The sequence below is a fragment of the Chelon labrosus genome, assembly GCF_963514085.1.
Source record: "Chelon labrosus genome assembly, chromosome: 16".
Lineage (NCBI taxonomy): Eukaryota > Metazoa > Chordata > Actinopteri > Mugiliformes > Mugilidae > Chelon > Chelon labrosus.
The window spans coordinates 17,574,354-17,718,532 of record NC_140349.1 but is presented as its reverse complement, the minus strand read 5'-3'; the positions used below and the strand labels follow the sequence as shown (position 1 = coordinate 17,718,532).

Sequence of the window (144,179 nt, the reverse complement as noted above, 5' to 3'; positions counted from 1 at the left end):
AGATCTCAGCTCCCAAGACATTTAAGATCTCAGTGGGTGACGTGTTAGCTTGGCCCGGCTGTCTGCGCTGGAATGTATGTGACCTGGCAGGTCCTAGAGCTTCAGGTAATGTCATGCTGGGATCTTGTGTGGCGCTATTGTGGAACCAGTTTGCGAGTTGGGCGACTGTGTGGCGGCCGTGGGGGCCCCCCATTTGACGTGGCTCCTCTTTGTGTGGGTCTTGGCAGAAAGTGAAAATAGTTGCTTCCACACGCTCCAGTCTTTGAACAGTAAGAAGACTCCCTTGATCAATTATTGATCAAAGCCATTACAAAGCACTTCGAAAAGTCGCGATTCAAAAGTGTGATTCATGATGTCCGCCTGTGTGTGAGTGTGTTGCTGATTGCCAGAGAAAGAGAATAGTAGAAAATGAGTGGCACACAGACGGGAAGAGAAAGGATCAATTACCAAAGGTGGAAAGAAAGAAAGATATATATATATATATATATATGCATTTTAATGGGGAAAGGAATTGTCCAGATTCTTTTGGAAAAATAATTGAGAATGTGACCCTGGCATAAAACTACGATATATGTATATGTAGATTTTTAAAAATGCATTACACTGAAATCAGAATATGTTCCTATATCCCAGTATATTATATCTGGTGCTGTCATACAGTCATATAGCATTTGTTCTATTATTAACAGACAATGGAGCAGCTCCAGGACTTCTAAATCATATGCTGCAGAGAAAAGCTGAAATTATACATATGGCACAAGTCAGAATTGAAGAAAAATACAATTTTCTCATAGATGGTGTCCACCTCCGTATCTTGACTTGAGCATTTTAAACGCCGCTATGTGTTGGCTACAAGGACCACGTCTACAAATATGTAAGCATCCCCATACAAAAACATAGGGTGAAAATGGTCACATCGCATGAACACCACATGGCTGTCTCGACTGACCCACAGGCGATATGATGAGGTGGAGATTGGCAATACATAATGAAACATCGTTCTCGGGCAGTTTCCCTGATTGTCATATTCGTTCATGCATGTAGGTATCTATGGATTTGGCCCCGGGTCTGCAGCTCTGCAGCAGCCCTGCAGTTGAATGAAAATGGTGGTTATTGGATTTAAGTGCTTGGCATTGTGCGTGTTCTATGTTGTAGACAAGTGGTTTGTTTTTATGTCTGTGCGCTGGACACAGCTGTTGCCATAGGCATGTTTTCTGGTTATCCGTACGTATGACCCATTCTCATAAACACAATTTCTCAGGAACGGCTTGAGGGAATTTCTTCAAATTTGGCAAAAAAAAACAAACAGTCAAGGATAAAGTGATTTGAATTTGGTCATTTTATTTCTTCTCCATTTTGAAAATTCCTATGGAAAAGCCTAGGAAGGCAACAGAGAGTATCGACTAAGTATAATACTAAGTGACTATGTGTTCTACCCCCAGACGGAGGTTTTCAGAAAAACTATTTCTTCAGTCGGAAGGAATGATGATTGTACATTTGTTCATGTTTTTGAAGAATCAGAATTATGTATTTCAATGTTAACAAAGTCTACAGGTTCTGAACGTGTTCCTGTGTGTATGGACCCCTGCTTGGCTATTGTTAATCCGATTTAGCAGTAACATCGGAAGTCAGGACTTGACAAAGTGTTGGAGCTCTCTGACTGGTGGTCAGCAGACCAATCAGAAGGGACATCAAAGGGTACTGAAGTACTGGTACTGGAACTGAACTCGACTGTGTACTTGGACACTAGATAAAATATCCATTTACATGTTCTAAAATATGAATTGCAGTATAACTTTTTTGATACACATAACATGGTTCTGTATGCTGAGGATGCTTGAATCTGCTGAAACAATATTGCAGAAGAAGGAAACTATACTGACAGCATAAAATGAATTCAACAGAAGAAGAAAGCGGGCCCACGTTTTCATTGCTGTCCATATCAGTATTGGCTTCCTTCACCTCTAGCAACTCATAATGGTTTCCTTAAAAACAGATTATCAAATGCTTACACCACTAGTCTCAATCTAATGAAAAATCCCTTCTAATTACACAGGATCAGATAAGTTTGCTGACTGCGGCATTTTTATTCTGATTTGACTATTCTTAGACTTCTTCTGATTATTAGTGGAATACTGGCTTGAACGCAGCAACTGATACATCGTCTTGACATTTACAGTGTAAATCAGTCTTTCACTTTCCACTGTTTTGCCACGGATTTATTCTGAGTGTAGTGTTTCTAGTGGACTAGTCGATGAAGCTTTCCATGAATAACAACAGCTCAATTTGTGGCTGCACAGGATTTTTCTGGGGATCGTCAAGAGCAAAATTAGATTAAAAAAAAACAAAGAGAATAAAAGCAGAGCAGTCGGACCAGTTATGATTGGCAGCTGTGAACTCAGACACATGTTACGTCCATCCGACCGCCGCCCAACAACACAGTCTGTCGTTTACAAGAATTAGATGTTATGAAGAGTGTCAGGGTCTCATAATAACAACTGGCGGTAGACATGAATTGAGGAAAACAATTAGTCAAGCAAAGATGACAGTCTAAAAAAAAACAATTTAAAATGCTAGTATAGGTATAAAGGCTTCTCTCATTAGTTCGCATTATGTCTCATTATCCATCGCAGACTTTTAATCTTGACTCTTTCCCTCCATGATGATTGCCAGTCCCATTAATTAATCTGAAATATTTCTAACAGTCCAAACCACTTGAAACTTCCGCACGTGTCTTTTTCCAAAAGAGCAGAAAACAACCACTTCAATCTCAGAGAACTAAGACTAAAAGAGGTCTAGCCAGGGCATTAGTGAGGGACTTGGGTTGTTTGATTGAATTCACATCTGTCCGTTGATGTGTGTTTTGGACTCTGACTCAAGCTGAGTACTAATGGCCAATTCAAGCCAATTACAGCAGTAATTGCAGAGCTCTTGGCATTTGGCCTTACGAGGGGAGAAACCTGTTCTGATTGGCCCGGCCAGGGAGGGAACATAGAGGGACAGAATTAGAGCCAGTCCCTCAAACACAAATCTGCCAAATGAGTCTGTCTCAAAAGTAAGATTTGATTCTGTTTCTGCTGAAAAGGCCTTAATAACATAAAATCTTAAAACACGTTGGAACATAGCTCTAAATAATGCAGGGAAGTTGGCCAAGGTGCCATGCGTAGCACTTCATGCTTTAAGCGTATATACTCCTGCAAACATTTCTCTCACAGTGCCCATGTTTTCCACGCTTCTTCTAACTGTCAGGACTTTGATGCCTCCAGAAAGCAGCCTCTCTGTTTTCTGCCCACATACTACAGGACCTGACCAGGAGCACACTGCCCAAGAGACAAGCTGCCATTTTCACAAAGTTGAAAACCCACCCTCACAGAATAACTGTGCTCACACACACACACGCATCCACATGAAATCACGGTTCTAATATGAAGTATATCAATACAGAGATGCATTCTAACACCGCGCTAATGCAACGCCTTAAGACATCCACATGAATATGCAGCTCATATGTGCACTCCGTATGGTTGCGAGTGCTCGGTTTAAAATAGAGACGGCCCTCATAAATTATTGAATCATTACCTTAAAGTTTGCCTTTCTCACTCCCTTGATTAATAAATCACACACAGGCACATGGGTCAAGGGAGAGCTGGCACCTTTCTTCTGGATATGCCTGGGAGGAATGTCTGACGACTGAATGAAAACAAAGGCGGAAATAAGCACATGTAACAAATAGGGGGAGTAGGAGGCAATCTCGAAACGTTTCAGCCCTGGTTGTTTTCTTTTTTTTTTTTTTTTTTTTTTTGACACCTGTAATTACCGGCAGTAATGCTGTTTAGTACTACAGATCACAGAATTCTGTGGGCGGCCAAAAACAAATTGGCGATTTAGTAAAGAAGTCAATATTCTGTTTCTATTATTCTGTGACCAGCTGTGATTAGCTTTTATGCTACCCCCGACAAAGGGCAGGGAAGCTGGAGGTCTGCCTGCAGCTCTTCATCCAACAGCTCACTGTGGTTTCTCCTTCTTGTTCTATTGCTCGCCTAAATTCGTGATGCATGACTCCATCTCTTAATACCTCCCATATACTTTTTAAGTCTATATTAGCCTTTTTAGTCATCTTTAAATATAATTTCAATCACCATCATTCATACCAGTGTAATTTGTGTCTGTATTTTCTGCTGTAGCTTTCTTGTGCCGGTGAGTATTTTCCACAGCACAATGTTGTGTATATATAGAAGTGACTCAAACTGTACCACAGTTTCCATGTTCATTGTAAAGAAACATGTCAGCCACTACAGTGATGTAATTTTTTTTTTTATATAGTTCACGGACAACAGTGAAAGCTGTGTGGCATAACAAGCTATATCTGGCTGTGGCAGCGCAGACAGTACCTTACAGTGGAATCCGTTGTCGGTTATGGTCTTTTTATGAGACTGGCCAACGATAAGAAAAACAGAGTATCACCAGAAGTTTCCTTTTAAAGACCGGGCTACATTGTACCTCTTAAACAACCTTGAATTCCCCGAAGCACTGACTCAACTAGATGCTGGAAACTTTCCATGGGGCTCTTGGCCCATGCTGACTTGATAGCATCACAGAGTTCCCGAAGATCTTTTTGGGGCCGCTTTAATGCGTCTGATGGCACATTATGCTGCTGGAAGCATCCATTTGTAAAAGCACGGACTGCAGTGATAAACGGGTGAACTTGGTCCGCAATAATCCGAGTAGACCGCAGAGTTCAAATGATGCCCAGCTGGAGCTATATGATGGGATTTGCTGAATGAGGTGACATTTTACTTATTTTCCGAGTCCAGTCGATAGAGCTACCGCAGCTATTTTAGCTTTATCTGGTAGTTATAAGTCATAGGAGAGGAACCTACAGCGTGCAGCTACTTGTGCGTGTTCCGAGGCACCCTTTGGCACATCACTCCTTGAAAAAGTCAGTTTACATTTGCGGCTCGTAAGCTCGCTCGCCGCTCTAGTCTGACCTTTTTCTCTTATGATGCATTTATGTCCCAGGAATTGCCTCTGCTCTGCTGTCAAGATGTTTTTGTTTGCACCGCTGTCCTCTGTAAACTCTGTAATGCGCAAATGCCCTGTTGTGATGGCTGATTGTCAGACGCTGGAACCAGCGGCCTGTAATGATCATACCAAATCTCACGTCTCGCCTATTCCGACGTTTAGCTGAGCAGAGCCTCTCAGCTCTGTCTGCCTGCCTTATGTCTTATTTACACATCACTCAGTATGGGAAGGCAAGCTGTTTGCATGAAAGCGAGGTATGAAGTGAGAGTATGTTTTTTTTTAAGGAGAAAAAGATGAATAGAGGCAGAGATAGCCCGCAAACTGATATGACAACTGAAAAACCCAAACAGTTTTTCACCAGATAATTAGATTCATCCCACAAAAATAGTAGCTGCGTTTATTTTAAAGCGCACGGGGGAAAAAAAGACAATCAAAGGTATTCAGCAGTAAACCTCATTATGTGTCAGCTATGACTTGCATACCTGTAACTACGCTTCCTGACAGCTTTGTTTTACTCCTTTTTCAGTGCGGCATAAAAGTTAACAAAGCCTTCACTGAACGCGTGTCGTCACTCTTTTCAAAGTCACCGGATGATTTGAAGTGCTCTTTCTTGCGAGGGTTTCTGCTCTAGTCCCCCTTCCTCCCTAATCTCCTCTGTAGCCTTCAGTTAACCATCTGCACATTGCAGAAGATGTGTTAATGAATGCACAGTTATATAAGGCAGACCTGTGGTGGAAAGATGGAAAGAGTGAGCAACAGCCAGATCCACATCCCTTGACACTCCACCACAAGTATAGGAGGGATTCGTTGTGGTACCAGTGCCCCCAAGTGGCCCACGGAGGCATTTCCCCCCCTTATTCCATCCTCGCCCCCTCAAACATGACATGACAACTGCTGTTTTGCCTTTTCTCTTCCTATAAAGAAAAACCCGAGAGACATAGGAGCTGATGTATCGCACGTGACGGGCTGATATACGGGTGGTATTGCTTTTTCGATGACCGCCGTTAAGCGGGCTGCATGCTGACACAGTAAACCACACAGAAAGGACGATTACAAATTAGTCCCCGGCCCTCCCTCTCTTCCTTCTCCTGCCAAAATGCCATACCTGGCCATCGCCGTGGCCAGCCATCATACCCCTTATGAATCAAAGACACTGGAGCAGGAGAGAGAGAGAGAAGGACTTACGAGCACTTGGCACTGCCTCCCCATTTTCTCCTCTCTCTCTGTGCATTTTCTCTCTCTTTCCCTCCCTCCCTCTCTTCTGCTTCTAGCCATCTTGCTGGCTTGGATGATAAATCTATGGGCGATTTTTAAGGCGCCGCTGGAGCACAAAGTGCCCAGGTTACACTCTGTTCACAAGGGTTAATACACACACGGGGTCAACATATACGAGGATACCCACCCCTTTCTTCTGCCCTTCCACCCACGCACATTCCTCTTCGTTGCTGTCGTCTCTTTCAGTTTACTTGGACTGACTTACTTTTTTTGGCCTCATATCCTATTCTATCTCATCATATCCAGATACTAGCTGTGACTTTCAGGAAATTATTCAAACATTTTAGAACATCTTCTTGTTAAGTGATTTCAGTTGACCCTTTGTAGGTCTTCTGATTAGTCTGCTGACCTCCACCCGGAGGGCTCCTACACTTTGTCAAGTCCCCACTTCTTGTGTTACTGTTGCTAGGTTAGAAAAACAATAGTAATGCATGCGTTCATGCTCAAAGAAAATCCTTGAAAGCCTGTAATGATACAGTCTAGAGGTAACGTGGAGAAGGCTAACGTAAGCAACCACACTAGCAGCACAATTTGGAAAAATTACTGGTATTTCGGCCATTTTTCTATTATTATGGGTGCAGTTTCCTCCACTGTATCCATACTTGTATGTTTGTTCACATTTCTGTGTTGTTGCAATTAAGTGTTCCAGTGCCACGTAACTAAATCTACAGGTTTTTGTCATTTTTTCTGTGCAAACAGACCCCTGCATGGCTTTTAGTCTAACATACCAACAGTAGCATAGGAAGTGGGGCTATGACAAAGAGTACCTTATCACCTTTGGGTTATCATTCCAAGCCACGTCCACCATATGCATGAAACTGCAACTTGTGACGTGAATTTAAAAAGTTAAGTGATTTGCATGCAACGCAATTGAAGACGCAATTAGATGTAAAAAAAAATTGCCTGGGGCTTCACGGATCGTCTGTTGGTCCATGAATGTGCACAGACAAGAGAGAAACTAGAGGGATTACAAGAAGGACCGTAGGTCTCGGTGAGTTCTGAGATCAGTCAGATGCTGAACCGCCACACACAGGCAACGCTAACGTCAACACAGTCTCATGGTGGTTTGTGAAATGGTCAGAAAATGTAACTGGTTGATCTGTGTCCATGGACACAATTTGTCCTGTTTCTTGTGACACTGAAAAATTATGTGTTTCAGGTGTTTGAAAGGCAGCCCAGCCTCATGGCAGCTCATGAAGCAGTCATGAAATGTCATCAATTGCTTTGTGTACATGGATGTAAAGTCACCATGTTCTGTTTTGTTTTCAGAGTACAGCCCTTGACCTGTAAGAAGGTGCAGCACCAGCAAGTAAAAAGAGGTCTTGCGAGTTTGTGTTGGCTTAACTTTTACGCTGTGTTGCTTGCATTCTTTTTTTTTGTTCTCTTTGTGTTGCTCTCACTTTTTGTTGAGTTTAGGCAACAAATATTGGTTGAGATTAAGAAATAACAATGGATTACTGTAGCTTTGAGAAGACACTTTCAAATATTTCTCTTTTTTTTTTTTTTCCACAAAAGTTATTGTCAGTTTAGAGACATTTTCAAAATTATGCTTCCTGTCACAAAAGAAAAATAACAACAATTCTTTCCCAAGGGTGGCAATCACTTTTATTTCATTCGCTTCTCGTGAACTAGGCTGGTAAAGTTGCTGCAATACAGCAAACACTACTACAGTAAATTCTAGTAAATAGAGTTTTAAATGAAGATATGTTAGTTTGAGCAATGCTTGTTCAAACAGCACGGATTCATAATGATGGACATGACAAAAGAGAGCCTAAGCGTTAGACTGTGGAACTGTTAACACTGTGTGTGAGGAGCTAATAGGGATAAAAGTCTGTAGTTATGAGAGTCCATTTTACACATATTCCTTTTTGGGATATCGTAGTAATAAACATGACAAAATAAATGTTTCTTTGTTTTGCTGGGCATTCCCCACTGTGAGAGCCAGTATATCTCATTAACAAGCTGTCACAAAGTCTGATAATGTTATTATCATCCGCCACCGTTACTGTGTCTTTGTCAGCGTGCCTACAAATATTCCATCTAATAAACTGGGACTGGGACAAGTTGAGAAGTGAGACTCTGGTCTGCTTCACTGGACCCGAACACAGCCATTTCATCTGTTGAGCCAGCGGGCCAAATCAAGTGGTCTTTATTAAAGTCGCTTTGATGGATTCACCTCTGGCCTACCCCCGCTGTGATCTATCGCCTGTCCGGCCCTTGGAGGTCGTAATAAACTTGTTTAGCAATGGGGTCACTGCATGCATGCAGAGTGCTTTCCTGCTTGTACAGTCTGTTGTGTGCCCCGGGTCTCTCATCACGACCGCCGTATATCTGTAGCTGCTGGTGCTGCATCCACTTCCAGTGATGTTTGTAATTTCCTCCCGGATTCGAACATGGTGGCGTCATGTATTTATTCACACACATTTAAGATATGACCAGGCACAGTAGCAGCGCTATTATCTCTCTGAGTGGTTTTACTGTCTTCAGCTGCACCTGCATATTTCCTAATAGACTAGTAATTCAAAGGCTGTTGAGCATGTGTGAGGATTGCAGTTAAGCCAAATGTAGAAATGCTACTTACTTGTAAAAAAGAAAATCAATTTCCTGTTTTGTTTTGTATCCATTAAGAGAAAGTAATACCTTTAACTCTGAAAGGGATAATCAGGACATGTCAACACCTAGACCCGGTGAACAATTCATTCCACTTAATGTCTGCGGTTGTGTTTCATTTGCAGCAGCAGCATACGTCACGCTTGGGAGTTTCATTAAAGGTGATGAGCTGTTTAAGTGATCTCTCTGTCTCTCAGCAAATAAAGCACAAGAATCAGCTGACGTCGGAGGTACGGGCATCCTGGTGCGTCATCTTCCACTCGGCGGTGGCCACTGACCCCGGTGTTGACCAGCACACGCGTGTTCCTGTTTCTCGAGGTGAGCATTAGATCTGCGGTGCCAGGGGTCCTCATCTGACTTTGAGTTTCTGCAGCTAAGACAAGCACCGGGCACGGACGGTTGTAGGCATCAAGGACTGTGCATGATTTTATTGTTTTACTAAAGTCAGACTTGAATTTACAGCTATTTTTCCAGATGTTATTATAAATATTTAAGTAAATCACACCAGTCAAAGTGTGGGATGTGCTTTTATGAGCGAAAGCTCTCACAAAAAATGTTTTATGAGAGGTGTGACTGGAAAGAATCAGAGATATTTCATTCGGAAAAGCCCTTTGGAAGAGACAGCTAAGGGCAAAGGCTGCCACTGTAGCAAAGCGTATGTTTATGAAGAATGATAAACCGGTAAAAAGCTACACTTTAACACACTTTTAAACAGACAAGTAAACAAATCACTAATACCAAAATCCAAGCTGACGAAGTATTCAGTGTGAAATTAAACTTTAAAGGCATTTTATTTAAAAAAAAAAAAAAAAATGTTGTTGGCTGTGAATCAGATTAGGCTCGAAAAGACAGACAAAAACATGAGAAAGGTGCTTATATTTTCATATTAAAACAAATATTGCTATAGCGTTTCTAGAGGTTAATCTGTGTATTAGGTGATTCATGTTTTTGTTTGAGTAACTAGTTTGCAACTGCATGGTTTTGATTTGTGATATTTTGGCTGTAGCAAAGCTCATACCCTGCGTCTTCCTCCTCTCACTGCTGAACAATCCTTATTAAAATATAGCCTGGGTACCTCTGTGAGTAGATTTAGTTAGTGGAATTCCTCACTTACAAATTCACCCAAAACACAGTCATTTGCTGAGAGTCTGCATAAGTCCCCAGGCGATTGCTAAAGACGTCCAGAAGCCGAATCCACCGCTTCGAGATCCCTCCCAAAATACACCTCTTCCTTCATATTGTTCATTATATTTTCCGGGGGAATGACAGTCACTTCTTATTTCGACACCTACGACGAGCCATCAGAAGTTTGCCGGGCGCACCATCATGGTTGTCATGGTAGCCATCAGATTTGGACCCTTCCAATAGTACCACTTGATACCGTTGTAGCGGACCTCACTGGAGGAGGCGGGGTAATATATGCCGTTCAGGTTGGACGGGCCGCATGCCTCAAACCACCATCCTGCGGAGGGAGGGTGCCACAGAGTTCAAGGAAAAAGTCAGAATTAATTCAAGCTCGTGAAATGTAACACCCAAATGTGCAGCTGTAAGTCAGCAGTAACTTTATATTGGTGCAGAGGGAAAATGAAATGCACTTCAGGACATTTATAAGGGGGTGGATAGAAATGTTTAACAAGACGGGTCATAAGGAGAGGCACATAGAGACAGGGGTAGGGGATTGTAGTGCTGTACCTCCTGAAGCGAGCTGTGCACACTTGCAGGTGCAGCGGTCGTTGTCTCTGTCCTTGGTGCTGAACTGGCTGCCGGTGTGGGTTAGGCTGTTGGTCCGTCCGGCTGTGCCACTGAAGCCCTCGGCATGAAGGCTGTATTTTGAAGAGTCGAAAAAAAGAGAGTGCAGAGTTTCAGCAAAACAGCTGGGCCGCAGGCTCCCATTCATTATTCAAAGCTTTGTTGGGCAACTTGTTGGGCTGCTGCAAATGGCAGTGAGCGGATACTGCCCGAAAAGCTCAGTATCTCCAAAATCGTCTAGTGATGCGTTGGTGAACCGAACACAGCACAGTCATGTTTGCCAAACCGGCTGCTCTGTGAGTCCTTAATGCCACGCGATACCGACAGGATGCAGTTCATATAGGGGCATGCATTCCTCTTCTTGCTGTTCAGTTTTAATCTTTCACTCTTTGTTTGATTTGTCAGCGCCTCGGGGCACATCTGACTTTAGAATTTCATTCTGGCGAGGCAAGCAAATAGCAGCATCTTAAATAGGGCACAATCCAATACTCCTCTCTTCTGCTGCTCCTCCTTGTCACTTACTATCTCGAGTAGAGGAGCATATTTTGGGGGTAAAACCTGTCTAGTGCTGCATTAAATTCAAATAACACTGAATGCATTATATCTCAAAGATAATACAGAAAAGAATCAACAGGAATGTGTTGTTATTTATATTTGTAAACCACTGTGGGATATAATGGTCTTTTTAGTATGTACAATACAAAGTAGCAGCTCCCGCCTGGTACCCATTGTTGCTAAACATCAATATAAAATACAACCTAAGAACTTCTTATTATTTTCCTTCCATGCTGCGTTTTGTGAGACAAACTCAGTCTGAAAGACATCTCTGCCCAAGTTAAATTGATTCGCTCAGTTATTTTTATACGGCACCCCGGCAATGAGGAATGTGTGCGTGTGTGTGTTGCTGTTTCTCTTTGTCCGCCTGTGTGTGCGCGTTAGGGCTGCTTTGAAGCGCGTGGACGGGGAGGTCAGCCCCGCTGTCCGGCCTCCCCTCTGCCCTGTCATTCTGTCTAGTTAGAGCCGCACTCTCCCCTGAGAGTTATGTGGAACCCCCGCCCCCCCACACACACAACCACCACCACCTCCTCCTCCCTGTGGCCCGATGACTAAATGAAGAATCCTCTTGAATTTTAGAAGTTCACAGGGCAGGGCAACACATCATGAGTCGGGGCAAGAGGGGAGTTTGAAATGACAGGGCTGGGGGCGGGAGTAATGACAGAATCGAAGAAAGTGAGGTGAATAACACATACAGTAAGGGGGTGTTGTCTTTGACAGCTTAGCTTTTCTTTTCGTGATGGATCAGTGATGTGAAGAAAATTAGAAGCTATCAAATTAGATGGGATGGCAAGCACAGGCCACCGGATATCCTATTGGAAAAAGTGGCCTGTGGAGGATGCAGCTTTTCCAGCCTCCAAAAACATTTGAGTTCCAGTTACTATTCCATCAATACCACAGACCACAGGCTAACCCTTCTCAAGGTGACTGTCTTTCTTGTATTGTTATTGCATGATTTAATGATATAGATACTGTTACATTAAACAAATGACCACTACTTTCTTGACTATAAGAACAGCTATTCTTGGCTACCTCAGTTCAGTGGGGAAGGTGGTCTGCCCTGGCAGTGATTAATGTATGAAACTTGTTAGCTTTATGTGAAGGCCTCCATGCTGCTCTAGGGAGGTGGATGCAGCTGAGGATGAGAACTGCTCTGGCCGACTCGCTGCAGACTGCCGTAGTTCCGGCTTGGGAGTTATAACGCAGACCCACAGATGTAGCCAGCTTCTCCAGTGTACAAAGAGAAGCTGGTGCATATTGAACCAGTTAAACAGAACATGATCTCAGATGTAGCAAGCTGCAGAGGTGATTATATTCACTCAGGTGCTTCACCTCACACGGTGTGGCCTACAGCAAAATTGTGAAACATTCAGTTTTATCGCGCTAATTATGTGGAATGAACTCAGGCAAATGCAATTTGCTGCGCTATTAGGGAACTTGGAAGCACACACCCGCATGCGATTATGATTTGTCATCTCTCACAGCATCAATCTCCATAAACGTACACAAAACAAGAGTGAATTCCTCTGAATTCATATAAAATTTAACCTGAATAATTTTGGTGTGCGCGTGTTATTTCTGTCGGTTTGGGAGGAAGCACGGCTTCTGCACGCCCACGGATAATCTTGTTAGTGATTGCAGGGTTATCAGGAGCTTTGTTTGAGTTGTCAGTTCCTGGCAGGGGCAAGTATTGCCAAGTGTTCCTGTTATACTCCAGTGGATGTGGCGCACCTTGGGGAATTTCAGGGGCAGCAGTAGCCGCGGTGATGGGAAAAGAAAAATAGAGGCAGGGGAAAGTGGCTGCGCGCCCTCCGCTTAACTCATCATTGTGAATGACATAAGCGCCCTAAAAATGGTCCAAGAGTGCCTTAACTTCAGCGCCTGAGGATGAGGAAGCTTGGTAAACGAGAAAATGGACCGGAATTTGGACTGTTGATAACGTTTTCTAACGTAAGGGTCTTACACCCAAAGGGAAGGCAGCGATTGAAACTGTCTTGCTGGATTGCAATAATGCTTTCTACAATAGAGGGCTTTGAATAAAACACACTGATTATAGTCCTACTCATGTCATATTTCTGACAAAGAAAGAGTCTGGAATAGGTGTTTTGTCTTATCTTGCAGCACTTTTGCTAACTGGATGATTTAATAATTAATAAACAGAGAATCACACCACTCCAAGCCAGGATTAATATTCATTTATAAATCATAGTTTGTACAGCGAGGATACCTGTAGTTGTTGCTCTCCCCGTTTATGTAGAAGCGATCGTAATGTGAGAAGGCTTCATTTCCCTCTCTGTCTTTTAGCTGGACATGCAGACTGTATTCCTTCGCGCTGGTCAGCTTGTGGATGATATCATTTCCTAGCCAGTGTTCCCCAGACGGCTCTCCAAAGCCCTGGATTAGACACAAAGAAAGAGAAACACTAGAAGAAGAAAATATTCTAACGGGGGGGGGGGGGGGGGGGATGAATTTACCAGCGAACTGCCAAGTATTTTTGGAGTTTACTTTAAGTTATGGACCTCAAATTGAGAAGTCAGATTTATCATTCTGATGGGCTAAGATAGTCCGCTGAGTTTTGAAAATGAAATAATCCACTCGGAAAAATGGGACCAGACAATGGAGAATTACATTTCCTTTAGAATAATAGCCATGCTCCATCTAGACCTGCATCTCTTTAAATAGAACAAACTGAAACAACAACCGGCTTTGCAAACAGATACGCTGTTTGGGTGAACTCTAGAACTGAACTTGAACATACGTTTTCATTTTTTGGCAATGGAAGACACAGTGATCAATGACTGTGGTTCTGAGTAAACTCATCTGGATCTCTGGACAGTCAAAGCTGTACAGCAGCTTTTTCCCTGAGCATTTCAGCTAACGTAAGCTAAAATAAAGTTAGCTAGGAATCTACAATGGAGACTTGACAGCTGTCAAAAGGCTCAGTTTAGAGCACAAGTGTCAAACCTATGGCCCGGGGGCCAAAAGCGGCCCATCAGAGGGTCTATTCTGGCCCGCAGGATGAATTTGAAAAGTGCAAAAATTACACTGAAGACATTAACTGCAATTTTACCAATAAAAGTAGCTGCTATTCCTAGGGTTCACACAGTTTTAGTAAGAATTGTGGACATAACTCAGTGAGACCTAAAACTAAACAGAAATTACACTTTTGTATCTTAAGAAATGTCCAGTTGTTCATTACATGTTTTGTAATAGTGCAGTTCATTAAATGTAAGCATTTTCATAACGTACTTATACCTTTGCCGTAAAACAAAGAGAAACATTTAGAGTTGTCTTTATTTATAGACTAATATGTTATTGTGTTACTGGGGGTTAAATGAACTAGAATGAGTTTGACATCCCTGATTTAGAGGATACCTTGCATAATTTAATGAGAGAGACGTCTTCACGCTTCCTCTGTTTTAGAGAAGTATCCTTGGACCGTCACTCAGCAGCCACTCAAAGCCTCATGGAGAAGGCTGCTATCCTTGGCACCACAACCAGAGCATATGCCATCAGTTCCAGTACACACAACATGCCCCGAAAAAGGCTTTAACCTTTGTCAAAGTTGGAGAGCTCCATCTCCCTCAACCAAAACCAATTATCTGCCTCATTTACATAGCCTCTAACTTGTAGCTAAAAGTCAATCTAATCAAGCAACTGAAGTTTCCGGAACAGATTGTGTCAACATTACTTTGGGCAGGCATCATTATTACTACTGGTTAAGATAGGCCCTCGGAGGAGCACAATGAAGAACCCAAAGAGTGGAAACATATAAAGTATTATTAACTTGCGGAGGAGTTCCGTGAGAAAGGCTGTAGGACCCGCTGTGGTTGCACAGAGTTGTGCAGCAGGGGTTCACATCCTCAAAGTCCTCTACCCAAGAGAGGGCTTTTCAGTCCACAACTAAAAGCAAGGAGAATACCTTTAGATCAAAAGGCTGATCCACAGTTGGTTAATGTTGAGACACAAGTTAGGGGGCCCGATAAACCCAAGCTCAGTCATTTGGGTGAGAGATGTTGAAAGATGCAGACAATAACCTCAGGATTCACAATTTGGTGCAAATTGCACGCTCTCTCTGTGCCTACATGGGTTTTGTCCAGGTACTTACCTCCCTCATTCCAAACACATTCATATTAGGTTAACTGGTTAGTTTGTCTCTCTGTGTTTAAGTAAGTCCCTGCCAGACAGAATAGGCTCCAGCCCTCTGCAACCCTAGAACATAAGTGATTATAGATATTGGATGGGTAATGTAAACTACAGTAAACTGATCTGGATGTACTCTGAATCTAACTAAAATATGGGAATACTTTAGACTTTTTACCAAAACACTATCCCCTGCATGGACGGGTCAGTTGGAAATGTCATATTGAATATATGCAATTTTGCAAAGAGTGAAATATTAGAGAGAAAGCAATGATGCAACAGACCCCATTCCATTTAAAATAAAATAAGTCAATAACCAGTTTCTTGTATCCCTTCATTTGGCCTGCTGGCCAAGATTCAAATCTTCATCTGCATGTGTTAAATTATTTAGCCATTTGAACAAAATGAGACATTTTCTCCTTGTTTACCTCTGAGTTCTAAGTCACTTTGTCTAGCTGCCGCACTCTCTGCTTCTGGGCTCAAGTGAAAGCAAATATACAGTAAGAGCCGTGGAGCATTTATCATCTGACCAGCAGGGCTTTGTGCAACATTTGATCAACTGTGACCACAGTTTCTGAGACTACGGAGGGTGGACTGGGGCAGTGAAGCATTTAGTACATACGTTATCTGCCATCTACAGGGCCCCTGTGCCCCTCTGCTCCCACGCCCCAACTGGAGCCAAATATTTATCATGCACTTGTAAAAATATTGTCCTTGAAAGAGGTTTTTAGGCTTTTTTTTTTTGACTCACGCTTTCTCCCTCCCTCTTTCTGTTTGCAGTCACAGTCCTCTCTGTATTTTACTTCCAAACCATGCCGTGGCAATTGATTTGTTGGCTTGGGTGTGAGACAAATCGCTACTCCGTTCAATCAAATACCCAAACCAGTCGCACTCATGTGTTCAATGTGTAATTTAGCAATGGAAAGGGTTTGCAAGCATAGTTTTTTCTCTTTTTTTCTATTGCGGAAAGGGAATATTGTTTTTAATGAGAAAACATTGTGAAAAAGAATTTAAATTCCAAACAATACAAAAGCCAAAGGTGTTAAAAAAATGCTTGATTTGGCCAAAGCACTGGAGCAACTTCACAGTCCCTTGGGTGCGATTGTATTATATCTAGTTTGTTTTCTGTGGGCTTGTGTTTGGAAATGCAGTCCATCTACGCACTCATATCCCTTCAGAGGAAAGCTGTTGGAATCTTGAGGATGAATACAAACAGTAGTGAAGTACTGTACATGACGTGTGTGTTTGTGCATGACTGTGTGCACGGGGATGTGTGGGAGTATGACAGGGAGAGGGAGAGAGAGCAGGTGCAAAAACATGGGGGGCGGTAGAGAATACAGGGCGGCCAAATACAACAACCGCAGGTCATCTGGGATCACAGGCTAGCCGCTCTCCCACGCCTCTCTGTGCCAAACCACCCGTGGATAATTATTGAAACCTCCTGTCCAGTCCCACTATACTGATCCATACAACCTATACTGATGCACCCGAATTCTGCCCTCTGCAGAGAACCCACCACTTTGTAGTCCCTCCAGCCACGATGAAAGTCGACAGAACCGTTTCTTCGATGCTGCAGCACTGTCCAACCCCCGCCTCCAGTCGTCATGTCACAGAACACCTAGAAAAAAGGGGATAAGATAAGATAAGATAAGATAAGATACTTAAGCAAAATGACAGGATAACAAGACAAGGAAAGCTAAGCTAAGGAATGACAAGACAAGATAAGCTAAGACAAGATAGGATACATAAACTAATACAGGCGAAGACAGGATAAATAAGCAAAGATAAGCTACGCAACGACAAGACAAGATGCTTAAGGTGTGTAAAATAAGTGAAGACTAGATAAAGTCTGATACGTAAAATAAGATAAGCTAAAACAAGATGGGATACCTAAAATAAGATAAGCTAAGCTAAGCTAAGCTAAGCTACGACAAGTCAAGATAAGCTAAAACAAGACAAGATAAGCTAAGACAAGATACTTAAGATATGTAAGATAAGTGAAAACAAGATAAGATAAGCTAGGATAAGCTAATTTATGACAAGTTAAGACATAATAAGACAAGATACTTTAGAAATGCAAGCTAAGCTAAGATAGGATACATCTAGCTTAGCGATGACAAGATAAGCTAAGACATGATAAGACAAGATACTTAAGATATGTAAGGTAAGCAAAGACAAAATACAGTCGGATACATAAGCTAAGATAAGCTAAGTGATGGCAAGATAAGCTAAGACATGATAAGACAATACTTAAGATATGTATGGTAAGCAAAGACAAGATAGCCTACAGTCAGATGCTTAAACTCCAAACAAAAACATTAAGGTCTCAGGCTGCAAAACCAAAACATTCGACCGAAAGAAGCTAGAAAGTGGCGATTCTTTGTGAGTTTACTACAATTTTACATTATAATAACCGGATTAGTTGATCATACGAAAATATGAAATGTCAAAGCTTTAAACTGACAATGTTTTCTGTTTTTAACTGCAATTTAGCACTGGTTTACCATTACAAAATGCAAAATAATGTATGTAATTGGTACAAGTAATAGATATTATTAGCATTCACTGTCATTTTGGAGCCATTTGACACTGGTGTCTAATCAGTCGAGAGAGTAGTAGTAAACTGTGATTCGTTTCAAAATGTCACATTTAACCAATTTGAAACCCATGACAACAAGAAATAAAACACACTGGAATCTTTCTGTTATTTGAAGGATGTCTTGAAAGCCTCAGGAATACGGGGGGGGGGGGGGGCACCCTGCATTTCAGGGTGTCGGCCATGCAATGATATGACCCAGGTGGGAAGGAAAAACTAACATCTCAGCATGTTCTCTCATCCCATGAGTGGGGGTTGAAGAGGAGGCTTTGGTTACACAGAATGTTTTCTTTTTTACTTGGCTGCACATTTTGCCACATGCAGATGTGTTTGGAAGAACAAACAGAAATGAATTGTACTTATTTAGTGACAGATTTTGAAATCTAGACCTGTTTAGGGACTGGTTTCAGATACTCAAGGTATTGCAGCCTCCTTTAGGTATGGAGATTAAATTACTGTAAATTTCAGATTATATACTATTGTTATGGGATCCTTTATAATTGAATACGTGTATTCAGTATTCCTTAAGGATACTGAAAACACATGTTCATGGTTGGACATTTTTTCTTAGGCAGTATATTTGGACCTCTAATACAATGTTGTCACCTCTAATTATAGATAATCTCTTGACAGCTGGTATTTGAACAACTTGCTTGGATAATCATTGATGGAACTAGCTTGATTCCACCAAACAGACCACCCTGACCTGTCAAGAGTCACGCTGTGTAGATGCTGATATGTTGACAGAATCCCGAGGGCTCTTTCGACATTTCTCCTCTGGATATTTTTAGTTAGTTATGAAATGAGATTTTTCAGCAATTTCCCACAATGGAAGAGCTAAATCAAGGTTTTCACTCCCCAAAAAAACATGTTAGACTGGCAATATTTTTGGATTATCCTCTGGCACGTTAAGGCGATGTTCTGGCCCTGAAGACATAACACTGAATAAAAAAGCAGGTTATTGGAAAATAATTCTCCATTTAAGTCAATTCCCAAATGTGGTTGTTACCCTGATATGGACCAGATTCATATTAAACACTCACTTAGTATTAGCCAAGAAGGAGACAGATTAGGGCCAAATCCATTGCAATAAAAAGCAGACTACCTAAGAATTATTATGATTTTCAAAAAAAGATAAAGCCTTGGTTATTATTTCTGAGAATAAAATACACTACTTGGGGTGTTTTACAAGAATGTGATTAACCTCATGAGCCCTCTGCATGTTTACATCTCAAAAACATACAGAACAGAAACTGATCCAAACTGTGGAAGATTTTGGTTCGTAATCATCATCATAACTCACAGCGTTGGTGATTTCAGGTTAGACAGATGGATAGATCACTCTCATTAAACACATGCCTCTTGTCTCTTGTCCAACTGAGAAAGCCTGCACTCTGCTTCGAAAAATAGGGCAATTTGTGTCTGCCCCACTTTTTTCACGCAACCACCCAGCTTGCCAGCCACATTGGAATTTAGATGGCATAGATTGAAAGCAGCAATGATTTGGGGAGCACTAACTTGAATCAGTGGAAACGTGCATTGGCCCCAGTTGGCAGGAAACACATGGCACCAGTGCCTAACACCTGGCTGCCTTGCCCACAGGAAATGAAGAGGAAGAACAGGCGAAAACAGAGGCAGTAGGAGATGGTGCCAACAGTCAACTAGACTGAAAGTAATGAATACCACAAAACTGTTTTGCAGGTCTCTGTTTTTTTCTACTAGTTTTGAGAGTGAAGATCCCAGAGAAGAGGGCTAGATGTGATTGAAAGAAAGGATGCCTGCTGGTGGATGCCATGGTTGAGTTAGCAAGGGCTCGCTACTCCTCCTAGGCTTTTCAGACTTTGCATTCAGAAGCATGCCTGCATGTCTGCAGGGCACAGTGCTCATGTTGCTTAATATTTTAGCTCTCCGTTACACATCATGGCAACTTCATCGACCTCTTTACGAAAGCTCCGGCAAATTACAATGATCAAGTGTGTCCTTGTAGTATTTAGTGCTGTACAGAGAACTTTATCTTACACAGGCTGGGAAAAGCCTGTGAAGTTAATACAAGTTAAACCGATTCCAGTGTTGAATACTTTGAGATTAATGGACCAAAATGTCTGACAAAAAGTGTCACAGTCAGTTAGGTGATATTTGCAGGAAAAGGCCAGTGGCCTTTAAAGCCCTCCTACCTTGACAGTGCGCGTGGAGTTGTGGAGGCGTATTCTGTATATTCCACTCTCTTTCACTCCGGATCGCAGGATCTCGGCACAGTCCCTGAAACTAAGCGGCTCCTCCTTGGGCATATTGGAGATTTCTGCAGAAATATTTAAACATGTGTTTGCAGATGGCTACCGTATGGGTTTTGCACACAAATCCCTGCCCCATATGTGAATTTTCTTGCAGTGTTAAGCTCTGGTTATAAGCCTGCAGTGTCTGCAGCGTAGCATGTATGTAGTGATTTGAATTACAAGCTGCTCAAAGTTTGTTTTTGTAGATGACTTTTTTGCACAAATAAAATGTCCTGGAGTTTTGTGCTGATACCGTAATGGTGTCTCGGTTGGGAGTAGTAGTATCTTTGTGTGAAATAACTGATCCAAACACAGTGAACTCACTGAGCCTTACCATTGCAGTTATTGACCATAGCTAGCAGCTGCTGAACAGTGCCTGTGAGCATGGCCTGCTGTCTCTGTAGTAAGGTGCTGTTGAGCATGGAGCTGCCCAGTTCACCCTGGAGCTGACTGACTAATCGACTCTGCCTCTCCAGAAGCTCTTGAAGCTGCTGCTTTTCGCTCTGCAAACCCTGCAGCTCCCTCCCATTCCGAGCCTCGAGCGCCAAGAGCCTCTGTTCCAGAAAACTGTCAAAGGTAAGAGAATCTCAAATTAATATTTCTTCTCTACAGGGCACCACAGAAAAGATTAAAAAAAATAAAAATCCTAAGGCATAATACTGTATCACCGTAAGATGCATATCAAAATGTTTGGGGGCAGAAGATAAAACAGAGCGGGTGCAGGTGCAGAAACCATCCATTCAGCATTTACCTTTCACTGTGGATATTGCACAAACTTGCACATTTGCACGAGGATGATTAATAGACATCAGCGCAACAGTCTCATCAGGCTAACAATATATAAACACCTGTACCACAGCAGCACTCACAGATGGCCCTGCATGCTGAGCCGCTCGATCATAGCCATGAGGCAACAACCTGACAGTGTGTGTGTATATATATGTGTGTGTGCGTGTGTGTGTCTGCGCAAGTGGCACACCCCCACCTCCAAATGAAGATCATAAATCCCTGCAGCTTGATCTTTATGGCTTTGACTAACGACTCTGCAGCAGTTATTTATTGAAACAATCCAGCCACCCAGATTGAACGAGCTACTTCTAAGCGCCGTGCACATGCAGCCCCCACACGCAGCCGCCACACTTTAGATGGATCCTCTTTCTCACGCTTTGGGCAGCAGCTCAGTATGTGGCCTGGAAACAAAGCTGGATCAATCCAAAGTCCCTTTTTTCCCCCCCATCGCTTCCAATTCATATTTGCTTTGTGGGGACAACACTCTGTAGAAGTGGCAAAGCAAGCTAACAAATTGTTCTCCATTGTGTGTATTTTAGTTTTGAGGAGCAGTCAAAGAGTAGGACATGGCATAAAACCAGCACAGCAGTGTTTAAACAGTTAGCGGGGTTGACAGAACAAATATGTCATTTTGGATTGCACTGCATCCTGGCCGATTAAACTGTTTTACTTATGATATTAAGCTATTTGTTATTATTGTAATATATACAGCATATTTCTATTAGTCTGCTCTCATTCTCTGCACTGTGCTGCGCATCCTGCCAATAGTATTTTACATGTCATGCCTACGAAAACAAACATGCCCTTTTTAGCTTGGCAGCAGTTCAAAAGCTGGCTCCGTGCCCTTAAGCCTCTGCAGCGGTAGCCTCTGACAGCCACGGCAGCCCCTACTCTCCCCTTTCACTCCACAGCGGCCTGGCTGCGAATCTGCGGTTACATTTCTAATTTCATGCATCCTGTCACGGAGTTTACCCCTGTCAAGGCGCATTCATTCATTCTCATGCCAGAGCCGAGTCGCCGGCTTGAAGGACGAGGCCAAAGGGCAGAGCCGGGCCAAGCGGGGCCAGATGTGCGACAGGTGTTGGTGCCGGGGCACCGTGTTCTCCCTCGGTCACGCTTGGTACAGATGGATGGAATGATAAACAAGCAGATATAAAAGAGAGAAAACAACCGCTGCCTTTATACCGCCGCCCAGAGCCCGGGTCCTTAACCCCTGCTGGCCTTTGTTTGACCCCGTGTTTCTAGAGAGAAGAATGGGAAACCCCTCCTAACACGCCCTGCCCCATTCATGTGCCATTCACATGCTTACACAATATGCATTATATTATTTACCCCCTTTTTGTTCAGACTTGTTGAAGTCATTCAACATATTGTTATATCCCAGCTGTATCAGAAAGCCCAGTTTCAGTACAGTATATGTGGAGGAACCTTTGTATTCTACCGCCAAATGTGAAGTGGCTTTTTCCTGAGAAAGCGTTATTTGGTGCAAAAGTGGAGACGCAATCTGTGTTTCCAATAGCAGCCACAGCAGCTCATTTCATAAGAAAATAGCACAGTAAAGTAAAAGCCTTAACAGAATAAATCCCCCAAACAACAAACAAACAGTAAGCACAGTTCTACAAAAAACATTCTGGGAAGTGAAGAGCCAAAGTAACAGCGTAACATCAATTTGTCTTTTCCAAATCTGACCTTGTGAATAACCATTACCTCAACAACCCCACCGGCACTTCAGCTGGCATAATGGATCAGAAAATGAAGTGCCTATACACAGTGAACGTCTTGCAGCGCTCAAAAATTTACTCACCTGAACCGTCTTTTGAAGTATGTGTGTGTGTGTGTGTGTGTGTGTGTGTGTGTGTGTGTGTGTGTGTGTGTGTGTGTGTGTGTGCACTCACCTGTTTTTATCACTGAGGCGTGAGATCTCCTGAGTCTGCAGGAGAATATGTTTCTCCAGCCGGTTAGTGAAGAGCGAGTACTCGAGCAGCTGGATCTCCAGGCGACTCGTCTGGTTTAACACCTACAGATTGATTAAAACTGAAAAATTATTCTATCACAGTATGTGCAGACAGAACGATAGATAAGAGAGAGAGGGGAAAAAAAGCGTAGCCGCCAGATGAATTCATAAAAAAGGTCCCTTGGGGATAAACAGTGTCGCACAACACATCACAAAGCTAATAATTAACTTCTCAGATCTTATAATCAAAAGTTGAGCAAGAGTGAGCTCATGTGCACCTGTGACATGTTTTGCAGATGAAACAAAAACTTGAACAAAGCCGCTCAGATATTTGTGCAGATCGCAGTTTTGTATCGACTTTGATAAGAGAAAAGGAAAGCACGAGGACCGAAATGGCCCAATCTGTAATAACAAGCCTGTGGCATGATTGAAGACACATCTGTGTTGTGCTACCGAGCTTTATGTTTTAATTGGCTTGTTGTCAGACGCCAGGCTCAACTCATTGTGTCAATCACAGCCCGTGGAACCAAATACCAGCTGTTTTAAAGGAGTTGCCGCCACCTTTGGGCACGGCCTCTCAGCGGGTTACATCTGATTTACATTTAATTAGCTGCACGCCGAGCGTTTCGTAAGTGATGTTGTTTGTTTTTGCACGGGTGTGACTCCGCAGTCGTTCATTTGGACTGGCTGCAAACAAGTTATCCCGGGTCCTGTTGGGCTCACCTGGGTCTCAACGTCTGTCAGTTTGCGAGTCTGTTCCGCCGATTGGCTGAGGAGGTTGGTTCCCATCTCCAGCATGGCAGCTGTCTGGGTGTGCACCGCAGTTCTCTTTATTTCCTCCATCCCAGAGCGCACATTCTCCTGGATGAAGTTCTCCAGCTGGTGGGGGAACAGGAGAATTTCATTCGGGATGTCAGATTTTCTAGAATCCTATTTTAGCGGCCAATGTGCCTGTACATTCGCTGACAGCTTGAATGTAGTGTGAAAGAGGCAACCTTCAGGTGATCTGTCTTTTTCACCTCAATCTTCTCAGGCACTGTGAAAGAGTCATGGAATATAGCACCCCTAGGGCACTTACAGCGTCTCGCCACCCATCTATCCATCCATTTGCAGGTCTACCGCAGGCAAATACTGGCCGTCCCATTAATAAAATGATGAAATACATGGCATAGGCATGTCTGTGGGTATTCAGAAAGAGCAGTGAAAAGCATATACCAGGATTCTGACATCATGATATTCATGTGCAGGACTTCAGGGATAGTTGCCTGCACTCCGTAATCAATCACAAACCCGGGGAAAGAGGCAAAAAAACATCATACGTTATATCAGGAGTAAAAATAGGCCAGCATCCATCTTGCTCCAATAAATAGATTTTCTTATTAATGTGGTCTGTCTGAGAAAATGGCATCTGGAAGTCCAATTCCACTCTTCCTGCCCCAAACGAGAATTTTCTTTGACGTTTAACGTGCAATGGGCTGTGTCTTTGCAACGAAGCAAAGTTGAATATCGAACCGGGGGGGAAAAAAAATAAAATTTATAACTTTTCTGGCGATAAATGATCAGATTTTACTCATTAAACCACACAAGTGGAAAATTAAGTATCCGAAGAGAAAGTATTCAAAATTATCCAGCGAAAATCAAAGAAAATTCAAATCAAGCCTCAACAGTTTTTTATTACGACAAAAGTAAACATTTGAGAGAGTGGAAGTGGGGTTATTATAATACATTGCCACAGGAGAGTTTTATTTTAATACAGTTCCAAGTGGGCTAACAGAGATGAATATGCAATTAAAGTGTTTGCCTGCTAGTAATCTTTCTCTCTTTGTGTGTTAGATCCTCTTGAACTGTCTCCCTAACTCCCTCTTTTTAAAGTGTCCCTCTTCTTCCCTCTTGCTCTGTAAATCCATCGCTCACATTTTGCTACTTTAGGGACAACTGAGACAGGCGAAAAGAAAAAAAAACCTCCATAATGGTTATGAGAAGATTACCAAGCGGATTAAAGCCAACCTCCAAAGGAAGAACCAAAGATCCGTGCATCATAATCAGCCTTATGTATTCACGCTGCTATCAGCCGTCTGTTCAAAGTGTTCCTATTACAGCCTTTGTGCTGAGGCTCAGTCCAGAAGTCTTGCTACATTCCGTCTCCCCCCCAGCCAATTGCATTAATTGTAGCTCTGTCACCCGCCACACAATTCAGCCAGATAAAGCACTTTTGGGAACTAACATAATTCTGTTTTATTGTGTCTGCGAGGGACAGAGGAGGGATCAGTGCTGAGAAAATCATAGGACTTGTATCTCTTGATATCTTAATTATTGAGCCAATTGACACATTTATTCTCAGTTACAATTGCAAAGGACATGGGAAACATATCTGCCGGGTGCTTGGCAAATGATAATGATGGATGGAAGCGTGAGGATGGGGAAGGAAGATTGTGAAAGAATTCGAAAGAAACTCGTTACATGATGATGTGTTAGGGCTACACTCCGGAAATCCAGGTTTCACAAGAGTTTTCTTGACCATAAACGGTAAAGAAGAAGAAGCGTACAGAATTTTCTCGCTTGCTGTTTGCCTTATGCAGTTTAATCACACAGATAGCTTCATTGTGTTTCTGTCTCTGTCCAAATACAGTGGAGGGGAGCGGAATCGTGTTTGTGCAGCCCGCAGCATTGTAAAACCAACCAAAACATCTCTTTGAATCTCACCGTGGACTGTGAAGCTACAATTTGTTTCTCAGGGACACGTGTTCTGTCGGTTCTTCGAAGTAACTAGAACATGAATCTAGTCTTGACACTGTCAGTTAGTCCACTGCTTAGTCTGAACTAAAAAAAATCGGAGAAAGGGTGGATGTATTGCCAAATCCAATCAAATTAAATCAGTTTTCTTTATTTTATTTATACGCATACAAGGAATTTGTTTGTCTGCCTTTTAGTTATCCAAGTGAGCACACTTGGAACAATGGGCAGCCATACAAGGCGCTGAGGAAGCAGTTTGGCTAGGGATTTAGGTGCCTCAGCCATGGACATGGTAGGGATTGAACCAGTGACCCCACAGTCCCAAAGCTGCTTTTCCAACCACATCCCCCCGAGACATGAAATGTAATCTAATAGATGGAATATAGTAGATGAGTTGGCACCAGAATTTGTGCAGATATTGATGTTTTCCTGAAGATGTATCCTCATAACGTTGGAGATGAGATTTCCTCTTGTGCTTGTTTCTTCAGCGAATTAAACTTTGGAGTTTTGAGAGAAATGTCAGGATCCACTACTGAATTGTTTGTCTTCATACTGTAGAAAGACATTCACAATCTCTTAGAATAATAATGTTTGTCATCCTCAAGTCTTCAAGGAGTTCCACCATCAAATCAAAATCAAAAAAGTTTGGCTAATCTGTTGTCTTTTGAGGAAACTAATAAAACTTTGCCAGTGTTAGTATACTGATGCTGATCCAGTATTAGCATGGGGACATTATAATTTAACTTGAAGCACCTCTATCCCTGAATCCAGTGTCACAGGGCTTTTAGCATGAATGCAGACTTGTTTAAATGTTTTATTTTTGTAAGCTGCAGTGCTGTCTGCATGGCAACATACCACAAGAGGTTAGAACATGTTTTGTTGTAACTTTGATGAATGCTTTAAGATGTTCCTAGGTCGAGGGCCAAAGTTTGAGGCTGATGGAATGTATGCATGTTTAGGAAAAAGGCAGACCAGTTGGATAATGGGAGTAATGGGAGTGACACATGGTACTTGTGTATTGGTTTAATGAAATATTACGAGGCCAAAATATCAGGTCACCAAGGGTACCCGAGCTGCCTTGATCGCTGTGCAATATTTCTGCATTAACATAATCCGTACAGCTCTTTAAAAGTCCTAACAAAAGCAGCCTCACATCCCTTTTTCCGACCCCTCAGGGCAGCAGAATGTGAAGGGGACAAGATGGGGGGCTGTGTTGAGGGTCAGTCCAAAAGAAAACAGAAGTTTCTTCTTGAAAACAGAAAGAATATGGAGCATTAATACAGTCCGGTTGCACTCATCCACTCGGAGATTCCTCTGTGGAACATCGTGTATTGGTGTGTGTGTGCTCCTAATTCTGCATGTGTGGGTATGTGTTTTCTTTCAAGGGGTTTGGGTGAAAGGGTTGCAGTGTCCCAGGGGAGCTTTGAGTGCAAAGTTTCACAGAAGCCCCGACACGCACATGCCTGAAGCTTTTCCGCATGCATATCAACAAGTTCCCCCCTCAATCCTTATTCAGATAGGCTTAATGAACTCTTCTAGGTGCTGAAAAGGCTTTCCCATCTGGGGTCAAAGGTCAGTATACCCTTGTGCATATCCAAAAGAGGCCCTCTGGGGTCACGCTATGTTTATGCAGAAATCCCACCTACAGTGTGATCATTTATGCATCACTTTGGCCCGGTGGGGATCGCTCGTTGAAAGGCTGGATCTTTGTGTTCATTCCAGACGTTGTGTGGAGGAAGTTGGCAACAGAGTAAAATATGTGTCAGCGAAACTTTTTTTTTTCCTATAGAGGTGGTGGTAGGGCTTTTACTGTACCTCCTTCATGGCTGATCATGTCACATCTCTGGAGGAGAGAGTGTGAAGGTGGGAGACTACATGCTGCACAGAACATGGTCAAGATGAGCGTGATGATTTGTATTCTACGATTTAGCTTTTGCTTTTCAAGGTATATGCATGAATAATGTACTGTACACACGAGGAAAAGGCTGTACGGTCTCTCACTGTCTCTGCCTCTCTTCGTTTCTCATACATTGCGGCCTCATGGGATTCTTCCCATGGAAGCCAGGGAAGCTGGGCCCCCAGTTCATACACTGAGCATCAGACATGGTATACACAAGGGAATATGAATGTGTGTTTTCATATGTGTGCTTCTGACTGCATGTCATGTGAGCGTGAGCAGGATAGACAAAGATTTTGGGATCTGATGGTCGATGAGAGGCATTCGTCATCCCAGAGGACCCGAACGGTGCAGACAGAAACGATGGAGACGAATAGAGAAGAACTGTCGGAAGGGAAGGAACAAAAAAATTAAAATAGAGAAGTTGTGGCGAGAGTGAGAGTGTGAAGAGTTTTTGACATTCCCATTTTCAAATCCTGCAACATATTCAACGTGTTTGCTCTCTGTCGGCCAATCTAAACACACAAACGCTTATAATCAGCCCGAGGATTAGTGTTCAAAATAAATATTTTGCGAGACATGCAGACAAGAATAGGGAGACGGGTGGAGAGCGGCGGCGTGTCAGTCAGTCAGTCCGTCCTAGACAATGGGCCGAAACTGATTCGGTGCCCAGATGACCTTCGCAATGGAAACTCCATTGTGAAGCCACTTTTAATCGCATCATTTCATTTTAGTCGGTCATAATCTGGGCTAAACGGAACCGCAAAGGCCAATGGTCCAGTGAGGAGACATGCCGAAATGTGTCTCCCACTGATAAACAATTTTAGTTTTAGTTTTTTCACTGAGAAAACATTTTTTATGTTAGCTGAATTTGGTACAGAGAGTACTAAGCTGAATTGAGCTCATAAATGGACAAAAACACAAGTCAAGAGTGAAGTCTCTGCGAAACTTGTTGCCCAGGGGGTAAAATACTCATTTAGAAGGTTTAACTGTGTGAGACATATTTGGCACGACCCTAAATTTATTTCATCTTGTCTTCCTCTACTTGCATGCAACAGGGAGTTCTTGCATCCCAGTGGTCTTAAATACAGACTCGTACACCAGGCGTTGTCATGGAGCCAAATATGTATACAGAAAGCATCCAGGAAATCACAACTAAGTGCTGAACTTATCAATAATGAAGGCTTGTCAACAGATATGATCAAATAGTGCACCCCGTGGACATCCTGTGATTTCTTTTACAGCACTGAGTTTTAAGGTCTGCAGGCTAAGTTGTTCTATGTGAGAAGGATGAGAAGGCGGTAGTGTGACGGACAGAAGTGGTTGGTTTAGTTAGGGATTCAGAGACCTTACCTTCTGCAGCCACTGAGTGTTATTCTCCATGGCACTCTCCAGACTCTCCAGCTTCCTCTCCTGCCAGGAAGGCCTCTCCCTTTGGGCCTTGCTTTGCTTGGACTGGCTTGTGTCTGCTTCTGCCTCAGGTGGGGAGTCCCCCTGGAGGGTGTTGGTGACCTGGAAGTCCTGTAAGGGATCGCAGTGCTCCACCTCGGGGAGGATGAAGGTGTAGCTGCAGGGGCCGTGCTGCACGCGGTGCTGTTGGCGCTGTTGGCGCTCTGAGCCGATCGCGGTGGCCAGCAGGTAGGCCAGGTAGGCGAGGGTCAGGGCCAGCAGGCGGCCCATGTCAGGGTAAAAAGAGGGGGAAGGGGAGGGAGGAGAGGGGCGGAAGGAGGTCACACCACCTGGCAGCGTTGTGGGTCGGGGGAGTTTATCCTTTCGTCTTATGTATCTTTTTCTGTCTCTTGCTAAAATGTCCCCACAGGCCCTGACAGTCTTCCTCCTGTCTTCTCAGTCCAACTCCTGCTGGTCCAGACTCTGTTTTATCACCTCTCCTCTTTTGGCTGGTCCTCCTCTTTGCTCCTGCATCCAGTAGTCGTCTTCAGCCCAGCTCGTGCTCCCGCTGTTCTTCGTGAGGGCGTACAAAAAACACACACACACGCACACTCAGGAAACAGGGGATTGTTTCCTATTGTAGCTCCAACACAGAGCCAGTGCATGCAGCTGAGCACAGGAAGCCAACTGCAGACCTCCCTCCCACCATTTATCTCTCTTCAGAAAACTTGCTTTCCTCACTGCCGTCTTTTCAGGCTGCTGGAGTCCATGTGCTGGTCTGGAGGAGAGGGGAAAGGAGGTGTGGAGTGCAGAGTGGCCTGTTTCAGGATGTTGGCTGAAGCGGTAAAGCTCTTAAAGTACAGCGGGGGAGAGAGAGAGAGAGAGAGAGAGAGAGAGAGAGAGAGAGAGAGAGAGAGAGAGAGAGAGCGGCGTACCTCTCCACACGCACATATACACACCTCCTCAGCACATAATCACTCAGCCACCCTTCCCTCTTTTTACTTTCTCCCTCCCTCTTACGGCACTCCTGTTTGCGGGGGTTTGAAGAGGAAGCTCCAAAAATATACACTGCTCACGACGAGAGCGAAAACTAGGAACTCTCTCTGACAACTTTCTACTTCCACCCAATCTCTCTCTCTCTCTCATTCGGTGTGTCTAAAATGTAGATTAACTTTATTGGCATGAAGATAAGTACAGTATTTCCAAAGCATGCCATACAATGTTGGCAAACTATACTGATCACTCTGGGCAAATTCTTTTCTCTGTGTGATCTGTGTTTGATAAAGAGCCTGGTCTGTTACCAGAAATCACGTCAAATGATGCAATGCTAGCCAGACTTCCTTTTTTTTGAGAATTATGAGTCTGGGAATGCATTATGGGGCATGTTTCAACTGATACCAAAGAAAAATACATGTCTGCATGCAATTGGATAGTCGTACAACCAATCAGAGCCAGTAAATTTCAAATCTGTTATTACTCTGTCTATCACTGAATAAGGCCCAACCAAACAGTTTGACTGGCCTGGCAAATCTCTACCGGAGCATAATCAGGGTTGTTCTACCTTCTGTTGTGAAATGACATGGATTTCTCTTGTTGGCCAGGTTTGTTTGTTCTCACAGACCAGGTTACTTTTACTCTGTCTGGATTTGATTAATATATTCAGCTAAAAACCAGTATAAACTTGAATACACTGCAGTGTGGGGAAGGGAAATATACTGCAATCCTGATGGGAGAAGGTGTGTTTGGCCACATTTTTTTCATTGGAGTCTGTAGATCTGTATAATTGTCAAGAAAGTGTGAATCAAAATTTTGAAATGTCCCAAAAAGTGCGAAGGAAATGTGTTTCCATCAACTGGTTAGCAGTGAATATACGCCACAACGTGTCAGTTTATGTTTCTGTTGACTCTGATAAAACCAGTGGAAAAAGTAGAGGTCATGAACACAAGCAAACACTCAGAAGAAGATGTAACTTAATCATGCCTTGGCCTTCAATGTGAGAAAAATGGAGGAAGGGCTTCAGGTTCTCTTCACCTGAGCAAGCTTTATCATCCTTTCATGTCTGCTGTCAATGGACATTTTTCAATCCACACGGCAACATTCATACCACAGCAACATGCACCATACCCCTTGGGAAAGACAGGGCCTTCTTCTTTCTCTCTATGGCCAGCTGATCGGTCACGTCAGTAAAAAGTGTTTCCATATCTAATTAAGCTCATTAACATTTTTGCACAATTCAGGAAAACTTTTCCATCGACATTTACCTAGGCAATGTTTTAAAATGTACATCAAAATACATTTATGGAAACATGGCGACTGATACTAAATTTCTGATTTCCGTCTGAAATCTGTGGAATACCAGTGCCTATAATAGTAGTAGTCATTGTCCTTCCTATTTTTTTTATTATTTTTTTGTTTCAAAAAGTTCCTTTCAACCATTGGTAATTCCTTCGCATTTAACATTTGGGAGGAAAAATGGTTCTGTTGCTCGTCGGCAAAGTTCTGCCGGACCAATGGAATTATCTGTGTGGGTTTTATGCGGTGATGGACAGATGAGTACCAGCGACGTATTCATCACGTCATGTGAGCGCCATGGAATTTATTTGGAACAAAATGGGTCTGATTCGTTGAATTACTATACATTTGCGTATTATTTTTCTCTGTATCAGTTGACACGCACCCGATAATTAAATCCAAATGGTGTGCCAGGCCGAGCATGACTAGCTTCCATTGGTAATTTTGAAGATCTAAACGAAAAGTAGAAGTCCAAAGTTTGTCAGTGTTTTTGCTGAACTGCACTGGGCTTTGATATTCATTTGCAATATTTCAGTGTCATTGTCACTGTTTTATGAAATTAAAGGCCGATTGAGTCTAGCTAGCATTAGCTGTCTCCGTGCCATGGGTGCAGTTATATTAACGGCAAATGGTAATACTGCCAAAACACACCGCAAGCATCCCCCAATGTACCCAATGTGAAAATCATGCGGCTAAACAATAGTTAACGACAAGCCCCCAAGCCCTTACAGTTATTGTACTACTTAAATTTCCAGTACCACATTGCCCCTTGGAGAACACCATTATAAGAGGTAATCACATTTTTTGACCAAATGATTACACAAGCCAAAATAAACAGCAAGGAGTCCTCAGCAAGGTCAACTTAACCATCTTTCCAGAAAGCTATTAAGCAGAAAGAGGCAAAGTGCTTTTTGAAAATGAGAATGAGAATTTAATTGTATGTCAAATTTTACTGCTCTTCCCTCGTACCTATGAAAAGTAGAAACTGACCACTGTTTGTTCTTTTTTTCCCTGTGAAGGATGCTCTATCTCTCTCCTTTTTTTCAGTCAAACGTGCCTCTCCATCCCTTCCCTTTACCCCCCCTTCTACTCAATTATGGATTCGTTCGCGTCGCTGCTATTTTCTGATGCGTCATAATTGCCCTCCTGGCCCTACATCCTGCCGCGCTATGAAAGATTCAGTCCACACTACAAACCAGATCATCCACTTAATCATAGCCTGAATGGACGGACTCACGGCTCGCTTTCAGTGCACTCTCCTGTTTCTTTTCAACACTCTCCCGTGACAGTGATCAAGCACCTTTGACTCGAGCAAGCACAACAGAACTCTCCAAGGATAACAGGGGAGGAAGTTGCCTCGTCACACGTTTGACATGAAGGCCGCTGCTTTTCTTCCCATGATCAATACTCCCACGGAGGAGCAGACCAATATTACACTTTCAAATTCAACCTTTTCTCTTTTTGTCAGCTTTCTTGTGATTGCTTTTTTCCCAGTGTGCAGTACGAGAGTCCTAATCTCGCATATACTTTCCATGCACCGTAGCGCCCGCACCCTTATCTCCCAAGCATGATGAGCATTCCTCGCAGCCACTGTTGTGTGGACACTTAATGACTCACCAGCTTTAAAGCCCGGTGTGTGGCCACATCACTCAGAATACCAGAGACTCGGATCTATAGCAGCATGCATCAACTCATATCCATCCCATCCATGCATGCACTGTATATACTAAAGCGGCAACATTGCTTGCACGGCCCGATTGGTTGATTTTCATTAGGAAATTAACTTCACTGCATAGGCGATGGTGCTGATTTCACACGCAGAGCTGTCAGTGTGCGAAAGACACAAAGAATGTTTTTCTTCAGCCTCTAACTGTTGGCTCGTTTCATTCTGTGCAGTGCCTCCCCGTGCGCATTGGTGAGACATCAAATTGACTTGTGTGTTGATTAAATTAAATGACTTCCAACTACCGTTCGCAGGAGTAAGAATTCCCCGAAGTTTCTCTTCTCTCGCCATCGATCATAATCACATGTCACTTCATGTTCGGCCCGGGTCCCTCAACTGCGAAAATCATGAAAGATAGATACGAGATCTTTTGGGGTGTTCCCACTGAGATGATTTATGCGCAAACGCGAGCATGCTTCTGTTTTTATGTGTAGAAACACTTTGCATGCAAGACTTGCAAGTGCATTGGACGCAACGGAGTAATGATCTCGTGCAAACTCACTGACGCAGCGGTGTCAAGAGGGAGAACTCAGAGCATTGTTCCCTTTGTGGCCTCTTTATGGAGAATAAAAAAGAGCACATTCACATTTTATTGCACTTAGTTTTTCATCTAAAAGGCAGAACGAAGAGGAAGATCGAATTAGGCCTGTTTGGCACAGGACGAGGCAGAGCAGAGGTTGAACCAAGCAGCAACCTGAGCGAGTCACGTTGGAGAGCAATACGTCGGTACTATTATTATTTATGGAGATAGCTCGAACAATCAAACTGCCTCAGGTCTGTTGTGTGTCCAGCAGTGCGCTATGTATCATCGGACTGTGTTCAATCACAGCGCGAGAGTAAATATTTAAAATTATAGAGCCTGTTTTGGCTTACGCAACTGAAAGTGAAAAGTGGCTGTTGGTGTGTGCTGAAAGGAGTTTGACTGCTGTCCAGTATTCTTTCATAAAACAACTATCTTGCTCTCAAACTAATCCTGCTTCCCTTTGTAAAACATTGAGTGTAGTACCTCACATAATTTATTCCCCTCAACTCTATGGCGCATTGTGGAATACAGGCACTTAAGGGATCTTCTCTTTCTCATGTCTGCTTTTTGTGACTGTGTGATCACAGTGGAATTAAAAACAGAGGAGACACAGCATCATAAAAAGCGTTTTTATGACATACTTAGCCACACGATCATCAAAATGTAACATATACATTACCAGATGCACTGGAATATCAATGAATTATGCGTGGCAGTAAAGGCTGATGTATGTTCTCGTGCCCTATTTTCAGATTTGCCCCTGAAAAGTTTTGAACATTGGGAAACATCTCACATATAAGGTTAAGTGGTTTGTTTACTGAAATGCACATTTCAAACATGAACACATTTTCTGCCATATAAAACAAAGTTTGGTGTATAATTAAATGACCAGGGGCCTGTAATTTATAGCGCTCTGCAGTTAAGCGCTCCTCCCGGGGGAAAGCGGGTTGTTTAGTTTAGTGTCTCCCGTCAGTCCGAGGTATTTCCCGCTGCTCCCCGAAGGCCGTGAATCAATCCGCCTGCTGGATTTGAAGGTGACATTCAGCCTCCCCTCCCCTCTGGTCTGGACCCAGCGACTGAGTTTCTTCCTCGTCTGCGCCGCTTGCCCCGTCCCCTGGGAAGCAAGAAAGTCATAGCGGACAAAAATAAAATCATTTCGTGTTAAACTGGATCAAAAAGAGAATAGGATGATGTAAATGTTATTTTAATTTAATTTTATTAATCCAGACTTGCTGAAAGGCCTTCCGTGGCGATTTTTTTGTTTTTCTGGTAGAGCGGTGGATGGTATCCACCCTGTGGTACAGCCTCGCGCAGTGGGACCCGTCACTCCTCACAGCAATCTAAACCTTCCTCCTGGGCAGGGTGGAAAGAACAGAGAGAGAAAGAGAGAGAGAACAGAACTGTCCCAGATTCCCCATAAAAGTTCCTCCTTTTAAAAGGCAGTCTGGAACACCGAACACCCTCATCCGCCCTCATCTACGCTGGCTGTCACTCAGAAATGCCCAACTGTTTAAAATCTGTTTGCACAGACTGGCAAACGAGAGAAACTTTAGAAGTGCCCGGGCACCTCTGGCTGCGATCCTGTCACTGCCTGCAGCGGGTTAATAACAAGTGTGATAACAATGACGGCTGATGTTAGCATTGCTTCGCTGCCTCCCGTCATGCTGTTTCTGGGAGAACAAGGCAACTAGGCAACGGCGAGCCCAGGGGAGCTGTTCTGAAGAGAAAACAAAGTTTAGGCCGCTAATTTGAACTGGAAAAGATGTGAACTTGAATGAACCACATCTGACGAGCCAGAGAGCGAGGAAGGTCCTTCTAGTTGATGTTCGTTTAAGACATGCGGCGCAGATAAATCAAACTCCTGATGTGTTCAATGATTTGTTAGTTAAATCCCTTGTGCCAGAGGTGCTTGACGATGACATATTCCCAAACTGCCAGGTCCAGAAAAAACAAAGCCCCACTTTGAGAGCCGGGGACTAAATTGCAGCTCGAATGCCACAGAAAGTGATTCACCCGTGGACCCTTTTGATTGTGTTCACAATGATACGCATTCATTTCCATGGAGACTAAACAAATAGACCAGTGGGTGCTCTTCTATTCCAGATACAGGCAGTGTTGTGCACGTTCACACTAAACAAGATCTCGCACAGATTAAGGTGAACTAGTTCAAAGTTCATAGTTTTGAACTACGTTTTGAACTACGTTCATAGACTCCAGAATAAACAGTTCGCATTAATTTTTTCTGTTTTCTTTTTTTTTTCAACTCCATGAGTTGCTTCAAATTCGACAGTGATGTGGTAGACGTCCGGACTTGTTTTTTCAGAGCTGGCAAGCACAATTTGCAATAAAACAGGATATTTTTTCTGCCAGAATTTGTACTGCTCCTTCAAATTTTTGTGTGGATCAGCTGCTTCTGTGGTGACAGAGGTGGCTTCTCTTTCAGCTGCACCAGCCATGCTGTATGCCGTAAATTGCACACAAGCTGACAGATGTCGCAGCTGTCAGAAAACTTTTTTCTTCTTTTTTTTTCCTGAACGGAGATGAACGTCGTTATTTCCCTCCAGTTCGAGCGAAACTCACGTCTACGCTCGCAGTTGGAAAAAATGATCAGTTCACAGTTCGCAAAAATATGAACGTGTTCAATGAATGCCGTTCACGCACAACACTGGGTACAGGACTGTTTTACCTCTGCAGCCTATCAAAGCAACCAGGGTATTCCAAAGGGGAAATGCCTGCACTAGCAAGAAAAATAAGTTATTGACTATAAAACCCAAACTTACTGCAATTTAAAGAAGAAAGAAAGAAATGCAGGTGCGCGTAATTGATTGAGGCTGAAGTTAACAGGAAAAAGTAATGACAAATGTGCATTTGGGAAATAACAGCATTCAGTTAAAGGTTAGAAGTAGACAGGTAAAGAGTTGTGAGAATGTAGCAGCTGAGTCTGTGTTCGAACCTGCCAACTGTGCTACATAGACAATTTAACAGCCCTCATAAAAAAACAGGAACATTAAGCAAAGCGGGTCCAGATCCACGTCTGTCTCCCATCGACCTTCCACGTCCGTTCCCGTTCGATCCACTTCTCCCGGATGAGAAACGTCCCGACTTTGCGCTCTCCCTTTTATTATTATTTTTTTTTCAAATTTCACTGTTTAAATTGCTATCTGTGACACATACAGTCTGCTATGTGAGAGCGGCTTGATACACAGCCCAGAGAGCATTATTCATAGCAAGCAGTCTCTTGTAAAACACCGCGAGAACCTGTTCGAAGCCTGGGTGCAATTAATTAGAGAAATAGACAGATGAATAGTGTAATGTGGTGAGTTTTTACCACTGCGGCTTCCTGCCCAGTGATGGCAGTATACAAAATTGGTCGAGATGCTACAAATGATTGAGCTAATGCACATGGATTAATCATGTCACATCAGGGGCTTGAATTGCAAGCCATCGGTAAAATTATCTGCTTGGCCCAGTTGCAGTTCATGTCACCTTTGCGCCTTTAACATGTCTGTTTCCATTCTTTCCCCCACCCTCCGGTTAGACAAGCTTTCAGTGGCTCCACACGTGATTCAACTATAAAGGCCTGTAATGTGCTTCATATGTGATTTCCAACTGCAGTGGGTGAGCGAGGTAGTGTGCGCATGATTAGGAGGTACCTCTCTTGTTTTGCAGTTGGGATTAGGTAATAGAAAGGGTTTTATGGATGAAACACATATTGGAAGCAGCTGCCTTTCCCCAGCTGTTTTCCCATTACCTTTGTTGTGTGCTGAGTATCAGGAAGTCCGCTCTGGTGCCCAATAGTCCAACTGTCGCTACCTTCCAAGCTAATGAAAAGTATATACTTACGGGCTTGGACTGATTTACTGAACATTACTGAAAGTGAGTTCTTTCAGGACGGCTGCAGGCAGGCACATGTGTCGCTGCCTTGTGAATTCGTAGCCATTGTGTGTGTGCGTTTGAATGAGGAGCAGAAGAACATATCAGCAGTCCAACAAACCCAACACATGGCTCTGCATGTCTGTACTTACATTAGGTCTCACATGGAACACATGCAAAATGACCTCTGACCTCGCACACACTCAGTTGTCCGTTTCCTTTTCCTGACACCAGCACCTGGGTGCAGTTTTCCACTTTCCACTTTTTCATCCCAGGGGGTATGCTTTTTTGTGTTTGTGTGTGTGCATACAGATGTGTGTGTATGTGCGTTTGTGTGTGTATATTAGGCCCCTAGTGTCCGGCTCTGGTGGTAGTGACATGGTCCCTAATTGGAGCAGTAACTTTTCAGAGGACTTAAGATGATTGAGTTGTTTGTCCGTGTGCATCAATGTGAGTTTCTGTGTTTGCCTTTGTATTGCTGTCCCATATACTGCCCTGAAATGAGGTTGAAGAAACAGACGTTTTCAGACTGATTATTTTACAGTAACGTGTACTGGAATAAACTATATATACAGCAGGCAATAGATTATACTCTCATCACCACACCCCCTTTTTAGGGAAAACAGTCAGAGACGGCAACAATGTAAAAACTTGAAAGACTTTTGTGTTGTTGGTTGTACCAACAATAAATCCACAAGCGATTAACTTCAGTGAACCTTTGACTTCGGACACAGTGAGGATAGAATTATTGACAAGAGGTCCAAAAAGAGTGGATTAATAAGAGGCGCGTTGGCAGCTGAAACGCTCGTTTGGTGGTGTGTGAAATGAGTCACTTGTGTTACTTCATCTTGTAAGCTTAACTCAGCTTACAGGGTCAAAAAGACAAACCATTTTACCTCAGTGAATTTCATAGTAACACCTGCAGTATAATGTCAGTTTTGCAGATGCTTGTCAGCCATAACACATATTTCAAGAGCAGGATGGTTGCAATAAGTCTGTGTGGCTCATCTGCCTCACAAAATTATGTAGGTAATTTAAAAAATAAATATAACAAAATAAAATCATAGAATGTGTAACATAAAGAATAGGTTGTAGTGCAGCCCAGATCTTTGTAGGCAAATAACACTTTGTGCTTGGGGTCAGGCTAGACTGCTAGACTGACTAGGGTAACATATAACATAGCTAGGTCAGATGGCAAGCATACTGTTTTTATAGCAAGACTGAAATGTCTGTGTACTGCATGTTATATGGTAGACAAAGTGGATATATCCTGACACTGTGTCTTTGTTCATTTATGAAACCATTTTGGTGGCAAGTATAATTTGGTTTAGTCCAAAAGGGGACGGGACATGTTCAAAGACACAACTTCCGAATGTTCTGGTCTGATGTATGATGTCAGCACTGCACAGATACAATCTGAGATACAGGATACCAGATACAGCTCTCCATTAAAAATGTTAGCAGTGCAAATGGTGAAATGCTGAAAAAAAAGAGGGAACCTTTGCCAAGGCAAGTTGTGGCTCCATCTCCAGCTAGCTTTTAGCCTGACACTGTTCTCTATTATTAAATGAAAATTGTTACACTTTGCAGCCAAACAGTAAGATGTGTACAGATTGTGAGATACTACAATTTATATATCTAATGTAGGTAGGTGGGTGGTGGAAACCGGTGAAAGTTTGGCTTTACCAAGATGGAACATTTATTGCTGTGCTATTAGCAGCACTTGTGAATGAGAATCTCTACAGAAAACATTGGGGGAACATTTAAACACACAATTAAGACAACATTTGTCTGCACATAACATTAAATACTAAACAGGGACTAAATCCCAGTCATTGATAAGTGCATAAACACAGATAATTTAACATTCTGACACAAACACTAATACGGGGCAACCTCAAGCGGATCTTATTGAAATTCTGTGAACATTATGTCCCTGTGAATTATAGCTTTAATGCTTCATCTGTGCCCATTAGTCTATACATCACACTGCTCACTTCATCAAAGGGGGAGAACGGTGAGGGGAGAGGGAAGGAGGCATGCACATAAAAGAGTAGCAAAGACATAGAATTAAAAAAAAGAACTGATAAACAGACAGAAATGGCAAAAGGGTGAAGTAAACGACGAAAGAAAATCATGCAGATAAGTGGTTGTAAACGGAGGGATTAGAGGGATAGGGATGTTGATATGACCTGGAGGGAGATAAAACGTGTGGATAAAATGAACGAGCAACAGCAGCGGCAGAGAGACAGAGCAGAGAGAGGAGTCATTTAGACAGATTGATGGTGATGAGGGAGGGCCCGAGATCCCTCCAAGCCTACTGATAACTACTCACGGCTGCTCTGACTGACAAAACGGGCAATGTGTGAGGTTCTGTCTTTTTCTTTTTTTTCTCATTAACTCTCGGCCTGGTCTTTTGCTGCAACAGTGACTTTTTCAAAAATTGGCCTTGGCACCAGGTGGGAACCGAACAATATTAAAAGCCAACATTGGGCTGTTTAGACTTGCATGATCCCAACCAACAATTCTAGCTCAGCATCTGAATTAAATTGTTGTTCAAGGGTTGTTTGTCAGTTTACATTAGGTATTAGCTCAAAAAAAGAGTGAATATGCCCTGTTAAAGCACATAATTGTAGAATAAAAAACTGAAATACGTATGAACATATACAATGCAAACTTATCTCAATGACTCATGCCGCTGGCCTATCAAACAAGATATTAATCTTGTAGTTTTGCGGCACTGATTGAATGTTGATTTATAAAAGCCTTTCTAAGTTCATGTTATCATATTATACATTTTATTTTCTAAAGCCAATCCTTCAGTTGTCAGATCAGGGACAAATAAAGCTTTCATGGTGAATTAAAAATTGTACCTCTGCACACAACTATTACTTGCAGCCTCGATAGTAGAACTTGTCATTTTGTGGTTTAAAGAAAAGTACACCTCACACTGTTGTGTTTGGTTGCTGCATATTCAAGTTCATAAGGACATTGTATTTTCATGGTAGCTGCAGCTAACATCTCAATTTTACCTTTGTTCCAGCAGTTTTTCACACATTTTTTTCTTTTCATTTAGAAAGCCTTTTTACTTTGTTATATAACTGTTGATTCTTTTTTTTTTTATTTTTTTTAAAAACCATTATGCAACCCTGGGTCCACTGAACCAGAGACAGCCACTGCTTTACCATTCAGTGTGCTGCGTGCCAGGCCACTGAGGTCTTTATATTGGGGAAATATCAATTCAGATGGAGGTGTTAAAGTAAAATGCTGTCAGAAATATGGATCACTGGCCACAGAGGGTTTCAATCAGCCATGCAGAACGAGAGGAAAAGGCATGGCAACTCTGTCCAAAATGTCACTGACAAATGCGCAGTGCGAGAGCTCTGAAGGTTGTGTGTTATTGGGAGAAGAGGGTGGGATGACAAGGAATGAAAGAGTGCAAGATAAAGAGATGGATGAATCTGGACATGTGGCAGAAGAGGGGAGATAACACAAATGAAGAAAAGTGAGAAAGGAGAGAGAAAGAGTTCACTGAGTCCAATGAAAGAAGAAGTTGCTTGGTGTACACGAGGATACAAATCCATAGGTTGCGGTAAATGCTTGAAACGAGTGTGTCTTATCATATGAGATCAGCCTGAGGGATGAGATGGAAATCCTTCACAGAGGACTCTGGGTGACGAAAGGGCGGGGGTTAGGAAGAGCATGGAGGATGATGGGAATGATGGGAATGATACAGCTGGGCTGTTTCATAGTAACCTGTAAGGAAATAGATGAAAAACAGAGAATATGCAGCGAGCCATATGCTCAGCCGGGCTCACTAAGTTCCTCCCTGAGCACCTACAAACAAACATCCCACACCGTTTTAAAAGTTAGACACCGGCTCTTATTACTTTACAGTATGGTGATGTCAAAGTAAGAAATGGGATATAGTTGTGTGTTGCTTGGGATGAACAGTTGCTCAATTTGTGGAGAGCATTTTTTGCTTTTATTTCAGTAAACCCCAGGAAAACCTAAATACTGCTTGATATTAAGCTGGTCATGTAGCATCTGGGGTTACTCAAGAGGCTCAAAGCAAATAGCTGATGTGTGTGTGTTGTGTGGGAATTGTTGGTTACTAGCCAGTTTTAATGCTTTTACTCAGAAATTAAATTTCACACAATGTCAGCATGCGATGTGTAGCAACACACTGAGAGCCTCAAGGTGAATTTATGTGTCTTTAACTAGGTGCTCTGTCCGTGTGTGTGTATGTGCATAAGTGCAGCATAGGTTCACTGAACAATATTTTATATTTGAGTTTTATGGTCTCCAACTGTGCCCTATTTGTCAGTAATGTTTTATATCATGCATTACAAAGTAATCACTTCTAATTTATAAGTTGGATCGAACACACTGAAGTACTTGTACTGGGTCCAGATGACTAAACCAGGACCGTCTGTGCTTATTCTAACATAATGGGGTCTGTACGCCATTGATGGGCATGGCTTAAATGCCTATACACATGTAGGTGCTTGTAGTGCATTTGATCCTTCGCTATTGCAGATAGTAGGTCATGTGATTTGTGTTAGCTCTACTTCAGGTCTTCTCTGCATGTTATAACATCAATGAAAAACTGCTCACAAAGCTGCTCATCCAACTAATTTCTATTGAAACATGCATTTAGGTCTGGACACTAGGGGGCAGCCTGCTAAGTCGTAAAATCAGCACTGATGTTTTACCACCATATAAAGCAAACAAACGCTGAACAAATTTTAGCATTAATGTGGGGCCATGTATTCTGGCCATTAATAAAAAAGTCTCATATTATCATACTCCAACAACTCCTTGTGGAAATAACTGGTTGTGCGGCCGCTGACCATTCCACCAACTAGCAGCTAATGTTTTCTGTTTATTGCTGGAGGGTGGCGTACAGTTGGTTAATAAGAACCTTTTTTTGCTGACAATTGCTGTGGCTAGAAACATGGTTCATGAAAGCCAAAAGTAAACCAAGATGGTGAAGTTGTGGACCACAAAACTAAGTCTTTGAGCTGAAACATTTGTCTCTACAATCAACTGTTTTTCATCAAGCAGTTGAACCACTGATAATATGAAAAATACACTTAATATGAATCAATATGAATACATCATCAGTGCGATAATGTGGATAGGAGCTGGTGCATATTGCTTGTAAAAAAATATATCATGCTCTGCTTTATTCTTTGCTTAATCCGATTCAGAGGTGAGAGATGCATGAGCCAACATGAGGCTTAGGATTTAATTACAGTTCTCTTTAACAGTTAAAAAGCGGCATTGTTTACGATCCATGTGTGAATGCAGTCCAGATGTAATACAGTAATTGTGATTCACCTTTGCTATGTAATCAGAAATAGACTCTTGTTTTTATTATGTGTTTTACGTGTAAATGATTCTAAAGAAATGGTACGAGACCGAGATTACTGGTGGTGCTGAGCAGTTTGGAAAGATGCAGTAAATCCTCAGTGTTGGGTGGTACATCACATTATATACAACTACTAAGATTTTATATACAGTGATAATAATAACACATTTATTTTTGTCAAACTTTATTTAAAGCTGCACTGGACAGCTTTTTGGCCACGTGGGGGCAGAATACCACAACAAACTAAACATCACATACACATTTATATATTTTGACTTTTTAAAGGTGTAAAGGCAAACAAGGTAGCAAACAGTTGCACGTTCTATCCAAAAAACTCAACAAAAACGTTCATTTAAAAACCTAAAAAGCAAATTTGCAACTCACAATACAATTACACAGTTTTTGCGTCTGTCTGCTGTGTGGAACTGGGCAGGTTGTCTATGGTGGGCTTTGTACAAGTCTGTTTTTGCTACAAACAGCTATAAATTAGTTGGATGAGAGTGGTGAGACTTAACCAAAATAGTTGTGGGCCATGATGAAACCAAAACATAGAGCTAAAATGTACTAAAACACACTCAGTGCAACTTTGTGAATGAAATAAAAAATAATACATGTGAATGACAAAATGAGAGACAGAGGGAACAAATAGTGTATTTTTAAAAAAAAAAAAATATGTCGATATCCTCAAAGCCTCCCGCAAACCTGCATGAAAATGTCTTGCCTCCATTTATGCCACAGCACCAAATCACGCAATAACATCAAATTTATTTATATACTGTGTATCTGCAGGGGATGACACAATGCCCCCGTGTGCATATCTTTAAAACTGGGCACATTAAGCTGAAAGCTGATCCCTTTAAGTCAATCTTTCAGATCATCCAGGGGGCAGAGAATTGGACTGTATATGGCCATTGTTGGATTGTCTTGGCTCATATTGGGTGCAGGACTTTTTTTTAGACAATATTGGCTAACACATTGTTTGGGATTTATTTTGATTTATTTTGCATTCCATAAATGAAATGACTCTGGACCACAGTCTAACGGCCTAACACAACATTTTTCACTCATTTTTCAAGGTGTGCTCCAGGTCCAAAAGGCTCCCAACCTGTATGCTTGGACTTTTTTGGATGTGCTAGGTAACCATGCAGACTATAAACAGCAGGGTGTTAGTACTCTTTTGGATATTTAAGGGCACAGGATGTAGGACAGCTTGAGCAACATTTCAACATATCAAGGTAATAAGGCAATATTTATTTTTACTCAAGTGTGTGAGTATGAAATTGCTGGCCAAGAATTGGTTGAGGAGATTTTATATGGAGCTCATGAGCCTATGAATGTAGCCATATACAACTATGTGTTTCTTTGCTAAGCTGCAGGGGAGAGAATATTGTACTGAAAGACACACTGATCAGGCACAACATTAAAACCACTGACAGGAGAAGTACATTGACCATCTTGTGACAATGCAATGTTCAAGACCAGTCATTCCCACTCCATAGCAATGACTCCTTGATGGCAGCAGCCATCCCCAACAGGATGCAGCCTGACACGGGCACACACACAAAAAACGTTTAGGAACAACTCAAAATACATGAAAAACAGCACAATGTGTTGACATGGCCTCCAAATTCACTAGATTTCAAACTGATCAAGTGTGCACAAGGATGCACTGGAACAAACCTGATCCACAGAGGCCCCTCCCTACAATCCACAGGCCCAAAGGCCCCCACTAACAACATTCTGTTGCCAGACACCACAGGACACCCTCAGAAAGCCCATGTCCATTCTCTGATGAGTCACAACTGGTTTGGAGGCACAAGGGAGACCTACACAATATTGGGAAGGTGGTTATAATGTTATGCCTGATTGGTGTACTTGACATGCTTACAATTCACATGGAAACTGGGCAAGTGTTTGCGAGTAGTAGCCACCGAGTCAAGCAGGTTAGTAGTTCCTGTGTAATGTTGGAAACCCTAAGACATAGTGAAAAGATAAGGCTATTGGGAACATTCTGGAAAAGTCAGGAAACACACTCATGAACACTTGGAGCATTTAGAAATTTTCCACTTTCAAGACCGTGAACGGCACAAGAAAGGGCTCTTCTTGTGTTCACAATAAATACAACCCCATTTCAGTGAGGAGATATTGGGTCATTGAGGTCAATCTCTGATTGTGAGGGGACATATAAAACAGCAAAGAGGCAGTTAGCATGTTTTTAAATGGCAGAGAAATAAAGCTAGCTTACATCTGTCCACAGATGAAAAAAAAATAAAATAAAAAAAAGAATTTATAGTAACTGGATCTCTAACATCAAAGGTGTTGGAATGTGTTAGCATTGGCTAGTTACCTGTTTCCTCCTGTTTCTAATCTTTATGCCAAACTAACCGTCTGCTGGCGGGAGCGATACGAATGTCGCTCTAACTCCTGGCAATAAAACAAGCGAGCAAATGTCCAACTACGCCTTCGAGTGACACATAAGAATGCGGCACCTCAACATCTGCAACACATGTGGCAGCGTAATCCTTAAAAAGCCCAAAAAACATGAAATAAACATAATCTGCTTGTTTCCAGTTACATCTGCAACACATTTATTGTGATAACTTGGATGTACTGTTCCTTATTTATGGTGTTTGAAGTTTGGAAATCTCACACCAAGAGCCCAAATAGGATTTAAAGACCACATCGCTTCATGCCAGACCACCTCCACAGGCCAATATATTCCACCAATTATGTTTGCTGAAAACAGCACTTCATCGCCTAAATCTTAAATCAAATGAATGGGAGGCTGGGAAAACTCGTGGAGGATATAACTATAATATCTAGCTACCATAATAATGTCATATCGTGAAATATTTATGTGTGAGCCAATGAATACACAGTAAATCAATAGTAAGAGACAGTCTTTGATCCCTCTTATTCCTTATCTTTGGTGGTGGTGGTGGTGGTGGTGGAGCGCAGCTCAGGGCTTTAGTCCAACATGCGATATGTGTCATGCTTTGTTGCCTAGAAACCCCTCACCTAGCTGAGACTGGGGTCAGTGGCTGCTAAGCGGTGTGTTTTTTTAATCTCCGCAGCAGTCATCGCTTTGTCAGCCTGTGACTCTGGGCCAGTTCTCACAGTGCGGCTGGGTCTCGCCACCACATCAGGTTCAAGTCAGGGTACCAGGCTCGGTGAGAAGCCGGATCCCACTCTCACTGACAGTTGCACTTTGCAAACGCACCTCAAGACACTGAAAGCACCTTTGCAGTGGGAAGCGCACAAATAGTAGACTATTTTCACTTCTAGGTGTCATTATAGTATCCAAGAAGTCACTGCACGAAGAGGAAAGGAAGTCTGAGACGCGATCACGTTTGAACTTCTACTGCACACCCTCAAATGTTCTGTACTGTCAGCTTCATGACTGACAACCAAATCACACCTTCATCTGCCAAATACCTCAGTAATTTTACATGTCAGAGAAGCTTTAACCTCCGACTGACTGGAGTGATTTTCAAACAGCAAGGATAGCCACAAAACACTCCAATGAATAGGTTTCATACCAGATAAACTAATATCCCCTGCCTGCTTAACATCAGCCTGTCAGTGCGTGCCTCTCCTCCCTCTGCTCCGGCTGTAAGCTATCAGCGGAGGGCCAGGAGCAGCACAGGCTTCGGGGTCGGCCTCAAACCCGACCGGGTTCTTAATGACCTCCACTGTTATCACTGCACCGCTACTCCTCACACCTGCGCTCAAGAATAATATTTACCCTGTCCATCACCGTCACGCGGGTGGATGTGTGTATTTGTATGTGTCCTCCTGTCTTTGTGTCTGGCCGTAATGATGACTTCCATTCTCCCCTTTCTCTCAGGCGTCTTATTAGAGAGGGGAGTGGACGTGGCCTGTCCGTGTGAAACAGATCTTTCTCAGGAAAACTGGGAGCACAGAGCTGAATACCAGCGCAGAACCAAAACCTCCCTGGTCACTCATAACATTTCAATTAGGCGCTACTTAGATGCATGAGCATGCCCTTTGTGCGTCCGTGTGTCTATGTGCTTGCTTTGTTCTGTTTTGTGCATTAGTGGAGCGGTATTTGAGGTGACAACATGTGAGGACGGTTGAATTTGGGTGGCATCTCTCAGCTATGATAAGTATGCTATCCACCCGCGTTTAGAAAAATAAGAGTTAAGTCATACTCCCCTGAGGTTTTAAATATGAGCAGGGAGAAGGAGTCAGACAGAGAGAAATTCTGTGGGACTGAGAGAACCGGGAGAGGCCGGTGTTTTCCTTCACTGTTTTTCAAAGTTTGAGGAAGCTGGGGAATCATTTGTGACGAGAAAGACAACAATTTTGGGGCGATGATTCCTTTCGGTTTTCACCCCTGAGAAGATCAGCCCAGCAGGTTTTTGGATACAAATGCGTTTCCATGCATTTGATGTGTCGGGTTCATGAAATTCACTGTGCTCGCGCCTCCCTCGCAGTGTATTATGCCGTTTTGTGCGTGAGATTTTTATGTGAAAGTGCAAAATCAAATAAGAACTGTTTTACTTGTAATGTAACAGGAGAGCAGCACTGGTTACTCAGGCTGTGTTGATCAGTCAGTGTCCTGAAATGACTATTTGTTAGTTTATTTTCAGTGTAGATAACGTGAAATTGTTTGACAGTTAAAAAATATGCGGAAGCACTAGTACATTATTCATTATGAAAGCCAGATAGCTTAGCATACAGACTGGAAACAAGACACAAGGCTCTGGTAATGCTCCTTTTTCCACTTAATTATTTGTACAGACTAATAATAATAATAATAATAATAATAATAATAATGGAACTAATTTAGTCTCTGTAGCTAATTTACATTTAGGCTTACAGTTAGGCATATTTAAGGGAGTGGGCATTTTTAGTGACAGGTGGGTGCTGTCTCAGGTTGCTAGCTCTCTGTTTTGTTTGCTAGCTGTTTTCCCATTTATGAATTAGCCAGAAGTAAGGCGGAGTAAGAACTGGCAATATGGGACCATTAGAGCCACATACATTAAGCTTCAAAAACACTCTTCACAAATCCCATGGGTGGAATCCAGAGTGTTGTGCCATCATTATATTCATACTATACTATTCACACTATATTTTGAACAGAGCCTGGCTGGTTGCTTCTGCGTGTTTCCAATCAACTCCAAGTTAATTGTATCTTTTAGCATACAGATCATTTAACTCTCATCAACAAAAACGTGTGCCTTTCTCAAAATGTCAGTGTAAACCTCCTTGACATCAGACATCATCACATATGAGATGAATTCAAACAAAGAAAGCTTAAATATATCACACAAAAGCTTTAAAATCTATGTTTGAACTCCTCAATTCAATTCTCAATCAAACGGTCATTAAATCAAGTTTCTCCTCAATGTGGCAATAATCAACTGTTGGAAGGAAGTGACTCACGGGGATTACAAGAAAGGAGTGTTATGTCATCTGGCTCTGCAGAACGTTGCTGACATTGTCACTTTTGCAACGTACTTGTTGGAGCAGCGGCTTCACAGTTCACTAGAGCATAAGGAAATCAGAAGACCATTAACAACGCCTGCTTGTGGTCGATGCAAAACACAAATTCGGTCCTCTCCTTTTAGCGTGCAGATGATGAGCCGGAAGCAAGGAAGTCGTGCAGCATTATACAATTCTTTGCTGACTTCAGAAAGTAGCTGAACCATTTACCACTCTGTTATACTGAATATTGAACTGGTTCATTATTTCTGCAGTTGTCTCTGTTTCTTTTCAGGTCTTGCGTGTGTAAAAAAAAAAAAAAGAAAGAAAAAAATAGAAAAATTATGTTGAAGTTATTACAATACTGTCAGGGCAAAAAAAATAGATTCAGACTTACACGAGGGGCACTGCATATTTAATTTTAATTATTCGGTTTAGTAACTGTTATGGGTCCTGTTTAAAAAAAATAAATAAATAGCATCACGAGGAAATTGCTCATATTTAATCTTTTGGGCACAGTACAGAAAATGCAATAACCATTCATTTGGATTTAGGGAGTGATAAATGTGAGACTACAAAATTTGTAAAACAAATACAGCACAGTCGCCACCACTGAGCTGGTGTCCTAATTTGTGCTTTATAACTTGGATTCCCTGTGGTGTTTAATAGATCTCAATTTGCCAACAAATGCATCTCCTCTCAGCATATTCAGTATGATCTATATTATCACGGCGGACGGCAAATGTAATGCCCGGCTGTTGCTGTGTAGGCCACCATGGGAGCCAAACAGCTCCGCAGAGCCTCATTTAGTGTGTGTTTGCTGCCATCTAGTGGACAGAGGTGAAATATTTATATGGTGCAATGTAATCTCCGTACAATAGGGGTCACTATAAGGTCATTTTTCACATTTCCCCGAGATTTGTTTATTCTGTATTGAAATACCACTGTGGATTAGTGTGAGGCATTAACCTGTTATGTGTAAAATGACCACTAGATGTCAGTAAATTTGTGACAGAGCAGAAATATGAAACATGCGGGGCATTGTTTGCCAATGATTCCTTTATATCTAAAAGGAGATGCAGTTGTTGTTGTTTTTTTTGTTATTGGCTGTTTCATCTTCTCTCAATCTCTACCATTCACATGCTTTTTTCTTCTCTAATTCTCGCCTCTTTCTCTGTTCTATTTTTCAGTTTCCCTTCATCTTTGCGGTGGAACACTCACATGGGGAGCTGTTTGGGGCATATCAACACCATCGTGCCAATTTTAGCCTCAGGGTGTGAGGACATGCCAACAAATGCATCTCCTCTCAGCATCTCCAATCACAGGCCAGCTGTGATTAGTATTGAACGAAAAATTGTTCAGAGGCCTGTGATCAGGTGTTTTTACACAGCTGGCTTTATACTGAGGTTTCATTCATTGGCGCTCTCTCTCAGATTTGGGAGGAGCTTGAATGCTGCTCTGCCCAATTACCTTTGGAAGCTATTTAAATAATCCATAGAGCATCCAATCACAGTGACAGAAGCCCCAGATGTATGGCCAAAACCTGACATGTATTGGGTTTGCGTTTGTGTACCTACAGTATATATAGTTATATGTGTGTTTTCCACTCTTTTGATGAGTGCATAGAGTAGTTTTTTTTCTTTTGCTGCTTTCAGGGACTGGCAGTGGGGGCAGGATTACACCTCCTCTCTCTCTCTCTCTCTCTCTCTCTCTCTCTCTCTCTCTCTCTCTCTCTTTCTCTCTCTCTCTCTCTCTGTGCCCTACTCCCTCCTCACCCATCCATCCCTCTCCCCTCTCAGCCCCCCCTCTCCTTCTTCTCAGCAAGCCTTGCTCCACCAGTTCTGCACTGTGCCGGCCTGGAGTGGAGTAAAGGAGCGTAAAGAGGAGCGAGAAGAGCGGATTTGCTGAACCGAGGAGAGACAGACAGGGGAGAGGGACCATGGCTGCTCTCTCTGCCTTGCTGAAGACCTGGGTTATACTGCAGACCTTGTGCCTGGCTCTGGCCCAAGTGGTGAGTGGACAGGGGAGCTTGAGACCTGCTCTGCTCAGGCTTACCTCCCTTATTCAGGGGTTCAGGGGATAAGGGCCCACCGGAAAGTGCCAGCTGGCTCTGGAGGTATTGAGGTGATGTTATAGGTTGCGTGCAGTATTATAAAGTGAACAAAATGTTGGAGCCTGACAACACAGGTATATGTGTGGTGACCACCTGACTTTATAGCATGAATACAAAAGAAAACATGAATTTGGGGTTTTCTCTGTGGAGAGAAAATAAAGCCGGACTATCTTTTATGGATCATCATCTTTATCATGAATGGACTCTTATCTCTTCCGGTGCTGCTACTTGGATTTGTCATTACCTGCTTTTCTTCTCTGAGGCCAAGAGGATATATATATATTTTTTTTCATTTTATCTAAGAATGAAGGAAAACACTGACTTTTTTCAGGGGCTATCCTGACAGCCATGAAGTCAAATCAGTGTGCTCTGACACAAGCACGCAAACTTTGTCCACAAAGCATGAAAGCCCCTATTCAAACAGACACCTACATGCCATCTGCTGGACTTCTTTCATTTTCAAGGATTATTCTTTTTTTGTTGTTTTTTAATTTTTTAAAAAGTTGGATTAAGACTTTTTTTCATGTGATGGACTGACTGAGATGATATTCAAGACAGGGATGGAGAGAGGGGTGCGAGGCGGGGGAAGTGGGGGTAAACAGTGCCAGTCTCATGACCCCTCCTCCCACATTCCTCCTCAATCCTTTGTTTTTAGCCCTCAGATAGGACAGTTTTATTCAACACTATCTCTGTAACTTCTTCTCCATTGTGTTGTTTATGAGACGTGTTATTATTTGTTGTATATCTGCCACAAAGAGAAATCCAGATTGCGTGCACATCTTATATAATATCATTTGAATGTTTTATTAGATCCGTTTCATTTTTTATTTGTGTTATTTATACTTAATTTTTTAAAACTGTACATATTCAAAAGAATCCATAAAAATAATTATGCCATCCAATGTATTAATTATATACTATGTACAGTTTATTAAATGTTATTTTAATATGTTAAAATAATGATAGAATTGTTATATCTGACATTGTAAGTTGACATCTCTTCTCTCTGCCTCCTTTTCAGAGGGGTCCACCTGGACCTCAGGGCCAGTCAGGCCCACCAGGCCCCTCTGGCACTCCTGGGTCAGATGGCATTGATGTGAGTATCCCACTTAGGTTTGCCCAACAGGTTTGTCTACAAAGCTCCTCTTTGTGCTGCAGAAATATACTACGCTGCAGTACTGGAGTCTTACCAGCAGGGAGCACTGCAAATGAAAACACACCTGCACAAAAGGGCCCTGTTCCCAGCAGAGAGAGGGGTCTTTGAGACGGGACCCTGAGTCGAGTCCTGGGTCTGTGTCACAGTAACGTGATACATGCAAGTTATTTCTGAGAGTTAACGACAGACAGGCTGTATAAATATGTTGGCAAAGGAAGCGGCTGTGCTGGTTGAGCAGGACACAGTCTGGTGGTGCAGAGATAGCACGCTTGGCTGCTTAATTTAAAATAAAATGGGACCAGGCTCTATTTAATAACAGATTTGTTTTGAAAATAAAAAGTCCATCATCTAGCACACCCTAGAATATGGTGAAAATTATGAAACCTTAGACAGACTTTATTCTGGGCCAGGCCCTAAACAAATCTAAAGGCTGAAGGGTATGATGGAGAATCTAAATGCTGTTTACGTGCCCCTGCCTACTCTTTGGACAGAGGGACATTAATGTTGCTGTAAAGTATGTATATATGCCGAGACAACATGACCTTTTAAATTCCCAGCACAACTTTGCAAATTAAACATGGAGATATTTAAGCAGCCTTAATGATTTCCATTAGAGCATGCAAAATGACGGATTAATGAAGGACATGTAGAGGATTATAAGATAGAGATGCAAACAAAAGGAATGCCTACAAAGAGTCTAATCATGTCATATGTCCCATACATTTTTAGAGAGTAGAGTTAATGTGTATACTGTGTGTCTCTATAGGGAGACAAAGGACCACCTGGGCCACCTGGACCACCAGTAAGTTTGTGCTGTCGTATTTGTGAGATTTAATATCAGAGACACGTTCACCTGTGATTTACCTGGACCCGGTTTTCTTCATGACAGTACTGTGTGTTTTACTGTAGGGGCAAAAGGGAGAGCCAGGAGAGCCAGGTCTCGATGGACCCCCAGGGGAGAATGGTATTGATGTAAGTGAAGTGACCGGATGTGAGCTAATTAAAAAAAAAAAAAAAAAAAAAAAAACACTGAAGAAAACGTCAGTTATTTTCCTTGAGAGAATGCACTGTTTCAAGATCTATAAGTAAACTGTAAAATGTATCATTTTAAAAACATGTTTGTGGCAAATTATAACTAAGAATCTATAAGAAAAATGACTGAATTTTTAAAGGTAATCTTATGCTTTTCTGTCCACTAGGGGCGCTGTTGAGAATGTTTCAGTGAATGGGCCTGAAACTTGTACCATCACATGAACAGTAACACATATACTTCACATGCTGCTGCTGTGAAAGCTTTTTTTTTTTTAACTCAAATTTAACAGAACAGTTTAAATCTACCTCTCGAGCTTTCAGCAGCGTCCCATGACTCTCATTAGCAACAGAGTTTGCTTAGTTGTCGTGGCCATAGATCTGTTTACATTAGAGTTTAGTCAGTTAGAATGTACACATTGGGTTCCAAGGACTTTATTTTTTTATGCACATGCATATTAAGCATTCAGAGTTTTAGAGTGTGCTGGGTTTTAATTATCTACTAACAGACATGTTTTTATAAACCTGCATTTTTGACCTTTGAATGTCAAACCCTTGGTTTATTGTAATATTTAACATTCATTTCACAGTGGGAAACTTGCTGGGAATCCTCGCACAATGATGTGAATGTGCAGTAGTTCAAACCCATTATACCCGCTGATTATACTAATTGAATTGATAACTGTTAGTGTGGAGATAAAGACTTGAAAATGTTTGTTTTCCTCATTATTTACGGATTTAGCTGATAATATGTGCTTTGCCAAGAGGAAATTAAGCATCAGTGCCGAATTGTCACATGCTACCAGACAGTCACACACATAAACACACACACGCATTCCTCAGAGGTTTAGCCAGTAATCCGCCCTGGAATCTCAATCTCAGCTTTGCTTCCCAATTACTCCCAAGAACCGTGTCAGCTTCGATCAAATGTGTGGCTAACCCTATTGTGAGGTGAGTTCAGGTCATGTGTTGTCTCGGGAAAGCACAGTAGCAGGTGTGACTTGAGCTTCTCCCTGTCCCGACCTCGTATACTATAACACACTCTCATCCTTTCCTGTCCGTCTCCAGGGTTTGATCGGAGCGAAGGGCGATCGCGGCCCCATCGGGAACCCTGGCCCAAAGGCAAGTGTCTAAACCCTGACACGAAAAGATTAGTGTAACAAATTCACCTTTGTCCTGGGAAAAAACTGTTGTTGTTGCTGCTGATGCTGGTGGTGGTAGAGTACAGATTATATATATTCACAAGGGTAATATAGAAAAAATAAAAAATATCCCCAGGATACGGGTGCCACAGTGATGTTGAGAATTACACTGAGCCCCTTTTTTTTTTTTACAGGAGAAAACATATATTTCACTAGTTATAAATATATTATTCTGCCTAATTTGTTCTTTTTTATTCTACTATAACATTCTAACAAGACACCTCTGTAGTGATTTTGCTGTTTTACTGTTGTCTGCAGGGTCAGCCAGGTCCAAGTGGTGAGCCTGGACCTCCCGTGAGTACATGATCTATCACTTGTTTGCTACAGTAAAGGGAACATGTGTCAGTTTATTAGGCACACCTGCCAGTGCAGTCTAATACAAAAGCCTTACACATTATTGAAAAGGAGATAAAGGACTAAGATTGTTAACCTTCCTGCTCTCCTAGAGGTCAAACTTGACCTATTTTTGAAGGTTTTACATCACATAATCTTATGTAAATGTGCTCTACTTCCCATAAATTCTGAAAAGAAGAGTACAGTTGGCTAAAAATGTGTAACACAGAGTTAGGTTATGCATTATATTTACGGCTGTAGAACTGGTCAAACAGAGGACAAAAGTTGCACAGGCGACAGGAAGACAACACGAAAGGAAAAGAAAACATGATTAAATGCTGTACATATGAGTAGTAGATCAGTAGATCATGCAGCCCCAGGAGACAAGCAAGTAGAGTGTGATAGCCAAATGTCTTGTGGTTTAGAGCTCAGTTTTTATTGAGACAGTTCCAAAGTAGTGTTTTCAGGATTCACTATTCAGGATGTAGCCTGTGGAGGTGGTTTTGATTATAAAGCCTAGCATCTGTCGAAAATACTGTATAAAAAACACTGAGACCATATTACACTCCTTCGTCTCCTCACACCTTGACCGTTGCGACACCAACCCAACATCTATTAATCGCCTTCGGATAGTTTTAACCAGAAGCGAAACAGCTGACCCCATTGCACGTATTTAAGCTTCCTTCCCCTGCCTCCCTGTATGTTTTAGAATCGAACTTAAGATCATACTGTTGACCTTTAACGTCCCTGCGCTGTCTATTCGACCTCTCACTCGCATCGCCTCAGATGCTCGGGCAGATATCTTTTATCCGTTCCCGAGGCCCCGCTGGAAACTGGAAGAGGCACGGTATTTAAGTCAGGCTCCCTGAAGCTATGCAGCGAGCTGCCTGAGGAAATCAGGTCAGCGGAGTCAGTAACTTCTTTAAATCTCATCTTGAGACTTTTTATCTGAAAGTCTTCCCTGATTACCTTGAGATTTGTGGATAATTTTGCCTTTTCGGCGCTTCAAAGAGCTGTCTGAAGAAAACCATGTGTTTTGAGAGGATGTGTCTCTTTGATGCGACAAGGAACCCCTACCAGACACTTTTCCTGTCAGGGGTCACAGTTTGAAATCTTTGCTAACCCCTGTTTTAATCGCTGACGCAGTATTTCGATCTCAAATGCAGTGGAATAGAAATACAAAATGGCAAAAAGAAGAAAAAAAGAAAAAATGCTCAAGTAAATCCGTAGCCAAGTTCAGTACTTGAGTTAATGTTCTCGCCGTATATTTACATAAAACGACTAATTAGACAACATTTTCTCATCAGGGCGCCATGATACTTATGATATGAGTAATGACTGAGAGAATTAGGCATGGTTTAAAGCCCAGTCAGTTTCCTAACAAACATATTGTCACCCAGCTGGTCTCATAAGTCAGCCTCCCGAGTCCCCTTTTTTGTCATGCCTGAATGCCTGACCAGCTGTGCCCCCTTTTGGGTTCAGTTTACCCAGATGTGGCACATGATTTCTGCGCCTGACATGAGCCTTATTACTGCACACCATCCTTAATGGAGGAGACACATTTTAATTCCACATTAACATTAAATGCAGCCATTGACATCTGCAACGCAGTCTGAAACCTCTAGGTGGTGCTCAGCGTCCATCTATCACACATCCTCCACTATAATTTAAGTCCAGAGTAGAACAATGTCATGCTTGACTGCAGCTCTGTTAGTTAATCCTTTGTTTAGCAAGAGCAGGCCTCCTGTCTGGGGGTTGTGCAGTACAGCCAGCTGCCTTTCTCTGCACAGACATGAGATCCTGCCCCATTGGCTGTACTTCCTCAGAGAAGGCTTACTTACTTAATTACTTTGTTTATAATTAATTCCGAGCAAAAGACACAGCACACAGAAACTGATTGCATTCCATGTCTTTGTATTCCTGAGCACTGTTTAACCTGTTCTCACTCTGTACACAGGCATTACTGAATTACTGCATTTGTTATTAACCGGCTTTCTCAAACATTAATTGATACTCTGATGGATTTGTTCCACTTGTTATTCAGTCATTTAACCTCTTGTCCCTTCTGTCCACACAGGGATCCGGCCTTCCAGGTCTGGCTGTAAGTAGCTTGCATGGTATAATACAGCCATGCCTTTATCTCTTAATAGCGTCGTTTCGAGGTGTGGAAATCATTTGTGCCCTGCAGGATAACAACATGTTATGCTTTCTTTTGTTCCTCTGTCTAGGGCATTCCGGGACCAATTGGTCTGCCAGGTGAAATTGGACCCACTGGACCGAAGGTAGGGCACCCGTTTCTGCTCATCATCTTGCCTTAATGACATATAAAAACATGCAAATACTTCACATTTACAGCTTCTTATCAACAGCTTCCTTCCTTGCTCTTTATCGTTTAGGGTATTTTGGGAGCACCTGGGCCTCCAGGACTTCCTGGACCTCCTGGCAAACCAGTAAGTTTCTGTAAAAAAATTAGCTGCCATGTTTATCTTTTATCGCTGTAATAATGATGATCCTGATAAGATATTCATATAGCAGCTGGACAAAATAACATGAAACGTCCTCTATACGTCCAGTACGCTACAACACCAAGCAAACATCCACTTTATAAAATATAGGTGTCTCTGCTCTGTGGTGGACAATCTAAACCGATCAGCCACAACATTAAACGCACCTTCCTAATATTGTGTAGGTCTCCCTTGTGCCTCCAAAACAGTTGTGACTCATCAGAGAATGGACATGGGCCTTCTCAGGGTGTCCTGTGGTGTCGGTCGGGGGCTCTGTGGATCATCCCACAGATACTTGATTAGTATAGGATCTAGTGAATTTGGAGCCTGAATTTGGTCTGGTCTAGGTGGGTGCTACATGTCTAAGTGACATCCACATGAATGCCAGGTCCAAAAGTTTCCCAGCAGAACATTGCATTGTCATGATGGTCGATGTTATTTGCTTCTCCTGTCAGTGGTTTTAATGTTGTGGCTGATCAGTGTATATCTGCTGTAAAAGTTTAGAAATGCATAAGCTAACAGGTCCTCATTGTGCCTACGTTGGCCTAAATTCAGCTGACTTACATTACAGAACAGGATGGCAGTGTAAAAGACAGGCAGTGGCAAACTGCTAGTGTCATGTTGAACGTGTGCTCCATTCAGCAGCAGTTAACGTGCTTTTTAAATGCACTGTACGGTAACAAAACCCCTGCCAGAGCACACTGCTGCTTCTGCAGGTCCCAACAGACAGCATTGAGTGTTGAGGTACTGCCAACAGTTTTGAGAGGTACGCTTTTAAATTTATTTTCCAGTGATGTTCGTAGTCTCTCCTGTGTGCATCTCTGACTGATTCCCAGAAGGGCGTGAGGGGGTGTCTTCATTCAGAGTGATGTTCCCAGCCCAGGGGAGTGTATTTGTTTAGGTTTAGTGCGCTCCTAGGGTAAATAAGCCCCCATTAGTTCGGTGGGCTGTCTCATCAGACTGTAGCAGGAATACATCAGCCCCCCGTAGAGATCCTTTGCTTTCTAACTCAATCTAAATACAGACAGAAGGAAATATGGACGGAGGAATAAACAGAGGAAAAGAAAGAGTCTGAGGGAGAAAACTGTGTGCCAGCTGTGACCAGATGGCGGCCTTCATCCATGTTTCTATCTGTCTGCTTAGGGTCCTCCTGGCAAGTTTATTGGTGGAGAGGAGGGCAGCGCGGACTTCCAGGTAAGATCTCAGGGCATTTCCTTCATTGCACATCTATTTTGAACCAACTTCCCTAATCCACATCTCTCTTTCTCTCTACAACAGTGTCCTCTTAACTGTCCAGCAGGACCTAAGGGCCCGCAGGGAATTCAGGGAGTCAAGGTGTGTGTTGTTTTCAGTTTGTTACAAGCATCAGTGATTATTTTACGTTACAAAATGATCATGACACCATGCTGACTGATTCTTCCCCTATAGGGACACAAAGGACGTGCCGGTGTTCTCGGAGAGCCTGGTAGCATAGGAAAGACGGTGAGCTCCACACAAATACATGCATGCACTTAGACAGCCATACATGTACATGTTGTATGGTCTCCCACACTCACACGGCATTTAGGATGGCAAGGATTAGCTCTAATGAAGCCCCCCGAGGAACATGACTGGCACTAACCTGGCTGCGATTAGTCAGGCCTGGCCCTGGAGTCAGCATGCGGCAGGCCAGATGAAAGTGGTGGTGGGGAGCCAGGTACATGAAGGGGTGGTTGAGAGAGTCGGGGTCAGCGCGGCCCTCTCACCTTGCCGTATTAAGCAGAGCTAATGAGCATGCAGCGGGGCTCCAAGGGAGCGGCCAGCCAGGGCCCCAGGAATTAGCCTCTGATCTCCCCACACAAGGAGCCTTCTGGCAGCGCTTAGATGCTCCAAACACTCAACACACCAAGTAACCACTCCTCCCAGACCGAGCAGTGCTTTCGAAAGATCTTCCTTGACTCAAGGTTGCACCGTGGAGCTGCTTTCTCTTCGCAAAGACAACCAACAGGAGCTTTATTATATCCCTGCTGGCTTTTCAGACTAGAACACAGATACCGTCTACGAAAAATTTTATATCATGCTATGTGATACCAAAGAGTGAGCAATACTATCACATTTATGTTTTACATTGCTGAAAAATAAAACAAGTTCATCCTCTAAATATCAAATAGACAGGCTGATTCTGGTGAAAATGGTATAAAAGCTCACTAACACACGTTAACTTGAACTGTGAGCATTCTTTTTAATTGTTGCTCAGGTAATAGACACCACTCTTAGCCTTTGTGTCTTTGTAAATGTGGAGCTGGGGCCGTGAAATAATTAGTGTAGCTTAGCTGGGATTATTGTAGAGCAGAAACAGGAGGAAGCAGCATGTGTAACTCAGTCCAGAGTTGACAAATCCTACCAGCAACTCCAAAGCTCGCTGATTCCGTTGCATTTTGTTTGTTTAATCCATCCACTTTGGGATATGCAAAAGCAAGCTGTGGTTTTAAGGGGAGCGGCTGTAGGGGCTGTTACTGTTTTCCCTGTTTTGCGCTGCTTTCATTCTCAGGGCTTAGCTACGAAACAGGCTCAACCACGCTACCAAGCTTCACATTCAGCTCTGGGTAATAGAGGAAGTAAAAGTGTATAAACATGCTCCTCCAATAGTCTAATTTCCCAGGCTGGGAAGTAGTTTTTTTCACAAAGCTTTAGTGTGTTCATGCAGTTCTCAATCAGAAAGTAGCAACAACACGAAAGCTACAAACAAGATGTTTACATTTAGCGCTTCTTGATAGAGGTTTCCATTATTGAAGGAAATGGATCCGAGGAGCAGTGACACACAATTAATATTAAGCACATACATGTTGATTATAAAAATCTGTATTTGCTTGAAAGAGGGTTTTAGGCACTTGTTTGAAATGGAAATGCAGCTTGCCAGTCAGAAAACTGTAACATTGGCCAAGTTTTGGTCAGGGTTTCTTATCAAATGTTCCTACATTTATGACATTGCCAAATCAGCAAACCATGTCCCAAAGTTTTCCCTGGCTTCCCGAGTTGTTGTTTTGACTTGGCAGATGTTTGCATGAAATTTCCCAGTCTGAAACTATTTTTTTTTCTTCTGATTATGCAATGATGAACTTTTCATTTAATAATACAGACAAACCATTACCTTGATTGAACTGCTTCAGGAGCCAAGACTAGTCTGAAATGATTATCTGAGAAGGTTACGGTTGGTTTTTCTTCAGTGTTCATTTATTTTTAACCAGCTAGATCTAACAAGTTAATTAGACTCAGATGGATTTATATAAAGCTGGACGTGGCAAGTGGACCATAAAATGTGTAGGCATCAAAAGCAACCATCAGACCCGAGCTCCGAGTGGATTTTCTCTCCAGCTCAAAGTTTTACTCTGTAGACATGCACATACAACAAAATAAAGACCTCCTATGAGTTTGGAAAAATGTTTTCAATGTGCAGGGACACCTGCAATCAGTAGGTACACCTGCTCCAGCGAAAAAGCAGGTAATGAGAATAACTAATCAGCCTGCTGTTCTTCTGTTCTTCCCCAGGGTCCCAAGGGAGAAATAGGCATCTCTGGGGAACAGGGCATCCCAGGACCTCCGGTATGTTGAGAATACAACATTCTGTCACTAGCAGCAGTTAGAAATGTGTTCATATCATATTATTTTCTCATATTATGATCTCATATTGACATTTGTCAATGTCTAGTTTACGTCTTACCTTGTTTTACCTTCCTTCTAAGGGACCAATGGGTCTGAGAGGGTATCCAGGAATGATGGGGCCTAAAGGAGAGGCAGTGAGTACCACATTTCTTTTATCACATCGAACTTTATCGGCTTTCCTCTGTCTGGGTACGAGGCTGTTCCCGTTCTTAGATGAGCACCAAGTAGGCACAGCCAGACCTGCCCCCACTACGCAAACATCATCCATTACCAGCAATGGGGACATATGGAAATGATGCTAACACAAATCTCTCTCCTTCTGTAATGAGTTGGGGTTGTCTGGGTCCACGGTGCCTCCATCTGTAGTTAATGATCCACTGTAGCCATCCGTCTTACTGTTAACATTAGCCGCGTTAGCCAAGTTAGCACCCCGGCTTAGTGCCAAAGCGAGAGTGGCTGGCTCTCTGTGTCGCCCCCATTAGTAAAGTGAGTTAAGTGCTAATTATCCCTTTATCCCAATGAATAGTAGACTGCAGCGACGTGGCTTCCTCTCTGATCTCCAGTGACTGATGGCACTTTGTTGTTTTCCCGTAGGGCCCTCGTGGTTACAAGGGCATCAACGGACCTGTAGGAATTCCTGGGCCTCCTGTAAGAAGACACACAAACACCAAGACAAAAAACAGACTCAACTCCTCACAAAAAAGGGGTACTTACATAGATCTTAGATTGTCTAAGTTTTTCTCTTTTTTGCAGGGTGAGGAGGGACCTCAGGGACCACCCGGAGAAGCAGGAGACAAAGGAGACAAGGTCGGTGCAAGTGTTTTGCCTTGAAGTGTTTTTGTCAAAGCAGGAAAAAAAAAAAACTAAATGGGGACAGCAATCCAGGCGTGCCTTGTGAATAATCCGAGGTTGATTGGGTTATCTTCTGCAGGGTAGCCGAGGTATCCAGGGCCCGCAGGGAGCGGTTGGCAAAAAAGGAGAGAATGTGAGTGAACACACTTTTGTTGCAGAAGGTGTTCCCAGAGTGTGCCAAATGAAGTCCTCTGACTCATCTGCATGCTTTTTCAGGGTCTGCCGGGTATAGATGGAAAAGATGGCACACCTGGTATTCCTGGAATCAAGGTGAGCGTGTGCCAGCCGTGATAATGATGAGTAACTTCAGTCTGAGCAAAAGATGGCAATTTACTTTTTCTTCCGCTCTTTTTCACACAGGGGGGTCCTGGGCAGGCTGGAAGACCTGGTCCTCCTGGTCCTCAGGGAACGGCGGTGAGTGATCTTTGATCTCGGTGAGGGGGATATATTGCATGTCTGAGGATTCTTAAGCAACACCACTAAAGCCACATGCTTATTTTGTTGTCTGGGCAGTCGTCCAGGTTAACCACGACCCTGTGATCCAGTCTCTCTTAAAATATAAACCACCTTGAAGTAGCATTCTCACTCCCGCTGCAAGTGATTCATCACAATCAGACCGGTGGTGTTTGTGTGCGCGTCATTCTGACTAAGGGGTAATGGAGCGTGAGATGCCCACTTTGCTGTGTGGTCACCACGGTGACACTGACAGTGCTGCAGACTCAAACACTTTAACTTAACCTGCTTTATGCGCCGCTGTGACAAACCACCAAATCACTGCAAGGCGTGCGGCCGCGGCTGTTGCTAGACCCGTTTCCATCTGCCTTATTAATACACATTGCCTGCACCCGCATACATTTGTTCCCGCTTGCAGATTCGATCTCCGTGTTTCCAGAATGCGCGGGATGCCTGTGATGCAGATTTAATTTTAATTTGCAGCGTTATCAGTCTTGTTAATTCTGTCTGTAGGGATTACCTGGCAGCCCGGGTGCAAAGGGGGGGCCTGGAGATAAGGTACACCATTTACCTAGCGCATATTTAAGCATTTTCCGGTTTTCAATTTTTTGTTTTGTTAACCTTTCTTCTCCCTCCGTAACTTCCCAGGGTGAACCTGGACCTAGGGGTCATGTTGGCGCTTCTGGTGCACCTGGACCTCTGGTAATCATATATACATATATATTATTTTACGGCCTTTCCAGGTTTCAAGCTTATATTGTGCAGTGAATAACTGTACTTTTGTATTTTCCCAGGGTGAGCCCGGTGTTCCTGGTGAGCCTGGTATGGAAGGAGTCCCTGGACCCAAGGTACAGACTCATAATATTACACTGAAACTTCAAAACTGACGCTCACTTACGCAGGCTTACTCACCTTTGTTAACTTCTGCAGGGTGACAGAGGACAGCGGGGAGCGGTTGGGCCACAGGGAGTAGTCGGCAAGCCTGTGAGTTGCAATTTCAAGCGCATTTTAAGTCGATTCCCGGGGGCACTTCTAACACCATATCTATCATCTCCTGACAGGGAAACAAAGGAGAGAGAGGGCCCATTGGTGTCCCAGGTGCCCAGGGCCTCAGTGGAACGAAGGGAGACAAGGTTTGTCCACTGTGTATAAAATGTGTATGAATGCTTACTGTTCTCAAACACACTTTAATATTGTAGTTACTGAGACCCATCCTTTGGGGGCAGTATTTACCTGTGAATAGAAGTCAAATTAATCCACTGTAAATCATTGAAGGAGGCAAGTAATATAAATAAGCAATATAAATGATAATCTGAGCATCGCCAACTTCCTTGTTTCAGAGATGCGGCAACATCCTTCTTACTTTGTGGTGTCACAGGCTTCAATCAATGTTTGGCTGCTTCTTTCTTTTAAAGGATAATATATTCTAGATTTGACCGCATTTACATGTGCTCTACCTGTCTCTGTTCCCAGGGCTTCCAGGGAAAAGTCGGGTCAAAGGGGGACATCGTGAGTAGCGCTGCCGCTTTTCTTCTTTTTAGATCCCGATGTCAGGAGCCTCCGTGTCCCTGCTCCACGGCCATCCTTCTCTCTCTCCGTCTTCATCTTTTTTTTCCCCCCTCTCCGTTGCTTTTAGGGTGACCCTGGTGTTGAAGGACTGGCTGGCGAGAAAGGTGAAAAGGTAAAAACTATTACAGCACCACCTAGAGCTGTTTGAAACTTTGTGTTAGGAAGGACCACAAAAGTATCTGAATCTACAGCAATCTAAAGCAATGTTAAAACTTGCAGACTTTAGATAAGAACCAAGAATTTCATTACTGGCAATGATGCTGCATTTTTACAGAGTATTTGACAGTAAAGAATCTTGAAACTTGAATCTTAAATGTATGGTTCTGGAGACATCTATGCAGAGCGACAGAATATGTCAGAACCATACCAACGTTAAGTGGAAGAAGGGGATGCCTGTTTCTGAATCTGCATGCAATCCTCATAATAGCCCAGATGGCAAATAAGCTATTTACATGACAGTGAGGCATTGTTGCACGCTGGCTCTTTGAAGCCGCATTTTAGACATTCATTTTCAACACTCCTTCATGAATGATTGTTTCTGAGGCACAAGTGGTAGATGTAAGTGATGACTGTCTGTCTTTGCCGTGACAGGGTTTGTCTGGTGAACCTGGACCCAAAGGACAGGTGAGAATCAGACCTTGTAGAAATGTGATGACTGTTGGACATGTTTTGTCTTACATAATTTCTGCATCTTTAATAGTTTCATCTGTCTTTACTCTTTATAACTCCCCGTTTTCTTTAATGCTCTTCTCTTTGCAGCAAGGAATTAGGGGTGACCTCGGGCACAACGGACCCACTGGAGACCCTGGTAAACCAGGAGACCAGGGACCACCAGGGCTGCCCGGTCCAAGAGGACTTAACGGAGAACGAGGAGTGCCCGGCATGCCAGGCATTCAGGGATCATCGGTGAGTCCAGTCCTTTATCTTGGACCGAACCCAACTATAGCGATCAATGTTTGGCTGGCCGCTGTCTTTTTGCAATGCTCAGTCTCCTCTTCTCTCCAGGGACGGGATGCATCTGACCAGCATATTATTGAAGTGGTGCTGAAGATGTTGCAGGGTGAGCGTCTAGACCTGAATACTCACCTTTGATGTCCACGGGGGGAGATTAGATTAGCTCATTTCACCGTACTGCTTTCATCTCCTGAGCAATCAGTTGCCCACCATCAAAGGTAGTTTAATCAAAATGATGACGCTGTCTCTTCTGTTACAGAGCGGCTAGCAGCAGTGGCAGTGAGCGCCAAGAGGGCTGTGCTTGGTGGTACAGGTGTAATGGGTCCTCCCGGGCCACCTGGGCCACCAGGGGCAACTGGCCCTCAAGGGGCGCATGGCTTACCTGGTGCCCGTGGCATTCCTGGTATTATTGGAGCACCTGGGCAGATTGGAAACACAGGCCTTAAAGGTAAAAAAAATAAATAAACATGACTGTGTTGATATTTTTGCATATTAGCAGCAAACGTATGTGATGTCTTTACATCATTTGTCCTCACCAGGAAAGAGAGGGGCAAAGGGAGCGAGAGGAGATCTAGGTAAACCTCATGCGGGACCGCCAGGACCCCCAGGAATCCAAGGTAAGAAAAACAGCCCTCCGAAATGGTTATACAATTGATTTCTACATGACCTCTGCACACACGTGTGATTCCTGTCAGGTTGCCACCCAGGGTTTCAAAAACCACCCACAAGTGCCAGTCGAAACTCAAGTTAATCGAATTGATGTAAAGAACATAATGGAAGTACGTCATTGTCCAACAGTCATAGCGATCATGGGGGCTTCACCATTGTGAATCTGCTGGGTTTATTTTCGCTGTAACAACATCTGTGGATTGAAAACAAAAAAAAAAATAAATAAATAAAAATACAATGCAAATCCTATACTACCCACTATGTTTACATGCTGTGGGAAACAGGCAGAGATATACTGTAAATCCACTGATGTCACCATCTAAAAGAATATAAAAACTTGGGGATAATCTTATTTTTATTTTCAGATGTTTTTATGTTGCATTCGAGAACTGGAACTGGTGCATCACCGTGGATGACAAGTGGTTCATTGTCAAAGTGGAGAATTACAAGGAGCTGTATGATTCCATGCAGGCACATAAACGTCACAGTTTATTAACTCTGTTTCACTTTCACTTTGTCATATTTAGCTTTTACGCTACCAACTTTTCCACCTTTGCCGAGCTTAAAAATATCTCTTTTTCGACCTTTTTGTTTTTGCCACTCATGTTAGTTATGGGGCAGTAGAAAATGTGCATAAAATCAGTTTGATGGAAATGCACTTCCTGGCCATAGGTGAAGAAGAAATGGACAATAAGTTACTGAAGGACTTGGCATTCCAGCTCATGCCACGGGAGAGCCTGCTGAAAAGCATTTTAAAGGCATCATTAACTCCAGTCATTTAACAGATGCTCTTGAATGAGAATGTAATAGGATTGCAAAAGTACACGATAATTCAGACGGTGCTAAACACACTCCTTCGTGCACGCATAAATTCAACTTAAATATGTGCACAGATACAGTACACAAGTGTAATCAAAGTCCAGTCCAGTTCCAGTGCCGTTAGTTATCTTGACCCCTGGAAATCAACTAAACCTCTCTCTCTCTCACAGGTTCTCCTGGTGTTGACGGTGTGGCTCGGGACGGTAGGCCCGGCGAGAGGGGACCTCAGGGGTCAGCCGGAGAGGCTGGTCGCCCCGGTAAAGCGGGCCCCTCAGGACTCCCAGGCTTCTGCGAGGCAGCCATGTGCCTGGCCGCGTCGGCGTACACCTCCCCGAGACTACAGGAGGCGGGAACGATCAAAGGACCCAATGTTTAGAGACCTGCCTCTCCATCAGCAGCTCACAACACCTGGGAGAGAGGGAAAGAAAGACAGAGAGAAGGCAAGGGACCACTCCTCTCAGTCAGACAACATCAAGAGCGAGAGGTGGGGGACAATAATAGTACGGTGACTGGATATGAGGCCTCCCCCCCTTCCTCCTAGAACTGACAACCAGAAGTTTTGACTGGTGGGACATCATGATCTTAATCCCCCACATCACCATGACAACAGCAGCTCATAGCCACCCACATCCCTCTGAATTCTAGTGTTTTTCAGATGATGCCAGTGTCAGTCCCATCCAAATATCCCAGTTCTGTTCCAGCAGTCAAAGAGGAATAGATTCGTATTGCATCTCCTTGTCTCCCACCAACACAGTATCTGTGAGCTGCGAGGAGCTGAAAACTAAACGTGGTGAAGGTTGCTTTTTTCTTTTACACCGTGGTCACTTTAAATGGTTTTATATGACATGCAATATTTTGTTTGAGACGTGTTTTGAAGTTTAAATGCCCTGTCTCTCATTCTACATCACACGGATGCCTTAAAAGTGTACAAAAAGGATCAATAAATGACCAATTTATTTTCACTCAGTACTGTACTAAAATGTAGTCTTTTAATTTGCGAGCTTAGGTGAAATCCTTAACTTACCTCATGTGTACATTGCCTCCCCTCCCCTTCCCTCCCTTCTCACACCCCTGCTTTCTACCCAAGTCTCATTTTTAGAAACTAACGACTAGCTTTATCTCTTCCTCTTGTTGCCTGGCAACAGCATATCCCGATGGGCACTCCCATCTCCCACAATGCAGTGCTGTAAATCTTTGTAAATGTGTGTTTATTATTATGTAGAGAAAAAAGGAATGGGTTACGATATGCACCAACAAAAATCCTGTGTTAATGGAATCAGTGAGTAATCGAGGAGTTCCCACGGAAATCACGACTTTTCCTCAAAACAGATGAGTTACCAGCCCAAATGCGCTTTCTATGCCACTGTCGACTTTCCACAGGATGTCAGAGATTTCATGACTGATTTATTTTCATCAGAAGAAGCTATTTATTGTTCTTTATATAATCATCTGTAAAAAAAAAATGTTCCCTGGTTGTTCAGGTCATCCCAAACCAATAAAGAAGAACCTTTTGTAAAATCTAATGCTCTTCTGTATCATGTTGGGAATGGAAATGAATCTCATACTGTATTGCTACTTTTTCCAGATCTTTAATAGTAAAACTAACTCATGCATGTAAATAAACTCCCACGCTTCCCAAGCTACATATGCTCAGCTTTTTTTCAACATTAATGCCCTATCAATTACACCATTCTGTAATACTGTCCTTTACTACAGCTGATCAAATGCACATAGCATTACTTTTGCAGTGGAAACAGCCACACATTTCACTCAGGACTGTAGCATTATTTTGCCCACTCTTTCATCGAAAGATTATTTTGACAATAATGCCAATAAAGAAATATATACGAAGGGGAGTTTATGGGCACACAGATTAAATACTGAATGTGCCCTGAGACTCTGTTTCAAGATGGCTAAAACTTTTTTTTTTTTTTTTTTTGTGTTGAAACGTCAATGAAACTGCCATATAAAAGAATGCATAAAGTCAGGTGAAACAAATGACCAAAAATAATTCTTAAAACTACAATAACACACAAAAAACTGTAAAGAGGCAACACTGCTACAAAGATAAGCAGAATGACAGACAACCACTGCAAAAAGCTACAAAGAGACAGGTAGGAAAACTACAAGACAACAAAACTATAATGAGACAAACACCTACAGCTAAATATTGTTTTGTATCCTTTTGCAGTTGCTTTATCTGTGCTATTCTGCTTTGTAGTTGTTTTGTCTCTTTGTAGTTGTTTTTGTCTTTCTAGTTGTGCATCTTTGTAGTTTTATCATCTCTGCAGTTTTTTGGGCCTTTTTTTTAGCTTTTTTTAGGCACAAACAACTGCAAAGAGATGATAAAACTACAAAGATGCACAACTAGAAAGACAAAGAGACAAAACAACAACATAAAAAACTACAAAGAGATCAAACAACTACAAAGCAGAATAGCACAGATAAAGCAACTGCAAAAGATACAAAACAATGGACACAACTACAAAGTGATGAGACCACTACAAAGATCCAAAAACTGGAGGAGATGGATGAAGAAAACCAGAGACAAAACTACAAAGAGGCACGGCTACAAAAACAAAAAGATAAAATCAACTACAAATATTACCAAAATAACAGAGATAAAACAACTGCAAAGAGCTACAAAATGATGCAAACAACTACAAAGAAATAAGACCACTGTAGTTAGGTTTTTGTGCATCTTTGTAGTGGTCTTATCTTACCCCTTTGTAGTTGATTTTTATCTTTTTGTTTTTTTCTCTTTGTAGTTGTGCCTCTTTGTAGGATGCACAAAGACCCAACTACAGAGCGATAGACGAAATGGATGGAAAAAAAAAAAAACACAGAGACAAAACTTCAAACAGACACCACTATAAAGACAGAACAACTGAAAAGAGACAAACTGCAGTGTGATGCAAGAAAGTGAAGCAGAAAGCCACAAAGAGACACAGACAATGAATAAGACATGAAACAGCTACAAAAACACTCAAACAGCTGCAAAGCGGCACTGATCAGGCAAAACTAACATCAGCTCACATGTTGACAATGATTACCACAGGATGCAGGCTCTTTGAAAAGCAATTTAATTCAGTTTAACATTTCCCATGGGTTAGCTTGTGAGAACCAAAAGTCCGACCACGGCTCATAGTTTAAACAGCTGATTCAATCAACTACAGAGCATGTAAGAGATGGTGATGATTTAAAACTCCGCAGATATGAAAATGATAAAAAAAAAAACTAATAAAAAAATAAAAAAATGTAACATGTAACACTACAAAAGTTGTTTGTGAAAAAGTGTTCAGAACATTTTCTTTATCCTTATGTGATCGTGAGGGTGGGTGGCTGTGCTCAGAGGCTGTGCTGCATTACAGTACGTGCGGTGAATGGGCTCAATTGTTCCTCATATTTTATTCGTTTTCTTAAACAAGTGCCTAGTGAGGCAGGCAGATGGCTTTTACTGCTACTTTGGAATGCAAAATGAGATGAGATACTTTAAAATGGCTGCACTTCTAAAAAATAATGGCGGTGAAAGGACACAAAATGGACTTTAGCAACGTAATTACAAGAGACGATGTTCTTCCTGTGTAAACACAATTTTCTTCTATAAATAATTCTTCTTTAACTGAACACATTATTCTATTTTGAAAGCTTACAGACAAATAACAGAAAAATATCCCTTTTTTTTGTCGCCCAATAAACCATCGACAGTGAAAAATAAGTTGCCACGTGTATGAATTTTATCAAAGCCTTTGAAAAAGTATAAAACAGCCACTATATATATAAATATAAATATATACAAAACAGTCGGTCTGTCAAAAAGGGTATGGATGCAAGTTTGTGACATCTGTTTCTGCAAAACTGAATTGCATGGGATATTCTCTTATAGGCCGAATTCAAATCACACCTCAAGCACTGAGACAGAATATTAGAAATGCATGGGATGCACTCAGAACGGGATTGTGTGAGGAAGGAACAAAGATATGAGAGATGGAAGCAAAGTGCTACAATAATTGTGTGTATTCTCTTCCTACCGATTTAGACAAAGAAAACTGGAGGAAATAAAAAAACAGCAGAGGCCAGAATTAATCAAGGAGGAGAAAATACACCTTGTGATTCTTGTCGCCTCTCCTGGGTAGTTTGAGAACACACAAAAGGAATAAAACATAGTGAGGAGGGGGAAAAAAAGAAAAGAGGCAAGACCAAAATAAGAGACCGTAATATAGCAATGACTCGGCAGTCAAGGGGGAAAAGACTGATGCAATGAAAATGTGCTGCTGGTGTGTCTGCAGGCCTCAGTTCCAGCGGGGCCATTATAAAGAAACTTTGGGTTTTTGCTCAGATGTGTGGTAGAAATCTGTATGGGTAAATCTATCTATCCAGCAACAAAGGCAGCTCCTGTATTCCATCTTGTGGTCAGACTTAATAACTCTGGGTCATGGTCTTTGGCTTTGTGCCCTCTCCAAATAAATGTCTTTGCTCCTGCCCCCGTCCTCCATCCCCTCTAGCCCTCTACCAGGGGCCCTTCATAGGCGGGCCCTTGGGGCTGTACTCCACTTGATGGCTCATACAGTCTCCTGGATTACACCGGCCATCGTTTCCCTTTGAACCAGTCTGTCCAGGAGGGCCTGGGATTCCAGGAACGCCCTGTTGGCCAACAGGACCAGGGGGTCCCATCTTACCATAGCCTGGGGGTCCTGGGACACCTGGAGAAGGGAAGGAAACTGAAGTTGAAATACTAGCTGGTCACGACCGGTCAGTGCCTGTGGGCAAAAGCCCCAGACACTCCACACCACCTGAGTATACTTTGATTAATTATAATTTTGTGGTATGTATCCAATTTGTGAGCGTCAAACAATCGACACAGGCCACGCAACAAATGAATATTCGCATTATCAAATCATGTGATAACATTTACTTATTTATTTAAAATACACTTTATATATACACTGGTTGAATGGAAGTTGGAATAAAATATTTTTACCTCTTGTCATGAAGAGATGGCCAATGTTATTTACGTCTCCTGTCAGTGGTCATAATGTTATGCGTGATTGGTGTATAGATATCATTGAATTGAATTGAATGTTTTATTTAATTATTTCATTAAAGTTTGGAGGTGTAGGTAGGTACTTGTCCTCTGTCTCCTGGCTTTGCGCTAAGCTAATCTTATGAACTGTTGATTGTAGCATCCTGTTTAGCATGAGGATCAATCTTTTCATTTTACTTCCAGCAAAACAAACTGCATTTCTCAAAATGCGAAGCTATTGCTTTGAAGATTTATTTATAAGTAAACCGATGCCTTTTGACACCACATCACAAAAACAGTGTAGATACAAAACGAATGATTTTAATCACCGGCAACACGATCAAGTGATATCTACACATCACAACAGAAAACATGTAAAATAAGCATCATCCTCTGGAGATGGTGTTATTACCACATCTGTCATCAGGGGAACATTAATGAAACATGAACAGATATTAAAGTCCTACTTTGATCGTTTCACGTGGTTGCTCTTTTTCAAGACAGATTAAATAAACAGCTCCATGTAAAGTGACTGCATCAGATGCTAATTTGCTAATTTAGCCAGTGCTATCTGAACTCAATGATGATTAAGGGTTCTCAGATGCTGATTTGGATGGAATGATTTGGAATGGTAATTTTGATCAAGACAGTTTAAGAACGGTGAAAAATTACCTTCACCGCGATGGCAAATTGTTAATCAACAAGGAATGCAAACATTTTCAGTAATTAACATCAGTTGTGTGGTTTTAGCCAATTCTGAATTTTGCACCAGCTGTTGCTTTGCTTTCTCCACACATAAATACCTCAATAAAAGAAAGCAGAGAGACAAATAACTATTGGAATTGAAATGTCTGAATGTTCGAACTTAAACTCAACAGACATTAACAACAATTAGCACCAGAATAAACTAAGCCAACACTCAATATGGCTGAAATCTGATGAAGCAACATTTTACCACAGAGTGTACGCTGCCACTTACTGATTTATCAACCAGTGGTCTACATTACCTGGTGCTCCTGGAGGTCCCACATCTCCCATCTCTCCAATACCCTTGTCTCCTTTTTCTCCCTGTGGTCCTCGTGGTCCTACAGGAAGAGAGACACATATAATGAAAGCACTGAAGCTAAACTGTTTGCAGTTAATGATGATGCTTAGCGACATTTTCACATTGTTATGGGATTAAAGGTTCACCTGGGGGTCCTTGACCTCCTGGTCGGCCTTGTCTCCCGATCTGTCCCGGCATTCCGGGGGCACCTGGAGCCCCTGGATTACCCGGAGTTCCGTCTTTCCCTGGGGGTCCAGGCCGGCCTGGGGACGCCACCATCTCTACTGGACTCTGCATGCGAGACAAGTAGTAGCCCATTCTCTCTGGGGAGAGAAAACAAGCAATAATGAAGCATGAGCAGCGGTACCCCAGAGACAAATTTGAATCACTCTTTGAAATGTGCATCTGAAGAGAAAATACTCCTCTGGTGTAGAAACTGTGGCTTTGTGCTCATGAAACATTCACACAGCAATGTGCATTTGCACATTCCCTCACCATCAAAGATCTTGATCACCTGCTGCCGGATGAAATTCTTGATTTCATCATAATTGACAACAGCCTATTTTAGAAGAGAGACAACGAGAAAAACAAACAGTCAACCATTAATCAAAGTAGATAATAGGAAAAAAGAACAGACGGAGTTAGCAGACTGGTAGTTTGACGGCCACTGCTACATAAAACATGAAAACATGGGAACTATAGTGCTGTAAGAGCAATGTAACTGTATCTCACATCATTTCCTGGTGACCCTGGAAGTCCAGGTGATCCGGAGGGGCCCTCTGAGCCTGGGCTTCCCCTTTCCCCTCTAGGTCCGACTGGGCCAATCATGGGCTGTGCGTCCTTACTGTGGTATCCCCCACCGCCAGGGGGCCCCGGTCTACCTCTCTCACCTGGAGCACCCCTCTGGCCAGTGGCTCCTGGTTCACCCTGGGAGACAGACACGAGTAAAGGTGGCGGGTGAAAGGCAGTCTTTGACTTTACTTTCAAGAAATAGTTTGAGAAATACACTTTATTGCTTTCTACCCAAGAGTTAATTAAGTGTTCTGATGTAACTATGCTAAATTGGAAGCTAAAGCCTGCAGTCAGTTAGCTTAGCTTTGCTTAAAGCCCTCTGCAAAGGTAAAAATAACCTCACTCATCAACACAGAATATCTTGTTCCTTTAAACGATACAGAATCTTTGCTTTCACTGTTTGCTAATCTACTCTAAACTAACCCTCTTCCTGGCTGTAGCTTCACATTTCAATCTTCTCATCTGACTCACAGTCACACAGGAAATAAGAAGATAAATATTAATGTTCATTCTAGTATTTTCTATACTTACTCAAACATAATGAGATTGCTGTTTTAAGAAGCACACAGTGTGAGGGATTATCATTAACTGCGTTTGGGAGAACAAGCAGGCCCATTTCGGACAGCTTTTGGCTACATCTATATCACTTTCCACGCGGCCGCGCTCAGCATTCAGGCTGCGTAAATACACTCAAACACAGCACCGCTACTTTAGCGACAGTGATTTATCGAGGACAAAGAAGCCCATAATGGACGTCTAATGTTTACACGTCAGCGACAGGCAAGCGGCTGTTGAAATAGAGAGGAGCGGGAAGAATGGAGGAGTCCGTTCTTGTCTGTCTCCTCTGTTCTCCTCTTCTGCGTGGCTAAAACCCTGACAATGCCGTCCTGTCAGCGTGACAAATAGCCTCATCTAGCATCTCCCCTCATGCTTAATAGCATTATCCCACAGGCAGAAGAATAACTTTATCACTGCAGCCACCTACTGTAAGCCTGTGTCTGCCAAGAGACCCAACAGGCTCAACAGCTCTATAGGGTTAGCTGGGGGGCCGGCTGCCAGTTTGGAGAAGGGTGAAGCGAGGTGAGGAGGAAGGAGGTTGTCAGTTGGGGGGTCGGTGGGTTAGTGAACTGATGACTGTGTTAAGTGCGGGTGCTGAGTGAGCAGAAATCAGGGGAGTGAGCGTGTTCAGCACCATTGTGTGCCGGCATAAGTCTCCCTGGGCTAAGGGGGCAGAAAAGGAAAGGGTGAATCTGAGTGTTCTGATGGTCTTCGGATGTAATGGATGGCTAATGCTCAGCTTGACAACACACACACACACACACACACACATAGCGCTGCACCACGCTGAGTCAGCCCTTACCTTCTGACCTGTCTGCCCGCTGTCCCCCGGAAGGCCTGCCGCTCCCTGTCAAAATAAAGACAGAGATATCCATCAAAGAATGAAATATACACACGTCACCACATCAATCTCTCTCTATTATACTTTAAACAGGACAAACAGCACCCCCAGACATTACTCACATCTTTACCAGCAGCACCATCGCTGCCTGGCTCTCCCTGAAACACAAAGCAGGAGAAAAGATTGAGTGAGACACACTGGCAGGCTGGTAGTTTGAATTATGTTTAATTAAAGCTTGTTTTGTTTGGGGGAATAAATTTGAGAGCCGACACAAGCTGCAAAGTACTAACCATAGACCCCGGGTGCCCAGGTGGTCCTGGGGATCCTACCATACCTGGGAGACCCCTCTCTCCAGCCTGGCCCTTATCTCCTTTTATACCCTAGAGAGCAAGGGAGAAAAAAAATGGAGGAGAATATCTTCTGTTGTTTGTTTTTACTTTTTGTGTTTTCGGGCAGCAGGACAGAATTTCAATTGTGTCTTGTTTCACCTTCTCTCCTTCTCTCTCTCACACACACATAGCATATACAGACAATAATTCATCATTTTAACACTTTCTGAAGGCCCACAATGAATTATGACTGTACTTTATCCTATCTGCGGTCATCTGTTTTATATATTTTTTCAGTGTGTGCTGCCTCTGTAATTATTTTCTGCAATCATAATTAATTTATTTGTTGTCTTCTGCGCTCACATCTTTCTCTAACTTTTTTTCTTTTGCAAAAGCATGTTGATGATTCTCTCTTACCAATCCTGACGGACCAGGAGGTCCTGGTGGCCCAGCTGGACCCGTAGAACCCTGAGATGGAAAGCAAAGCATTATTAAACACAGTATGCTACAAAATCAACAGATTATAAATGTAAGGTTAAAGAGAGAGGTATACTTACCAAATGGCCTGGGGGCCCAGGTCGTCCCAGAGCTCCTGGGGTACCTGGATCACCCTGGAAAGATCACAGATTGACCTTTAGATATTTAATTTATGCTAACTATGATATATGGAGGCTACTCCTGTATACAGATTATCAATGTGCTCTTTAATCTTTAGCAAATCGATATGGGCTAAAGATGTACTGCAGAAATACTCACATCATGGCCAGGTCTGCCAGGTGATCCAGGTGGACCTGAAGGTCCACTTTCACCCTGGAGGAAAAGGAAAGCCATTACAAGGTGATAGAGGAAGCATGAGATCGAAACAACAAGGTAGCAAAGCAGTACCGTCAGACTTTCATCAAAATTATCAGCTTGATAAAACTGTTTGGGCTCACGCACAAGCAAGAGGCAGCCACTGTAGCTACACAAACAGAGAGACATAGTGTGATGGTAAAGCAATGAGTTGCTGGCTAACCTTCTGTCCAGGAAAGCCAACATGGCCAGTTTTCCCTTTGAATCCCTGAGGAGAGACATCAAAGAGAATAAGATTGGTACAGTGTAAAAATTCACAATGTCGAGGCTGCCAGAAGAAGAGGCAGACGTGTCTTTGAAATCCCGAACACCTGCTCTTGGGCAGAACACAAACTGAGATACAGAGAGTGTGAGAGGAAAATAAAAAGAAAGAGACAGAGGGAGAGAGGTGGCGACTTGTTTCTTCACTGAAGCAAACTACATTGTGTAAGAAAGTTATGAAGGTATTAGAGGCTTAGAAGTTTCAAATGGGGTCGCTTCAGCAGTGACTTCTACAAAATTAACAAGACTGAGTAATGACTGCACATATTAATGTAGTGTTCCCAACATGTCTGAGGTAGGGGGGAAATATCAGCAGTCACGTTCCATGATAATTTGAATAGGACATTGCTGGAGACACTTTACATGGGTTAAGAATTAAAGTCATCATACCTTCCTTAAACTCTTCTACATATTCATTTTGAATCCAAAATAAGTCTCACTATCAGGGGTGTAAACACCCCTCTATCCCTAAAGAGCCACAGAAAAGGTTTTAATGACAAAGGTTTTAGTATGCAGACTGATTTGCATACTAGTTTGCCGTTTCTGAAACTAAAGGGGGGCCAATTGTAATGCACTGTTTAAAAAGTCTGCCTAACAGACTTGATCCACAAAAACGAGCTCTGGTGTGAATGTACAGAGGAACGCAACATTTCAAATTTTCCCCAACTCTAAAACACTGAAGGTTTTAACAAGTGTGCAACTGTACTAGCATATTAGCATGCTAGCATTTTCTTATTCTTCTATAGTAGAGCGCAGTTAGTTTTGCAATTATATCTAACATGGGTTAGACAAATTTCATGACAAATTATAATGTAAAAAACTCATGGCAATAAATTAAAAAGTCAACAAGACAATGTCACAGATGTGAAAAGTCAGAAGATCATCAAAGTGGGTCTTCTGTGGACAATGAACGTATAAAATCTGCCATTTGTAGAAATAAAACCTCTGTGATGCTGGCTTAAAAGACAAAAAAGGATAAATCCCAAACTGATTCTATTCATTTATCCTCTGGGGACCATGAGCGTCTTCAGAATGAATTAAACACATTATCTGCAGCTGTGGATACGTACTGTCAGAGACAGTGGTATTATAAAATAACCTAGATTAAATAGATACAGTAATTAATTATTTTATATTAAAAAAAAACATTTGGTTATTATTACATTATAATAACAGCTAAATTAAATAGCATTTACTTTGTATGATATGGGCAGTGTATTTTACATTCCTAATGCATGTTGTTTTCTACACTGGACAGAGAATTAAATCAGGCCAGATAAATGTAAGAGGTGATACTCACTGGGATTCCTCGTGGTCCTGCTGGGCCTGCGGGGCCTGTCTCTCCCTGATAATGGAAAAATAGCTGGTGTCAAAGATCAGATACTATATGCATGTCTTGGTCTATACTCAGTATACTCTTTGGATATTCTGCATGTGTGTAGGTACATGTGTAGGCACACTTACCCGCAGTCCTGGTTTCCCGTCTTTTCCGTCCATTCCTTCAATGCCGGGAGGGCCCTTTCATTGAAAACAGGAGTGGAGAGTACACATGAAGACTCAAGGTAGCATACAGTGCACAATAGATAGGTTGGACTAGGATGAACTTAGATCATATACAACGAAAAAAACAACATGTACCATCAAGCCTGGGGAGCCAGGTGAGCCGGAGGGTCCAGGAGGTCCCTGGGAGCCTTGAGCACCATCATTGCCCTTTGACATGAGAGATTTTCAGTCCAATGTGATGATTTTAGATGCAGAGTGATACAGAAACTAATATCTATGTGGTTTGTACTCACTTTTTCACCTTTGAGCCCAGGAAGCCCTTCTCTTCCAGGTTTGCCAGCAGGACCTGGTGCACCCTGAAATTGCACACAGTAAAGTCAATGCAGCGGTTTTCTTTTTTTAAAAAAAAAACAAAAACAACGCAATGTGGGAAAGCATTTACATACTGGTGGTCCTGGGAAACCTGGTTGTCCTTGGAAACCCTTCAAATAAAAAGTGCAACATCTTAATATGGGTTTAATTAGTTTCATTCTTCTTTTATGTGCAACATGTGTTATACATACCTGATCCCCTTTGGGACCAGCAGGCCCGGCTGGTCCTGTGTCTCCTTTGATACCCTGCAGACGAAGAATGTTCTCTAAGTTATTAAGCTTGAAAATGATAAATGAAGAAGCCAGGCTCTAAAAACTGCCAAGCCAAATTTATAGCGAAACACTGACCGGTGAGCCAGCCTGTCCTTGATACCCAGGGTTGCCAGGAGGGCCCTGCAGAAGCAAAAGAACTGTTAACCAACAATTTACAACACAACTGGCAGATTAATTTCATATTGGTGTAGTGGCTTACCGATTCCCCTTTCTGACCGCTGCCTCCCGGGCTTCCGCGCTCGCCCTTCAGTCCCTGACAAACACAGAAAGCCAAGTGAATCAGTGTCGGCTCACACGTCAGCGCAACCCCAGCCCCATCCACGAAAGCTGTCAGGATGCTGTCGGGCCCTGTCCCCACAGTTCCTTTATAATGAGGAGGGGAGAATAACTTACAGGCAGCCCAGGTGGTCCCATGGTTCCTGGATACCCAGAGGTCCCTGGAGAGCCCTGAGGTAAAGATCGTGCAACCAATCAAAAGAGGAAACCAATTATTTTTCTTCATGTTGTAATTTCGTGGAAACCGGTTGTCAGATACTTACCTGCTCGCCCTTCATTCCGGGGAGGCCAGGTAACCCTCGTTCGCCCTGTTGACCCTGAGTATGAAAGGAGAGAGGAAAGATTAAAAAAAATAAAACGGAAGACAAGATATGATATACATGTCTGCAAGACAAGGTCCCCCGGCGGAAATAAAATGACAGGGTTAGTCAATATCAAACACGGGAAACAGGTAAGAGGCTAGGATCTTCTCCCCCTGGAACTGCCTACTTTTGAGTTCCTCCTCTGCTGTATATGTTATGAGCCTTCTGGATGGTGATTTAACTCTGATACCCAGGAGCAAAACACTGGCCCCTCAATCCAGTTGGTTTCTTTTCTGCACAAATCATACAGATAGGGATCCTTTCAATCGTGGCTTCCTTCCTCTTTATCCCCTTGTTTCAGACTGATGTGAAAAAATTGCTCCCGCTCTTTCACAAATCACACACACATTTAACAAAAAGAACAGAAAGTACATGAGCCACATGTAATTTCGGTCTATTCATAGTGTATTATGTTGTTTTGATGCAAATATTAATATGCACATGTAAGTGTGACCTGTTGCCTAGCAACAGTCCATGTAAGCGAGAGACAGATAAAGAACAGAAAAGTTATTAACAAATGAGTTGATAAAAATTTGTCAGATGCAACTTATTCGTTGCTGTGAGGAAGATATATTTGGAATAAATTAATAAAAATGTTTATTGAGGATTCCAAATGATTCCATCATCCTGAGAAGAAAATCATTTGTAGCTGATCATTTGATAACTTCCCCACCACTAAAGAAGGGTAACATACTGTATTACCAGCAGAGTTACACTTTTCTCTCTCACACACACAAACACCACAGCACGCAGCAGAAGCTGACACCTGCTATGAAGTGCTACTACGCCACAAATGGATTCCATGCAGAGCTCACATGGCTCGCTCATTTAGCATCTCTATTCTCCTAAAACAATAAATCTGCGCGGGGGGGAAGGGGAAGGGGAGGGCTCTGCGCGGCAGCACCGCTCTCCATCACTTAGACGGGGGAATAATTGAAGAACTGGACAAAGAGACGACCAAATTGTTTCCTCATCTGAAGTAACTTTCATTAAAGAGCCACGCAGAGAGGGGAGAGGGGAGAGGAGGGTGGCGAAATGGCAAAGATTGAATAATCAAGGGATGGTTGACTGAAACAAAGAGGCAAAAGAAAGTAGCTCCAATTCATGCTGCTTTATACTTCAACTCCCATTTCAGACACTACAATCAATACTTTTCAGATTAAGAATTTATATTATATACTGCGCACAAAAAAAGGGGTTTGTTGTTAGGACTTCTTGCGCTGATGTAGATGTATAAGAGTTGTCTGCACAAGAGTCATTTCCCCTTTCAAACTTGTCACAAGGTATCATAAATAACATAAGAGCTTAAGCCCAGCATGTGAAATGATTCCCATTTTTACAGGAAAGCAAAGACTGAAGAAACGTCCAAAATACTGTTTTTTTGTTGAAGGCTTTTACTTGACAAACTCAGACCTGCCAATCTTGAAGAAATTTTATGAGTACAACCCCCCACGTCATGTCACTTTATGATGATGAGGCCTCATAAGGATTGTTCAGCGTTTTCCAGTTTTACATGGAGCAGTACCAATTTACGCCACACGGCGGCGCCTCCTTTGTTTTCATCGCTTAGTTCAGCGTGTGTCACTCTTTAATCCGTCTCTTTTTCTTTTTTTTTTTTTTTTTTACATCCGCCATCTCCGTAATGTGGACGCAGGCAGAGCCCGTCTACGGATATATTAGACGTTCCATATTAGACGTTCTCTGACGCAGGTGAAGGCCACAAGCCACGAACGTTTTATTATCGGTTATTATAGTGTTCTGTAATAAGCCGTGAGACAGCTGCTTTATATGGTTCTGTTTAACAAATGTATTGTGCTGAAATCCCTCCACTTCGTCTCCTGCCTGTTACTTCATGTTGAAGCATACTACTAGCAAACGTGGCTAAGCTTCTCTCTATTTCCCAAGTTGACAACGAGGTTCATGTGACAGAAGAAGTCTCGAATCCAAAAGGAGGCAAAAATCCATATCGCTAATAAACGTTACGTGACGATAAAATCTCCCGCTTCGCCTGCGCTGTACGACCGTATCATACCCGGTGCAGCAACACATTACAAACCAGGCTGAACACCGGATTCCACTTCCAGGTCTCATTTGTAGTTTAATTTCGGCGTACTGCTAATAGTTATGTTTAATAAAGAACTACACAGAACACACGGAACTAACTGTGAATGCCACCGACGCATTGAACGAAATGCGAATGAAGCGGTAAATGCACGTAAGGATTTAAGACTTGACGAAATGTAATTTAAGACCTACGATGCAAAATATGCTAAATTTAGCTGGTGCGTCTTATATTCAGGTGCGCCTTATAGTCCGGAAATTACGGTATGTTTCGGGGGGGTTGGGAAGTGTTTGTGTGTAGTAGGCTACCGTGTTCGTTACCTGTTGCCCAGTGGTTCAGCCATAGCACGCAAGCCTGCAAGTTATCCGGCCAGCCTGGCTTGCTTTAGGCACTGAATTGAACTGAACGCGCGAAGCATTTGGCTAAGAGGGGCAGGTGGGCGGAGGGTTAAAATGCAGCGCTCTGATTGGCCGAAAGCTTTTCACTCAACTTACACGCTGTGGCTCAGTGGCAGAATCAACGTCATAGATTGCACAGAAAGTTTAGAAACTGAAACCGGCGAAATGCGAGGTGCAACAAAATGCGTACCAAGAGAGCAGCGAACCGTACAAGCGTACTTAAGGGTCAAAATGCGTGCCGAGTACGAAAAATGCGTACATGTTGGCAGGTCTGCAAACTGATGTAAGCTTGATTGTATACTAATTGGTTGAAATGTCTTATGGCATGGTTTAATTTCAGAAACAGTTAGTTTAGTTTTTTACTCGGTACATTTAACTGCTCAACTGTTACTCCAGAAGGCTTTCGCATGGAGGATTTTTACTTGCACAGTAACATTTCTACAGTAGTGTCCTGGTAATACTAATTCAACTTCTTCCCTTAGTGATTAAATAAAAAAAAAAAAATGTGTGAAAGTGTGAATGAAACTTACTGATAAACCAGGCGAACCCTGAGGGCCTGGGAAACCCGGAGGTCCCTGTGGGCAGAAAACAATGACATGAACACTTTAAAAACACCTGAGACAAGATGTACTTATCCATTCACACCTCTGATTAAAGCAGGTTTCAATCTGCTCCTGACAATTAGGTGAAATCCGCAGTAGGCACTGCAGCAGGAATCGAGTTGGTGCTTGTGTGAATCAGCATTTGAGAGGGTGGTGCTTTCAGTTCGCTTTCACCAGCAGGGGGCTCTGTGAGCCCATGGAAGCTGGCAAGCATAAGCTCCCATCAAGTTACCTCCAATCTACACTTTGAGACGAAAACCCTACGGTGCTGTCCTAAAATAATGAAAGAAAAGTAATCTTTTCACTCAAGTACTGGCAAGCTAATGTAAGGCAATGATTAGAATGCAGTTTAGTATTTTTGGACCGCGAATAATAGATAATAGAGTAGGACGTTGGAAAAATATATTAGATAATGTTTCTTAAAATATTGATATGAGCAATGTAGGCTGACGTTAAGAAGATCTGTGAAAATAACTCGTAAAGGTGAGTCATGTGGAATGGTTAAAGAAATAATATATGATGCTGGATGTTAAGGTTGATGTAAATCCTTACCATGACTCCCGGTATTCCTGCTTGGCCCCTTTCTCCTGGTGGACCCTGAAGTAAAGGTAAAGAAAGAAAGGTGACCCTTGGCCCACCCACTCTAACAACACAATAACAGTATGCATGAGACACTCAGGTTTGGACTCACCGCCTCTCCTTTTATCCCTGGTGATCCAGTCATTCCCGGCATACCAGGTGCTCCTGTGCACGATCGATCAACCTGTGAGGCAGAGAGATAAATTACCAGAAAATGCACATTTGTTCACGTATAATATGTGTCTGTGGGTATCATTAATATGGCAGCGATCTCAACTGACCGCTGGCTGTGTTGCCTGCTCCCTCTGCAGTCTCTCCAAACACTGCAAACAGAGACGAGAAGAAGTCATCAGAGCAAACGTCTAACTGTCACGACGAGAGCCGACCACATCAAGCCATGCACACACTCCAATACAATACAAAATGAGGGACTGTCATTTTGCATTGAACAGCACACACCATCGTTTCACATGATTCCCAATTTGGTGTATCATACAGTGAAGGTGAAAAGGTTTTTGAGAAGAAGCGCCCCCAAGTCTCACCCTGTCACAGCTGTCCACGGGGTTTACACCAGGCTTGCCCTGTTCTTCTCTATCATCCCTGGAATTAGGCACGCCTGGCACCCCTGGGTGACCTTGGGAACAGGCCCCATTACAGCCATCCTGTGTCACACACATACATATATATATATATCATATATATAGACAGGCAACTGTCAAACCGAAAATGGAAACCCCCCCATTCTCTGAAACGCAGGGTTTTAATGATGAACTTACATCAGCGCCTTCGCCGGTGGAGTCTTGAGGCAGCTGGTGTGGTCCAGTGGGGTTCTGCAGAAGGGGCAGGGAAATGAAAATCCAATTAATGTTCATTCAAGAATTTATGGCTTCAAAGAGGACAATTAATGGAAGCCAAATAATCAGCCCTTCCACATTTGAAAAACAACACATTTTCCCCGATGCTCTTCTCCACATATGTCATCACGTTTTTTTTTAAGTTCAGTAGAGTGACAGATCTTTACTGGCATTGACACTACAGTCTGGTACAGTGGTCCCCCTGTGAGTACTATACTAATCTAATCTAACCAGGATAGATGGCATGTTCCCACGGGAGAAATGGATAAATTTGCTATATTAAAAAATACGAGGACATTTATGAGAAAAAAACCATAGTTCACAAAAAGGATGTTAATGCCTTTTGACAAATATTCTAATTTTCAAAGAGATTAAAGCCCAGCATGTGTCTCCAACACTTGATTGACATTGTTAGTGATGGAGTCTAGGGGGAAAAAATACTTCACAAGTGACACTAATAACTCCATTTGAGTGTGCAAGGCCAAGCATACACAATCCGAACACACAACCACTAGTTACGCCAGCTGTGCTCTTACACTTAAATTACAAACACTTGACAAAATATTTCTACGTGATTAAAAATGATCACACGTTTCGCTGTACACATGTCGCCATACAAATGCTGTGCAAACACACTTACTACTGCTTGCAAGCTGACACAACCTTTCCATTCAGCACAAAGTCTGAGGAAAACAAAGTTTCTTGTTCATATCACAGCGTTCATCTCAGTCATTAGGTTCTTCGCTTCTGACAATAGATGAGTGGCGGGGTCGCGAAGTCAACCGCGGTGCTAACATAGAGACATTCACTCCCACATTCACACCAACGGCCAATTTAGAGTCACCAATCGACTTAAAACGCATACGGATGAAGCCAGAGTGATTGAAGAAACCCCCCAAAGTCACAGGGAGAACATACCTCATAATACAGTGTGTTGATATTAAATAAAAACACAACTGAAGTCCAGTTTTCTTTCCTACCTGCAAAACTAATTACATTCTGTCAAGAGCTCAAGTTCCAATAAAAAGTAAAATTGAGTTGAGTAACAGGAACACCACATCAGAACTGGCTCTGAACGCACATACTACCGAGACAAAAGCCCTAGCATAAATAAATCAGTAACAATGGTACTGAGAAATGCCACAATGGGGTTACACTCCCAATAGTAAATTCTGAAATAAAACATCGTATTCGACATACGCGATCACATTGACTGTGAATGGCGGTCAACGGCCCATCAAAGCAGCGGGACCCCTTCTACCGAGAGAGCCTGTCAATAGCACCTGGCCTTGTTTCAAAGTCATTACAAACCCATTTGACATTGTTCGAACTGGAGCCATTAGCTAGAAAGGCTATTTTATGTCGCATGCTATTGGCTGTTACACAAGCTAGAACAAGGCCTTGTGCATTAACGGACCCGCTCAGAAGAAGGTTCTCTATATAATTATCTGTCACCGTGCAGTGTTCGCTTCTGTTGCACTCTGAAGGGATCAGAAAAATGCCAACTTTGTGATTTCTCGGAGCAATTATTGTTATGTTTTAAAGACAAATCAGCAGTTCTGAGAACTATGCGGCTACTTTCGGAGAAACAACATCTGCAGGACCATTGTAGAAAAAGAGACAGTGACAGGTTTATGAACCAGTATTGAAAGGCAAAACTCATGTTGGACATGTGTGTATAAGCGAGTGTATGGAGGAAAGTGGGTGCCAACTTCTACACTATAGAAAATTCAATAATTGGTCTCATTTTATGATACACGTACACACATTTTAGCGCAGAGGTACTCACTAACTAGTGACCAATCAACACAAAAAATCAGTCTCAGGGAGATTAGGGCCTCTCTTTCCTCCATTAAACTACAACTTTAATTCCTGTGTTGAAGGTGAAGTTCCCCTTGAGTGCTGGCTGGGGATCAGTATTGATATCCCCCTAATGAAATTAAGCCATAAACAGACTTGAAAGAACAAAACTGACACCATAGGCAGCCAGAGGATAGCTTCACAACACTCCACCTTCCTTTTTTTTACTAGGATTTTGTCCTTGCACTGACTGTAAGTGACTTTCTGTACTGTCCACAGTCACACATAATGTATTCTGAGGTAAAAAAACAGACCTGTAGTTAAATAAGGAACAGGCTGAAATTAAGCACATGTATAAGCATATGCTCAGTTTAATTTTGTGTAACATACAACTTGCTCTGTCCATCTGGCATCATCAGCATCCCTGCAAAATTACTAAACACTTAGACTCAAAACTTTTGTTATTAAGAAAGTACAGCTTCAGTTACTTTAGGGACATAAAATTATGACATAATAAAAACTAAATTTTACCAAAAAAAAATGTTTTTCCAAACTGACTCTTATATGCCTTAGCTGGTTCCTTTACACTAATAATCAGATACTTTAAAAACGTATCTGAAGTCTTGAATCAGTTTAGCACACATGGAATATGGAATTGAGGGACCATCTTTTTTTTTTTTATAATTCTACTTCATGACGCATGCATTTATTTTTCTGCTCTCGCATCATTTATACATAAGGCCCCGGATCCCAAATCAGCAGATAAGAGCCGCCTCTCCTCCTTTTCTCTCTAATTTTACTTACGCTGTTTCCAGGCAAACCCGGTTTCCCCGGTAGCCCGTCGTTTCCAGGGATACCCTGAAAGAAGGAACTGAGGTTGAGCTGGTTTTGCTGCCAATCGCGGGGCTAGCCACTCCCACCGGCGGTTAAGGCAGAGTCAAAGGGGCAGCGTCAAAAATGATGAAGCCTGTTCCCTCTCTTGTCATGTCAGAATTTATAAGTCTGAATTAACACAACGTTTGCATTTAGAGCTACTTCTGTTATTAATACAAATGCACCCCTGTCAGAGACATGACCTCTTCAGTCCAGTCACCACTCCTGCTGTCTTGATTACACCTTTGACTCTTGCAGCACAGATCAGAGAATCACTTTATTTGAAGGTCTGTTTAAAGCACAAACTTTTGAAATTTCAAATTCAAATTTTGGATAAGCATGACACATTTGGTGAACTTTTGTATTTCAAAACCAGGCCTTCAAATAACTGTTCATGTCTTGACTGACATCCTGAAAGCCAGCTCAGTTGCTTCCAACATGGGTTAAGGCTTGAAGCACCAGATGGGTTAGTGCATTTTATCATTTGAACTTGACTTGATCCAAAAACCTATTTCTGTCCAAGCTATTGCATACATACTTTATATCATTTCAGTCCATTTCCTACATGCATATTATGGACTTTTTCTTTCACCCTTGAAGATGCAAAGCATGTCAAAGCCATATTTATATACCCAACGTGCCCAAGCTGAAAGCCTAAATCAAAACTAGGCTCTAGTTCAATTCAGGCTAATGGAGCAGCTTCTGAATTGAACTGACAAAACAGCGCCCTCATCATCCTGCTGGCCCTTTCTCTTACCTGAGGTCCTTGGCTTCCAATAACTCCCTGAGGCCCAGGTGGGCCAGGTGGGCCAGGAGGTCCTGGGGGGCCCTGTAATGTATGAAGGCAAATGACATCACACATTCATCGTCAGATGCAAGTAAAGAGCATTGTGAATTTGCGAACAAAGTTTGATATATAACGATAAACAGGAATGCTGACTGTCAGATCAGACCTGAGGCCCAGCCTGCCATGGGTTTATTGGAGTTCCTGGGGCTCCCTGGAAGGCAAGAATAGTCCATATCAGAGCAGTACCGGTGTTTGCAGGACATACAGGAAGACCACAGTGTGAAGTTAAGAACCATGCAACGTATGTCAAATCACAAAAAAGACAACGAAGAGAAATAACTAAGCAAGTATTTTTTTTCTTAACATGTCAATGTGGAATCATGATTAACCCTTTGTGTGTGTGTTTAAAACAAAAAAGTATACAGACTCCTTTTCAACTAATCCCATGTTCTGATGTTTTTATTCCAGTGTGTATGCAAGTGTGTACTCACAGGTCCGCCTACACCAGTGTGCACCGACGATATGCAGTTGCACTCTCCAGGGTCACCCTGAAACATGTCAAAAATAGATCTGTGAAAAGCTAAAGTGTAGCCCTGTAGCCCCGCACAATTTTAAGCATAGCCTGAGCCCCCATTCAAAATGTAATAGAAACTACTCTTGTAACTGTAACAATCAACTTGCAGTACACTTTTGTTCAGGTTGCCTGAATCCTGAAATATTATGCGTCACAAAGCCAATTCAAAAATAGTGGAGACATAATGCTCTGACTGTTTCTTTAGGAACTCAGCATTGTCCCGGCATGTTTACAATGCATGTAATCTGCTTTAATGCAAAGAAATTCATCGGCAGCAGGCAGGAGTAGCCCACATTATATATCTGCGATTATGCACCTGCTTTCACTATTTTCCTCTGACAACCAAGGTAATTTTTTACCGTATGTGCGAGCTTTGCCAGAATAGCTACAGACTTTGAGTAAATACACAGAGCAAAGACTGTGACGAATCTCTAAATGTAACCTCGTGCTCATTTCTCTCTTCACTTTCTCAACTTTCTAAACTTTACTCTTGCTTTCAACTCAGCCTTAATAAACGCTCCTGTCCCACATCCTACCCCCCTCCCAACCCTTTAAGCACTGCCTCCACCACTTCTTCATTTCTCCCACCTTCTCAGTGACAGTCTGGACTGGTGGCTCTGATGAATGTGGTAATTAATAGTCTCTCTCTCTTAAGGCCCCCGAAACTCCTCTTGTCTGCCAGCAACAGTACACTTGTCACCTCTGCTGCTACTCTATCTGTGCCCCGAGGCCAGAATGTGCATGTGTAAGTCAGTGCGCGAGTGCATGTGTGTGTCTGGGGTGGGTTGTGGCGAAGTTGGTGGGGTGTTGAGCCATCTCTTGTGATTACCATCTGTTCCATCCCCTTATAATCAAACCCCCTCAGTCCCCTTCATCTAAACAAAACGGTAGACTTACCTTGTCCCCCTTAGCGCCGTCATGCCCCTGCAAGAGAAAGGAGACAGAGCAAACGTGCACACAGACACACACAGACACACACACACACACACACACACACACACACACAGACACTTTGTTACTCTTGCTTTGTTGTTTCACAAGAAAGCTCACGGGGCAGTGAGCTGAGCGTAGATCAGGGGACAGAGGATGAGATGGGAGCAGACATTGCCTCTGTTATGGATCGAGGCAGACATCCTTGGTTACAAATGATGCCTAAATCAAGGACAATTCCCCAAGCAGCTCAAAGAAAATTAAAACTCTAAATAGACGCTAACACAGAGGTAACAACTCAAGTTTGCCCCTTGAATTTCTCAAACAACTCTTCAAGTTGCTAGTGTAAAAAAAAACCATGCAAATGAAACGCACTCTGATGACAGTAAAGGAAACGGACAACTCACAGGTTTGCCCTCCGCTCCGGGCAGTCCTAAAGAGCCGGGGGCTCCATCTCTGCCCTGTTGGTCAAAAAGACACAGTGTTTGAAAATATAACGCCATTACATAATATGCCAACGCAAAAAAAATAAATAAAAAAATTATTTCTTACTGGAGGTCCTACTGCTCCAACACCAGCTGGACCCTGTGGTCCTGGAAGCCCAATATCACCTTTGGAGCCCTGTAAATAGGAAACGCTCAACGTGAGTTTGAACGGGGCTCATCTGGTCGTATTTTGCAATGATTATTTGGCATTAAACCACTTTACCTTTAACCCTGCAGGGCCATCAGGGCCAGGTGGCCCTCTAATGCCAGGAGGCCCCTGCACAGAATGCACAGATTAGACAAAACTCAAAATATGCAGTCCAAAATAAAACAGGACTTTAGAAAAATGAGAGGAACTTACTGCAAGTCCTGGGAGCCCCCTTGGACCTTCGACACCCTATGCATAAAAAAAATAAATAAAAGCAGAAGATTGAGGTAATGTGGGACAATATGGGAAGAGGTTAATGTCCATGGTCCATGGGAAGTGTCTTGTCTCAACCAATCAGATCAACAAATCAAATGAATAACAAACAGCAGTTTAAAAGTTCTGAAAGCTAGAAAGCAGTAAGTGTAGTTATCTATGTAGCTAATATGTTGGTGACAATTTATACATGCCACCACAAACATTTGTGCAACTCATGCCTATAGTTTCTGTGGTCTGGGGAAAATCTAGGACTAAAGATTTAGACTGACATCTCCATGTCAACAAAGCATCAAGCAACTGTTCTTTATAATTTTATTGTCAGGACTATGAAGCCAGAAAACTCCAAACTCCGCTGAGATCACAGGAGAATATGGTGTTGATTAGTGAGAGGACGACATCCATCTAGACACTCTTTAATATAACGGATGATTTAACAGCTGAATCAGCTGTCAACATAAAACTTATTTATTGATCTAGACGTATTTTTGCTGCCTTACTTGAGGTCCTGGAAGGCCGACTCCTGCGACTCCACCTTCCCCCTACAGGGTGCAAAATACAACACAAATTAGAATGACAATGATACATGAAAGCGCACAATCCTCCGCATGTATTTATAAACATGATAATACAATAAATGGAAATTCACACCTTGCTCCCCTTGGGACCGGCAGGCCCTTGAGCACCTGGTAAACCCGGTTTTCCCTGAAAAGGAAAACATGTGAGCTGGTCATTAACAATCCTCATGGCACAAAACTATAAGTAAATAAATAAACACACAATTTCCTCACATTTCTGCCAGGCTTCCCTTCTCCTGGGGGACCAGGCTCTCCTCTCTCTCCTTTGGGGCCTGGCACAGCTACGCCATCACCCACCACAGTGCCAGGAGAAGTACAGCTGGTACAAGCATCCCCCTGGGAACACACAACAAGTCCAAACCATGATCCAGGGTCCCTGGGCAAGAATCAAGCTTAATTAAATAAATGTCAGTGCCCTCATTCAGCTAATCGGAGTAAACTTTTAATCCACACGACACTATCTTTGCACAAAAAGTGTGACTAATGATGACAGACCCATGCAAAAAATCCAATTCTATCTCCATTATGTAGAGCATGGCCTGTAAAAAGGGGTTAGGGACGGTACAGATAAAAATAGGTGCTACATTTTGTAAAAAAAAAAAAAAAAAAAACTTCTATCCGGAGATGTGAATTAGGGAGCAGCAAAGTTGAACTGACTCAACATTCCGAGCACTGAACCATGTACCTTCTCTCCCTTTAAGCCTGTTAGTCCATCCCGACCAGGCTCTCCAGGCAGTCCTGGGGCTCCAGGAGCTCCATCCAATCCCTTGTCACCGCTGTCACCTTGTTCACCCTGGTAAAATTGAAATGAAGTGTTAAAAGGCCTGACCAATCTTAAAATTAAAGCTAAGCAGTGTCAATTATGCAATAATCAGTCCTTCTAGCTGCTTGACAATGGGTGAAATCCACTTAATGTGTTTTGGTAGACCCCACCAATATTCACAACACATTTTGTATTGCACTGATTGGAACCATGACTTTTGTTTCGATTTCCAAGAAAGCTCCACAAGCTAGGGGTTATTTTCCTCCTCCGACAATACATCAACCACGCCAATATTTTGGCTGATCTGTGTTTGTCTAACAAAAACACTGAGGATTTATATAGCTCTCCGATGCAGACAGTAGTATCCGTCTCAGTATTCCAGTAACTATCTGACTCTCACACTTTGAAGTTGAGGCAGAGTGATTCCCGTGGATGACTTTCAAGGTAATTTAAGGCAGTCTGGCTCTGCTGGCGGCAGATTTATTTCTCTGGCTTTTTTGGGGGAAAAGTGATGGGAATGTTCCACAAGAAAGATGGGTGATCTAAAATAAAGCTAGAGCCTGAGTGCGAATGCAGGATAACACAGTGCAATGTGGGTTGGGTTTTCCCGAAGACATCCCTGGTCCCAGTACAAGTAAAATGAGCAAAGCAATTATGTCTCTAAAGGCCCCTAGAGTCTCCAAAACTAGCCTCATCCCTTTAGTTTCTTCAATAGTTCATCAAAAGGTAAACCGTTTTGGGTATGTGGACACTGAGTTATCCCAAAGCTTTGTAGAGAGCCCCGGAGACTTGATTGGTTGGTTTTAGATTCTCAGCTGACAACAAGGCCGTTAAGTGCGGTGTGAATTTCTTGCTGGGATGGTGAATGTGTACAGTCTGAAAATACACAGACAGAATGGCTTTTAATAGACAAGATATGTAGGAGACTTTAACAGAAAAATGTACCTTTTCTCCTTTAGCACCAGCCAGACCTGGTGGGCCCTGTGAGAGCAAAAAGAAGATGATGTACAAATGCACAAAGACACTCTGGCACTCGCAAAAACCCATCTGCGAGTACCGTACAAGCCTCTAGCAATTCAGGTAAAATAAAAACTGTTTACATAACGCGAACCACAGAGGCACACGGCATGTAATTGGGAGGTGTGACAGGAGAAGCCAACAGAGATTTATTATACTTAGTAACAATTTTGTGGTAAGAGAAGAATCTTTCCATATCCTATTTGTACAATAAGCATTATGGGTTGATTCACCCTCGGGGTGAAATCCTTCAGCATCTTGAAATTTTCACTCATCCAGATGGTGCTTAATCTGTTTCACTCTGCAGCAAAACAGGACAAGAAGCTGCTGAGGTTTTGTGGAAGTAGTGCAATGTGATTTCTGTTCTGTTCTAACTCTGATCAAGATCAGTAATGGATGTTAAGGCGTATGTAGTACATACCTCGTTTTTATTTGTTCTTTGGTTTGGTTGTAAGACATGACATCACATTCGTTCATTCTAGTTTTATTACTTCATTTGGGTTTTACAGAGCACGAACAGAGTAATGAGTATAATAAGCAATGGAGGTGCAACAACATATGTGACAGTCTTTAGTACAATAAAACAAATGGTGCAATATATGATTTAAAGCATTCAGTAACACCAGACACGAAGTCAATACCTTAACAGACTAACTTAATAAACACCACAATCTAAATTATTTCATGTCAGTTTAACCAGCAAGGATTAAGGAGGTTCCTGGGCTCAGGGGTTTAGGTGCATCATGCTGCCCTCTACAGGAAGGCTCAATAATGGTTTTGGAAGTCATGACCTTTCCTCATCTGAGAAATCATACTGTGTATTTCCTACACGTGCAATTTCCATTTTTCAGTGTTGTGAATGTCAATCAACAATTTTTCTAGCCCTTTGGACAGACCCCACTGGTGTTAATTGGCTCAAAACAAGGCAATAACACTTGAAGGTGTCTGTGTACTGTTTTTATTTGTAGATGCTTATGTGATGGGTGTCTTTTTCTTACCTGTTTACCTTCAACCCCAAGACCTGGCAGGCCAGGTGGCCCTGGAAGACCTGGTTCACCCTGTTTGCCTTTTGCTCCCTCGGGCATTCTGATGCTGGCAGGACCGCTGCCAACCTCTGATGGCTGACACACACCACACTCGCCCTAGCGAAGGCCGGCGAGTCAGGAAGGTTTAGTTTGAATGAGATTTGAGTTAAATCATGCAAAAAACAAAAAACAACGCACACATATACCCTTACCTTGTCACCCTTTACGCCAGGAGAACCAAGACCAGGCAACCCTTGTTCTCCCTGCAAAAAAAAATAAAAAAAGATGCATGTAAATGTAGATACATTACCTTCCTACAAACACAGACAGCAAACCAGAATGACTGAAGGCTTGTGGTGAGATCACCATGAGGATTTATTTTTCTACAAATTGCAAAAATAATAAATGGAAACTGCAAAGTGGAAGCTTCCCTTTTAGCCCAAAGTGCACAATTAACTGTTAATCTGGTCAGAGCCTTGAAATTGGTGTTTTAAGCTGAGACAGTTAACTCGTGAGCAGAGCTATTTTCCCATGATCCTTTTGCCGATAATAGTACTTATTAAATCATGTCTAGGGATGCTCATGAAGCCTGACGTTAGACATATTGGGTTGTTCCTGCAAATTGCTTTGTTTCTGGATACATAAAAAGTCCACATTATAACTGATATTCTGGCGATGAGTTGCCTTCTGCATTTTTGAATTAAAAAGGGTAACTAGCCAAACATTGAACACAATTTTCTTAGAGCAGCATTATGTGCTTGTCAAAACAGAAAAACGATAAGAGCCCTTGTTATTCTGAGAATAAGGAGGAAGCTACACACATACATACATCACAGTATGTCAGAAAATGTTCTCCTACCTTTTCGCCTTTCAGTCCATCTTTGCCGGTGTGTCCCCTCGGCCCACTTTTTCCCTGCTCACATGGACACATTTAATTTCAAGACTTCACTGAATAAAGGTGTGAGGCAAAACGGTCTGCTTCAAAGAGCTGAATAGGAACTTACCTGCTTGCCATCAGCTCCTTTGCTGCCTGCATTACCCTGCAGATGAGCAGACCAAAAAAAAATAAAAAATCTGAATGTGAATTTCACAAATTGATAAAAAACGAATGGGTCTTTTAAATTGGTAGTTCACATTTCATAGTAAGGTGGACCCTACGGGCAGCTGTGTCGAATTATTTTGGTTTTTGATTATGTAAGCTTTTCGTTAATAAGTTTCCCGCTAAGGAAATTCCCTGTGGCACATAGTTGGGGGCCCTAAAATTAGTACGCTGCTGTGATTATCTCCCTTATGAAGTCTGTTAAGAGCCCCAATCCGAAACCTAAAGTGCGAGTTCTCCTTGTGTAAGCCTCATGTGCTATTGAGGTCACCTACTCTCTGTACTCTCTGGTTCTTTTTATGTTGCTTACCTTCTCTCCTCTAAGGCCAGGTGATCCTACAAATCCTGGCTTCCCCTGTGGAGCAGAAAAGGTGGACGATATATCATTTTTATGAAGGTGCTTATCACTGCTCTCACACATGGAAGCAAACACACTGACGCAAACAAAATCTGAAATAGAAATATAGTCGAGCACAGCAATTACCATTACCATCATTTTTTTGTCTTTGCATTGGCTCCTTTCAGTAACTGTTTACTGTTCACTGTTTAGCTTGGACACATTTATCGAGTTTTCCGAATGCCCAGATTTACATGCATTTGAGATAAAACAGTCTTACTTGCTCTCCTTTCTGCCCAATCCCTGGCTCTCCCTTCTGGCCTTTCGGCTTCAGGATTTGGGTCATGGTATCAGGCACATAATTAGGGGATAACTCTCCAAGGGTGGGGCACACAGAACATGGCTCTCCCTAGAGCGCACAGACAGATCAGAAACATTTTCAGAAATGGCAGAGGTGGATGGTAAGTTAATGCATTGTAATAATAAACCAGCTCCTTCATAATTTTATTCTCTCATGAAAATGATGGTGACAGCGTCATCTTTTCATTTAGCCTTTGCTTTTCTTACATTGCATTACTCTGTGTTGTGTTAGCTTGAGAAACTGTTAGCCTCTGTGGCTTCTTGATGCCAACAACTGTTAGCAGCAGTGTTCTCACAACTTCAGGCTGATCTTACCACTTGAACACCAACTATTTTGTGTACACTTTAGCCCATGTCGTGCCATGTTCAAGAGGAGAGTCCGTATGAACGGCCCTTTACTGTGGTATTCACAACCTCATAACTGGTACTTTTCAATAAATTCCAAGTTTGTTAGTTGTGACTTGTTTGCTGATGTTTTCAGAAAAGACAGAAGTGAACGCTAAGCTAATATGCTGCAGTTTAGTTGTATAGATATTTTTTTAATAGTTTTAATATGAGCAAAATGCTGACATTTCCAATGGCTTCATCTTTTTGTTTTGCCTTTGCTTTTCCTGTGTTGAGTTACCTGGTTGTTAGCTTGCTAACTGTTAGCTGCAGAGGCTTCTCTATGCCAACAGTTGCCTAACAGAGGTCTTTTTGCGACAGTCAAAGTTAACCAGTTCCATTTGAAGAAAGCAATTGTCTTGACTTAATAGACCCTTTTCACAGCTGCCATTTTGACAAGTCAAAGCAGGGTAAACACCACAGACTGTACAAAAAGTGGACGCCATGACAGCTTCTAAAGCATGTGGCGCTCCCCCTAGTGGCTGGCTGATATTTTTTTCAAGGATGGTTTCTGCCATTTTAGATATGTACGATGTACAGTATCTTTAAGTGTCTAATTTTCTGAGAAATTTCATTTTAGTTATTTGTCGCTATAAAAACAAGATGTGACATCATGACGACTGACAGTCGCCACTGACAACCATGCCGTGAACCAGTCCCATAGGGCTGTGACAGTAGGAAGAACTTGCAAGATGGTGCCGCCAGTATTCCAGGGATACTAGCAATAGGAGGAAGCGGAAACACAGCATCCATTTTTCCTTCAGTCTATGGTAAACACAGGCGTAACTGATAAGCTTACAGTCCCCATTTTAGGTGGACCAGGGTACTAGTATTGTTAATGCTCGGTGGTTGTGACACAGAAAAAGATATTTCAAAATGGCTGCTATGAAAATGGCCTATTCGTTATCAATTAGGGACAGAAAAACTAACTTAGAAGTGTTCTGGTGCTTCAAGTACAAAACAAGCAGGTCTTCCAAGAAAGACAAAGCAGGGCTAACTAATTAGGCTAGCCTATTTGTCCGATAAATTAGTCTAAACAAGAAAATGTTCAAGAGTAACAAAGATACCAGGCTGACCTTTTCTCCTTTGGCACCATCTAATCCTGAGTCTCCCTGCCAAAACATACAAATACACAGAAAGAAACCCAAGAAAGCAAATTAATCACAGCTCAACCCGGCAGGCATGTTTGCTCTGAGATGTCGTGTCTCGGCATGGCGTTGGAAGCATACCGGTCAATGCAATTAGGCAGATGTGTGAGTATATCAGTAATGTGTATGTGGGTGGCTTGAGCAGCTTGAAATTCATGCACACACACACAAATACACACACGTATAGACCTACTTAGGTGGCCTTAAGTAGGACTGTGTGTGTGCAGTCTTTAGTCTCTTTTGTGTTTTTTGGAGTTTAGTTGAGCCAGTTTGCTTGCACTGGCTTTAGGAGAAAGCCTTCTACAATGCTGATCTTAGCATATCTGAATGTGCAGGAATGCAGATGAGTGTGTGTATAGGTTATACTTCCACAGAATATGAATGAGCTGTAAGCGGTAAATGAATGAGGAGGAACTCTTTACCTTCTGTCCTGCGTTGCCATCTGCACCTTGAAGCCCCTGGTAAATAAGGACAAAAAAAAAAAATAGATAGAAAGGGAGCAGGTATGATCCACAAGTAAGAGTTAGTTCAACTTCAGAGCGAGGTCATATCTCCCTCTCCCTCTTGGTTGCTCTACCTCCTTCTCCCTCTGCCCCTAACCAGGTATGACAGATGGATGCTGGCACTATTGGAAATCGTTGCACAGAGAATCTCATAAGGCTCAAGATTTATATTCTTTCCCCCCCCCTACAAATCATTCTCTATATTACCTGCTAGGGTAAGCGGGAAGATGCAGAATGAACGGTAAGAGAAACGGAACGCGCCGTATGTGGACTCACTTGAGAGAGGTGGAAAGACACGTTCAGATTACATTAAGAAAAAAGACCTTTACCTAGGAGAATAAACATTTGACAGCATATCACGCCTTCTCCCCTTGAGTTGCTGCAACACCGTGAGAATTACAAGGGCAAGTACAACCCCAGGGTGGAAATAAACGTCATATTTCCCCTCAGAACGATAAGAGAAATAAAACACATACGCTATCAAACGAGCACTCAAGGTTCAATTGTCAGCTACAGCTCAGACCATGTCTACAACTCCTTAATAAAATATGTAGCAAGATCGTAAAAATGTTAAAGTGAACATCCCGGGCAGGTGCAGAATACATTACAGGCTGACATTATGATCAAACTGCTTTACTTACGGGCAGTCCTCTCTCTCCTATCCCCGGTAATCCAGGCTCTCCCTTAGGGCCGGGTTTTCCTTGCAAAGTCACTGTGTTGCCCATGTCTGTAGGCAGCACTGGGCAAACTTCACATGGGTCACCCTGAAGATTGAGTCAACAGTACAATGTGTCCATGAGAGAGCACACAGACATGTAGATAAAGAGATTAAGGACAGTGTTGACGAGGAATTATACCTTCTCTCCTTTAACCCCCGCTGGTCCCCTTGGTCCCTAGGAAAACAAAAGAATCCCAGTCAAACAATGATGGATCAGCTCACAGGCAGAATACTGTCTATTGGAAGCTCACGCATACATTACTGAATACCAATCAATGTTTAAAAGAATCTCTCACTGGATCTCCTGGCGAGCCATCTTCTCCCGCCACTCCTGTATTGCCCTGTTAGAACAAACTGAAAACTGAGAATCATACTACAAGCTTGATTTTTAAATTGCATTCATACCATTTTGGGTTCACATGCGTCTAAAAGTCTAAAAGAGATCAGGCAAGCTTTCAACTAAATCCCGATTCAAATATCCAGTTCATGCATAATGTTTCAAACGTCTTCCTATGAATTAATTTTTTTAAATGGTAAAACCATGTCAGACACACATGTCCAGTTAAATACTCTTTTGCCACCTTCAAGCATGGAGCCATGGAGGGGAACTTTAACACTATAAACCATGTACAAGTGGACACAAATAAGCTTTGAAAGCCTACCACTTGGAATCGCAAAAGCTGGACTTTTTGACTACTTTTGACTAACTGTTTAAACTGGTTATCTAATACATTTAGCTATTTTAACTTGATTAGTTATAGCTAATTTTTCAACTTGCTCACTCACAACGTGTTCTCCTGCCCAACCCAAACACGTAACCATACCGTATATGTAGCTATTCATTTTAATCACATCTCTCAGCACTATGTGCCTCCTAGCAACAGCAGAGGTACCCCCTGAGTTACAAATACTCTTGGTTGTCACTGGTTTTGATACTATGATACACCATAGAAAACCTCAGGAATACCACAGAGACTTATACAATAATATAATACGAAGCATTATGTCAAAATTCAGCCTACCTTTTCTCCTTTTGCACCACCAGGTACACCAGGAAGGCCCTAGCAGGAAAAAAAAAAGAGCATAAATCTTTTTAAATGCCTTTCTTAAGATGCTTTTAGGCTTTTGTCAAGGGCAATACAATCTGCGCAAAAAGGTGTCCTGCCAAGTCCTGTCTTGCACTTCTGAGAGCACTATCTAATAAAACTATGTTTTTGTCAAACTGAAACCATCTCTAAGAGGAGTCAGAGGATATTAAGGTAATCAGTGCAAGGACATTATCTGATAAGTACTCATATTGTTCTCATTTGTCTTTCTTTCATTGAACTGCACACTCACTGGAAGTCCTGGCTTTCCAATTCCTGGTAAGCCTGGAAGCCCAGGCTTCCCTGGCTCCCCAGCCAATCCTTCAGGACCAACCGTACCTGGGGTACCCTGGGAGACAGGTTAAACACAAATCTATTAGATCTAAAGTGGACTGAATCAATGTGACAGAAAGGTTGACGGTATAAAGTCCCAGACTTAATGCGGACAGACCTTCTGTCCCTTGGGGCCGACCACACAGACGGACCCTGCTCGACCCTGGGAAATGGTGACAGACAGAAAGAGAAGTGACATCATCAGTGTCGGCCAAGAGTAATCAAACAACCTCTGCTGAAATCTGTCTCCCAAATGTCTTCATAAATCCTCGAAAGACACTTGTTGATTTCCCTCATTTGTTTGACATTTCACAATGGGGGGAAAAAAGACGGAGAATTGTAGCGCCAGTAAGATGTATTATCTTCAGTGGTGCATATGCAATATTTTCTGCCTGCCTGATTCAAGTCACATCAACAAGCACATTCATATTCACAATGTCAGATGGATGGGAGGCTTAAGAAAATCTATCCTCCACCAAATCCATCTGGCCACGACAAGCACTTAGCCCGGTGAACAGCTAAATGTGAGCGCGTCTGATGCTGAAACCAGGGGAATATCTCAGAGCGCGCGCACACGCTGCAATTTGTTCCTCAAAACTTTTCATGCGTCTACAGGATTCCTGCACCGAACAGGGAAGATTAAAAGGTTTAAGTCTTCCTGAATAGACTACTGCCTGTGTGAGAGAGACGAACAGCACAGTCAATGAGGCAGCATTGATTGTGCAAGCTTTGTTGCTCTAGCCTAATCTAACAGGCATTAACAGGCCGACTTAACGCAGTGGGAGAGGGGAGGGGGTGAGAACTGATATCAATGGGTGTCTGAGCTTAAAGAGTAATGCCGTATAAGTTTGCCGAATATCCGCTCTAGTCTGATAAAAGTGGCTGCGTAAGTGGATATGTGTGTGTAAGTGCATTAGCGAGGGCACATTTGTAATATATATATATATATATATTTCAAGTATCAAAGTATCTGACTTAACCTCAAAGAAAATGTCAGGACTAAAAGAGTGTGATTCTAACACAAAAGAAAAGCAAACACTTACATCCCTCCCTGGAGTGCCTGTCAGACCCTGTGGACCGATTTCTCCCTTCTGACCTTTTTGTCCCTAGACAAAGCCAGTGAGACAAAAAAAAGGAGGTTAGAACTTAATTAGATGATCATTAGAAGGTCATATCTTCATTACTCATCACCAAAAGTTTCTTAAACGGTTCACCTTGTAGGCAGCTGCTTCGCCCCAGTTGGCTGGCGACGCCTGTGGAGAGGAAGGAAGACAAGGCCCAGATCAATGGCGTAGCTCTAAAGGGACAACACACACACACACACCACCGGAGCATTGCAAACAACACAGTGACCAGTCGGCAACCCGTGTGGAGTACAAGCAGGAGCCATATGCCCCATTCACACAAACAACCTAATAAAGAGGAGCATGCATTCATGTCATGCCTACACTAATCTGTGGTTTGAACAGATGCATATACGTGAATCACATACAGTTTAGACTTAAACACCATAAAACACAATGTATAAACAGTCACAGAGACCTGCACACATATGTCCATGCACACTCAGTGACTCATCTGGAAATAAACATAAAAAGCACAGCTTCAGTCCAACTGCATAATTAATATTGGAACTGGATGCCTCAAAATGGTGTTTTGAATAAAGATCAAACTAAATAGCTAAGGGCTTAGCGGGGCTGGAAGGCAGGTGGATGCGGTGCTGTAACCTGTAGAGGAGCGTTGGCACTCACCTGCTCGCCTTTCTCTCCTTTCTGGCCCCTGGGTCCCTCTTTGCACTGAGGTTAGAAACATTTGGTTGGCATGTATTATCACAGAGCACTTTTGGCGAAAAAAGATTTCAGGGCTTGCTGTGCTGCATGCCAAATAACGAAACAATGCTGCTCTTTTTCTTTTCTTTTTTTTTCTTTATCCACGAGACGAGGCACAGCGTGAGAGTGAGACACAATGGAAAAGTTACTTACTGGGCCTGAATGGGAGCCAGAACAGCCATCACCCTAAAATGGAGCGAGGCAGAGAAGAAGAATGATTGCTTGTGGGTGAGGAATAAAAACCGTGTCAGGTAGGTGGTAAATTGGTACATAGCCAGAAACATATTAGACTACAGCAGTAGCATCAAAGTGCGTGTGTGTGGATCGTGCTAGGCTTGTCTGGGCACATGTGATGTCTTCATACATACCTCTGACATTACTTACTACACACATACACATATTTGTGCGTCTGCAGAGGTCCTTCACACTCACCCGGTCGCCTTTTTCTCCTTTCAACCCAGCAGCCCCATCAAGGTTTACTACCTGCAACACACGCAAACACAGTTACACACTCCCCAGTTTTACACTTCTCACATGATCTCATGGAAAGAAGTGAAGGTAAAGATCAGTGATCCTTACATTTTCTTCCCTACTCAGGAGTAAACAACCAGCACACTAAAGACAGACACAGAAAAAAAAGAGATTCATTATTGTACTGTGTCTATTATCCACGGAAGGAGTTGTTGCAAGGGTCTTGCAGTTTCTGTTGTCACCTGGCAGTGGCACTGTTGCTCAAAACTAAACAGTGCTGAATCCTGACAGTGTGCAGTGTGCAGTTAAAAAAAGGATGAGAGGTGGGCAAGTGGGCATACAGGCAACACACCTCCCACGGGAACCAGAGATCAATAGGAATGTCTGATTCCCACAGCACAGGAGTGAGGGGACCAGCTGCTCCTCACAGGAGGGCACACATGCACACACATGCACATACAAAGTATAACCATTATAAATAACTGAAGCGAGTAAGTAAAGCCGCCCCGCGTTTCTGGGCGCCCTGCTTCCACAAACAAGTTTGCGTGTGCTGAAGCTGTGACTGCCGAGCTTGCCGAAATGACGAAGGTGGGCCGGTAACAGCACAGGGACAAAGTGTAATTCTCTCCTTCCTTTTCTCCCTCCTCCTCCTTCTCCTTCCCCTACCCCGTACAAGCTACAAATCTATCAATGGCTGGCTAGACCAGCTGCAATGACGTGTCACTCTTTCCGAGCTCTTGCCTGTGTATCTGAGCTCAGTCGAGTCCTTGAGTCCACTTAAAACTTCAGCGGACTACTTTTTGTTCTTTATTCTTTCATCCTTCAATGTTGAAATGAAAAAAACTAAAACGCAATGCTGCAAAGGAACAGGATATATTTTCTATGCTTTATAAAACTCTTATAAAACTATCACTTTAATTCGGCCAACTTTACTGTAGTTACTGCAACGTTTTTTTTTTAAGGTTATATGTTACTACATGGCAGGTTTGGCATCTCTGCACTTTCTCTTTGACCTATAACATCGTATTGTGCATTTCTGCATGTATTTATGTACTGCGTATTAAATCCCTATACAGCAAAAGGTCACTTGTTGGCACAACAATTCATAGAAATGAATGAATGAAAACTACACATAAAAAAAAAGGTTCTATCATTTTGTCTGTCTTGCTAAAAGTCGGGGGATGACGCTACCTGTTTCCTAGTACTCGTGAAACGTTTTTTTGTAAAAATACAGAATATTGCAACTTTAAGAATATTTTGTAAAGAAGGCTCACTTTTTGACAGCTTCATCCTAAAACAGAGGCTCTCATTTTACATTATGCACGCCAACACCAATCATTATTTATTAGCTCGAACATCTCAAAACACAGGCTGAACTGTGCAGGCCTTGTTTTTTGGTATCCTCTCATTATTTTGGCATTTTTTTTCCACAGCTGCCAGGTCTTGCCAAAGCAAGGGCAAGGCCCAGCTCACGCTAATGAGAATCGTATAACATGGGTGTCAGCCAGTATCTATAATCATCTGGGAAGTCATTTTCAGAGTCAGTGTAAAGCCTCTTTTGCAAATGGATGCTAACTTATGCAAGAATATTCTGAGATTCTATTTCTGTAATAGCCTTTTTTTGTTAACGGATTTTTACAGATTCGGCTTTTGACTCATAATGACGAGGCCATTTATGTAGCTGGGTCAAGCTATGGGAGAATAGCTGAAGCAGCATGACATGGACACTGTGATGGTTTCTGACTGAGTCCTGGGACAGTGCAGCAGAAGTCAAATCTCCCCCTTATTCAGATCATTTATTGCCACAATCACATTAATTCATTTGCCTGCTTGGTGTATTTGCTGCTATTGCTTGACGCAGTGCACAATATTGTATTATCAATGAATGAAAGGTAGGCATGCCTATCTTTACACTGCAAAATATCTTCCCTGTGTAATTTGACCAATTTAAATTCACAGCACAAAAGAAAAGTCACTTTTGTTTCTTTTGCAAGTGTGTGCCCCCAGTGGCAAGGTAAGCTGCGCGGCTCCAAGCCCAGGTAATAACCTACATTGAGGAAGTCAGGAGAGGCGGCCAGCTGCATTAGTAAGCACACACAGGAGAAACATAATGAAGCGTCTGGAGTTTTGTATTCTATTTGTGAACAGAACATGCCTATTGTAGGTGAATGACAAAATTAATAGGCAGCAGCAACTCCCGGCTGAGACTCGGCGCATAATGAGGTGTAAATCAGTCCTCAGTCAGTCAGCAAGCTGGGTGTGTGCGTGTGTGGGTGAGGAAGGTAGGAGGAAACAGATGCAGAGTTGTTCTTTCCCAAGTCCCAAGCACAACACACATAGGTGTAGCGTAGACATACACCACATATATGACCTGCATATTGTCTTTCTGTTTGAAATCCAACAGCACATATATGCTGTAAGTCTTTTTGAGCCTACACGACTTACTTGCTTTGACTGTCTTAGTTTGTGCCACTATACTGCCCCACACGTCTCAGAAATTCAATACTGTTAAATTGTGTGTGCATGCGGTGGTGTGAATGGTGAGGCTTACTTTTTCTGCAATATCCTTGGAGGCAAAAATGTCCTGTTTGGTCCAGAGAAATGCAAGAAAACAAAGAGTCAGTGAGAGTTTTTTTTCCCCTTTCACATCATAGCTGAGCATGACTTCAACATTACAACCATTTTTGATTTGACATCGATCCACAGTTGGCTTCTGTCTATGTTAGATGTCAAGATGGATTCAGCTAATATCCAAACACGCTGAATCCAGCAGCATTGAAGGCCATCCACAGAAATACTATTATTCCGGCTGTCCCCGTTTTGGCCCCCGTCTGTATGCAGTTTTTTATTTCAACTTCAATTTTGTGTTAAATGTATTATTTTTAACATGTATTATTTTTAACATCAAAAGATTTTCAGTCCCAGTCACTGACTCAGTTCTTCTGTAGTTCAAATAACAGAATCTCTTGATGTTTTCAGAAATAGCAGGATTTTAAAGTTGCCATAATATCTACATCGTAAGACGTCTTTGATATAGGGAAGCTGTTGTTTTCCGGTTACATGTGGAGTGCATTCCCTTAAATCTTGTTGCCATTACAATTTGTTGCATCAGTTAAACAACAAAGAAAGACGAAATAGGGGGCATCTTGGTTGCACGCACGGGTCATTAGCAGTTATTCTTTATTCTGGATCAAAAAAAGACATGGAAGAGGAAGAGAAGTTCTATACCTCATAAGCCCCGAGGTAAATGAAGAGATGGCCCCCACTGTGCACGGAATTACAAATCGACCAAAAAAAAAAAAAAAGAGTCAACAAGAAGGATGAAGGAAGGACTGGAAAGCTGAGCGGAGACAATCTGTTCAAGGCGGCAAGTTAGACGGAGAACTGAGGAAGAGCTTCAGCAAAGGGTAGAGGGGAAAAGACATTTTACAGCTGCTGTTGGACTGTATCATAAAAAGTCAAGTGGACACATAGAGTCTCTGGAAACTAGACACAAAGAAGACTTTGGGTCTTCCGAGGACAAGATGACCTTTCAGCGGGGAGCTGAGTTGAAAGGAAGAAAAAAAAAGATGTTCACAGTGCTGGATGATAAGAAACATTGTGGGGGAGATTTGTCAAACCTCAGAAGCCGGTAACTGCGTCAACCCACACACACAAAAACACCAAACCTGATTCGACAGTATATACAAAGACAGTTTGTTTGACATAACAGGAAGATGGAATTAATTTATGTATGTCACTGTCCTGGGCGGCAGAGTGGTGTGACCACTGACGCCTTACTGACGCCTTACAGCAAGAAGCCTCTGGGTTTGATTCCATCTGATTCCACCTTTCTGTGTGGAGTTTGCATGTTCTCCCTGTGTCTGTGTGGGTTGTCTCCGGGTACTCCAACTTCCTCCCACCGTCCAAAGACATGCTTGTAAGATTAATTGGTGATTCTAAATTGGCCGTAGGTGTGCATGTGAGTGTGAATGGTTGTCTGTCTCTCTGTCTCTCGCCCAATGACAGCTGGGATGGGGATGGAGCATGTCCTATACTGAAAATTTCACTCAGTATAAGCATTAGTTTGAATTAGCAAGCTAGGCCAAAGTTTATATGAGAGATATGGTGTGCACTAGACTTTTCCAACCTTAAGGCAGCAGTTTGACTTTTTTAAAAAATATGTTTAGTGTACTTTGCCTTTTTTGCCAGGAGTAAAATTAAAAGATTGCTCCTACATATGAATGAAGTTGTTAGCTTAGCTTGCCACTAAGACTGGAAATAGGCACTGTATGAAGTTAACAAATGTAAGCTAGCAGCTCATCAAAATGCATTTATATCATTTTCCAAGGCAACCACCAAAGAGTGCATCCAGTCTAGACACACCTTTTTTTTTTTTACTTTTGAGCCAGGCTAGCTCTGTCTCAATTTAGCAAGTTGAAAGAGCTAGCATCAAGTTAGCTTAGCTAAACTGAACTGCTGCTAGAAGTAGTTTCATACAGTATTTACTGAGCAGACATGAGAGTACCATTGACCCACTCAACTAAATCTCTGCCAGAAAGCAATTACAAGTATGCTATTACCCAAAATGTCAAAGCTTTTTCTTTCAAAGTGTACTCAAAGGGTTTAACATTTTGCTCCCACAAAACTGTCAGATTCACAGTGAATACAAAAAAATCCACTCACCAAGAACTGATCAAAACTGATGCTGCAGAACCAGATTATTAGTTTTCTTCCCTATATTACTCCTTTCTCCAAAACCTACATTACCCACAATGCTACTCAATTGTTGACAGTTTCCATCAAAGATTTTTGTGTGTCCTCGCTTGCTAATGTAGCTAAATTACATGCAAAATGACCCATCCAAACTGAGTAAAATTGGTGGTTTCCCTTTAAGGCTACTTAAAAAAGGGAAAGGAAGTGAATACACTCCCACAGAAATGGTATTTAACCTGTAAGTGACACCACTGAACCCTGAGCTCACTCTGCGGGAATAATGTAATGTACAGAACACATGACATTCCACGTATGCAGGGTTTAACGTGCAGTCACTCAATAAGGCTTAGTTTAGTGGAAATTGTGCTGTGGCTCCACAACATCTGGGCCACACGCTGGAATCTTGGATTGCACAGTTCATTTACCGTGTGCAAAACAAACATGCAGATGATAACAGAAAGCCCTCAAGTCACAGTAAATGCATGTGCTTGCATGTGTGAAAAACAGCATTAGAGAGAGAGGGGAGAGAATGGCTAAAAGCTTGTCAAAAAGTGAGGACAGAAATGGGTTGTTGCACCGGGCGTAATGAAGGCAGAGATGTTGGTAATGTTACCGTCCCAAGAATATTGTCCTATAAAACTAAATGTCATGTTACCCATATTAAAACAGTCAGTCTGCGGTGAGTGATAGCAGAGCAAATAGCAAGGGTTACAGGTGGGAGAGAGAAAGAAACATGGAATGAAATGACATGCCTGCCGTTGCCTGGAACCGTCTACGGGACTGATTAATGTGTCTCGAAGTCTGCCAGTGCTCTAAGTTAACATCAGCATTCCATATGACAAACACCAAGCCCTAATGAATAGATAATTGGATATAGATCCCATTAATATGAATGATGAAACAAGCGGGTGTGAAAACAAAAATTAATTGCCTTTACATTATACTGGGGGAAGTATGAGGCAGTACTGAAACAGCCACAAAAAAATAAAATAAATAAATGCCACGGATGTTATGTGTTAAAAAAAACTGCTCCCATGTTTTAGATAAGGTTTGTCAGACACATTAAATGATTGCTGCCGGCCAACTTAACTAAACAGAAGTCATATAAAACTCAGCAGTGGTAAAGACCACAGTAGAATAGAAAACATGTTTTCCATGATGGACTTTTAAAGGAGGACAACTACGCCATTTGGTTTAAGTCCCCTTGGCCAGTGTTTGCCTGCCAGCAGGATCATCTCTGACAACTGCTTGAGGCCAATTGTGTGCCTGATTCTGAGTGTGTTATGTCTCTGCCTGATGTGATAAATTGCGATGAAAGAGGAGGATGTTGGAAGAAATAATGACATTTTCGCTTTGTTTGTTGTGCTTGAGTGTCTCCGCAGGTTTTATTTAATATTTGGTGTGTTTACATAGTCTGTTTCATATGTATGTGATATTTTGCTTTATATTTTTTAACTGTGAGATAAATGCCTTTGTTCCGTGATGGTGGGTTACAATTTACCTGGTTAAATGTGTTGTCCAGCAGGTCATTTTCAGCTGCACGGCGGCTCTTTGGGGCATCGGGAGGGCACTGCAAGCGTGTAATACACAGATACATTTAAGACAGGGTAAAATAGTGCTTCAGTTGTTTGTTTTGTAGAAAACTGACATTTTACAAACAAATCCCCCTTAATTTTGCATCTTGAACGTCTTGGCGAACACAAAACTAGTAATCTGTGCTAACTTTAAAGCAGATACACAATGTAATTTTAAACCCAGAACCAAAGTGAAACACAAACCCAGTAAAACAGAATAGCAAAATCAAGTAAAACAATACAATGCATGCCCCTGTGCCATGTAATATTACTATGCACTATGCACTCTGTCGGTTGTGTTTCAAGTAGCTGAGGCAGGCGTATGAGGGTCGACATATGTGCACACTCGCTCCTCCACTCCTCACTTCAAATTTATACGCAGCTTGGAGGGAGCCCTGCAGCACACCTGCCTTGAGCAAAAGGAGAAGAGGTTTCCTCCTTCACACCGTCTAATCAATTTTGCAGCACACGGTCCCTCGTCCCAAGGGCCCCACACTCTCAAACTTCTGAAGGAGCTTCACACCTTGTTTGTATCCCTCTTATACATTCATTTGGTAATGGAAAGGACACGTATGTATGCACACGCATGCCGTTCACATATGCCCAGGCACCCTGGGGAATTCTGAGAAAAAGTTGGCTAAATAAAAATACCTTCCGCTTAAAAATAAACCCAAGAACTGGCTGTTGACAGTTCTTCCCCATACCTGAACAATTGCCTGCTCAACGTACTGTTGTACAGGCCAATGAATCTGTTTTCTATTTGATAAGGCTCTTGTCTGAAATCTGCAAACAATAACGGCACAAACACAGAGAAGAAGAGGAAAAGACAGACAAGAGAAAGATGGAGAAATATGAAAACAAAGAAAGTGTGTAGAAATTTGTATTTCTGAAGCTGCCAGAGAGACATGACATACTTTGAACTGGGCCCTTCGTAACACTTTAGGGGTACAAACAATACTGGCAGATTGCAGTTGATGTAACATAATTGCACACAATAAAATTACTCTAAGCCCTAGTCGCTTTGTATATGTAACATCCAATGCAAACAAAGTCACTGAAGAATATTTGTTAACTAACACAGTATGATAAGCTTTTTTTAATCTGGAAGCCTGTTGGAGTGTTAACGTGGTTAGGGCTCTTCCTGCATGTCGAAATGTAAGGCAGCCAGCCAAGTTTTGTGCAGACCATCTAAAATGAGTTTGAAGAAAAAGAAACTGAGCATAACATGTTATTAAGTGTCGCCGATTAACAGGAATAAACCTCCAGAGCAACTGTAGCGACTATTTTTTACACCATTTAAATTTGATAATGCAAGCATTTCCTGCAGTTGCTGAGCTGAGTAAAAGCTTTAAAAGAAATTGCTGTCTGGTTAAGGTGCTAGGGTCAAAGTGGCTGGGTTTAGTTTAACTTAGTCTAGTTTCATATCAATGGAGGTGAGAATTTACATACCACAAATGTACGTGTACTTGCCATTTATGTGGCAAGTACCTACTGATTGAAGTTAAGGTTTGTACGGACCTAAGATCTCTAAACTCACATTTAAAACCAACAATCACTGTCCATCTGCACTCATACCTCATCTAAGCCCCATGTGGAAACAGGGGTTAGACCAATAATTTTGGTTGGCAAGAGGACCAACTTAAGAGCTAGATAAAACGGATGCACTTTGAGCAAGATTAGAGGTTCAGGAAAAGCACAACATTACAAATGAACCCTTGTGAAAGTCAGTGAATCCCTACCAGTACCAGAACAACTGCAGCTGAACATCCATACCGATTCTTATGAATTTTCCTGGTAAGCGTTTATTTTTTACATTATTTTTTTCACATTGACAACAATGTGAGTTGTCAGCTGCAACGTCCGAGCAAAATGGGAGCACTGTAAAAGTTCAAACTGGCTGAATCAGACAAACGCACAGAGTGACCCAAACTGAACTGTGCCAGATAAATGTTTAAAGCTGAAAAAAATAATCCAGCACATAACCTCAGGTGTAATTTTGGTCAGATGAAACATTATATTATTCACCCGCATCTTCTGATTATACATCATTAGTAATTCCAGTGGATCCTGAAAGGTAATTTGACCATCTAGAATTATCCTGTCCTAGAATTGTATTAAAAAAAGATTTGCATTTGGAAAGATACATGTTATTTAAGCTTTTAAATTCATCCCCCAAGCTTGCGTCCACACAGACAAAGATTATTCTGACTATTTTCTTCTTATGGAACATGGAACTAGGCAGGGTTGTTCAATTTGTTCACCACTATTTGCCACTGGCCATTGAACCACTAATCAGATACTAAGTACCTTAAGCATCAAGGTTTCATGTATGCCGATGACCTTTTATTGACCATTCCATGTTAACTCTGCTGAGGACTTTGAGAAAACACAGGTTATCCACCAGTGCTGAGGCCACAGACTATCCACCCTCAAAGTTAAAGTACTTCTCAGATTTGTTTAAATGTTATTTTTTTCTCCCTTGATTCAAATTCCACTTTGGACTCCAGGAAATATCTCTTCTATGCCATGTACACTCCCCTGTGCCCCTCCTTCTGTGTAAAGCATCTTTGCATTGATGGAACATCTGCAACTTTTGAACAGCTAACTCATGTATACAATTTGCTAAGGACCCACTTCTTCAGGTACTTGCAAAACTGACACTATATTCAAAATCACTGCACTGGTTTCCTCACTTCTCTGCCTTCTACCTCGGCTGACACTATTTTAAACGTCAATTCTTTCCCCAAAGGTACCGTTTCAAAGCTATAAATCACCCTCTTTAAATGCCTATCTTCAGGCCGTGACAATCTATGCAGTACTTGGTGTGAGGATCTCAAAGAGAGATAGAGACTGCGGTTTGGAAGTCATTTTTTAAAGGCATATGCATGTCATCTGTCTGTACCCGTCACAGGTCCTTATAATGTAAAGTAGTTTACATAGTCTACTGGTCTAAAAGCAAATCAGCACACAGCTTTTGTGGCACTGATCTTATGGCATTTTATTGAAACTACAGCTTTTCTCACACAGGCAGTTGGGTACATTATTGTGATGGGCAGGAAATTCTGCCTGCTCTTATACCCACTGTACTAAGAACGTGCCATTCTTTGCGAAACTACAAAAACATGAATTATTAGGTCCCTTCGAATGGATGCTGCCCACATTGAATGAACAAACCCATTCTGAACTTCATGACTGCATCTTCCAATGTTTAACTCATTCCACAGTTTTTTTTTTTTAAAGCCTGTTAAATCATATATTGATTAATATGATATAATATGTAATTGTGTGGCGTTTAAAGAAAGGCTTTTTTTAGACTTAATACAAATCCAGGGAACCTGTTTTGTTCCAGGCTTTGTGCTTACCTAACCTCCTGTAGCAATCATACAGACCCCATAGTTGATCTTTGAATCTGCATTATAGCAGATGATGCAGGAGATACTTTTGTGCAAGCAGTTGTGAACAGTCTCTGCTCCACACAATAAGTTATTTTCTATCAAAGTAAGTGGAGGTTTCCAGTCTCACCCTTGCCCCAGGTATCTCACAGCAGGCCTCCTGAATGGCAAGCGAGGGGTCACAATACAGCATCACCTGCTGAATGTCCATCTGCAAAACAGAGAGAATGAAGATGTTGGGCTGGGCAGTATTTCACATGCAGTTCTCCTTAAGTCTTGTGTTTATTTTATAAGGCACATAAATGAGGCAGTAAACAAGGCTGAGAGCCAATTAATTTCTCATTTAAATGTAAAACACTGGGAAAGCACTTGTGTTATTATTTGTGTGTGTGTGTGTGTGTGTGTGTGTGCATGAGCATGCATGTATAAACACTTCCTCACATCGCTAAGAAAAGACCTTTACTGCGTCCTAACTAGTTAACTGATCGTCACACTAAGTGCCCAGATTACTGGATCTATTCAGTGTTAATAGTTCCAGCTCACCACGGACATATTCTCTGAGGCAGCCCACTTGCTTTTTTAATCACGGACTGAATGAGATTGCCTCAAAGCAAACAGCACCACAGGGGCATAATCTATGGTCTGAAACACACGCATATACACAAAAATATTTATTTTAATAAAATATTTATTTTCTTCATGTGTGGAACACATCCACACATGAAGAAAATAAACTCAATGCAAAGGCCTCCATAGGAGGGTGGTGTGTTAGAAATGTGTCACTCTATCTGTTCTGTTGGTTAAAAGCACTGATAGGGTGCTCACGAAAAAAAATCCTGGTATGTCATTAAATTCTATAAGCCACTGAATTCTATCACTGAACAAAGTACTAACATGCCATTGTTTATGGTCCTTGTCTCGGTCAGGGCGTCATAACACTTCTGAAACAGTTTGTTCTCCGTACAGAGAGTCACCACATGTTTAAATGGTACCATTTATATTGGATGCTTAATCTGAACCAAAGACTTTTCATATTTAATTGATTTTAACACGGAGGCCAAAGTATTATCCAACTTCCTCACTATGTACTTTTTCTAAAGCATGTAGTAGTTCCATTTCAGGCCTATCTTCTGTTCATTTCAATTGTCCATCCATCCATTAACTATTTGCTGCCTATCCAGTTAACCCTGTGGAGGGTCACCAGGTGTTGGAGCACCATCCAGGCTGGTGGTGGACAAGAGTTGGTGGATTGGTGACCAGTCGATCACAGGACCAACTCTGAGACAAAATCATGCTCACTTTCACAACAGCCATGAGTCATGAGAACCTATAGACAATGTGCTAGGAAGCATCAGGGGAAAACCTACGCAAACACAGTGAATGGCTCTATAATAATTTCTAATCAATAATAATGATATTTTTATAGATTTTCTTTTATAGATTCTGGTTACTAGCACTGGTACTGTCAACCCCTCGATTTTCCATCATTTGAACAAAATAGGTTTGCTCTGTATTGGACAGGTCTTGAACGGTTTCCTACCTTTGTGAAAGAACTGCCACTGTTATACTCGAGAGGGCATCAGTGATGCCAAAGGAACTAGAGGAACAGGTCAACCTCTTAGTCACATTGTTGACTTTTAAGATGTGTCTTGGTTTTTACAACCGTTAGCTTTCTTACTTGGGGTGGACCAGACAAAACATCTCAAGCAAATCTAGAGCCAATTTCAGCTTCCAAAACTGTACAACTCATTTCAAAAACACCAATTTCTTAAATGTTAACTACACTTTTGATCGTTTTTTGGTTTTATTGCGCGGTATACTACACAATTTTTTGCTTGAACAATTTCCTCCTCTTATTATTATTACTGTTAATGCCATACTTGCACTGGCCCTGCATCTGAAGCCCGAATGCCGAGTAGAGTGTGCCCGTCAGTGGACAGAACCCCTCGCGGCTCCAGGGGCTTGGTCTCGATGGTGCTGCAGTCCACGTGGAGGGAAGCGGCTCCTCGTTGAACGCTGAGGGCCATCTTGTGCCAGCGCAGGTCCATCAGGGCCTCCACGCCCTCCCCGGTGAAAACACAGCTCACCAGCTCAGCTTCAGGATCTACCCCTTTGGCTCGAAGGGACAGGGTGCCTTCGGGGCCGTTGAGGTCTACAGAGAGCTGGGTTTCGGTGTAGGTGTAAAAGCAGAGGGGGCAGAGAGAAGTGGAGGATGTGAAGATGATTTTCAAAAGGTAAATGGATTAAAAAATGGTGACATCCAGAGTAATATATACATGCAACAACAACTAAAAAACCTGTAGAACATAGAAGCAAAGACGAGGCAAAGAGGAAGACATATTAATTACACACACGAGCTGTACAGCCAATCAATCACTCCTAATGAGGCGACTTGGCCTCCATCCATCATACACATTGAGTATTTAAATCTGGCCTCAGACTCTTAGTGATTATTGGGACTCTGAGGGACTCCAGTGCTTCATCACGGAACACACGTGAATAACAATGAAGGTGAATGAAAGAGGAGAAGAGCAGATGATCGAGAGAGGAGCGACAAAAAGACAGGGGGAGAGAGGGAGAGAAAGAAAGAGAAGGGTATCTGATGAAAAATAACAGGACAAAGGGTGCATGGAATGAAAGGGGGTAGAGAATTGAAAAGATGTCATGAGAGAAAAGAAATCGAAAGGGAAAGTGGATGGCTATGCAAAAAAAAAAGAGACGACAGACGGAGAGAATGGAGAGACAAAAAGCAGGAGGAATAAAAGGTGAAAGATCAAGGGAGGGAACAAACTTGTTCATGACAGGAGGGAAGATAGGTCGGGTGAATGCGTAAAAAGCCGGTGATGGGGAAACAAAGAGTGAGCTGCACCTGTGGGTATCCCTGCTGATCAGATATCTGGAAGAGGTAGATGGTGTCCCTCAGGGCAGCCTTCTTTAATGCCAGGGTGAAGATCAGGGTGAACTCGTCTGGTAGGCCGTGGGGGAACACCTGACTGCAACACAGAAGTTCAGAGGGGTCAGAGAGTTATTCACATGTGCTGTGAAGCTATGTCAATGTTAACTTCTTCAGGTTTATCCAGAAAGTTTGTGGGCGGTGCTAGCCTCTCAGCCTTTGTGCTATGCCCCTCGTAGTGCAAGCGCCTTTGGCTGGTGCATGGGCTGAATTAGTCTAACCAGCCACATCTGGGAAGGTGTGGATAAAAGACATGGCTGAAGAGGAGTGGAGAGAACTCACCCCCTTCGGATGCAGAAGCCCACCAGGCCTTATTCTTTGTCATCTGTTTGAGCTATTAATGTAATTAATAGAGTAAACATTTATTTTTGTAACTCTGATGTTCCTGTCTCTACTTTATGCATCATGAGTTAAATGGAGGGTCATCCGGGATATCGGCATCAAAGAACTCACGACAATAAATGACTGTGATGTCCCCTTGTGTCACCTTTGTCAGGGCAGAAAAGTTCAACACAACGACGCATTGTGCGCATGCATGAAATGAAATAACTTTTGGGATCCGGAAGCTCAGAAGAGCTACAATTAATTGGGAGGCAAGGAAGCTAGGACACGCTTCAGATTGTCGTACAGGGCTGGCCATTTTATTCAGTCTATAATTATGTCGGAGAGATCACTTGACTTGTTGTGCCGTTGTTTCAAATCCAGCAACAGATGTCCGACTAGTGCCGGCAATGCAGGACACGACGGAAAACCAAGGGCCACAGATACTCAAAGATGGCCCAACGCCGAAAGACCTAGGTCCAAAGATGCTCACAACACCCCAACACCGAAATACCTATCGCACCAGATGCTCACCGATGGCCCGACACTGGAAAACCATCGACTTGGTTTGTCCTGGCCCAAAAAGTAAGAATGCCTCAGCCTTGCTCCTTCAGTCTTACCCAATCTTTTACAAACCTGACTCTTGTGAAATGACACTCTTGATCACTAGAGTGGTTTTTGGTTTAACAAAATAAAGCATTTGACGATGCCAGTTTAGACACTAAGGTGTGGTTAGCCAAATGTATCTTTTTCATATTTCAACCGCTGAACACTGGGGAAATGGCAGATTAATGTATTGTGAATGTAGGTTAGCTACAGCCACACACAGCATATATTCTGACTGCAGATACAGGACCATAAATAGCATGCCTTGTCTGTCAAGACTTGCACTGTAAGTGTATGTGCACAAGTGCATCTGTGGTGCAAGAATGTATAGTCTCACCATTCATATGTATTGTGTGTTGTGTGAAAAGCATGATCTATCTACAATATAATAAAGGCAGTCAAACTGCAGAGACAACCGTTATCGGTTTATATCTCTTTCCTGTATGTCCTTGGGATTACAGGGACACATTAATCCTAAGTGTGTGGTTTCTACGCTTCTGTGTGAACTTTTTTTAATATTCCATACAGGTTTTGTTTTCCTGTTTTTTTCCATTTTGCTATTTTTTTTTCCCACCTGCACATTTTGTGTCTGCAGCCAGAAAGTACAACGCAAAGCCCATGTGTGTAACCCCGTGGCATTCATTTGCATGGCAGATACAGTCCAGCAAGCCTCATCCCTCAGTTTTGGTCAAGGGCATCTAAGCACACAAATACAGTAGGCACACAAAATATTCAGTGCATGGGAGTGTGCAGATGTATTGAGAGATGAAGGGTTCACAAACAAGCCCAGTGAAAAGCATGCTCACTGAGATGGTAAACACTTTGAAATTTTCGCTCTTGCTTTATTTCTCCCTCTCTCTTTGCGCGCACACACACACACGCGCACAATTGTTGATGCTGGCAGCTGGTTTCCCTTTCCTAGAAGTGGGGTGACAGTGATTTATGACTGAGGGAAGATCCAAGGGAAAACAGCCAACTACAGGACGTCAAAACAAAGAGAGGATGAGTGGGAGAAAAGGTGGGTAAGAGAAAATGTGGGGGGAGAGAAAGAAAAAGAAAGATAAAGACGGAGAGGGAGAGAAAATGGGATGAGAAATCCTGGGTATAATATGAAAATGCATGAGAATTTGACATGAACTAATAGTCCTTTATGAATTATTTAGGCAGAGATACTGTAAGAGCAATTCTGGCGATCACATACTGTATCGTGTGAAGATGGAAAGAGAAAGCGTGTGTGCCAGAAAGAGAGATGGAGAGAGGAATGGAGAGAAGCGAGAGAAAAACCAATGCTGAGGACAGAGTTGTTTTGGTGTCGATTAGTGACACGAGCTGCAGGGCACAAAACCACTCACACAAACTATTGACTTTTAAGTTCGAAGTACTGCACCTTGGCCTGTTACATTCAGAATCCCTGGAAAAAACAAAAAAAACAAAAAAACACTGACACAAACAGGGAGATAAATCAGCCAGTATGGACCTATTTCAATTCTTGGAGAAAGTTACTTTTTCTTCTTTTGTTTAGAGAAAAAAAAGAGAGGGAGAGAGAGGCAGAGGAGAGTCCGTGCAAGACAGCGAGACACGGGGGAAGTAGAGGAGAGGAAATCTGAAGTTGAAAAAAAAGCAGATCTCTGGTTTAAGATGGGAAAATCACCTGGAGAGGTGGCTAGGCATTCTTGCACCGGGTTCTAACCGTGCTGGAATCAATTGCAGTACAATCCCTGAATGTATAACACACAACTAACTGAAAGGAATTTTAAACAGCTAGAACCTGGCACATAAAAGAAAGAAGGTAGTTCAAAGCAGGTAAATGTTGTTACCCACTGTAACTTTTTTTCCCTATGGCTAGCTCGTCTTTGTTTGTATTTTAATCAATACATGAAGAACTTCAGGAAGAAAATGAACTTTGCAGATAGCAACACTGTGCCTTGTAACTATGGTAAAAAAATTAAATAAATAAAAATAAATAACACTTTGGGGTTTTGGACTGCTTATGCTATTCTATTCTACCCTGTGAGGCTGCAGTCAGGTACAGCATGAGTAAAAAAATGTTTACAAAGACAATGCTAATGTGCTGATGTGTACCAGGTATAATGCTTACCATCCAGTCTATTTTTTAGCGCGTTAGTATCCTAACATTTGCAAATAAAGCTTTGCTCTGCAGAAGTTTTAAAAATTCTATATGATTTTGAAATCACGTTCCGTCACAACCCCCGATCTAAAACTTGCACACACAAGAAGGCATGGAAATAATGGCGCGAGAGAAAACTACAGGATCGATAGCTTCTTCTTTCTTTTTTTTTCAACGTGCAATTAACGCATGCGCTTTTGTTTTTATGGCCTTGGCCTGCCTGTGCTTTGGGAAATCAGGAAGTGATCAAAGCAGCAGCGGTGCTATGGAAAGCAAGATCAGGGAGCAGTGAATGCACCATCTCACAAGATCTCACAAGGGAAGCGGATGCACAGAGCTGAGACTGTGGTGCAGCAGTCTGCTGTATATCTACTGTCCAGTCAGGCAGGTGACAGTAATGCAACTCTAAGATGGTCTGCCAACAGCCAATCAAACCCAAAAGAAGAAGAAGAAGAAGAAGAAGGAGGAAGAAGAATCAAGGCAGAAGAATAGATGTATGTGAGACCCAGTGGATATCGTCAGGTAATGGCACTCAGCAGATACTTTAAATATCTGTTTCAGGTATGTCGAATGTTTGCTGTAGCTTGACAACACAGTGTGTTAAAAGTAAGATCTGTAAACCCTCACATTACCAGATAATCTGGGCTGAACCCTGCTACCGAGTGACTCCTCTGCTGATTGTCTGGAGGGGTGAACCAGGGGATAAATATTCCCAAAACTCCTGTAGTCTGAGCCCAGCTTTAGCTAATCACAGAATACAGCTGAGGCTGATGGGAATGTCATTAGTTTTGCAATTATTTATCCGTAAACCTCTGTGATTACAATTCAACCCCCGGGGAGAAGGAATAACTCTAATTTCACAGCCGTCCATTGAACATTTGAGACATTTCACTCAAAACCGCCAACGTCAGTCTAGTGCTTGTGCTAGCTGAAATGCCGGGGGAATCCTAAAGTCCTCTGGGGACCATGAACGCCTGTGGAAAATTTCATCAAATGATCCATCAGCACAGTCGTTAGCTGTTAGATGTTTCACTGAGAGTTAAATATGTTAAATAAGCGATTTGATTTATCCAGTGAGGACATGAATGTCTGTGGAAAAGCCATGGCAATGCATCCAAACGTTTTCTTCTGACTTGGCCAAAGTGGTGGAATGAACAACCACAAGAAACTGACTGAGCGTCATCCCTAAATGCATGGCAATAGAAAGCTCTCATCTGCAAGGTTGAATAAGAAAAGAGGAAAAGACAAAGATTAGCGTAAATCATAAAACAATAGTCTGAACATGTTTGCTGTACCACAAATTCAGCATTAGCGAGACAAGCAATTATCCCCAAACCACATATGTAAGTTGAAATATTGCTTTCAAAAGAAAATATTTCTCTCCTCACTGACTCATATCCCAGATCTCCTTTGTGTATTTACTGTCTGACAATAAAAACCACTATTTCTGTCTCTGTTTATTTTATTTCAGTCCTGCATCTCAGCCCCTTTATGATCCTTCAGCGCTGACAGGAACATTTTACTGGCATCGCAGCCCTAACCTTTGCAGTATTATCTTTGGTCGCCTTTAAGTTTGTTGATCTTTCAGAAGGATCATTTCTACAGATGGGCTTAATGACTTTTTCGTTTTTTAAAAACAGTAGCGCCAACGTACAAACAAACTGCAAATTGTACCCCTTTTGCTATGTGATAGCATTCGTCAAATTAAACGCATTTGAGGTCTGTCACAAATAGCTCTCCATTTGGCCGCGCGCCATTATATCAGAGAATTGCTTCTGCACACTGTAGCCGCATGAAAGAAACGGGCCCGGAGCAATCAAATCCCATTTTGCCAAAATTAAAATGCATGTGACCAGCTGAGACAGGCGCGCGTTTCACTGTCGGCGAGAGGCGAGTGGCTTCATCTGGCTGTCACTCATTTGTGTTAGCCTGGATTAGCTGAATGGATTAGCCTCTGATACAAAGCAAAACGCCGCTTTCCAATTACTGTACATGCGCCTCGCACTTCCGCGCGACCTCACCGGCTGCGAATTATAAAGCTGCTTGAGTGACAGGCAGCTGTTTATTACAGAGTTTCATAGATACAGCAGAAAGTAATACTCTAGGACTGGGGATGGCGTAAAATCTAATGTAAATGCCGCTGCTACACAGTGCAAACACACACAGGCTTGCGATTGCATAGGCGTATGCATAAAGGCTGAGGAAACACATGCACATGCTCAAACCGCTACTGAGACAAAAAAAACATAGAACATGCCTGAGGGTTTGTTCCGATTCACTTATTGCCTGGATTTGAACCTTTAACCCCCTTGCTTCCTCACCAGTACATCCCTTAATCTGCCCTCCGCCTCCACTCTTCTTCTCCAAACGCCTGAAAGTTTAAAAATAAATGATGAAATCTAAAAATCTGAAGGACTAAACGCAAATAAACAAAAAAAAAAAAAGAGGTGAATTATTACTAACATATGTCAACAGACGCCGCTCTCTGATTTTATCTGCTTCTCAGGCGAGGCACGGGGGGTGGGGGGGCAAAAAGTGAAAAGGCAAATGCACAAAAGGCAAACATGTCCTCAGATTTTGTTTAGTCATTCCGAGAAACACGGATGGAAGGCGGCGGGTTCTATGTATAGAGTCGAGCGGAATGAAAGGCAGCCAACAGGCGAGGCTGATGTGCTAACATTGATTATTCTCTGTCTCAGTTAAAGAGAAGTCACCCAGGTAGCGCTCTCCGCTGATAACGCTGACAGCAAAGCTCACGGTGGCGTCACAATTTCAATAAACGCCGCGCCCTGACAAAATCCCAGACCAGCAGCAGAGAAAGGCTCGAGAACGGCGTTCCCGCTCTTTCGCTGTGTGGTTAGAGGCAAAAACAAAACCCTCTTGGATTTTCCTGTTTGACTCCAAAGATGCTGGTTTCCTGAGAAGTGACAGTTCTTTTCTGCGTACTTTTTCTCCATGTTTTCTTGGAGAACAACTGCTTTTTAAAACTGTGACAAACAATATATGTGACGCTTTCAGAACAAAATGTCTCAGCCCAAAAAGAGTGTTTTGTAGACAGATTTATCGGGCCTTCAAGCGAGCGGAGCTGGACAGAATGATAAAATACTGACCCAATTGGCGAGTTCTGCAAACTGCTTTATCGCCGGGCAGAGAGGAGCTCGGCAGTCTGGAAACTAGCTATAATTCACAAGACGTGGGGGGAAAAAAAGAACAAATACGAGGAAGGAAAAACAGCCAGCGCATAATAAGAAATTGTCACACAATTCGAAAACCCGGCCTACACCCCGCTGCCGTGTAACAACAACACGAAAAACCCAGGCAGGCATAATTACACCATGTCAAGCGGCAGAGCCATGTAGTGTGAGGAAAGTTGCTGGATTTTATGGCTGCATGTCTATTCACCAGAAACAAGTTCAGAACAAGCTCTCAAATGCAGCGATTAAATTGAAACCCTTTTTTTTTTTTTTTTTAACCTTTTAAATCTTTCTGCTGGCATCTGCATCGTGCCTTCTAATTAACACATCACTTCAATGCTTTCTGCTAGGGAATATAAGTTCAGCCCCTTCATTATGAGACCTAGTTATAATAAGTGTATGCGGTTACAACCGGAAAACCAAAAGGCTGTTGCAGTTCAGTTTTACAAGCCAGTGTCAGCGCACAGGGAAATGAAGTGGTATTTCTGCAAATGCAATCAACGATTGACCCACAGTGTATGGTTTGCCAAGATTTTTTTTCTTTTACACAACAGCCACTGGACAGCGCTGACACACTGACTGAGGGTTCAGAGGCTGAGTAGCCGTAGGGCGTTCAGTCTCTCCGCTTCTTCTTTTTGTTCAGGCATAGCATGAAAAAGAAAAGACCTGTCAACATGAGCCTACAGAAAAGTTGAAAATCCTGCAGAAGATTCCCGTCTTTCTGTGATACGTTCCCCCACCATCTAACGCTGTGCATTTGTCTGTAGGTGGTGGAGGGAAGAGCAAGCCGCAGAAAAGGAGATGATGGCAAACTTACTCGCTGGGACGTAGGAAAGTCGCCTTGCCCAAGCGGAGGATGACGGGTCCCCGGGGGTTGCGGATCTTCTTGACATCTGAACTCTTGAGCAGGGAGAATCGCCTCACCACATTAAAACCTGCCAACAACAGGCACTCATCAGCTACCCACGTAAATGAGTAAAACCGAGATGTGTGTTTTCGAGCACGTCTTTTTACCAGTGATATTGTGCCTGGTCGTCTGAGGGAACTTCCAGTCATCCACTTGCAAGGATGGGCATTGCACATCTGTGGAAACGAAAAAGATGGCACAGAGGGTTAAGGTTAAAAAATGAGAATGCAAACAGCAAATGTACTTTAAGATCGCGACATGTAAAGAAGCCATTGGAGAAGTGAAATGTAACATCTGACACTTGAAATGGGCGGAATTTGTGCAAGAGAGGACCAGCAACCTCAAACATATATACATTAGAAAGTAACAGAAATATTGATCGGGGCGAAAGGGAGTTGGTGGGGATGATGGAAGGTCCAAAAAAGAGTGTAAAACACGGAGAGCGAGATGAAATGAGGGCAAAGCAGCGCGGAGCGGAACACAACCCAGTCTGACAGGTTGTCTAGCACCAAGCATGTCTGTCACGGTAGCCTCCGTTTGATGGATATGTTCTCACCCTGTCAGGGGAGGTTGCAGAGAAAAGTGTTGCCTGTCAGAGAGGCTTGCCTGCCTACAGGGGAGGGGATGTGAGATGTGTAGAAAAACTGCGCCGGTACCAGTAGACCCTGTGAATCACGATGATACACAGTTAATTGATCTCTTTGGGGCCAAGGACCACGGCCCTGAGCAAGATGTTCCACTGGGTGCAGTTTTTCAGAACCCTAAGTATGACTGCAGAGACTCTGGAAGCAGGTGGTGCACTGTGTTAACCGAAAATAAAAACTCAATCACCTTCTCTCTCAGCTGTCAGAAATATTTTAAATCATTCATGTGTGCTTTGTGCCAAAGCTGAAGGTTATATATTTTAATTTAATCTCACTCAGTGCTGCCCTGTGCGTGAGGAGGGCCGGTCACACTTGCATCGCCTTTTATAAATAAACGGTTGACTTTTTCAACACATCTGAAGGAGCATACATTTGATCCTCTTTGAAACAGAGCATACAGAAAGATATGATATACCTGCACTCAATTAAAACAACAAAGGAAGTTGTCTTTTTCAATCCTCTTTTTTCTTTTCGAGCCATTCCTTGGTGATTTTGCTTACGATCTTTATCTTACAGAGAGGGCCACATCCGGTTCAGTTTTAAATATCTGTCAGGCTGCCTTGGATTATCTATAAGCACTCTTTGATACTGTGCAGAATTAAAGCCCGGAATCTACCTAGTCCCTGAAGCAGTGAAGAGCCAGAAGGCATAACATCTTCACCGCCACGCTTAACAATCGATCTGAGATTCTTTGGTCTGGGCCAAACAACTCTGTCTTTGACTCATCTGTCAAGAGCGCATTATTCCAAAAGACCAGGTCTTTGCCTACAATGCAAACATTAGTTATGCTCTAATGTTCGTTTTTGGAAAGCAAATCCTTTTACCTGCCATGCCTCTCACGCAGGTCAAATTCATGCAATCTCTTCCTGATTTCACCGCCAGCAGATTTACAGAACATGAGAGTTTCGGGATTCTTGGAGACTTTTTGCATCAAATTATCTCCTCCTGGGTTGGATTTTGCTGACATCTTTGGAGATTGGAGGTCATTTGACGTCTCTACCCGAAATTACTGAATCCTTGAAGAGGTGGAATGCTTGATTTGAATGCTTTTCCAGACCATCATGAGAGATGTTGGTCACGATGGCAGTTCACTCTTCAACATCTAAGAGTACACCATCCATGTCAGAGGTTTAAATAAGTCAGGTTTTGCCTCCCTGAGCAGGGGCCTCATCATTGGCATCTAATCTGGGACATCCAGTTCTAATTTTATTAATTGGATAAATGTAATGATGCTCATAAATTCCCTCCGGTGACTTGTTTTGTTGATTTATTGATTTGTTAAATTATGAAAATGATTGCCAAATGTTATACGTATGTCGAAGTGTATGACCTTTATCTGTAGACAATGTGCGTTCAAATACTGTGTTGAAAAGACAATTTCCAAGGAGTGTACCTATGTCTTCATAACTGTATACTAATGGTTGAAATAAAGACTAGTTTCTGAAATTACTGCATTTTATTTTATTTATTTATTTTTTGAGCTGCAAATCTTCCACAGTAATCATTGCAAATTGCTGTACATTTATATGGTTTGAGAACGCATATCTTGATAGGTTTAGCAACATTAACTAAGAAGGATGGGGCTCAGCTAATGGTCAATTATGCGCACAAGAACATAAAACTTATGATTAGGCACAACGTCCAAGTAGGGTTTGACTGAAGAACGTTATTGATTGTCGCTATTAACGTGACGAAGACCGAAGCAGCCAGAACAGAATGCCTCGCAGTGGCAACATACTGCCCGTTTCCAACAATGATAACACTTTACCTCATCTGGGGGTCGCACCAAAAGCGACTTCCATAGTTAATGGAAAGATAAAGGAATTTAATTTCGTGTAGACCTGCTCAAAAAACGAAAGAAATCACTTTTCAGCGCTTCGCGACTTCTATCAGGATCATCACCTGACACCCCGAACCTTCTGCTTTTCATGGTTCCAAAATACACTGCCAAGATTCTGTTTCTGAGCACTGAATATTTCAGTCTGCCTGCCTGCCTGGTGCAAATCAAGCTGATGTCAAACAGAGAAGATACGGAGAGTTGAGTGAAAGTTGAGAGAAAAGCTAAAGACACTGCGCGGATTGGATGTTAATTCCAGACAACAGATACACTCTTGTGGAGAAAGTATGATTCTCCTGAGCCCTCTGATAACTCTAACTCATTCTATCTTACAGACTTTCTCCACACACACACACACACACACACACACACACACACACACACACAGTATTTATGACTTGGCTGGTCCATCCAGAAACCTTATCTGCTAACTCAGCACAAAGTGCACTGTGCTGCCTCACGAAGACACACATATACACATACACACACACATATATATAGTATATGCACATACGCCATGAGTTTGTCTTCACATCTCGCCCATCGCAGTTTTTTTTTTCAGTGAAGATATGGTAAGATCTACCTTTCATCGCTGCTTACTCTGCTTTCTTTTCTTTTTTTTTCTTTTTTTTTTGCTTTTTCATCACCCAAACCTTGCCGTCACAGAGAACAGAGATGAAGGTTTTGTCAGGAGAGATTCTGGCTGCAGGCAAGCAGGCAGCACAGTGAAAAGTTTAAAAAAATAAAAAAAACACAAGACAGAGGAAGGTGGAGATAAAGAGAGAGAGAGAAAGAGAGAGAAGAAGGAACACGGGAAAGTGGAAAAAGAAAAAGGTAATGGGAGGTGTGAAGTGTCACTTGAGGAAAAGCAACTTGCCCACCTGGACAAGTACTCTCGAGGCTATGTTTTTCTCTTCTGAGGTGACGCTACGAATAGCTGACAGTGTTCTATTCCAGGATAAAGAAATTAGGCTTTAAGAGGCTTCTTTGAAATGCTGTTGTCCCTCTGGCGACCATCTAAGAATTGTTGACCATCTCAACTGCCTGAAGCCATGGCAAACCGAAACCGCTCAATGAAGAAGAAGTGATAGAAAATGCGTTGCCATATCTCTGCCATTTTACTAGGGATTAGAGCTTGTCTAGTTGTTGCTAAATATGCAACAGCTAAGCCAGGGAATGCAAATTAGCTGGAATTACCTTCCACTCGTAACTGCACTCACTGGCCAACTTACTAGCCACACCTGCTCAACTGCCGGTTATTGCAAATATCTAATCAGGCAACCACGTGGCAGCAACTCAACACATTTAGCCAAGTAGACATCTGCTTTAGTTTAAACCAGGCATCAGAATGGGGAAGAAAGGTGATTTAAGCGACTCTGAATGTGGCATGGTTGTCGGTGCCAGACGGGCTAGTCTGAGTGTTACAGAAACTGCTGATCTGCAGGAATTTTAATGCACAACCATCTCTAGGTTTTACAGAGAGCGGTCTGAATAGCAGAAAATATCCAGTGAGCGGCAGTTCTCTGGGAGAAAATGCCTCGGTGACGCCATGTGGTGGACCAGTACATTTGCATCACGGATGGGCAGCAGGCAAATCTGAAGCAACCATGTGATTCTAACATGTTAATATGGAAGGATTGTTTCCAGCACCTTGTTGAATATATGCCATAAAAAATGTCACGGTACTAGCAAGGTATACCTAGTGGCCAATGAGTGCACCCTGTGAATTGTAATAACAGCACGTGATATATACACCGTTCGGGCACAACATTAAAACCCCTGACAGGAGAAGTAAATAACATTGACCATCTTGTGACAATACAATGTTCACAATGTTCTACTGGGAAGCTTTTGGACCTGGCATTCATGTGGATGTTACTTAGATATGTACCCCTCACCTAGACCAGACCAGGCACCCCCACCCCGTTGCAATGACACACAGGCACACGCACAAAAACAGTTTAGGAACAACTCAAAAAACATGAAAAACAGCACGAGGTCTTGACCTGGCCTCCAACTTCACTAGATCCCAGACTAATCAAGTATCTGTAGGATGCACTGGAACAAGCCTGATCCACAGAGGCCCCTCCCCTCAACCCATAGGACCCAAAGGCCCCCACTAACAACATTCTGTTACTGACACCACAGGACACCCTCAAAAGGCCAATGCCCATTCTCTGATGAGTCACAAGTGTCTTGGACAAGGCACAAGACCTACACAGTATTAGGGAAGGTGCTCATAATGTTTTGCCTGATCAGTGTGCATCCCGATATGTTTTAAACACATTCTAAATTCAAAGTTTGCCTACAGTCTCAGCTCTAATTAATGTTAGCCTAGCCTTGCTACTTTATGAGCTCACTAAGCCCTGCGTCCTATTATTATTATACGACCTTTAAGAGTGTGTTACATTCTCATAGCTTATTTCTGTGCTGCAGACGTCCAATTGGCTTCCAATAGGCCTGTGTCAATAGCAAACAGAGTTATTCTATTGCACTGCTATGCAAATGGGGAGCATTTTACCGCCATCTATCTAATAAGACTGTAACTAAAACAGATTAGGCTATTTTATGAATACGTAGCACAGAAATGTGATGCGACTCGGCACATTAGTCTTCATTTAAGTTCTGTCAAAACCATTGATATTCACTTAACTGTCTTTTTATGAAGATTCTGACAGCCTGGAGGGTTGGTTAATAATTCTTAGTCATCCCTGAGTAAGATGCCAGTGATTTTATAACACATCAGGCAAGAAGCTCTGTACCGTGTCTTGCAATCTCCCAGACTGAATTGTGAAGCTTTAGTATGTTAACATATTGGCATTAAGCTGTAAATAGCTTAGGGTGATGAAGTAAAGCTATATTATGTCGGTCTGATCAATTTGCAGATGGCTTCGGAACAAAGAATTGGGGATTAAGGATGCTTCTTCCGATAACTCAAGAGCATACGTATGTGTTTGCATATGGTGAGGCCCCATTGAAAACTATTTTAAAACGAGTGTTTTTTCGAAGCTGTAAATCAGTTTAGATGCTGTGTGTATTTGTTAGGGGGTCAGCCTTTTCCTAATGCTGAAGAAACAAACGCTCAGAGGATGCATGGTATTTCAGTAGACTGTTGTGTACTTGGCAGTGTGGCAGAGGACACAGTGCGGAACCTGAACCCCATTTCCTCTCAAGCTGCGATCAAAGGAAAGCATTTGCTTGTTGACAAGCTAATTAGCACAAAGTATGAGTGCCACTCCAGGATCCTGCTAGTAGCTGCATGTAGCCTTAAAGAGATTGGATGGTCTTGGCTGGGTTCACTTCCTCTTTGATGGGTTGCGTTTGAGTCTTGCCAAGGCAGGTAATGATACTAAACTGGCAGTCATATGGCACACTGCTGTGAGTGTTCGCCCAAGCCTCCATCTTGCCAAAGATAAAATATTTGGGACATTTAAGGCCTTTAAAGGGGCGAAATGCTGCTTTTACATATTTAAAGCACACTTAGCTTGGAGGGAGTACAAGTAAAACATGTCAGGTAAGAATGCAACTGGATGGTTTGATTAATGCAACACTGTACAGACAGTTAGGGAAATCAGATACAACTTCTGTGAGGCCTGTGACTACACAAATGCATAGTATCCAGGCATTCACTGTGACACAGGACTATGTGTATTTATATCATCCACTCATCCCAAGCTGACCTACTGCAATAGCTTGGCTTAAGTAAGTTGTGTGTGACCTTTCTTGCATTGCTTGTGATATTTAACAAATTTCATAAGGTCACGGCATCAGTGCTCTTATCTTCCAGACCCTTGTTGTTGTGAGGCCTGGGATATAATTCTGTGTTCGCCGCAGCAAAGAGTCTGCAGAGCGTTTTCATCAGGAGGAAGAGGTCGGATGTGTGCCGGCGGTGTCAGAGTGTGTGCTCTGTGGTTTGTAATAAGAGAGGGCATAGTAGCTATTGAATCTGCTTTACAATGTGGCAATCCAAGATAATTGGACTGGAGTGCTGATCAGCAGAAAGTCAGAGACTCAGAGAGAGAGAGTGTTCCAGAACCTGGATCTATTAATGGTACGCAACATATGGGGAGGAGAGGGTCATGCTGGTGATGTAGTGAATGATTCAACTCAATAAGTACAGTATGGTCTATGTGAACTAAACATGCGGGGAAAATGGCAAACAGAGAGGGTGATTTGAAAGGAGGAAGGCTTGAGTTAGAGGGAGAGAGAGTGTGTGTCTTACTTGCCCTATTGGGCAAATTAGATAGAGAGAGAGAGACAGAGAGAGAGAGAGAGAGAGAGAGAAAGAGAGAGAGAAAAAACATTCCTGGTTATTTTCCAGATAGATAAAATTGCAGCAGAGAGGAGTGGAAAGACTTAAAACACAGCACTTCAAGGGGATGAGCTCACTCATTTTCCCCTTGTAGGCCTCTGGACTGCTTTCAGTACTCCCTGACAAGAACACACGGATATAACCTGACTCATAACGCACATTTACGAGCATTTCACAGGAATGAACTTGGGCAAATGATATTGTGTCGTTTGACATAATGTCTGCCATCCTGTGTGTGCGTGTGTGTGTGTGTGTGAGGCTGCTTGCGAACATATTTGCAATATCAACTTTATTAGGGTGATTGATAATGTTGCATTGCTCAGCTGCTGCCTGTAGTAAAAAAAAAACACCAATAAAACATCTTTAAACATCCTTGGGAAAAGTCATCAACCACCCCGCCCCCCATTCTGACCTAACAGCACTGCTATGGCAACAAAGATGGCCTTATATTTTTAATATGCCTTTTTCTTCTACCGTACTGTTTTGTATATAATAGACTTTATGTGAATGGATACTGTACATGACATAGAATAGTCACTTTATTTATCATCTATGCATATCCTGTAAGACAAGCTATACCCTTAAACACGTCTGCTCTGCAGACAGTTTTTATTGCATGCCGCTTTTCATCTCTAACTTCTGCAAGCGAATTTATGGCTGCTGCACTCGCTGGCACTAGAAAACATGCAACTGAGATCACACGGAGAGAAAAAGCGAGTCAAAACACATCAATATCTAAACGTTTTACTTCAGACTTCACAAGGTCCGTGGAGCAGGAAAAAAAAAAAAAAAGCACCCATATCAGCAACACTTTCCCAAAGGTAGAGAAATTCTGCGATTTAATTTTACTACGAGGGCTAGTCTCTCTGCCTGACACACTGTAGCACTGCGGTGCAATCATCCGGCTCGACTCTTCAACACCGGTTTTACTTAAACCTGCTTTCCTGCTGTAATGTCAGCAAATTACAAGTAAGTAGCGATTTGGTGGAGTCAGGGGAATAGTGATGGTGTGTGTGTGTGTGTGTAATGTGTGTGTGTGTGTGTGCGTGGTGCTTGCTGTGACAAAGTGTTATGGCTGCACTTGAGAAGGCGCTTTCTTCCAGCCACTGGAGGGGAGGACCCAGGGGAGCTGCAAGCTGACTCAGTCTCATCTGAAATGCTCCGACTAGGGTCTCCCAAGGGGGGGGGGGGGGACTCCCTCCTTCACAAAGCTCCCTTCAGAGCTCCACAGACTACCGAGGATTGCTCGGCCCACCCCCCGGGTGATATCACAGACCCGGCCCTTGAGAACACAATGACAGCGTGAGGAGGGAGTGTGACAGTCCAGTCCAACCAAATAAATAAATAAAACAAAACAATGAAAGACATTTCTCTTCACCTCTCCCCCCTCTCGATTCCTCGGTTGTCTATTTCCATCTCGCGCACACGCTCACACTTGCACAGAAGCAGCATATTCTCACGCATAAGCTAGCATTTTAGAATCCGTGTAAACATTCGATTCATGTTTTATTCTACGCGAGCACACAACCTCGGAATGATTGATGGCCGCTGAAGAGGAACACGACCGCACATGGTAAAACACGCCTGCCTCCTCACCACAGCCTAACCACGCTGCTACCAACGGCCAGCATCATCAAATGCGCATAAGCTGTGATTACACTGCATTCCGCGAAAGCTTCAAGTCCCGCCACACGTACGGGCGCATGTAAACACCCGGCCTGAGGGAGTTCCATCTAATTCAGATGGGTGGGAAGTGTAACAAGTTGGTCAAGCACACACTTCCAGCTTGTAACGTACAGAAGTATTGGTTTGCGTCCAGAAGGCACAATTTTGTGACCTTTTACTTTTTGGCATTTGGACAAAGATACAAGAAGAAATTAATTCTGTAATTGCACCGCCAAAATGCTAGTCAGCGGGATGATTTCGAGGCCACAGTGTTAAACATCTTTGTACACATCTGATACACAGAGTCTGAAGGAACATGAATTCTCCGAGCCTGTCTGGACACGGAGAGACGTGGACAAGTAAATGGCTTTTGAACTATTACAATCATTGCATTTCTGGATAGGATCAGGCTCTGGCTACTCCCACGGGTCTCTACACCTGAAGATCTTTCATCAACTCATTTGATTCCTCCAACCCCGTCCCTTTGATTAATTTCCTCCGTTTGTCCCCCAATTCCCTTTAGTCTTGTCAATTAATAAACCTTTTTAAGTGTTCATTAAATATAAGACAGCCAGCCAACTGTTTTTGATTTGAAACAGACCAGTAGCTGGAAAATATTAGCGATCTCGAGCTGGCAGCTGTTTCCAGCCTAAATGCCGAGGTTGATACCCTTTGTTACAATGTTGGCAATCAGAACAAAAGAATCAAAACAAAGTTCTAGCCAGCAGTTTTGTAATTGGTCATAATATTGCAGGAAAATGGGACTTCAGAAAACATGTTCAGTCTCTACCCAGCATGTTCAGTTTGGGCATCTATATGCTGAGAAGACACACTGTTGCTGTAGAGGGAAGATCTGGAGGCTTACAACATGTTCCTAATCAGGTAGACTGCTTGGTTATATAATCCTCATAGCTTATAAATAGCAGTCGTATAGGTCTGTGCCTAACGTGTTCTCACCGCAAGTGAATCTCTCCGGGGAGCAATTGCAAACAGGATAAGCCCTCCGCTTCTAACCAATGTCAGCTCTTTGATTTGTTCAGGAATAGAGTGTGGTTGCCATGTTCACTCCAGCCTAAACTAACCAACCTGCAGGGAAACACTTCCAGGAAGTGAAAGCAGTTGACTGTAGCTTCAGATATGAGAATATCGCCAATTTGACTCAACAGAGCCTGCAAACTATACCTTCTGTAAAAGCAAGACATCTAGTTCTTTCTGAACTTTACGTTTCCTTTCATAACACAAAACCACCGTTTGTGTATGTTCCAAACTCGAGCAGGGGTAACTTACCTTGCTCTGACGTCAACGTGTCACATGATCCGAAGCTGAATGCCAGCAGAGCCAGGGAGCAGCAGAGAAGCCACATGGTTCCACGCCTCCAAAAACGCCGCCTCACCTCGCCTCACCTCAGCCACTAGCTAATGGACGAACAAACAGGGAAAAAAAGGGGAAAGTCAAAAAAGTCGAACCCCGTCCTCCTTTCTGTCAGCACGCCACCCAGTCTGCTCGCCCCTCCGACAGCTGCACATTATGCTTGACTCCTAAATAGACGTTGATGTATATTTATGAGCCAGCCAGAGTTGATGTGTTAATTATGTGGTATGATGCGAGCTTTGTTAGCGGCATATGAATTAAGCAGCAATGTCCCTCATTAAGGAGTGTAACTCTATAAAGTCTGATCATAGTCATTATCCTGTCCATCTGGCTGGCCTTTGACTGGGCAGCTGCGGCACATGCGCACACACGCAAATTTAAATATGTCTTAAATGCGCGCGCACACACACACATCATCATACAACAAATCCAAGATAATAATAAAGTACACATATTGCTCTCTTCGGCATAATAAGACAACACAGCAAAACGCACACATGAAAGCTGCTTGGTTCAGCAACAAACAGACAATGGGTCCAAAACACACAAACACATCTGGAGACTATTCCAGTGGAGTCAAGGCCGCATGGTACCAGATGCTTCCACGTGGCCAAACAACACACACACACACACACACACACACACACACACACACACACACACATGCAGAGATTAAAGTGCATGACACGTGGAAATAATCACAGTATTTAGTCTCATCTGTCCCTCTCCCTTACTACAAGCTCCGTTCTTAAACACACACAAGAATGCGCATGCATAAACACACCGCCGCCTGCTTCCAGTCGCATAAACACGTCCCAGCCGACCCGGACTTGCCCTCAGCATGTGCGAGGACCCCATAACTCTGCGGTGTTTACAGGTACAGCAGGGCCCTCCAGGCAGGCAGGCAGGCAGGCAGGCAGGCAAGCAGACTGTGTCTCTGTACACACACCTGTCCCGTCTGCCAGGAGAAATGACCCTCACGCTCCCCCGGGGGTACACAATGTGGTGCTCTGGCCTGGCCGGGGACACGGTGCGAATACCGTCTAGCCTGACCCCGGCTGTCTGCGCAGAGAAGTTAACAGACACTGCGGTGGAGGACAGTGTGTCAAATTATGTTCCGAAACAACAAGGACAGCTTGACATGCCCCACATTGTGCATTCAATTTTGGGGACTGCTGAGTCAGAGTGTGGCTTTCATTGTTCCTTTTACACATTAAAAGGTTATCAATTTATGTTAAGAACCTAGATTAACTTGTACAAACATGCACATTACACAAATTATCTGTGTGCACAATTGCTGACAGCGTGGGCACTATTTAGGTGGAAGTAGCTTTTGAGCTAAATGGTGAGAATAGTTTAAAAACACGTTTCCTCCCGCAGTGAGACGGGTGGAAGCTAAATCAAAGGCTTTAGACTGCTGTGTGCGAGCTCTCTGCAGGCCATTATTACAGGCTTCATGCCACATGATCGCAATAATACAAAAGTTTGCACATAATACATAATGCATGACAGTGCGGTGAACACAGGCCATAGCTATTATTATCTGGCCACAATCCAAAACTATTTAATAGGCTTCCTTATATATGTTGCCATGGATGTCTATTTTTCTCCTCCTGTCTCTGGACCGCATCCACGGCTTGCTGCAGCAGATAAAGCCGGGATGGGGTTAGGCCACCGGGCTTGGCCGCTGGGCTGGCAGTGAGCCTGGTAAGCAGGCCTGTGAGTGATCGGGTCACTGTGTGTGGAGCCAATACAGGAAAGAACACAATGAGAGATCTGAACTCATTCCAGACCAATAAAACTGAAGACAAGAGCTGGTGGATAGAAGTGGGGACAGATATCCATAATCACACAGCCCCTATTTTTAGCCTCAGTTTGGATGTCTTTCCTTTGTCTATTTTTTTATTTAACGACTGACTGTCTCCCTTGAAGATACAGAGCTGCTAAGCGGTTCTAGAAGTCTTTTTGGATGTAGTTCCAGATGTTTATTTTCTCTTTTCAGAGCGAGGGGGGGGGGGGGTTAAATGCACACACCGATACTGTCCTACATAACAATAGAAGCAATCCGCGCTCAGTGCGTAGCAATTTTTGCTGTCATACATTTCATCATCGTTGCCACCGCTCACAGATGGAACAACAGCCACAACACAGGCTTGTTTAGAGGAACCCACTCTGACAGAGTTAAATGAAACATGTCCTCTCGATAGCCCGTCAAGAGAATTGCTTATTAGGCACCCAGACGTGGATGATTAAATAACAGCGAAACCAGTAGCCCACTGTTTGGAATACTTTGCATCTGTTTAAACGGGAGAACCCGGAGCAAATGTGTCAGTCACTGCCTTTCCATCTGTCTCTGCCAGCATGCTGCGGCAAGGAGATTGATAGACGGCTCGTTCACAGGCTATCTGCTTCCAATCTTCCCAGCGCTATCTCACAAATACAAACACGCACTCCAAGAGCGGTTTTGCTGCTGTGCTGTGAAAACATACTGTTGACTGGCCTGCCGGGTTGTGAACCTAACTGAATTCTCATAGAGAAACCCCTCTGAGCAGAGGATGGATAGTGAAGTGCAGTAAAAAAAAAATAATAATAAAACAGCTTGAAATTCGACCATTAAAAAAAGGAGGTCCTGCATAATGAGTGGACAGGGGAGACATTCACGAATACATTCATTAACACAGAAACACATTTATATACAGTAGAGCATGTATGCTGCAGAAGGAGAAAGGGGCAGAGATACAAGAGATATATAAATTTGGTCCCAGAGCAGAAACATGAAGTCAGTCTGACAGTATTCACACAGGCACACTCACAGAGGTGCAAGATCTTCTCCACCATGCACTACAGTGGCTGTGACAAGCAAAGCTGATGGTCAGCCGTGAGTGTCTGTGGCAGTTGTTTTGGTGTCCGACAACTATTCTGTGATTGGTCAGAAACTGGAAGTGGGCGTGGTTAATGTGGGAAAGCGGAAATACTAGCAGCCACTAGCTGTGAGCTACCAGATGCTAATATTAAAACTTTGAAACAGTTTGCCTCTGAGGGCCCGTCCACACGGAAACGCAAAAACGCCGAAACGCCGAAACGCAGAAGTTTTTCATCGTTTTGGCCTTTCGTCCACACGTATCCTGTAAACGCATAGCCCTACAACGCACTTTTCTGAAAACGGGTCCCAGGGTGGAGAAATTCGCAAACGCAGCTCTTGCGTTTTCATGTGGACGGCGAAAACGGGGAAAACGTTGACGTCATCGCCACACTCCCGAGCAGCCTTCCACATCCCGCGAGACGTCTCGTAACAACATCAACAACAATGGCGGACTACATGCTAGTTTTCCTGCTGGAGAAGATATTGAGCCTATTAGAGTTACTAGGGCAAAATATCATGCTCCTGTGCCACCACGCTGAGCAAAAAAGGCGATTTGTAAACAGCGCTCAAGATTTGTGCGCATGCTCCGCCTCTTCCTCTCCGTTTTTGGTGAATTTCTGAAACTGAAACAGCGCCACCTATAGGCCTGGAATATGAAGTAGCGTTTTCGGTCGTGCTGAAACGGATCCGTGTGGATGCGGATATTTCTTGAAACGATGATCGAAAACGGAGAGGGAAAAGATCGTTTTCGTACGTGTGGACGAGGCCTGAATATTAGGCAGGCTCAGAATTCCACTGCATTGTCTTTTTTCATTTTATTTTATCCTTGTATTTTATCTATCTATCTATCTATCTATCTATCTAACCTTTGCTGTGTATATGACCATGAACTTCTTAAATCTTGAGTCTTGAAACTTTTATTCTTTGGCATTTAATTTAGTTCGAGAACTGTTCTTTTTATCATGGCTTTTTATTGTTTTACTGTTTAACAGCGTTGTTAATACTCTTTATTGTCTTTGCTTTTGTGTTGACTGTGTGTTGATGTTTTATACATTGTTACACGCCTTGACTACTCTGTACAGCGCTTTGGTCAACATTCTTTGTATTAAAACATGCTGTACAGATAAGTTGACACTGACATCTGACAATTTCCTCGCTTCCTAGCCTTCCCAGCTAATAGTACAGTAGCTGTTCCGGTTACCCAAAAGAGTTAATTCCTTTTGTGTAGGCGGGGAAATTTAGCTGGGTAGTCTTTGCGGTGAGTTCAAATGCAACTTTTCAGCCTTTGTTGTTAGTAGATCTTAAACGGGGAGTTGGTGTTTTTTTACCTTCAGGGAAACCAGGTGCAAAACTTCAATTGGAAAATCAAAAAGTCAATTGCTGTTTACAAAATGCTTCTTGCAGGGCTGATTTGAGTAAGGGTTTGATTCCTATTGTGAAAGAACAGAAATTATAGTTGGCCTGCTGCATGAACTGCATTCCTGAAATGAATGTTCGCTAGCATCTCTGTATGGCTGTACTGTTGCACAGCAAGACTTTCTGCAAAGTGCTAATGTCTCTGTGCTGACATGCATACAGCGCATTGATAGTGCTAATGTTCGGATGTTAAGCAGGTATAATGACACGCGTTCACCTTGTTAGTTTAGCATGTTAGCACTTCCTAATTAGCACTAGAGAAATGCAGCTGATGCTGGTGGAAATGCCATTACCAAACCAAATTCTAACTAAGACTGTAATTAGAACTAGTCCTGCGGGGAGCATACATGTAAATTTCATGCAGATAGTTGCTGAGGCATCTCTCTCAAAACCACAGGTGTGAAACTCATGATGATGCTACAGGAAGAGACAGGAGATCATACAGTCAATGGAATCCGCCCTACTGATTTCCTGAACTGATTTAATTCTGATTCACACGGTCCTAGTTCCATTCAACATCGATTCTTGTAGAGAAATTTCAGTCCCAAACACTTTTATTTAGTTGTGAAAGACATTTTCACAAAACAATATTTTACCTCTAGTTGGCACATCTTACATATGGCTTTGCTTTTGTGCAGCTCTTCTCTGTTGTCATACTTTTTGACCCTGGTCTCAAGGTGGTAGCCCCTGTCTCCCTCAAACCGAATCTCGAGCCTATGTCAAATTTTGAGCCAAAGCACTTCGTATATGTTGACATTTCACAAGATGAGAGAAGATTTTGAGCTGCACGTTGCGTTAAAGAAAGGATGGGGGCTGAGAGATTCTAGGACATTAGGTTTCTTCCACTGTGGTCCAAGAATATCAGTACAGAATCAAAGACATTCCAGTCTGGCGGGGCTCTGACAAACACACTGGCTAGCAGACCAACATCTCCCTTCATAGAACCACACTCCTACAAAAGTTGATATCTGTCAGTGTGCTGCTTGATGCCTTCCAAAGTTCTTTTTGCTGGACCCAACATGAACAGGCAAACTCTTCCTAAAGAGGAAGCTTTGGACGGGGCTCAAGCCACCCTGAGAGTACTCCTGTTAGAACAGGAGTGCAAAAAAGCTAACTAAAAGATGCCCCGAGGCTTTGATTGGCACTTCAGATATCCACTGTCCGGGAGCAATAGAAACTTTCAAACAAGCACAGGTAATACCCAGACCTGTATGACACTCAGGAGGGGCAAGTTTGTACTGGTCTTACATTCTGGGCATCGTTCAAGGCCTTTAACTGAATATTTGTGCGCGAGAAGGCGGCCAGCAAAAGTAGGGAGTGGTAAATACACTTTAACAACACATTTGCTCAGAGCTACCTGGAAGTTCCATGGATGTTTTCGGTCCACTCGCAAACTCGCAAAAATGATGCCAAGTGAGTCCGAATCTGATGACACGACCTACTTGGCCCCGAGCCCATGCTATGCACGGCTGACTCAGCCTGCAGCGAGCAGATGACCCGCTGCCTTCCTTCAGCTTGACTGTACGTTTCTGATATGCAATAATATTCACTTCACCGCTGACCCGTGCGAGCAAAGAGTCAGCCGGTTTACACAATTTGCTGCAGGCTCATAGCGCAGGGATATGTGAAACAGATACTGCAGGGGGATTCTATAGGAAGCCTGCAGTCAAGTTAAGCGAGCAACACTTAATGTGTAATTAAATTCAAGGGCATCAATTTGTAACATTAATGGGGCAATATCTCCTACTGTCTCAAGAAAAGAGAGGAAACTATTACTGCGGCAATTCCCTAGAGGCACTGCCGCCTCAACGATTTATACCCTTTGTAATATATAAGGGAGATAACAGTTTTGATAAAATGGCCACTCCAAAAAAAGATCACTAATGTTTACTACAGATGAGCATGCAAAATATTTAAAACAGAACATTTCGTTCTGTGGTGTGGGGGCGGGAGAACGAAAAAAAAGAAATGTTTCCCTTGGAAACCCTAGGAGCCTGTGTTTGTGTGTCTGTGTGCAGCCCCTGCACACACAGGATACAAAAGACAGCAAACACAGGATAGCTGAGTAATGAGGAAAGCAGATGTGACTGTGGCATTCAAGTCTACCTCTCTGAACTTCCCTTTTGGTCCCCCAGGTAGAGGAAAGAAGTTTGAAGACAGACGCCAGATTAGCACTCTGACAATGTTTAGTTTTGTAATCGGCCGCTATCTGTATGATTCAAACTGTTCCATGCCACGGGGTTTGGATGCCAGCCACAAAGATTTATAGTAACAGGCCGTTATGTGATGTGTCCAGGCCTGGCTTGGATATGAGGGGAAAATCAGCATCACTTTTGCCAGAGGCTCTCAAGCAGTGCTTTAAAAAAAAAAAAAGTTTCTCACAAAATCCAACTACAAGTACCATGCGTCAGGACCACTGAGGAGATATAACTTTAATGATCTCCACTGGGAGATATAGGGAGTTTAGAGTACTCTGGATAAGCAGTGGGTTCACAGTGGATTTGTGGTATATATTTGGTCATCCACTGCATGGCTGTAATATTCCCATGTGAGGCATTTACCCATCTTGCAAACCTTTCATCGTAAAGTTTTCACACACTCTACAAACCGTAGCCTTGTCGTTTTTTGCCAATATGTTAAAGCCAACAACTTTCACAAAAGTCCATAAAAGGCATACCTTCAACTGCGGAGAAATCCACAAATGTGCGACCTCATTAATCCGTAAATAAATGCACGTCTGAGTCCAAGGAAGCGGACTGGGGAATGCGCGCACTGCAATGCAAGCGCAATAATCCAGTAAGGTTTTTGTCCCTCTTGACTTTTTTTTCTTTTCTTTTCTTGAGGGCTTCTTGCACGGAGAAAGGAAAAGAGAAAAAAGTTGCTGCAAGACTGTCCGTGTCTAACTTTTCCCCTCCCCTCTTTCTGTCTCTCTCTCTCTCTCTCCCTCTTGCTACTAAATCCCGAGCGCCTTTCTCCCTCTCCCACCCTCTCCTTGCTTTCTCTAGGTCTGTCGCTCCCTCCGGTTTCTTATTACTTTGTCTCTCGGTCTCTGTCTTTCCCTCCTGCTTGTCTCTTAACCAGTCACTTTTCAACAGCCCCATTCCTCCGTTTCTCCCTTCCTTCCCCCCCTTTCCTCTTCTCTTCTCTCTCATGTTGGGAGACTCCTCAGAGAAACGTGTGGTGACATCACCTTGTCCACAGTTCTGGAAAATAAGCCTGGGGTGTCTCTCTAATCTCTCCACCAAGCTGTTCCAGGCCTCTAACCTCTCTTTACCCTCTACCCCCTACCCCTCACCCACTCCTCCTCATCTCCCTCCATCTCCACCCCCCCTCCCCTCCCCCTCACCTCTCACTGTTTGATTCATGGCATACTGGAGGGGTAAAGAAGTCTCGGCTTCAACTCTGTCTATGTTAAAGCTCCGTATTAGGGCGAGAAGTACAGATTACGACGGGGCGGCTGGTGCGTTACGGAGAAGAATTTACTCCATTAAAATTAATGAACTTACTTATCATGCTTACCTGTGATTGAAGGCCAGGTCCACAGCTACCATATTGTTTAAGCGCTGGGTTTTATTGCATCCAATCCATAAAGTGGCCTCGGTTGCAGCCCCCTGACCATTCAGAGACACTCCTCTTAACAGCCGCATAAATTCCACCTTTATTGTCAGTAAGTAAATAGTTGAGGAGGCAAATAAATATCACTTTGCCATTTGATTTATGCACGCCTCCCCCTTTGCCACAGTTGAACGGGTACTGAAGCGTGCTTACATCTTCGGGATATTTATTTCTGTCCTCCGCTGAGAGGTCAGCTTCACCAAGTCATTATCTTTCACCTTCCTCATTAGCTTCAACCTTTAGTTGGAAAGAAAGAAAGAAAGAAAGAAAGAAAGAAAGTGGAGAAGAAAGTCGAATCCAGTCACTCAACTTCATCAACGACTTTGCCAGCTGTCTGGTATCGCCGCAAATGCTTCGAGTTACGAGCTCACCCGGATGCGACCTTCGCGAACTTACAACACGGCTGGAAACAAGGTCGTTCAGCCACTGTCTGTGGGCCATCTGGACAAGTGTGTATGTGCACGTGCTGATGGCTCAATACTATGGAGGCAAAACAAGACAGAACGCAATAATTTCCATCAGTCAGAACTGGCAAGGCTTATAGTCCCCTTTTTCAGTTTTTGAATTTCTGTCATTGTCTAGGAACATATACACGTTTTGACTCTGTACTTTGGAGTAAAGTTTACTAGTTAGATATTTTAAAACTTAACCATGTGTTTTGATCTGAACTGAATTTAAGAAACTTTTCAAACGCAGTGGTTGCAAGGTTGGTCAGACTTACAGTAGCCAGACTACATTATATATACACCGATCAGACATAACATTAGGACCACGGACAGGAGAAATGAATAACATTGACCGTCTTGTGACAATTCAATGTTCTGCTGGGAAACTTTTGGACGTAGCTTTCATGTGGATATTACTTAGACATGTACCACCCACCTAGACCAGACCAGGCACCAAACGGCGTATCAATGACACTGGCAGTAGCCATCCACAGCAGAATGCAGCCTGACACAGGCACACACACAAAAACGGTTTAGGAACAACTCAAAAAACATGAAGAACAGCACAAGGTGTTGACCTGGCCTCCAAATTCACTAGATCCCAAACCGATCAAGTATCTGTGGGATGCACTGGAACAAGCCTGATCCACAGAGACCCCTCCCCTCAACCCATAGGACCCAAAGGCCCCCACTAACAACACTGTGTTTACCCCGACTTCACTGAGATGCAGCAGCCTCATGTCACAGAACAATGGCGGCGCCCATGGAGATGCACACCATGAATGTTTTTGGGTTTTTTTGGGTCATACTAGATATCATCATATTACACAACATGGCTTTTGCGTGGGGATATGTCGCCATAATCTCTCTGCATAAAGTTGTTAGATGAAGTGCAGCCCAAAGTTAAGAAAAACAACGAACAAGTCTGACAGGGAGGAGGTTTGTTGAGAGTCTACCTTTAGCTTTCAGCACAGAGAGAAGCATTGCCGGTGGAAAAACTTTGGGAGACCTCAATTTCGATCATTGTCAGTAACTTCGGAAACAAAACAAATATTATCTTATCGCGGTCAGCCGTGTTTGTTGTTTATGTTCAACTTGGTTCTCTTGAAACGCTTTGAGGTCGCATCTAGTACACCATCATCGACATTAACATCCATCATCCCAGCTTTCCGGAATGCAGCATTACACTTGGTATTTTCAGCCACTATGAATACCTGGATGGTGTACTCATATTAAGAGTCAAATGGCTGTGTCATGGTATTAAGTTTTCAACTCTTTCTGTTTGGTTTTCCTTGATTCTTGTTTCATTTTGAAATGGTCTCTCTACCTGTGTCTTTCAGTTAGTAGTACTTCCTGTCTCTGCGATTGTTTGCTCCTCCCTAATTGGTCTTACCTGTGTCTTATTCCATTATTAGTTCTCAGTGTGTGTATATAGTCCTGCCTCTCCCTTTAACCATTGCCAGTTCATGTGTTTGATTACCCTGAATATACCTGTGTTCTTCTCTATACGTTCTCCCTTGTTTTGTTTTGTTTTTTGTGGTTCCTCACTTGCGCGCCCTCGTTCTCTGTTTTGCCTTCTTGGTTTTCTGGATTATCCTGCTTCACCCTACAGCCCTTTTTGTTACTTCCACTGTTAAGTCGCATTAAACAGATCTTGACAATTTCATCCTGCCTTGCTTCAACGTGTATTCCTACATTTGGGTACTCCCTTTCCCTGCCAAACCTACAAGTTGAGCGTGAAACGATGGACACAGACATCTTGGCTGCGTTGTGCCAAGCAATTTTCAAGCTGAATGGCAGAGAAAGCAACAGTTGTTCTACAAATCAACACAAAGTGTATTTTTCCGTAAGCCCCTCTCTTCTATTGTTAGTCTACCGGGTTGATCTAGTAGTCGTTAAGGATTTGGCAGCTAGCGTTAGCTTGGTAGATCAGTCAGTCAAGTGTTGTAATTTCCAGTGAGTGCACAACTTGTCATGTTTGATCTGCAACACTAGCCTATTGAAATTCACACAAAACGCATGTAAGTATGCACATAGTGTACTTCCTGGAAGTGAACCAGCAGTACACATTTTGAGACGCAGTTTTTGTCTGTGTGAGCGTGATAGCAATTAGCAATATGCCAGTGTCTGAGTACAGGCTCACAGAGATGCTAATGGCTGCATATTTGAATATAGTGAATATGCATGCCTTGTTGAATGAATAAAACAAAAAAGTTTGTCAAATTAAGAGATTAGAATTCAGAACACTTAAACTGAATAATTTTATCCTCTTTTTCAGTGCTTAAAATTTCGTAGCATTGACACTTTGCAGTGGGGTAGTTTTATAAGGTTAAAACGGCCTACAGTTTTCTTCATGTGCAGTGAAAGGGTAACATGCATCAGCTCTCCATCCAAACAGCCACTTAACTGTTACTTTCATGAAGTCTTGGTAATTTCATTGTTGCCATTAGTATTGTAAACTGGGAGGCACAGATTGCAGACTTCCCAAACACACAGACACTGTTTCATGTACACTTCCTCGCTGCTTCACAAACACTCTTTCATCATAATCGACTTGTAGCTACCTACCTGCTCCACTTTGCCATTGTCAATAAATGTCATGATTACGGAGGAGAGATAATCTCTCCGCCAAAGTTTTCTGCCGCTATGTAGCTCCAGATCAAAACTTGCCAATGCAGAGGAGAATTGCTATAATAATTACTAGACCTTCCCCTTCAAAGGTGCTCTGAGTGTTCGCGCGCGACAGAAGGAGAAGAAGAGAGAGGACTGACAAGAAAGATGCAATTATTTTGAAGCTCTCTGTATTATACATGAAAGGATGCTGTTTCAGAGCCCTCCCGAGAGCTACATATGGTTAACAGATTTGTCTTCTCTTCCAATTCTTCACAGCTCTACTATGCGTACAAGAGAATCAGGCCACGCCGCGGCATGCGACTACAGTTTCAATGAGAATTGATGTAAATGCTCCAGTTCACATGCATATGAGACATTCATATCTTCCCCTGGTGGGACTAAATTGTGATGACAACCCTGAGAGACGCAATTATGAAGGCTTCATCATGAAAAAAAAAGGGGAAACAAAAGACAATGAAACAAAATAAAAGATTGCCACGAAGGATCGATGACAGAGATATAAACATAAAATTCTGAGCCTCGAGGGAAGTTCCGACGAAACTGGCCCGACTTCAAATCACTGTCTGTGCTGTTGTTAAACAAATTGACAGGGAGCACAAAGCTTCCAAGCATGGCCTGGTTAGGCTGGGCCAAGTTTTCCTGGCTTTGTGTGCGTGTGTGAGTATATAGGTGTGTGTACGTGCTAGTGCGATCCATTACAATCACACATACTGCGCATGGTGGGTGGGTGGGTTTGGCCGAGTTCCAGCTCTCAGCTGGGGAGCATCCCTGAAAAAGGAGGATCAATGAGCCAGTCAACCGGCATCGTATGGTGGTCTGAAAACCTTCCATGATTTACGAGACGCGAGGCCTCGGTCTAACCGGCTTCAGTCTGTCAGCGCTCACAAGTTTCACCTCACCTTCTGTTCAACTTTAGCTCTGCCCGCCGCCTCTATTTCCCATGCACCAGCACCACATTTATTAACAGTGCGCACCACTTTTAAAATTAAGTAGGTCTTCTCATTTTAAGCTCCCTTTAGTTCATCTAATTAAAAATGAGCGGTAAAGCAATCCGGGCTGATTACAGCTGAGGGCTCTTGGGGTTTCTGCTGCACAACAGAGTCAGAAGTTTTTGCAGTGAGACAGGAAGGAATTGCACCTGTTGCAAAGCCCTCTAGGGGGTACTCCAGGACTGGTCAAAGTCCCTGTTACAGGCGTCCCTGGGTGGGTATGAGGCTCCAAGAGTGGGCCGTCCATATGTGTGCACATGTTCCCTTCCATCTTCCTTTTGTCTCTTGATCCTCTGTCTCTCCATCTTCATTCTTCCCCGCCCTCCTCTTCCATCCTCCCTCATTCATCTCCTCCCAGGCCCCCGCCTCATGTTATCATGCACAGCTGTAGTCATGTTGGAGATGGACTTTCCCTCTCTTTTCTCCCACTCCCTCATACCCATCTCCAACGGTCTTTCTCTCCCTCGGTAACTATGTGAGGCACGGGGAGTGAATGGATCCTGGCAGCGTCTTTATTGGCTCAGTTATTTCCACTGCATGCTCCCCTGCTCCCCTAAGAGGATGAAGGATTGGGAGGGAAGCGAGCACTGAAAGAAGGGCGTAGACGGGCCGGGCGGATAGGCGTTGCTTCGGCACAGATGAGGAAGTGCACTGAGAAAAAAAAAAGAAAAAAAAAGAGGGAGAATGAAAAAGAAAGAAAAGGCGCAGTTAGTGAACCTTCACACATGCGTGGTTAAAGCATAGCGCACACACACAGCTGAGGAGTAGATGCAGACAGTGCGCTCGGCGAGTCCTGTGCATCCTCTGTGTAGACACAGCAGTGGTTTCTATTTCAAGCATGAGTGCCGATATAAATCAGTCACTCAATGAGGAAAGAGATACCCACAAATTCTTATAGATGGGCAGACGCACAGAACACACTCCAGCACACACCACTGAATTAGTGCTAGGAACCCCTGTTTTGATAGTCATTAAAGGCCTCAGTACACTTATATGTACTTGTGAATTGGCTTGACACCCAACACCGGCTCCTGCTGACTGATAATGTAACCGAGGTATCGGCTTAGCATGTAAAAAAAAATGTGTGTTTGTGTGTGTTTGTGGATCGCCTCGGTTTGCTGGTCTGCGTTATTGCCGCAATAAGCCATGGAATAAAAGTCAAACTGCCAGGCAGTGAGCTGAAACATTCCCACTGCTGCAGCAAACCAGCAACTTAAGTTACAACGCCACCACACACCGAGCACCCTTCGGATTTAAGACTCGAGCTACAACGCCGTAATACGTTACTAAAGTCTAATTTGCCCGTCGTGACATCGGGGAGAAGCACGAAATAGAGCGCCATAAAGAGAAGGAATGAGATCAATAAAGAAAAGAGCGAAAGATAGTTACTGAGAGAGATGGGGAAGGAGTTTTGGGGGGCGGGGGGGTGGATGAAAGAGGAGATTAAGTGTGCCACATCCTGCACCATGACGACGAGCATGTGGATCCGATTTGTCCAACTGACACATATTCCAACAACAGCTTTCCATTTCCACTCAGTCTTTCCATCCAGAGGAAAAGGTTCGGAAAGCAGGGATGGGGGATGGGTCTGTGGAATATGCTGACACAGGCTAATGAGAAAGGGGAAAAGTGGGGGAGAGATACAAAGAGACATGCAAAAAGAAGGAGAGAGAGCGAGAGAGGCCAAAAAGTTGTGGAGAGCGGTGGAGGAAATACAGTAGCTGAGGCAGTAGTTTTCCATTGGAGTCTGGAAAGAGTTGGTGCACTCGGAGCCAGAAGCCTCTGTGGTCACATGATCACTACGCCACGTTACTCTGGAGCTGATGAGACATCACTGCTTCCAAGACTTTGGAGAGAGCGCGATTGTCTCACTGCCAAGTTTTCCAAACATGCTGCATAAACTTAACATGAGTGTCCCATGCCTGCATGCCAAAAGATTTCTTTCCACATAAACTGTAACACAGTCAGCTCTTGTTCGGACGGTTCCCACTCTTTTTTTTCGCCCCCGGATTAAATCATAAATGGGCTACGTGTGCTCTGATTGAACTCGTAGACTTCCTGGATTCAAAAGAAACATGCATCTGTCTTATGCGCGACCCAAAATGCAAATGCAAAGGATGTGCCTGGACATATGTCTATGTAATTACAGTCGTTCTTGATATTCACCGTACGTTATCTGGTCCAAATATTTTCCTGATTACACCTGTGCAGTCACTAAGGAAACAAGCCTCTGCCTGAGTCTCTACAGCACTGTGTCAATGCTGTGCTGTCCAAAACATACAATTATCCAAGGTAGACGATCCAGTATCGTTCTTGAGACAAAAGAAAATGCCGTTTTTGGTAACATTAGACATATGTTACAAACGATTTTAGGACATTTTAGGTGCTTGGAACCATATATACAAGTGTGCCAACAGGTAAGGCAGACGACTGCCTGGGGTCGCAGGCCGACCGCCGCTCACTCAACCCCCTTACATGTCGTTCACATGACATGTGCAAGTAGTTAAGAATGACAATGCCGGCCAATTCAAAATTAAAGCAAGTTCTCTCTCTGGCGGTCAAAAAGAAATAGGAAGAGGAGAAAGGAAAGCAAGACTGTGATA

General features: G+C 42.8%; 3 protein-coding genes across 5 annotated transcripts; 1 reads left to right on the top strand and 2 right to left on the bottom strand.

Moving 5' to 3' along the window:
• Nucleotides 1-9,687: 9,687 nt before the first annotated feature.
• Nucleotides 9,688-29,276, bottom strand: angpt2b (angiopoietin 2b; the record flags this gene model as incomplete). The annotated part of the gene is made up of 9 exons (XM_084563272.1): nt 9,688-10,369; nt 10,600-10,730; nt 13,439-13,605; nt 16,871-16,972; nt 20,125-20,249; nt 20,558-20,790; nt 22,908-23,029; nt 23,690-23,845; nt 28,950-29,276. 9 exons carry the CDS (start codon nt 29,274-29,276, stop codon nt 10,209-10,211), a joined length of 1,524 nt encoding a protein of 507 aa, XP_084419398.1. The 3' UTR covers nt 9,688-10,208.
• Nucleotides 29,277-50,157: 20,881 nt separating this feature from the next.
• col9a2 (procollagen, type IX, alpha 2) lies at nt 50,158-66,050 on the top strand (the record flags this gene model as incomplete). Its single annotated transcript, XM_084562993.1, has 32 exons — nt 50,158-50,229; nt 51,353-51,427; nt 52,254-52,289; nt 52,397-52,459; nt 53,585-53,638; nt 53,977-54,012; nt 56,129-56,152; nt 56,280-56,333; nt 56,448-56,501; nt 57,699-57,749; nt 57,834-57,890; nt 57,984-58,037; nt 60,084-60,137; nt 60,278-60,331; nt 60,792-60,845; nt 60,951-61,004; nt 61,129-61,182; nt 61,266-61,319; nt 61,410-61,463; nt 62,016-62,060; nt 62,151-62,204; nt 62,297-62,350; nt 62,433-62,486; nt 62,564-62,635; nt 62,976-63,011; nt 63,139-63,183; nt 63,663-63,695; nt 63,831-63,977; nt 64,077-64,131; nt 64,285-64,473; nt 64,565-64,642; nt 65,684-66,050. The coding sequence occupies 32 exons, from the start codon at nt 50,158-50,160 to the stop codon at nt 65,887-65,889; spliced, it is 2,076 nt and encodes a 691-aa protein (XP_084419119.1). The 3' UTR covers nt 65,890-66,050.
• Nucleotides 66,051-68,580: 2,530 nt separating this feature from the next.
• col16a1 (collagen, type XVI, alpha 1) lies at nt 68,581-136,920 on the bottom strand. 3 transcript variants are annotated; one of them, XM_084563379.1, is made up of 71 exons: nt 136,570-136,920; nt 129,530-129,657; nt 119,892-119,960; nt 119,695-119,812; nt 112,545-112,668; nt 111,556-111,837; nt 109,806-109,886; nt 106,211-106,279; nt 102,566-102,598; nt 100,123-100,158; nt 99,976-100,026; nt 99,697-99,729; nt 99,466-99,510; nt 98,929-98,967; nt 98,758-98,820; nt 97,833-97,877; nt 97,635-97,730; nt 97,319-97,357; nt 96,593-96,637; nt 96,436-96,471; nt 96,220-96,342; nt 95,498-95,533; nt 95,004-95,039; nt 93,464-93,592; nt 93,157-93,201; nt 92,752-92,787; nt 92,607-92,660; nt 91,960-92,010; nt 91,721-91,864; nt 90,651-90,686; nt 89,628-89,735; nt 89,156-89,278; nt 89,016-89,069; nt 88,865-88,906; nt 88,305-88,340; nt 88,167-88,220; nt 88,011-88,079; nt 87,866-87,919; nt 87,426-87,452; nt 86,446-86,502; nt 86,121-86,165; nt 85,925-85,996; nt 85,099-85,152; nt 82,417-82,470; nt 82,183-82,302; nt 81,922-81,963; nt 81,753-81,824; nt 81,614-81,658; nt 80,990-81,034; nt 77,901-77,954; nt 77,755-77,808; nt 77,561-77,614; nt 77,437-77,481; nt 77,281-77,334; nt 77,164-77,199; nt 77,011-77,073; nt 76,853-76,924; nt 76,679-76,732; nt 76,515-76,559; nt 75,117-75,161; nt 74,858-74,911; nt 74,659-74,712; nt 74,519-74,569; nt 74,063-74,152; nt 73,895-73,930; nt 73,734-73,778; nt 72,314-72,508; nt 72,077-72,140; nt 71,728-71,904; nt 71,544-71,621; nt 68,581-70,216 (listed from the first exon to the last, which is right to left on the bottom strand). In XM_084563379.1, the coding sequence occupies exons 2-71, from the start codon at nt 129,603-129,605 to the stop codon at nt 70,023-70,025; spliced, it is 4,857 nt and encodes a 1,618-aa protein (XP_084419505.1). In that variant the 5' UTR covers nt 129,606-129,657; nt 136,570-136,920; the 3' UTR covers nt 68,581-70,022. The 3 variants fall into 3 exon arrangements, with proteins under 3 accessions (XP_084419505.1, XP_084419507.1, XP_084419506.1); XM_084563381.1 differs by lacking the exon at nt 85,099-85,152; XM_084563380.1 differs by lacking the exon at nt 100,123-100,158.
• Between the last annotated feature and the right edge of the window lie 7,259 nt (nt 136,921-144,179).

Bases quoted from the DNA above. Each gene is read 5' to 3' on its own strand.
- col16a1 (XM_084563379.1), bottom strand. From the start codon at position 129,605: ATGTGGCTTCTCTGCTGCTCCCTGGCTCTGCTGGCATTCAGCTTCGGA. The intron at 100,159-102,565 runs GTAAGCCTCACC...GTCTGTCTTTAG, and splicing joins CCAAGGATATTGCAGAAAAA to TGTGCTGGTTGTTTACTCCT. The intron at 77,200-77,280 runs GTATGTATAACA...TTTTATTTGAAG, and splicing joins CTGGTCCCAAAGGGGATCAG to GGTTTCCAAGGACAACCAGG.